General features: G+C 37.7%; 1 protein-coding gene across 4 annotated transcripts; it reads right to left on the bottom strand.

The window, feature by feature from the left end:
- Positions 1-3,014: 3,014 nt before the first annotated feature.
- Positions 3,015-107,271, bottom strand: CCDC50 (coiled-coil domain containing 50). Of its 4 annotated transcripts, none has more exons than XR_005217307.1 (14): positions 106,897-107,271; positions 78,142-78,204; positions 77,143-77,269; positions 72,826-72,916; positions 65,357-65,474; positions 60,376-60,903; positions 54,317-54,432; positions 53,872-53,916; positions 53,641-53,745; positions 52,908-52,987; positions 39,433-39,539; positions 38,042-38,114; positions 7,865-7,926; positions 3,015-5,907 (listed from the first exon to the last, which is right to left on the bottom strand). XR_005217307.1 is itself a non-coding variant. In XM_037838266.1 (12 exons), exons 1-12 carry the CDS (start codon positions 106,943-106,945, stop codon positions 38,095-38,097), a joined length of 1,449 nt encoding a protein of 482 aa, XP_037694194.1. In that variant the 5' UTR covers positions 106,946-107,271; the 3' UTR covers positions 31,822-38,094. The 4 variants fall into 4 exon arrangements, 2 of the variants coding, with proteins under 2 accessions (XP_037694194.1, XP_037694197.1); XR_005217306.1 differs by having other exon boundaries at positions 3,015-6,927; XM_037838266.1 differs by lacking the exons at positions 3,015-5,907; positions 7,865-7,926 and having other exon boundaries at positions 31,822-38,114.
- Positions 107,272-144,179: the final 36,908 nt, after the last annotated feature.

A 144,179-nucleotide genomic window follows, 5' to 3' on the forward strand; every position in this document is an offset into this window, starting at 1 on the left:
GTTGAGCCCTCTACCATAGGTTCTACCCTTGGGAAGACGGTTGCTGCAGGGGAGAGGCTGGGCCTCCCTATGATTGTGCCTAAGAGCCTCCTCCCGAATGCCTCTTTGTTGCTCAGATGTGGCCCTCTCTCTCTCTAGCTAAGCCAACTTGAAAGGTGAAATCACTGCCCTCCCCCCTACGTGGGATCAGACACCCAGGGGAGTGAATCTCCCTGGCAATGTGGAATATGACTCCTGCGGAGAAATGTAGACCTGGCATCGTGGGACGGAGAACATCTTCTTGACCAAAAGGGGGATGTGAAAGGAAATGAAATAAGCTTCAGTAGCAGAGAGAATCCAAAAGGAGCCGAGAGGTCACTCTGGTGGGCATTCTTACGCACACTTTAGACAACCCTTTTTAGGTTCTAAAGAATTGGGGTAGCTGGTGGTGGATACCTGAAACTATCAAACTACAACCCAGAACCCATGAATCTTGAAGACAGTTGTATAAAAATGTAGCTTGAGGGGTGACAATGGGATTGGGAAAGCCATAAGGACCACACTGCACTTTGCCTAGTTTATGGATGGATGAGTAGAAAAATAGGGGAAGGAAACAAACAGACAAAGGTACCCAGTGTTCTTTTTTACTTCAATTGCTCTTTTTCACTCTAATTATTATTCTTGTTATTTTTGTGTGTGTGCTAATGAAGGTGTCAGGGATTGATTTAGGTGATGAATGTACAACTATGTAATGGTACTGTGAACAATTGAAAGTTTGATTTGTTTTGTATGACTGCGTGGTATGTGAATATATCTCGATAAAAAAACAAACAAACAAACAAACAAACAAACAAAAAACTAAAGGACAAATGGGGTGGGATGGGGGGATGATTTGGGTGTTTTTTTTTCACTTTTATTTTTTATTCTTGTTCTGGTTTTTTCTGATTTAAGGAAAATGTTCAGAGATAGATTGTGGTGATGAACGCATAACTATGTTATCATACTGTGGACAGTGGATTGTATATCATGGATGATTGTATGGTGTGTGAATGTATTTCTATAAAACTGAATTTAATAAAAAAAAATTAAAAAAAAAAAGAACGTACACAGAGATTTGACAATCATCAAAGTGTTGTCTTTATTAACAGAGAGAACAAACTTAAAATGGAATACATATCAAGTAAATGTGAATTTCTTTAAATTGCTTATGGTAAACATACAGTGGAATACTTACATGGAAATACATACACAATATACTAATTTCAAGAGATGTGTAACATAATATGGTTGCATTTTAATCAAATGAATACTCTGTGTGTGTGCGTGTGGCAGAGAGAAGGGGTGGGCAGAGCTTGGCTTGAGAGAATGTAAATGAGTGTACTGTCTTGTTCCTGAATTACAAGGCATCTTCACCTGTTTTCTTTTCTGTTTTCTAATTTATCTACAGTATTTATGGTTTCTAACTAGAAAAAAATAAGAAAAAGTACTGATAATTTTCAAAAAATGTACATCATCTCAAGGATGATGATGGAAGAGGAGGTAATAGCTAAAAGATAACTTCAGCTTCCCTTTTACAATTCTTTTTTCATTTTTTTAGATGAGAACACCTAATTTGCAATTCAACTTCTGATGTACAATGACTGTCCTGCCATGGCCAAACACAATTATTTGGGGGATTGGTTATTCAATAAATAAAGATGAAATTACTCTTTGTACTTTAAATGAAGAGGACATTGATTTATTTAAACTTTCTCACTGACTGACTGTCTTTCGTTCTGTTTTGGCACTTTTTAACACTCTTACCAGTGGTTTCAAGGCAATTGTATATACCTATCCAAACCAGTATATTTGTCAATTTTTAGCAGCTAGAGTTAAAATTGAAGTTTTAAAGTAGATGGAAACTACTAATTAAGGTTTGAGAAAGAACAGATTTTTTTTTTCATTTTTTTTTTCCCATATCACCAACTAAGAAAAACAAATACAATGGAAATCTTTGAATTGTTGATATCACCAAGCAAGGTTAAGATGGGTACTAACATTTTGTAAATTAGGATGCAAAATAAATTCATTAGTTGATTTTAATTTCCAAACAATATAGAATGAAATCTAATGGAGAATTTATGACTTTAATAATTTTATTTTCTCACTTTAAAAATTATAGACATTTGAAAAAATTTAGAAAACAGATAAGCAAAAGGAAAAATACATTAAAATTACATATAATCCCACTGATAACAATCCTTAACATTTATATGCTTATTATTTTCATTTATTTTCTATTCTAGAATATATATATATATATATATACAATTTATATAACTTGAATCATAGTATACCTATTGTTTTTGTCATCCTTATTTATTTCAAAAATAAATTTTGAAGATATTTCCTGGATTACTATGTTATAACGTAAATGTCATAGCAGCAGAATGCTCCACACAGCTGGATTACCAAAATTTTTCTTTTCAATTTTTTTTTTGAGTTTTGAAATAATTTTAGACTTACTGAATAGTTGTAGAAATCATACAAAGAAATTCTATAATACTTTTACCTAAAGTCTCCAGTGTTAACATTTTACTAGATGTGTTTATCATTCCTGTGTTCTCTCTCCCTCTCTGTGTGTATATATACATAAAATATATATGAACTTTTTTTAACCATTTAGAATAAACAGCATATATGATGTTGTCCCTTCACACCTAAACACTCCAGCACTCCAGTGTGATTTTCTAAAACTGAAGACATTCTTTTACCTAAGCACAGTGGAGTAATAAAAGTTAGAAAATTAACACTGATGCAATACTTTCTTCTAATATACAGACTTTTTTCAAATATTTTCAATTGTCCTTTTAATGTCTTTGGTAGAACAGGAATCCTGTATCCAGAATCCAATCAAGGATCACACATTTCATTAGTGAGTTGGATAGGAGTCAAATCATGAAAGGACTTTACAGACCTTATTACGATTTACTTTATCTTATAAGAATAGAGGTCATTAGGGATTTTAAGCAGGGAGTAGGATTCTCAGATTTTGCTTTTTTTTTTTTTTTTTTTTTTTTTCTGTTGACATTCTAGTACATGGTTTGGAAGAAGACTCTTAAATAAATTCCTGTGAGAGGGGCAAGAATGTGAAAGAAACTGTATGAATGGAGAGGAGGGGAAAATGCAAGATAGATCAAAATTTAGTATGCAAAGGCAATCTCTCCTCCTAGATTCCAAAATAGGAGTCAAATAATTTAATTCGGTGATGCCAGATCTTCCCTTACTAAAATTCACTTACACGAAAAAGAAATTTTGTTTTCCTGCTTTCAACTACGGTTCCAAAGAATGTTTTAAGGTTGAGTTCCTAATGCATTCATTACTTATCTCTCAACAGAAGGGGATAACCCAGTTTCATACCTTCCCACCTAATTTCTAAAATTATTTTACATGGTCACAGTCCCCTATTATTTCAAAAGAGGCTGACATGAAAATTTAGACAGGTCTTGAATTTCAGCCCCTAAAGACATTATGTTATCCAACAATCAGTACAATGTTATACACCGTCTCTAGACCTTTGCTTTGATTTCAAGTAATCACTGTTTAGTTATCTATGATGCTAAACTTCTGTCATGTAATAAGTCCTACGAGTTAACATGAAAACATATGCACAATTTATTGTTTGGCATTCCTGTAAAGCCTACAAAGCCTACCATAATTAAATATATCCATCAATTAAATGTCAACATCTCACTTGAGAACTTAGTGCATCACACCCTCCAATTTGCACACAAATCTTTTGGGAAGTGTGTTAAAATGCAGATTCTGATTCCATAGGTCTCAGATGAGGGTCTAAGATTCTGCATTTCTAACATGCTGCTAGGGGGATGCTGCTGCTTACCAGACCACAATTTGAATAACAAGAATGTAGACACTGTTGAATAATTATAGCTGGATAATAAATTTTTACTTGTACCAAGAGGTTAAGTAGCAGTCTGGAAAGAGAACAAGGGTGGACATCAAGGATAAGGAATCCAAGACCTACCTCTGCTATTACTGAGCTGGGTAACATGGGCCAGATCCTATTCATTCTGGGGCCTGAGTTTCCTCAATGTGTACATATGCAATAGAACAATGAATTGGTTTCCTGGGATATGATATGTTTTTAATAAACATTTAATAAAATTCACACCTTTATGAATGAATGGCCTATGGTTGGTTTAATTGGAGTAAACTTATTTACTTAAAACATTTAACTTAAAAATGTTAAATATTTTCCTGCTGACAATGCATCCCACATTGTTCCAATATCATAAAGAAAATGGAAAACTAAATTAGTTCCATGAGAAAGTGACCTCTTCTCTTTATAAAGTTCCAACGTGAATAAAACAGCAAATAAAGAATGTGGTCCAAGGACCATCAATCAGGTGGTTAAAAGTATCCCTTCTCATATAGAATTGGATACACTACTTATATATCTCAAGCAAGACTTTTAGCAAAATATCCTCTTTTTAAATTTTGAATGAAGCAGTTTTTTAGTTCATTTCAACATCTGGCTCTGAACTGATGATATGCAAAGAAAAATAAAGGGCCATCTCTTGCCTGAAGAAGCTTTCAGATTGGTAGGCGCAGATTTCCCCAAGAAATAAACGGAGTCCAATTGGAATACTGAAAATCCAAAATTAAAGTCATCATGCAAAAATTATTTATTAATAATCTGTAAGTGATAAGATAGAGAAGATGTTTTGTTTTGTTTTTTAATGGAGAGGAGGAGGAGAGAGAAAGAAAGATTATTTAGCTCGGCAGAGCCTTATCTAGGAAACATCCATTCACTTTCTCACAATCTTCAGGATCAGCTGTGTTTTTGAAGCAGCTGAGTACCCAGGGGTCACCTTTTGCCAGCTGCCTGAGTCTTGTTTCTTTTGATCACTTTATTTGGCAGATGTGATGTGATACTCTTTGCCAGCTCGCTCCTCTGCGCCTGCTAACTTGCTGCACACTGCTCTCATCTCACTTGCAGGGCTGCCTCTGGGTGAAAGCACTTATTCCTGCCAAAGGCAGTCCTCCCTGGAAGGTCAAGCCCACTGTCATCTCTTGACAGCTCAGACTCCTGCAGCAGATGCCGTTCTCCCTCTGGTCCTAATGTCAGATTCAAAGGCCTGAGCAGCTTCCATCAGCAGAAGCTGCCTCTTAATTGCTATAGATCAAAAAGTGCTGAATATGTCAATTAATATAGAGTGGAAGTAAGCAAAGCAAGCAAGAAAGGATCTGGTTTATCAAGATAACCCATTTCCTATGGTGCTGATGGCTTTCTTCATGCCTCACGGCCCTACCTCATTAATGGGTTGGCACTTTCCCCACCAACACCAGGAACGATTTCAATGTCTGTCCTACACCTACTCTCACTGACTTTTTTGTTTCCTTAGCGAAAGGAATTGTCTCTAGAGCTACTGCATATTTGTACTCCTCAAAACCACACACAAACACACATACACACACACACAGGAGTGCATGTTACTTCATTTTTTTTTTCATTCACCTATTATTCCCTTGTTCTTTCCTATTACGTTTCATCAATATGGCTAGAAAACTTAATTTTTAGAGATGAAAGGGGTCTTCACTAAATAGTCTACAGATGAGTAAACTGAGGCCCAGAGAGTTGAACTATACATATGCAAAGCTGCACAGAAGCTCTACTTACTATCCCGCTTTCTATTTGATGCATACTTCCATTTCACATGTGTATTCCCTCGGCTGGCCGTATTTCAAGAACCTGATATAAGACCAAGAGAGGCGATCACATGCTGTGGTTGAAAGCCAAGTCTACTGTGCCCCACTGGCTCTGATACTTATTTGCTTTCTCCACTGTCAAACAGGAATTAAGCAGCAGCTATCGCACGGAGTGGCTGGGTGCTTTAAGGCTGTTGGTATTGGTAAAGCTCTCTGGTCCTGGAAAACAGAGAGTTCTGTAAAAGCACTATCAACCCTTACTTAAGTGTGAATTTGTATCCAAAGGAAATAAAGCATTTAGAGGTTACTGGACTTATTTAAAGTATCTAAATAAGTAAAGTTAGAGAACGATGTTCTCTAAAAATTTGGGACTTTAGTTTTTTTATTTTATGATAGATCATCAGATTGCCACATTTTATATTTACAATTAAGCAAATTTAAAAAATCCATTTTTTAGCACGTCTGTTTTATAAACCAAAAGAATGCTTACATTCAAATGTAGGATGGATGTAATTTCAATATTCACAATAATTCCCTTCCCAAAAAAGAACATTTTTCCTTCAGATGGAAAAAGTTTTGTCATGGACCTGTGTCAATTCAAACAGTGCAGTTTGCATGCCACTTATCCCTACTTCATCTACTCTAATGAAGGAGTGAGTTGTCAGAGGGTATAGGAGACCTTCTTCGCACATTACAAAGCTCATGGGCTTTGGCTGAGAAGATATTTTTCGGGATTCTAAATGAAGCAGCTACCATTTGCCCAAGTATTAGGCAGCATTCATGAATTCTGCACGTAAATCCAATTTTCAAGAATCAGGATCCAAAAAATTTATCAAAGGTAAAGCAATAAGCCAAGTCTAAGAAAATGAAATGTAACCTGGAATAACAGCTAGTTCTTTATTCTTTATTGCAAAAATTCACTTGCATTTCTGGGGAAGTCCATAATAGCAGTACATGAGAAAACAGACTGCAAGCTTAATAGAAGATCAATGTGGGCCTCACTGCATGAACAGTGTACCCAGACTTAGGTTGGCAATGGTTCTACTCAGTTTTGTGGAATTTGGACCAAGCCTGGAGGTGAGGTTAAAAAAGGAACAGAGATCCATTGAGCAGGCAAATGGAGGCAAAGGGTCTGGGCTGTGTCATAAAAAGATGCTGATAATCCAAGGGATATCTATCTCAGAGAAGCAGAATGTAAGGAGAGATACAGTCACCCTCTTCAAATATCTGAAGAGCTGCCTTGGGAAACAAAATAGAACAGACAGAAGTCACAAGAAGGTCAAATTATTGGAAATAAAGACAGATTCATGCTGCATAAAAGAAAAACTAACTCTTACAGTAGCAAAAAAAAAAAACTGTTGGGAGAAGTGCTGGTGAGCTCTGTACACTGGTAAATGTTCGAGATGAAGTCAGGTAAAGGTCTTCAATAAGATGTTCACACTAAGAAGGAGTTAGGTCAGATGGTCTAAGAAAAGTAAGATGGTACTATAGGGGCTAATTTAGAACTAAGAGGTCATGAAAATCCTTCTTGTATGACCTTGGACATCTCTATAATTCTTTTTTAGTTCTGTTTTGTCCATAATTGAAGCTATTACATATGATATACTCAGTTTGAACATGCTCTAACTTCTATCTGTAAACATGTTTGCATCTTAGCTCTGATTATGGCAGCTATCATCAATTAAATACTTTCTATGAACCACACGCTGTAAAGTTTACATTCGTTATTTTATTTAATCCTCAAAACAAACTTTGAATTAGGTTATATTGTTAATGCCATTTTACAGATTCAAAAACTAAATTTCAGTGTTGATATGTACTTTGACCAAGCCACGCAGCTAACAAGAAGCAAAGAATTCTAACCCAAATCTGTCTGATGTTCTTAACACCAGGCAGCGTGGCCTGAAAACATTTACAATTTATTATCCTGAAAGTATTCTCATTTTTCCCTAATAGACTTTGTTTCATTTCCAAGTCTTATGCCTGGAAATTGACACAAAGTCCTGATTACCCAAGAATGATTCATCATGAAATTGTTGCTCTTCCCAGATCTGTTTTCTTGATATTTGTGTTAGACTGAATTATGGACCACAATTTAGATGTGTTCTTAACCTTAATCCATATTCCTGTGGGTGTATGTTTATTCCTTATAAATAAGACTTCTTGAAGATGTTACCTTTAGTTAAGGCAGTGGCCCAAGTGAATGAGGGTAGGCCTTAATCCGGATTACTGGAGGCCCTGTAAAGAGACAAAACCAGAAGCCAGTGTCAGAGAAGGTCACAGGGAGAAGCTAGAGGTCAGAGGGAACCCAGAGGAGAAAGGGGAGGACATCTCCATGAGACCGAGATGTAGCCAAGGAATCCCAAGAGTTGCTGGTAACCAGCACAAGAATATTACTGACCCCGAGAGAAAGCATGGTCTTGCCAACACCTAGAATTGGACTTCTGACCTCTGAAACCATGAGACAATAAATGTTTGTCAACACATCACATGGTATTTGTCATAGCAGACTGGCGAACTAATATCGATGCAAGCCTCCACCACAATGCCTTCTATCATGCTGGGGGACCCAATGCCTATGTGAATGGTGTTTTGACATCCCAGGGTTTACATTTCCTTGACCCCTCAAACTATAGCCATTTTTATTTGCACTACACGTCAGTCATTTACACCTTGAATATAAGACCTATTCCAAATCTAAAATATCCTGACCATAACATTTCATCCTTTCTACTCAATGCCTCATTTCACAACACCTGCACTCTGGTCTTCCTATGATCTCTTGGAAAACCGTTCTTTATTCTCCAAGAATGTTACCACCCTCCTTACTTGGCCTCATCCCAAGATATCATAGTGCCTCATCTCAGCTCCATTTCTTTCTGACACCTTTGACTCCCTGATACACATGTCTATCTAAACCTCAACAAGGGTCACTTCGACCATTCCCATTGTCTGCTTTTACATGTGGGTTGCTGATGCGGCTGCTGAAAAATCAAGCAGCCATGAAGATTGATGTCCCTGAAAATGCACAGAATCCAACCACAGCTCTTCCTCAACCCACAGTACTCAGCAATTTCAGTCAGTCCCCTCCATCATTTCCCTCAGGCATTTTTCCAAACTGTCTCCATTCTCCACAACCTCCTAAACCCCACATTTCTGTTGTAGAATATAACTTGGCTTCTTTCAGTCTCCTAAAACTTCCAACTCCATTCCCTCATTCTCAGCATAGCACCTTATTACCTTGTACTACATAGTTTAAAAGCCATTAGAGGCCCCTACACTTGTGACCACCAAATCTATGCACATTTCTCATTTCTCTTGCTTTCATATTATATTATTCTATCTTATAATTTTATAATATAATGACATATAAGGTCAATATAATGACATATGTATATATAACATTTATATGCATATATATGTAACATACATGTTATACATGTATAATGTATATGACTATGTGTCTCTGATTCACCTTTATTGGGAATGTTATTCCATCAGTAATGCACTTTCTCTACTTTTTTTCCCAAATATTTTTCTCTAGGTGATCATTCATACCACCTTTTAAACATGCTCAAGTCCCCCTCACATCTACTTGATTCAATATGATTACAATTACATGGAATTAAATCCTGTGCAGAGAAAAGAACTTGGAAGCAAATATAGTAAAAGGTGTTTTGCGATTGTCTTTGCCAGGCTGAGTCCTTCAAAGTTTTTGCAGTTGCCAGCCCTCAGCACCCTCTGCTGGCAGAATGCAGGTACAACATGCAAAGCAGTGGGGATGGATGATAAAAGTTAAAAACACTGAACTTTTTACCTTCCTTAAATTGGAAGGAAATGAAGCTCCAGGATTCTTGAGTGCAATCCTTAAATATTGTATTATACAGGATGCATGGCATTTTATTTTCTACCAAAAGGGAAAGTTTAAGTCTTGTAACTGAATTTTTAAAACTAAACCAAAGGAAAAAAAAAAGCAGAAATTAGAAATACACTGTTTCTTAGTATATTACTGGTAACCTGTAATGAATTTCACCTTTATAATTCACTTTATTTACATCTTCTACATTTATTTACTCATTCAGTCAAAAAACTATCTGAGCATTTTGTAGGTGCCAAACATTTTGCTCACACTAGTTTCAGCAATACATAGTCCCTCCATTCAGGGAGTTTAGTCTGGTGAAGCTTAAACAAAAAACACCACTTTATATTTATCACTTACTTTACAATTTATAAAATACTTCACTTCCAATATTGTATTAAACTAGTTAAAATGTTAAAATGGACTCTTCCTGTTTCCATTTCAGCTGATTTAGACTACAGATCTGTGCTGCCCAATATGGTAGCTACTAGCCACATATGGCTACTGAGCAACTGAAATGTGCCTAGTTTGATTGGAGAGAGCTGTGTGTGTAAAATACACACCACATTTCAAGAGTTATTATAGAGCAAAGGAATGCAAAATAGCTAATAAGTTCTATATTGATTACATGTTGAAATGTTATTTGGGATATATTGGATTAAATATTTTATTAAAATTAATTTCACCCTTTTCTTTGTTATCTATTCAAACATGGCTACTAGAAAATTTTAAATTGCATATATGACTTGTATTTCTATTTTACAACAGGCCATAGATTCTACATTCTAAAATGATTCTGCCATGAAGAAGTGTCAAAGTAGGAGAAAAATGGTTAGCTGACTCTTAAATCCTTCAGCTATATTGGGGTTGTAAAAAGATTGGGAAAGTAAATATTGGAGAATCATTTGATTGATTTTTGGAGAGAGTTATTCATGTATAAACTGTCACCTCTCCTCCCTCAGGAAAGAGGGTGGGAGGTGCCTGTGTATGACTTCAAGCCTACTGGGAGAGGCTTCAATGGGATCACTTGGAAAGCTTGTCAAGAGGCTGGCCACATGGCCTGTGGAAGCAGAACAAAGGGCTGCATAAGAGAAGTAACTGCACTTCCAGACTTCGACAGGATAAAGAATGCCTCTCCCCGCCCCCCAAGAATAGGCATGGACTACATGTGTTAGAGCTAGCATGGCCCACCTGGAGGGGTGATGGGATGTCAGCAGACGAAAATTGGGGTGAATTGTCAAATACCTGAGAGTGAAAAGATTCTGGGAATTCAAGTTGAGTGACCCCCAGTGGTGGTAATGGAGGGGAGAAGAGAACCAATGGACTCAGAAAAACCCATAAAAGCACCCATCCATCTACCAAGTCCACAGATACAAAATCATTTTTTCAAATTATATTAATAAATTAAGACCTTCATGCCCTCTTCTCTCTCTTCCCTTGATCCCTTGCCATCCTATCTCTCCTGATCCTTCTGTGCCAACCCCAGAGAATCAGGAACCATAAGTAGCTTGCTGAGGTAGGAAGACAGAGGACAAACTGAAGGAAAAAAGAACAGGTTGCCTACATTTGCTTTCCCAGTATCAGTTTCCAGCCTGCAAGAGACCTGAGTGGAGTAAGAAGGGAAATTTTGTGTTTTAAATCAACTTCATAGTTTTTGATTATGCATTAAACAGAAAAGACAATTCTAATTACTGAATTGAAGTTATGTTTCGCAACTTAAGGGACTGCATGCCTCTTTATTACCTAAAAGTAACTAGAGCAGTAATGAAGTCTGACCAAGTTTTGTATCCAGAGACAGGGAAAAAACTGGTTTCCCATGAAATAATTAAGGGTGGCAGTGGCAGACAAACATTTTATGGTTACATCTTGTTTGTCATGTTGTCCAATGTGATGATCACACCAACAACTGTTGGTGGTTTTGTCAAATGTCCAAAACTCTACAAATCACTTGATGTGCACAATCTCACTTAATCTTTACAACAAATTTATGAGGTAGGAACTATTATGATTTCCACCTTAAAAATAAAGAGGCAAAGGGTACATCGATTGAGGAACAGAAGGGTGAACTGTGGTGTATGCATACAATGGAATATTGAGCAACTATGAGGAGTGAAGCTGTGAGACACGAAAGGAGATGAATGGATCCTGCAGACAGCATCTTGAGTGAAGTATGCCAGAAACAAAGGCAAACACTATAATGCCTCACCAATATGGACTAACTACAATATGTAAACTCAGAATTGAATCATGCCAGAAACAAAGGCAAACACTATAATGCCTCACCAATATGGACTAACTACAGTATGTAAACTCAGAATTGAATCTTAGAGCACAACCTATCAGGGAATGATTACTGTAATGTCGCTAGATTTTAAGCTCTTACAGCAGTCAAATCTATTCCTGAATTGTAATGGCTATCTCCAAACTCTGAGATGCTGATCCCTTTGTGTATAGCCTGATCGGTCTCTGGAATGTTGGGTATCTGTGTGACACCTGAAACTCAGAGCTTGAGTTCAGCAGATATGAATGTCAGTATTAGTGCATACAGCAACTGTCAAAAAAAAAAAAAAAAAGGCTGAAAAACAGCCTAGACTTCAATTAAGAGATGTGAATGAAGAATATGTGGTTAAGACTAGGGCAATTCAGGCCAAAGGGTAAAGGTAGAAACTGATTGTATTTTAAAACCCAACTTCCACGTGAGAACAAGGGAAGAGATGTTTATTTGGTACAGAATCTATATTTTTTAAACAATATAACTTCTACAGTTTGTTCAAACACCATAATTACATGAAACTTTAAATAGGAAGTGAGATATGGTAGGTTTGTATAGATTAGAGTGAAATAGCAACACATTCCAAAGTAATTTGGGCAGAGAATAAAAATACATATATGCAGGGACCCTCCTGAGGACTTGGTGGAAAATGCAGAAGTGTTGGATTTCCTCACCTGGATTGTTGCTGATGTTCTCAAAAATATTGAGGACTGGTGGCTTGGTACGCTGAGCCCTCTATCTTGGGGCTGGCCCTTATGAAGCTTGTTACTTCAAAGGAGAGACTAAACCTGCTTATAATTGTGCCTAAGAGTCTCCCCCAAGTACCTCTTTGTTGCTCAGATGTGGCCCTCTCTCTCTAGCTAAGACAACTTGGCAGATGAGCTCACTGCCTTCCCCCCTACGTCAGACCTGACTCCTAGGGGTGTAAATCTCCCTGGCATTGCAGAATATGACTCCCGGGGATGAACCTGGACCTGGCATCGTAGGATTGAGAACATCTTCTTGACCAAAAGGGGGATGCGAAATGAAACAAAATAAAATTTCACTGTCTTGAGAGATTTCAAAAGGAGTCGAAAGGTCACTCTGGTGGACATTCTTATGCACTATATAGATAACCCTTTTTAAGTTTTAATGTATTGGAATAGCTAGAAGTAAATACCTGAAACCATCACTCTAATCCAGTAGCCTTGACTCTTGAAGATGGTTGCATAACAAGCAAGCTTACAATGGGTGACAGTGTGATTGTGAAAATCTTGTGGATAGCACTCGCTTTATCCAGTGTATGGATGGATGAGTAGAAAAATGGGGATAAAAACTAAATGAAAAATAGGGTTGGATGGGGGGATGATTTGGATGTTCTTTTTTACTCTTATTCTTATTCTTCCTGGTGTAAGGAAAATGCTCAAAAGTAGATTGATGTGACGAATGCATAACTATACGATGGTACTGTGAATAGCTGATTGTACACCATAGATGACTGTATGGTATGTGAATATATCTCAATAAAACTGAATTTAATAAAAAAAATAGGACAGATTCGGTGTTGGTGGGGACTTTGTAGAACGTAACTGCAGTTAATAAAGAGAATCAACTCTAATTCATCTAAATATGGAGAATAAATTCAGAACAGTTTATCCTAATGGCTGACATTAACCAAACTGGACATTCTAGATGCCCGGGATGAAATCAAATTTGGCATTTCATACAAGCTGAACAGGAAAAGTATTCCATATATTCCAGCCAACCGGAAAGTACTTCAGAAGGTGGAAGTCCAATACCAAGGATGCCAGGGTGGAAAGACGACACCACCAGAACCGGGAAGCTGGAGGACCTCCCAGCCCAGGCACTGAGCTACATCTGGCTTGGGATGATCTCATGGGTATGACATTCAAATGGGTTGGTGTTGGCAAATCAAGAGGGTCAAGGATCCAGCTGTTTTATACAAAGGAGGAACTGATACACAAAGGCCACAGCAGCATCCCCTATCACTGCAGTAACCAGCTGCGACTGTGTTACTGGACCTTAAAAATCCAAAACAGTAAACAAATAAACATGAAAGCCATTTACTGTGCTTTTATTTAAGCCTTCAGCTCAATACACTTATTTCTACAGTTTTCTTAAACATCTGAAGGCAAGAGATGTGTGAATTTTTAAGAATTCTGCAATTTAAAATGAGAAAGGTTCACAACAGACCTTTTATGACAGGTTCATTGTTACAAAATTTTATGTCCAATTGGTACAATTTAGTAATAAATACATCTAATAGTCACCAAAAAGAAAATAAGAAAACTTAGATTTTAAAAAGGCTAATTTCTGAAGGAAACAGTGCTAATGGAGCTAGGACTTGACTCCAGATTCTTCTGATTACCCAGTGTGCTACCTACTATAAAAGCAGCATCATTTTATTTATATGCAGAGCAGCGCTGCGATGTAGATATTCCTGTCCCCATGAGAAAACTAATGCCCAATGATATTGATATAGAATTATTTTAAAACTAGGGAATATTTTGATATGATGCAGTTTAGTTTTGGGTTTTGTAAGAACTGAGAGCCAATGATAGCAGGTGAATTTCCCACAGTCAAACAGTTACACCTCGAAGGCAAACCCTAACTCCCAGTTCAGGGTTCATTCTTGCGCAGTACAGATCCTCTCGCACTTATTACTATTTTTCTCTGTCTCAGCTCAGCAAGAGTGAGCAGAGATGTGTGATATGCCATGTGACACACATCCTTTGTGAGTCTGCCAGGTCCTCCCTTCCCTGCCTTAGCAAAAATTGCAAAGAAAAATAAGAGACCTGTTTCAAAAATCTTCTCTGAACTTGAGATGTGTGGAACTCCTTTGAAATGTTCATTTTTTGCAAACTGGTAAGTTGAAAACATTACTTCTGAGTGGCCTTTTCTGGTCCTTATGCTCATCCCCTGCAACTTCAGAATATTCATTAATCAAATCTTGAGTTAAGACTGCTCTGTTTAAATAATACAGTAAATGGAAACCCCCAGAATGTCAAAACTGGAGAGGGCTTTAGGAATACCTTTCTTTCTATTCATTTGTTTATTCAACAAAGACACTTCTGCACTGAGCTTCTACTATATGTCAGGCACTGTGCCAGCAAGAGGGATACACATGAATAAGATGTAGTCCCAGCCAAGGTTGGGTTTGGTGAGAAATCACCATCTCCCAGGGTAGCTTACCCCATTTTGGGAAAATTCTCATATTACATTTCATTTGTATCTATTCACAGAACTATAAAAGAGCCTGTATGTTTAGAGACAGTGAGCTCAGACTGACTGGAGCATTGTATGGTGCATAACTCGCTACTTCCCAAACACAGCTTTGACTGTTAGGAAAGGTCATTTGTCTACTTTGTCAAAATCTTCCTGGTAAGGTAAAGTTTTTCTTTATGAAATGTCTCCCTTTTTCTCAAGTAATAATTTTTTATTAAATTCTATCTTTTCTTAAAGCTTTTGACCATAGCGTTCTTCTGCTCAATATTTCTGTGGAACATCTATTTTCATCCTTTATCAATGTTTCTGTATCATATTTTTAAAGTATTTCTCTTACAAGCAGCATGTAGCTATTATCACTCTGACAATTTTTTGTCTTTCAACTGGAGCATTTACGCCACCAACATTTAATGTAATTACTGATATACTTGGGTTTGAATCTATCATCTACCTTTTCTACCTTTTCTATGTACTTTTCAGATTGATTATGTTTTATTATTCCATTTCCCCACAATTAGCTTGGCACTTTTACATTCTTTTACTACTTTTTTGTGTTAAAAATGAAGAATTACAACAAGTATATTTAACATCTCCAAGTCTAATAGAAGTATTTTTACCACTGCTAAGAAACTGAAGGATTTTTACCTTGCTACTCAAAGTGTGTTTCTTAGACCAGCAGCATAATAATCATCTGGAGGCTTGTTCAAAAAGCAAAATGTCTGGCCCCATCCAAGACCTTCTGATCACAATCTACACTTTAATAAGATCCCCAGATGACTTGTATATGAAAAAGGTTGAGGAAACACTGCCTCAGAAACACCTTAACTCTATTTACTCTTTCATAATTTAAACACCATTTTCATCTCTTTTAACTTTATATTTTAAACCCATATTTTATCATTGTTTTAGACAACATGCATTTCTATTTACCAACAGATATATACTTTTCATTTATATTTATTCCTTTCTGCATTTCTGACCTTGCAGTCAAGACCATTTTCTTTTTGCCTGAAGGACATATACACACATTTACTTTAATGTGACTTTGCGTAGCAATTTTGTTTGAAAATATATTTCCCTATCATTTATCATGGAGTTTTCAAACATATACATATACATACACATATATATAGGAATAGAGAGAATAGTATAATGAACCTGATTTACCCATGACAAATTTCCTCTTCTCTACCTCATTCACTTTTCACACCCTGATATATCATTTCTTCTGCAAATATTTCAGGTTTATCTCTGAAATATAAGGACTCTGTTTGCAACCTAACCTAATACCATTATCACACCTAAAATTAAATAATTCATTAATATTATCAATATCCCATCAGTATTCACATTTCCCAAATCATCTTATGCTTACGGATTTTGTTTTCTTGTGTTGTTTCAGGTTGTTTGGAATTAAAGCTTACATCTTACACATGTACCCCCTTTACAAGTATATTTTATAAGTAAAACATACTCCTTACAAGTAGATTTTATTATTGAAGAAATTTGGCCATTTGTTTTATAAAGTGTCTCATAATTTTTATTTTGCAAATTGCACTCTTACATTGCTACTTTAAATGTTCCTCAGTACCCTATACTTCTTATAAGTTAATAGAGACTTGATCAATTTTAGTTAATTTTGTTATTTCCATGAAAATGCATAAAATGTCTAATTCTCCTTTTATGGTATCAGCTGTTGATGGTCACTGCCTTGGTCCACTAAGTCTTTGAGGGTTGCAAACTGATTCTAATCTTAATCTATCATTTTTTGACTATTAACTGAAACACTTCCGTAAAGGGAAATTTACTTCATCAAATCTTTGGTTACTCAGAGGTACAAACTTATTTCAAATTAAAAAAAAAGATCAAACATTCATGTCACTGTGGTACCAGAAGGAAAGCAGAAAAAGAGGCAGAAAAAAATATTCACAAAAATAATGTTTTGAAACTTTTCCTGAATTTGGCAAACACATAAACTTATGGATTCAAGAAGCTAAGTAAACCCCAAACAAGGTAATTCATAAGAAATCCACACCACTACTCATCCTAGTCAAACTTTCAAAAACTAAAGACAAAGGAAAAGTCTTTAAAGCAGCAAGAAACATGAGACCTTTTCCACAAGGGAAAAGCAATTCAAATGTCAGCTGAGTTCTCATAAGAAACTAATGAGGCCAGAAGGAAGTAGCACAACATTTTTCAAGTGAAAAAGAACTATCAACCCAGAATCGAGAAAATGTATCCTTCAGGAATGAGCAAGTCAAGAAATACTCAGATGAAGGAAAACTAAGGGAATTTATTTCCAGAATATCTACACTAAAAAAGTACTACACTAAAGAAAATACTCTAAAGAGAAAGGAAGCAATAAAAGAAGGAATCCTGGAATATCAGAAAAGAAGAACGGACAACGTAAAGACTAAAAATATGGTTAAATACAGTGAACTTCCTTCTCTTGAGCTTCACAAATTATTTGAGAGCTGAGGCAAAATAAAATAAAAATTGTCTAAGTGCATGTAGAGGAAATATGTAAGACAATTATAGCTGGGAGAGGGGGATCATTAAGGAAGTTAAGGTTTCTGCACTGAACTGTCACACGACACAAACAGGCCATGATAGATATCAGAAGAAAGTAGGATTGACTATAATATCACAAAAAGTATATTTCAAAGAAAAGAAAATTACCTGAGACAGGGAAGGGCATTACATAATGTTAAAAGGGTCAATCCATCAAGAAGACATAGCAATCCTAAATGAGTATGAAGCAAACAAGTGCAAAATTTGTGAAGCAAAAATGGATACAACTGAAGGGAGAAATAGACAAATCCACAATTACAGTTGGAGACTTTAACACCTCTATCTCAATAATTGATAGAACTAGACAGAAAATCAGGAAGAATATAGAAGAACTCAACAACACTATCAATCAACAGGATCTAATCAATATTTATAGAATACTCCACCCAACAGCAGCAGAATGCCCATTCTTTTCAAGTACCCACCATGGAACATATAACAAGCAAGACCATATCTTGGGTCATAAACTTCAACAAATTTAAGAGAACTGAAATCATGCAGTGCATATTCTTAGACCACAATGGAATCAAACTAGAAATCAAAAACAGAAATATATAAGGAAGATCTCCAAACACCTGAACACTAAACACAATACTTCTAAATAATCCATGGGTCAAAGAAGAAGCCTCAAGGGAAATAAAAATGCATTTAATGGAATAAAAATGAAATTACAACATATTAAAATGTGTGGGGCACAGCTAAAATAGGGTTGAGACAGAAAATTAGAGCAATCACTAAATGCTTAAAATAGAAAAGAATAAAAGTCTTAAATCAATAATCTAAGCTCCCATCTCAAGACTGTAGAAAAAGAAGAGAAATATAAGTCCAAAACAAGTAGAAGGAAGGAAATAATAAAGAGCAGACATCAATGAAACTGAAAACAAACAAAAAAAAAATACAGAAAATCATGAAACAAAAAAGTTGGATATTTCAAAACATTAATGAAATTGATAAGCTCTAGCAAGAGTTGGGGGAGAGAGGGCAAAAGAGGGAGAAAGGGAGAGAGATTAATTTCCAATACCAGGAATGAAACAGAGGATATCACTATAGACCCTGTAAATATCAAAGAGGAAAACTCTACACACATAAATTTGACACATTAGATGACATGGACCAGTTCCTTTAAAAACACTAACCTAAAACTGAAATTTTGAATAGCCCTGTAACTACTAAGACATTGAAAAACTCAAAAAAGAAATTCTCAGGCACATATGGTTTCACAGGAGGATTCTACCAACCCTTTATAAAAGAATGAATAACAATTCTATATAATCTCTTCCAGACAACAGAAATGTAACTTATTTCATAAAATTAGCATTACCCTGATACCAAAACCAACCAAAGGTAGCAGAAGAAAAAAAAAAAGAAAAGAAAGAAAACTACAGACCATTATCTCTCATGACTATAGGTACAAAAATCCTTAGTAAAATCTTAGCAAATAGAATTCAATAAGATACAAAAAGAATTATACACCATGACCAAGTAAGGTTTATTTATTTCAGTATGTGAGGTTGGTTCGATATTCAAAAATCAGTCAATGTAATTCACGTTAATAGGCTAAAGAAAAATCACATGATCATAACAACCACAGAAGAAATCATTTAACAAACATTCATGATAAAAACTCAGAAAACAAGGAATAGAGGGGAACTTCCTCAACTTGATAAAGAACATTAAGAAAAACAAACATCCTTTAACTAACATTATACTTAGTGGTGAAAAACTGAATTCTTCCCCACTAAGATTAGGAGCAAGGTGTCTACTCTTACCACTTTTATTTAACACAGCACTAGAAGTTCTTGCCAGTGTAATTAAGACAGACACAGAAAGGAAGAAATAAAAGGGTTCTTATTTCCAGATGACTTAATTGGCTTTGGAGAAAATTACAAGTGATCCACCAAAATAGTCCCAGAACTAATAAATGAGTCCAGCAAGGTCACAGAATACAAGATAAATATACAATAACTGTATTTCTATACATTATCAATGAATACATGAACACTGAAATTAAAAATACAGTACCATTTACAATCACTCAAAAAATCAAATATTTGTAAATCTAGGAAACATGTATAGGATTACTATGCTGAAAACCAAGAAATGATGATGAAAGAAATCAAGGAATATCTAACGAAATGAAGAGACATACCATGGTCATGGATAGAAGACTCAACATGGAAAGATGTGAATTCTCCTCAAATTGATGGAGAGGTTTAAGGCAATTCTTTTTGAAAGCCTAACAAGTTAATAAACAAGATAATTCTAAAATTCATATGAGAAGGCAGGAGGCGGGGCAAGATGGCAGACTGGTGAGCTGTATGTTTTAGTTACTCCTCCAGGAAAGTAGGTAGAAAGCCAGGAACTGCGTGGACTGGACACCACAGAGCAATCTGTCTTTGGGTATACTTCATACAACACTCATGAAAATGTCGAACTGCTGAGATCAGCGAAATCTGTAAGTATTTGCGGCCAGGGGACCCGCGCCCCTCCCTGCCAGGCTCAGTCCCGTGGGAGGAGGGGCTGTCAGCTCCAAGAAGGAGAAGGGAGAACTGCAGTGGCAGCCCTTATCGGAAACTCATTCTACTGATCCAGACTCCAACCATAGATAGACTGAGACCAGACACCAGAGAATCTGAGAGCAGCCAGCCCAGCAGAGAGGAGACAGGCATAGAAAAAAAACAACACGAAAAACTCCAAAATAAAAGCGGAGGATTTTTGGAGTTCTGGTGAACACAGAAAGGGGAAGGGCGGAGCTCAGGCCCTAAGGCGCATATGCAAATCCCGAAGAAAAGCCGATCTCTCTGCCCTGTGGACCTTTCCTTAATGGCCCCGGTTGCTTTGTCTCTTAGCATTTCAATAACCCATTAGATCTCTGAGGAGGGCCCATTTTTTTTTTTTTTTTTAATCCTTTTTTCTTTTTCTAAAACAATTACTCTAAGAAGCCCAATACAGAAAGCTTCAGAGACTTTCAATTTGGGCACGTCAAGTCAAGAGCAGAACTAAGAGAGCTCTGGGACAAAAGGTAATAATTCAGTGGCTGAGAAAATTCACTAAACACCACAACTTCCCAAGAAAAGGGGGGTGTCCGCTCACAGTCACCATCCTAGTGGACAGGAAACACTCCTGCCCATTGCCAGCCCCATAGCCCAGAACTGCCCCAGACAACCCAGTGTGACGGAAGTGCTTCAAATAACAGGCACACACCACAAAACTGGGCGTGGACATTAGCCTTCCCTGCAACCTCAGCTGATTGTCCCAGAGTTGGGAAGGTGGAGCAGGGTGAATTAACAAAGCCCCATTCAGCCATCATTTGAGCAGACTGGGAGCCTCCCTACACAGCCCAGCAGCCCAGAACTGCCCTGGGGGGATGGCACTCACCTGTGACATAGCACAGTCATCCCTCAAAAGAGGACACGGGGTGCAAAGCCTGGAAGAGGGGCCCACTTGCAAGTCTCAGGAGCCATACGCCAATACCAAGGACTTGTGGGTCAGTGGCAGAGACAAACTGTGGCAGGACTGAACTGAAGGATTAGACTATTGCAGCAGCTTTAAAACTCTAGGATCACCAGGGAGATTTGATCCTTAGGGCCACCCCCCCTCCCCGACTGCCCAGAAACACGCCCCATATACAGGGCAGGCAACACCAACTACACACGCAAGCTTGGTACACCAATTGGACCCCACAAGACTCACTCCCCCACTCACCAAAAAGGCTAAGCAGGGGAGAACTGGCTTGTGGAGAACAGGTGGCTCGTGGACGCCACCTGCTGGTTAGTTAGAGAAAGTGTACTCCACGAAGCTGTAGATCTGATAAATTAGAGATAAGGACTTCAATAGGTCTACAAACCCTAAAAGATCCCTATCAAGTTCAGCAAATGCCACGAGGCCAAAAACAACAGAAAATTATAAAGCATATGAAAAAACCAGATGATATGGATAACCCAAGCCCAAGCACCCAAATCAAAAGACCAGAACAGACACAGCACCTAGAGCAGCTACTCAAAGAACTAAAGATGAACAATGAGACCATAGTACGGGATATAAAGGAAATCAAGAAGACCCTAGAAGAGCATAAAGAAGACATTGCAAGACTAAATAAAAAAATGGATGATCTTATGGAAATTAAAGAAACTGTTGACCAAATTAAAAAGATTCTGGACACTCATAGTACAAGACTAGAGGAAGTTGAACAACGAATCAGTGACCTGGAAGATGACAGAATGGAAAATGAAAGCATAAAAGAAAGAATGGGGAAAAAAATTGAAAAAATCGAAATGGACCTCAGGGATATGATAGATAATATGAAACGTCCAAATATAAGACTCATTGGTGTCCCAGAAGGGGAAGAAAAGGGTAAAGGTCTAGGAAGAGTATTCAAAGAAATTGTTGGGGAAAACTTCCCAAATCTTCTAAACAACATAAATACACAAATCATAAATGCTCAGCAAACTCCAAATAGAATAAATCCAAATAAACCCACTCCGAGACATATTCTGATTACACTGTCAAACACAGAAGAGAAGGAGCAAGTTCTGAAAGCAGCAAGAGAAAAGCAATTCACCACATACAAAGGAAACAGCATAAGACTAAGTAGTGACTACTCAGCAGCCACCATGGAGGCGAGAAGGCAGTGGCACGATATATTTAAAATTCTGAGTGAGAAAAATTTCCAGCCAAGAATACTTTATCCAGCAAAGACCTCCTTCAAATTTGAGGGAGAGCTTAAATTTTTTCACACACAAACAAATGCTGAGAGAATTTGCTAACAAGAGACCTGCCATACTGGAGATACTCAGGGTAGCCCTACAGACAGAGAAACAAAGACAGGACAGAGAGACTTGGAGAAAGGTTCAGTACTAAAGAGGTTCGGTATGGGTACAATAAAGGATATTAATAGAGAGAGGGGAAAAATATGGCAAACATAAACCAAAGGATAAGATGGCCGATTCAAGAAATGCCTTCACGGTTATAACGCTGAATGTAAATGGATTAAACTCCCGAATTAAAAGATATAGATTCGCAGAATGGATCAAAAAAAATGAACCATCAATATGTTGCATACAAGAGACTCATCTTAGACACAGGGACACAAAGAAACTGAAAGTGAAAGGATGGAAAAAAATATTTCATGCAAGCTACAGCCAAAAGAAAGCAGATGTAGCAATATTAATCTCAGATAAAATAGACTTCAAATGCAGGGATGTTTTGAGAGTCAAAGAAGGCCACTACATACTAATAAAAGGGGCAAATCAGGAAGAAGAAATAACAATCGTAAATGTCTATGCACCCAATCAAGGTGCCACAAAATACATGAGAGAAACACTGACAAAACTAAAGGAAGCAATTGATGTTTCCACAATAATTGTGGGAGACTTCAACACATCACTCTCTCCTATAGATAGATCAACCAGACAGAAGACCAATAAGGAAACTGAAAACCTAAACAATCTGATAAATGAATTAGATTTAACAGACATATACAGGACATTACATCCCAAATCACCATGATACACATACTTTTCTAGTGCTCATGGAACTTTCTCCAGAATAGATCATATGCTGGGACATAAAACAAGCCTCAATAAATTTAAAAAGATTGAAATTATTCAAAGCACATTCTCTGACCACAATGGAATACAATTAGACATCAATAACCATCAGAGACTTAGAAAATTCACAAATACCTGGAGGTTAAACAACACACTCCTAAACAATCAGTGGGTTAAAGAAGAAATAGCAAGAGAAATTGCTAAATATATAGAGACGAATGAAAATGAGAACACAACATACCAGAACCTATGGGATGCAGCAAAAGCAGTGCTAAGGGGGAAATTTATAGCACTAAACACATATATTAAAAAGGAAGAAAGAGCCAAAATCAAAGAACTAATGGATCAACTGAAGAAGCTAGAAAATGAACAGCAAACCAATCCTAAACCAAGTAGAAGAAAAGAAATAACAAGGATTAAAGCAGAAATAAATGACATAGAGAACAAAAAAAAAATAGAGAGGACAAATATTACCAAAAGTTGGTTCTTTGAGAAGATCAACAAGATTGACAAGCCCCTAGCTAGACTGACAAAATCAAAAAGAGAGAAGACCCATATAAACAAAATAATGAATGAAAAAGGTGACATAACTGCAGATCCTGAAGAAATTAAAAAAATTATAAGAGGATATTATGAACAACTGTATGGCAACAAACTGGACAATGTAGAAGAAATGGACAATTTCCTGGAAACATATGAACAACCTAGACTGACCAGAGAAGAAATAGAAGACCTCAACCAACCCATCACAAGCAAAGAGATCCAATCAGTCATCAAAAAGCTTCCCACAAATAAATGCCCAGGGCCAGATGGCTTCACAGGGGAATTCTACCAAACTTTCCAGAAAGAACTGACACCAATCTTACTCAAACTCTTTCAAAACATTGAAGAAAATGGAACACTACCTAACTCATTTTATGAAGCTAACATCAATCTAATACCAAAACCAGGCAAAGATGCTACAAAAAAGGAAAACTACTGGCCAATCTCCCTAATGAATACAGATGCAAAAATCCTCAACAAAATACTTGCAAATCGAATCCAAAGACACATTAAAAAAATCATACACCATGACCAAGTGGGGTTCATTCCAGGCATGCAAGGATGGTTCAACAAAAGAAAAACAATCAATGTATTACAACACATTAAAAACTCGATAGGGAAAAATCAATTGATCATCTCAATAGATGCTGAAAAAGCATTTGACAAAATCCAACATCCCTTTTTAATAAAAACACTTCAAAAGGTAGGAATTGAAGGAAACTTCCTCAACATGATAAAGAGCATATATGAAAAACCCACAGCCAGCATAGTACTCAATGGTGAGAGACTGAAAGCCTTCCCTCTAAGATCAGGAACAAGACAAGGATGCCCGCTGTCACCACTGTTATTCAACATTGTGCTGGAAGTGCTAGCCAGGGCAATCCGGCAAGACAAAGAAATAAAAGGCATCCAAATTGGAAAAGAAGAAGTAAAACTGTCATTGTTTGCAGACGATATGATCTTATATCTAGAAAACCCTGAGAAATCGACGATACAGCTACTAGAGCTAATAAACAAATTTAGCAAAGAAGCGGGATACAAGATTAATGCACATAAGTCAGTAATGTTTCTATATGCTAGAAATGAACAAATTGAAGAGACACTCAAGAAAAAGATACCATTTTCAATAGCAACTAAAAAAATCAAGTACCTAGGAATAAACTTAACCAAAGATGTAAAACACCTATACAAAGAAAACTACATAACTCTACTAAAAGAAATAGAAGGGGACCTTAAAAGATGGAAAAAATATTCCATGTTCATGGATAGGAAGGCTAAATGTCATTAAGATGTCAATTCTACCCAAACTCATCTACAGATTCAATGCAATCCCAATCAAAATTCCAACAACCTACTTTGCAGACTTGGAAAAGCTAGCTATCAAATTTATTTGGAAAGGGAAGATGCCTCGAATTGCTAAAGACACTCTAAAAAAGAAAAACAAAGTGGGAGGACTTACACTCCCTGACTTTGAAGCTTATTATAAAGCCACAGTTGCCAAAACAGCATGGTACTGGCACAAAGATAGACATATAGATCAATGGAATCGAATTGAGAATTCAGAGATAGACCCTCAGATCTATGGCCGACTGATCTTTGATAAGGCCCGCAAAGTCACTGAACTGAGTCATAATGGTCTTTTCAACAAATGGGGCTGGGAGAGTTGGATATCCATATCCAAAAGAATGAAAGAGGACCCCTACCTCACCCCCTACACAAAAATTAACTCAAAATGGACCAAAGATCTCAATATAAAAGAAAGTACCATAAAACTCCTAGAAGATAATGTAGGAAAACATCTTCAAGACCTTGTATTAGGCGGCCATTTCCTAGACTTTACACCCAAAGCACAAGCAACAAAAGAGAAAATAGATAAATGGGAACTCCTCAAGCTTACAAGTTTCTGCACCTCAAAGGAATTTCTCATAAAGGTAAAGAGGCAGCCAACTCAATGGGAAAAAAATTTTGGAAACCATGTGTCTGACAAAAGACTGATATCTTGCATATACAAAGAAATCCTACAACTCAATGACAATAGTACAGACAGCCCAATTATAAAATGGGCAAAAGATATGAAAAGACAGTTCTCCGAAGAGGAAATACAAATGGCCAAGAAACACATGAAAAAATGTTCAGCTTCACTAGCTATTAGAGAGATGCAAATTAAAACCACAATGAGATACCATCTAACACCGGTTAGAATGGCTGCCATTAAACAAACAGGAAACTACAAATGCTGGAGGGGATGTGGAGAAATTGGAACTCTTATTTATTGTTGGTGGGACTGTATAATGGTTCAGCCACTCTGGAAGTCAGTCTGGCAGTTCCTTAGAAAACTAGATATAGAGTTACCATTCGATCCAGCGATTGCACTTCTCGGTATATACCCGGAAGATCGGAAAGCAGTGACACGAACAGATATCTGCACGCCAGTGTTCATAGCAGCATTATTCACAATTGCCAAGAGATGGAAACAACCCAAATGTCCTTCAACAGATGAGTGGATAAATAAAATGTGGTATATATACACGATGGAATACTACGCGGCGGTAAGAAGGAACGATCTCGTGAAACATATGACAACATGGATGAACCTTGAAGACATAATGCTGAGTGAAATAAGCCAGGCACAAAAAGAGAAATATTATATGCTACCACTAATGTGAACTTTGAAAAATGTAAAACAAATGGTTTATAATGTAGAATGTAGGGGAACTAGCAGTAGAGAGCAATTAAGGAAGGGGGAACAATATTCCAAGAAGAACAGATAAGCTATTTAACATTCTGGGGATGCCTAGAAATGACTATGGTCTGTTAATTTCTGGTGGATATAGTAGGAACAAGTTCACAGAAATGTTGCTATATTATGTAACTTTCTTGGGGTAAAGCAGGAACATGTGGGAAATTAAGCAGTTATCTTAGGTTAGTTGTCTTTTTCTTACTCCCTTGTTATGGTCTCTTTGAAGTGTTCTTTTATTGTATGTTTGTTTTCTTTTTAACTTTTTTTTTCATACAGTTGATTTAAAAAAGAAGGGAAAGTTAAAAAAAAAAAGAAAGAAAGAAAGAAAGAAAAACAAGGAAAAAAAATGATGTAGTGCCCCCTTGAGGAGCCTGTGGAGAATGCAGGGGTATTCGCCTACCCCACCTCCATGGTTGCTAACATGACCACAGACATAGGGGACTGGTGGTTTGATGGGTTGAGCCCTCTACCATAAGTTATACCCTTGGGAAGACGGTTGCTGCAAAGGAGAGGCTAGGCCTCCCTATATTTGTGCCTAAGAGTCTCCTCCTGAATGCCTCTTTGTTGCTCAGATGTGGCCCTCTCTCTCTGGCTAATCCAACTTGAAAGGTGAAATCACTGCCCTCCCCCCTACGTGGGATCAGACACCCAGGAGAGTGAATCTCCCTGGCAACGTGGAATATGACTCCCGGGGAGGAATGTAGACCCGGCATCGTGGGACGGAGAACATCTTCTTGACCAAAAGGGGGATGTGAAAGGAAATGAAATAAGCTTCAGTGGCAGAGAGATTCCAAAAGGAGCCGAGAGGTCACTGTGGTGGGCACTCTTACGCACACTTTAGACAACCCGTTTTAGGTTCTAAAGAATTGGGGTAGCTGGTGGTGGATACCTGAAACTATCAAACTACAACCCAGAACCCATGAATCTCGAAGACAGTTGTATAAAAATGTAGCTTATGAGGGGCGTCAATGGGATTGGGAAAGCCATAAGGACCACACACCACTTTGTCTAGTTTATGGATGGATGAGTAGAAAAATAGGGGAAGGAAACAAACAGACAAAGGTACCCAGTGTTCTTTTTTACTTCAATTGCTCTTTTTGACTCTAATTATTATTCTTGTTATTTTTGTGTGTGTGCTAATGAAGGTGTCAGGGATTGATTTAGGTGATGAATGTACAACTATGTAATGGTACTGTAAACAATCGAAAGTACGATTTGTTTTGTATGACTGCGTGGTATGTGAATATATCTCAATAAAATGATGATAAAAAAAAAAGAAAAGGCAAAGAACTAGAATGCCTAAAACATTCTGAAAAAAGAATAAAGTGGAAGGAATATGCCTACTCAATTTAAAGACTCACCTTTTAAACAAATGGTATTGAAGCAACCGAATATCTACAGAGAGGGGGGAAAAAAAACAAAACATGACCTAAACTTCACACTTTATACAAAAATTAACTCAAACTGGATCATGGACTTAATTGCAAAATGTAAAAGTATAAAACTCAGAAAACAAACAAAGGGTCAGAGAAGAAACTCTTTTAAGATCTACAGTTAACCAAAAAGTTTTTATACTTGACACCAAAAGCATGATCCATAAAAGCAAAGATTTAAAAATATATACTAATTCTTACTGCCCTCTCCAGACCAGAAAAGTCCAGTCATTTATATACATACCCTTAAAGCCAATGTCAGATACACCTGCAGACACATACACACTCACATAGTCACTAAGATGCCCCCAGTTCTGTGTCTGAGAGCTCCCAATGCTTCTTGGCAGGAGGTTGGCAAGTCAGCAGAAAAGGCTTCAGCAAGGTCAGTGAGAGCACAGAGAGCATAGATTAGAAAATTACTGAAAGTGAACAATGAGGAGTGACAGGTGTAATTAGGCCCATCATGGCTAGCATGATCAAAACCAAACCTGAGCTATACAGCTCAGGAACTGGTAAGTAAAGTGGGTGTGTCCTGGGAGTATGGAAAGCAAGGTATACCAGTGGGAGGTACAAGAGTTCATGAAGAGGTCAGGCAAGATGGCGGCATAGAGAGGAGTGGAAGCTAAGCAGTCCCCCTGGAACAACTACAAAAAACCATAAACAACTAGTAAATAATCCAGAATAACTGCGGGGGGACAAACGAGACCATCCATTCATCATACACCAACCTGAATTGGGAGGAATGCCCGAGAACACAGCATAAAATCTGTAAGTAAAACCTGCAGAACCAGGTCAGGAGAACCTCTCCCCCATAGCCCGAGCTGCGGAGCCGCGTGGTGCCAGAGAGAAGCTCTCTCCCAGCAAGCGAATATAGCTCAGCTGAGCTCCAACTGGGGTTTTAAGTAGCGAGTGTGAACTGCTCACTACAGGTACGCATCCCCAAAAAACAGACAGAGGCTTTGGGTGACGACTGACCTTGGAGAGCCGGAGGGTCGCCTTGGACTGGGTCTAAAGGGGACTATCTGTTTCTTTTTTGGCTCAGTGGAGAAAGCCCCAGTCATATTCAGTTTCCAGGGCTGTGACTCTGGGAAGGGTGGAGACAGCGCAAGCAGAGAGCAAGACCATTGAAATGCTAATGACCTCCACCTGGGGGTTGTGTCTTCTCTAGAAGGAAAGGGGTGGGGCCCTTTCCATTCAGAACCAGACCCCAGAGCCTAGGGGAACACGGCCATACCTCCTCACACCAGTCAAGAATTATAGGCTAACAGGCGTCACCTGCTGGGCAAAAAAGCACAGTGACCCGAGGCATCAAGGGGTGGAGCAAACTTCTAAGACACACCCGCAGGGAAACCAGATACTGAATATTTCTTCCCTCTGGGAACCATCAATTATTTACTTGGGATGGAATGTATGGTGAGCGAACAAAACCATATTAAAAAAAAAATGGGTTGATGACAAAACCTCGAGGGCAATATACTGAGTGAAATAAGCCAGACACATTAGGACAATTATGGCAGGGTCTCACTGATAGGAACTAATTATAATATGTAAACTCATAGACATGAAATATAAGGTACCAAGATATAGGACGAGGTTTAAGAATGGGGAGTGGTTGCTTAGTATGAGCAGAATGTTCAATTAGGATGAACTTAAATGTTTGGAAATGAACAGGGGTGTTGGTAGCAAGATGTGAGAATAACTAACAGCACCAAACAGTGTGTGAATGAGGTGGAAAGGGAAAGCTCAGAGTCATATATGTTACCAGAAGGAAAGTTGGAGGTCAAAAGATGGAAATGTATAAAACTGAATCCTATGGTGGGCAATGTCCATGATCAACTGTACAAATACTAGAAATCACTTCATGAACCAGAACAAATGTATGACAATACAATTAGAAGTTAATAATAGAGGGGCATATAGGGAAGAACTATATACCTATTACAAACTATATACTACAGTTAGTAGTATTTCAACATTTTTTCATAAACAGTAACAAACGTACTATATCAATACTAGGAGTCAACAATTGAGGGGGGTTGGTTAGGGATAGGGGAGGTTTAGAGTTTCCTTTTCTTTTTTCATCTTTCACTTTATTTCTTGTCTGGAGTAATGAAAAGTTTCTAAAAATTGAACAAAAATTAAGTGTGATGGATGCACAGCTGTATGAGGGTACCCAGGTGCAAGTGATTGTACACTTTGGATCTTTGGATAATTGTATGGTATCTGAACAATCTCAACAAAAATGGAAAAAAAAAAAAAAAAAAAAAAAGGGTTCATGAAAACATCCAAAGCCTATTTGATAAAGGAGGCTCAAATTTTAAGCTTGGGGATGAACATAAGAATAAACAGATTTTGTTAAGAACAACACTTACAAAATTAGAGGCCTTCTGCCGAGTGTGAAGCTAGGAGTAGAAGAATAATGCAGACAAGAACCCAGGATCAGGAATGAGGCATTTCAGATGATTGCCTAGGAAGACTGGACCGTCCAGGTCCCCAGTAGTGCATGACTGCTGTCTTCTTGGGGATACCTGAAAGGAATCCAGCAGCCCTTGGCAATAGGAATCCTAGAATGTTAGAGCTAAAGGAGTGCTTAGAGATAACCGAGTCGTGACGCAGTATGCTTACTGTATGGATGAGGGAACTAGAGTAGAGAGGGTAAAGTGATGGCTCAAGGTCCTGAAACAAGTTAATAGCAAAGCCAGAACTAGGACCCATATCTCCCTATTCATATTGATATTGTTATCTTTTGTACACTGACTTTATTGCAGCTTTTAGTTCGTGTTGTTCATTTGTTTTAAGCATGTAACTCACATATAATGAGGAAGGGAAAAAAGTGGTCTTTCTGTTCCTTGAGCTCTGGGTATAATTGTCTTGAATCCTCAACCGTAAGATTGTAGTAGCCCAAAACCCTCTTAAAGATTTCTAATTCCTAGGTTATGGAAGGTAGAAAATGTTCTCCTGATTGCCTTTGCTTTCAGGAGGTGCATTCTAGTGTGCTACCTCTGTTCCGTATCACAGAGCCACAGCCTGGCACTCAGACTTGGCCACATTCCACAAAACCACTCAACTCACACTGAGCACCTCATACCACAAATTAAGAATGGTACCTTAATTGTGTGTGTATATTTATATATAAATAGGCTTCTAGATGTATCAATTTCTTTACTGACAATTTCATCCTTTCTTTACAGACTGCTGAAGGCTGAAATCAAGAAGACCAACCTGCTATTCACTGGTGCTTCCTCAGCAACTGCTAATGACTACAGAGCCCATTTGGATTCACTGTTATATTTTCCAGAAAAGAATCTGAGGCTTAGAGAATCTGCTCTAGAGAAACTAAATAGTGACCTTTCTAAAAATCAGTTTAGCAATCACTGAAAACAGCATGTCTTACTTTTTAAAAGCCTGCTAAATTTGTCAGAATCATTTTCCACATTATAGCTATTAAACCAAGTAAGATAAATGAACAAGCCTTATAAAAGTAAAATGTTAAACAAATGGCAATTATCATTAATATCCATTTCTCAAAGTCCCTGTGAGTGTCTACAAGGTGTCAGGCAGATTGCAGACTGCGCTGTTGCACTCATGGAGTCTTCAGTTATTAGGATTATTGTGTGAGCATCTACTTACCTGTTCTCCCAAATAGATCAACAAAGCAATCAAACTCTACACAGATATCAAAGCCACTCTCTAACCAATTTAGACTTGCATGTATTTGTTGAGAATCTCAATATCCTAGGCATCAGTATCATGTTATACACATTTACAGAAAGGGAATGCAACTGGAACAAGAGAAAATTTTACTGTTATTAAAAAAAAAAAAAAAAAAAAAAGGTATACCTGCATTACTCTGTAAAGAAAATTAAAAGAACAAATAATGTTCCCATAACGTCCCACATCCTTGAAGGCAGTAAAGACAAAATGAGACAGAGACCACCGACTTAACAAATGGATGACTTTATTAAGAGAGAAGACAAGACTGATGTTTGCTACAGTCAAACCATTCAGGAAAACAAAGCAAACATACCTACACAATACTTTGGTTTAAAAATTATTCATAATATCAACGCTAAACCTGATGTTTGAAGAATGAAATGGGACAGAGGGTGTAAAAACTAAACCAAAAAATACCCCACAGGTTTGCATAGATGAATTAATGTAGATGTATAATTGGCTTTTAAGAGAGGCTTGAGCACTCGATAATTCCTAATGACATTGACCGCCTCAAGCACGTAAAATGCATGAAAGTCACCAGCATCATGTTTCTCATTTCCTTCAATGAGCTCATGAGCAGAAACAACTTGTGCTGTGTGAAGGTGAAATGAAAAAGACTGTTTCCATCAGCCTAGTCCAGATGGGTGCATACAAACCCACCAATAGTCAACACTTGTCACCTTTAAGGCATCTACAAAGTGTCCCTCACAGTTTCACTTAATCTCTAGATAGGCATGTGGTTTGAGGTGGTCTCTGTTTCTGTACTCGGAGAGGTAACTGTATACCATCAATGTTCTGTTTAGTTACATGAAGTAGCTATTTCAAAGCTGCCTTTCCGTCTGGGCTTGGCTACTAACTGATGTACACTTGAGATAACATCTAAATGAGCTCTTATTAAAGTATATGAAAATGCCCGTGCACTGTGTAATAATCTCTCTCAGGAAAGCACTTCTCCAAAATAAAATAAAAATGACAGCACCACCTCTAATTTTGTGGGCAACTTGTTTAATGTGAGAAAACTCCTGTACTTTTTAAAATTCAGCACCTTTTTAAAATATAACATTGTGATGGGATGAATTCCTCTTAGGGGAAACTTCATTACAGGGAATTCTCATTTTGGAATATCATTTTTATATGCTAATTCCCCTATACCTCCTCATTATTTACCACTCTGTATAATGGATACTGGCTTACTTTTAAGAGGCAGGTGAAAAACAGCTATCTCTGAGAAGGGACATTTAGCTTTCAGTTTACAGCAAGAGCTAAAGTTATAGCATAAGGGATTTCAGAGGCTAATTCAATCAGAAATACAAAATTCCTGACATCAAAAATTCTCTCACCAAATATAACAGCTAGAAACTCTTTTGGAAATTATGGTCTGAAATTCAGTGTAACAAAAACATATCCTAAGTATATAATGTGTCAAAGTATATTCTTTCAACTCTCTCCCCTTCACTGCTCTTAATCCTTGCTCTTTTATGAAGGAAATGTCACTCAAACCCTGTCTTTCAATTTTTTAACTCTTTGTATTATGAACCGCAGCTACAAATAATGGGGCACTAAATTAAGCAATTAACGTTTCCCTTATCTGAAATGCTGTAACCAGCATAGTGCTGGCTCCTTATGTTATGAAGAGTTACTCAAAAAGAGGAAAACATTTTCTAGTTTGCTAAAAGAGTACAGAAAAGCATATTAATTCTATTGGTACTAGGCAGTGTTCACATAGACATAACAGAAAAAGAATGGTTTTTAGGGTCAGATATTTCCACAAATCAACATGATTACTTACATGATTATGTTAGTTTGTGGCAACACATTATCTTTAAAAAAACACTCTGGTTGCTGTCTTCCCTACCTATAGCAAAGTTTTCCTGGTTAATTTTCTCTTAGAAGTAATAAAATAAAAACATTCTTCATTCACATCAATCTATCTCCCATTTCAAGTAAATAACTCTGATCTGTTAGGTTTCCTTTCTTTCTTTTTTGATTTTTTTTTTTTTTTTGATAATGCTAAGCATTTTAATACACAAGGGTGTTGGTGAAATTCTTACAAAATAATAAATCTGAGTGTCTTCACTATACAATAAAACCTTTGGAAGTATCATCTACATAGTCACCACATAAAAAGACAGTCAACTCTCAATTAGGCAGGAAATTCTCATACTCCTTTTTTTTTTACTAGCCTTTTTGGTCATGACACTGTTCATTCATAAGCTGATCAAACAACTTTAAAATGATTGCAAAATATATCATGTTACAGGTTAATTACGCTCAGTGGAAGAGTAGGTCCAGAGCTCCTGATGACAAGGATATCTGGGGATCATCTGTAAAATTTTCTATCTCATTGGAGAGTTGGCTGTCACTCACATATGGAAAATACAGTACACTGACCTCAATCAGAGTCAACCCAATTTAAGGCAATACTGCTCCTTGGACATTGCTAGCATAAAGTGAAAGTCTCATCAGAAAAAAAATGACTCTATAGAAGTAATTACATTTTCCCAGTTTATACTTTCCTTCTTGACTTCTCTACAATCAAATTTTAGCATTTCTAATGACAGTTGTTAAATGCCAGGGGCAACAACAGCCTCTAACTTTTCCCTTAAAGAAGCTTACATATAAGAAGAGATTCTTCCACCATAAATTTGGATGACATTGTGCCCCATGCAGCATTATCAGGACAGTCCCCAGTTTGCTTCTCCTTGCCCATATTTCCTTTTCTGGACTAAGGAGAAAAAAATAGTCTATCAACAGTAAGATAAACAGATATGGCTTTAAGACTCACAGGCACCACCAGAGATGAGAGGTAAAAATGGGACTGTTTCATGTAGTCACTTTTCTGACTATGAGCAGTAAGAAATGGATTAAGTACTTTAAAAATCTTTTTTTTTTCTTTTTTGCTGGAACAGCAGGTTTTGCTTTATGACTGATCTAAAAAGCCCAGGTTATCAGAGTATGGCACACTATAATCAGTGAAATCTATCCAAACATTGTTACCTTCCAACATTAACTCTCCCTACACAAAAACTGTTTTTCCAGAGGAGGAAAACAGTTTTTGATTACATGCTCTTTTTGTTTTCAGTCCTTCAGAAAGTTTATTACACAGGGTCTCACTCTACTATTAGGCTGAAGATTATTCAGCCAATCACCACAGTTATCTTTCAAGAAAATCATCACTGAATAAATGAATAATCTTGGTATTCCCCAAAGTGATTTTTATACAAAGGCAATACTCTTTAAAAAATCAAGGCCCTAAAAAGTTAATCACTTATGTGGTAACCTGAATGCACCATTTTATAGCAGGTGTTCACAAAGAACAATTTGGCAAAAGGCAAAATTGAGAGACATGACAGTATTAAATAAAAGTAATTCTCAATTAAAAGCTGACTATTTTTATACTGAAAAGTCCTTACATTGAGGGAAAGGGGTAGACAACAGTTAGCAGGGAAGTTATTTATAATCCAGCTCAGATGCAGGCCACAGTAGAGAAGAAAGAAGGAAAATGGTCAGGCTCAGAATTGTCTAAAGTAAATTCAGTGGAAAACAAAGGCCCAGGGACAGATATTTTGGAATATGTTGATCTAGATTGAAGTGGCCACTGCCATTCTGAAAAGGAACATTTACCCATACTTTTCTTTTCTAATTTAGATGTCTCTATATGATCAAAAACCATATATATATATTTGTAGTTCATTAGGATACTGCTGGTTGTTGTAAAGTCACTTAAGAAACAGTAATTCAATGGTAGGCAAAGAGACTTTCTAAAAATCTCAATGTTCTTTTAAAGCATGTGTAGCAACTGTCGAGATCCCCAATAAAATGATTATGTCTAACAATGGTTTGAACATTACAGCCAATTATTTTTTTCAAGTTAGAACATTTAATTTGACCCTTATCTAATCCTGCTTCCAGCAAGGACTTACAAAAGTTAGGAGGAGGAAAGGGGGTATAAATATCAAAGTAGCCTTACAATAAGACTCCATAACACATTGTGCTCATTCAGGTATATGGGGTGTTAATGAGGCCTAGCCTCCTAAAAGGAAGAGGTATAGAAACAGAAAGGAAAGGGTTTTTAAAGTTGGAAGTATTAGTTAACACCACAACATTAAAGCATAGTACACTGTGGGCCTAAAAAGTAAACTGCATATGCTCCAGTAGTAGGAATAGGAACAAAGTATATGCTTCCACATTTATACAAAAATGACAAAATAAAAAGCGAGCAAGCAGTGAAGAGTTTTTAGCAGTTCATTAAAATAAGTGGTTAGCTGTTACCATAGTCTCAAAGAAAATATATTATTTCAATGAGAAAAATAAGAGGATTTAACTGGTTGAGTTTGATTTTTGTCTCCTTATTCACAGGGAAAGAATAGTTCTGATACTTTTAAAAAAGTGCTTTACAAAAATAAAATAAAATACTTAAAAATTCTAATCTTTTAAAAAAATTTAAAAAGAAAAGTAAATGTTTAATACAGATGTTGAACTGTATGTCACAAGGGGAATACCACCTTTGGTCAGAAATTCACTAAGACAGCTGAAATATTAACATTTGGTAAATGTTAAGTGGCCTGACATTTCCAAATGAAATGTCTCTTAATTAACATTTTACAGTAATAAATATGATTGAAAGAAGTACATGAGTAGCAAAAGAAATGCAGAATTTTTAAAGTAAACTTGATCATATTATGAGATAGAAAAATAAACATTTATAAAATAAAAATATTGCAAATGACATTGCCCATTTGCCTAATTATCAAATAAAAATACACTACATTTTTTTCTAAAACTATCATTTTTTTCTTAAACATGAAGCAAAATCACAGGGCAGACAAAGAAAAATATAGCATTACTATAAGTCAACAGGGCCTAAATATTGGGTATTGAGATCACCTTCTAGAATTTGATTTAAGGCCAGAGCCTCCATTTTGTCTCCCTTTTTCCATTTAAATGTAGATTTTTCTTCATTGCATTATAGCTTTTCTAAGTCCTGTCATTTTCCCTTTCCTCTATTTCTCCAAAATGACTACAACCTTTAGGGTTTTGTTTCTTTCTGTATTAGTCATTTCCCCAAATGTAACTATGCTTAGAAGCTTTTTGCCCAAGTTCCTAGGGTTCCAAAAACTGTAAGTACTAAAGATCGTTCTCCAAAATAAAAGTTCCAAATCTACTATAACAAACGGTTCTAAATAGCTTTCTGAAAACCATCTAACTTTAAAGACTATCTGGAAAGTTAAGGCAAACAGAAGGCAGTTTCCAGTGGGACAAGAATGGATTTACAACTTTTTCTCCAGTCACCTGTTTCTTTCCTAAATGAACACCATGTTGACATGCCAAAAAGTAAGATCCATATAATGAAAAATAAAAGCAGATCAAGCTGATGGGATACATTTTATATATACAGCTTGATCACCATTTATGTTAAACAAATAAAATGAGAATACGAATTTCTACAAGGTTAGCAGCTAAACAAAGACTCCAGATTTCTTGAAGAGAGGCAGGCTTAAAGGTCTTGTAAAAAGGCATCCAATGCTCATTAACAAACGTGTGGAACCAAATACTTGGATAAAGAACCATTTTATCAATTATAACCTCAAGTTGAATTAATCTAATTACCGAAGGCTGCACAAGACATTACTGAAATACTGCTGTCTTTGAAGCAAGAAAAAAACTTCCATCTTGCCAGAGAATGGCATCATCATTTATGTGATCATCTCCTAATTTCATTTCCCTTGACTCTACAAGTAAATGGACAGAAGAGAAGGCACACAAAACTTTTCATTTTCACTTGACTTTGCACAGACATGAGTTAAAATTCCATAGAGTTAAAATTCTGCCAATAAATACTAATCAACAGCCTGATGCCCAGAAATCCCTGATATTCAGGAAGTTTTAAAGAATGTTTCTAGTCCAATTTTCCTAGGACGGCTTATAAGGATATGCAAAAGCTCTACAGACCAGTGGTCAAAACAATATAGTTTAATAGCTAAAGGTGTATTTTTAAAAAATATTTTATGCTTGTGATTCTTTTCCTGAAGGGTATAAAAAGCAAAAGACTGTCCTTCAATACATCATACACTAATGAATCCAAAAAAAGCTATTTACTTTATTCTTCTATTCTGTATTGGAAACATTATGCTGACCTTGAGCATTCAACTTCATAAAATTTTAATTGCTACCCAAAAAAAAAACAAAAACAAAAACAAAAACTAATCCCTACATACCAATACTCTATATCTAACAAAAATGGCTTACAGAACTCTTAAATACCACCTCCCAACATAGAGGGGGCCAATATTCAGAAGCTAGATTTTCTTGTACTGCCCAAGTGATAAGGAATAACCAAAATATTGTAAGTGAATTAAAATTATTTATGGTCAGAAACACACTTAAAGATAAGTCCTGGAAAAGCAAACTTAGGAGGAAAAAATAAATGTGGAATGCATTTTGTACCATCCAGTAGTATTTGCTACAGTGAGTCCGTTTCAAGGCAGAGTCCTAGGTTTTTACTGCTTGTAATGGAAACCTGGGGACAGGAGAATAAAAGAAGGAAACAAAATTAAGAAAAAGTCTTTGAAACTCTCACATACAGTTTTTCTCCCGCCCAAAGTAAATTATCTCTATGCTTTTCAAGCAACTCTTGTTTTCTTTACTCTTAATTGTAAAATATTTATATATAAAATCAACGTGCTATTTTTAAAAGATTACGTATCAAATGTATATCAAGGACAGGAAAGCACCATAAAAAAAAGTGGTCCATACAGTTGAATAAGGGATGGCTAAAATGCCACCAACTGATGGAAACTGTGTTGGATGGGTTGTTTTGATAAAGCCATTTATAACATCCAAATAATTCCATCTATTAAATAATGTCTTTTGTCTTATTCACAACATTGGCTGAACTTCAGAATCATGGCGAGGGGAGGAGGAACTTTAAAAAAAATACAAATCCCTAGCACCCTCCACCCAGAGATTCTGACGCAATTGGTGGTCTGGGGTGGCACCAGTGCACTGGTATTTTTTAATAACTGAAGGAAAAAAATAAAATAGTTTGGGAAGGCTATCATTAAATTTGGGGAAAGATTATAAAAATTTTCACCTAAGAAATCCTCAAAAACCGTAAAAACAAACTCCATCAATTAATAAAATCTAGTATCTGTAAAGCCCGTTGCAATCTACAAAGCTACTTTCACATATTTTATCTTACTTGATCATGACAACCCTGATACTTACTATTAGGATTATCTCCATTTTATAGATGAAGAAATTAACAGAAGAAACTACTTTTTCATTATCTTATTTTATGATTGTATACACATAAGTAAATGTCTAGTCTAGGAAAAGCAATACTGCCTGATTATTCCTTTATTTTAAGGAATTGGTCCAACTTGGATTTCTATATTCTTTCATTATTTTCTCTGCTGTATTTTTCTTTTGCATATAAGTTTTATATGGGGTGTGTGTGTGTGTAAATCTAATTAACACAGTCATGGGCAGGCTGAAAACAAGAGCCAGTATAGAAAATGTATCCCAGTGGTTCTAAATTTTTGGATAGAGGTCACTTTCACCCTTTAAAAACCTGATGAAAGCTACAAACACCCTCTGGAGTAAAATACAAACACATAGACAATCTTGCATTCCATGTAAGGTGCTTTGTTTTGCTTTGTTTTCTCGAGGTTCTTTGTTTTTTTTTAAAGTAAAGAATACTATACGGATAAACTGAGAGGAAGGCTAAATTGCTTTTTTTCACTCTAGTGATATAAAAGATGGCATTTGTGTCTTCTCCCATAGCATGAGGATTATGAATAAAGATCCTGAAACCTGACCACATAAGTTCTTCTTACCTTTATGAGAGGATTCCGGTTTTGAGAAATGACGTGTGGAATTATGCTGGTTTGTAAAATGATTGTAATCCAAATCTTCAGCATCTGTCATGGCAGGTGGTGGTGGCCTGCAAGGAAGTCAGAATTTAAAGAAATATTCTAAGAAATGATAACTAAGAGTCTAAGAAACAATTCCAACTCTGACTGGATCACATGTTAAAAGCATTTTCTGTAAAAACATAAAGCCAGAATGCTCTCAAATTCACACTTTAGTTCCTAGCCAGTTACATGATCCTGTAATAAATGATTTAATCTTGCTGTCCCTTTGTTTTGATGCACGTAATTCAATAAAAACAAATATCTTCTAAACACTTAATATGTTCCAGGCATTGTGCTAAAGGCTAGAGAAACAAAGATTAATGAGATGTGACCCATGCCGTCAATAAGAGATTCACTTTCTTTTGGTACATTTTATCAAAAAGAAAAAAAAAAAGGAAGAAAAAATGGGAGAAAAGAAGGGATAGAAAAGGGAGGGAGTAACAAAGAAAGTTAAGAAAATAAGAAAGAAAATTGGAAAAAAGTAAAGACAGAAGGAAGAAAGGAAGGAGGGAGGGAACTTTGGTTAACATAAAATTTTGTAAGCAAAGTTCCTTCATCCACTAGATGGCAAAGTAGATCTTTAAAGACGGAAACGGCAGTAACACCATTACAATTTGTTACGTTAAAAGCAGACAATATGGAAACACATTGGGAAAATTTTATTGCTCTAAACTTTTTATTATTTTAATTACTCAATATACATTTTGGCAAACAGTTGGCATTAAAGGAAGATGAAAAACAAAACCTCTGAAGTGTTTCTCATTTTTTTTGTTGTTGCTTCTCAAACATGTACTCAAATTTAGCATTACAGCTTAAAACATGGAATCAGATGAAGTTAAGATTTGCCAAATATATAATGAAGTTGTAGGAAATTTGTGTAATTATATATGCAATATAGAAGGCACAGTATTCTGAGGTTTAGAAAGTTATGGTCAGTTTGGTACAATAGGTTCTGGCATACAATAGAGGCAAATGTGTTTAAATTTCTCACCCTGTCCCACCAAAATGAACTCTCCTTCCCTGTGTATTCAGATTCCAGAAGACAAGTCAGTACAAGTAAACTTATGTATATATCAAAGACGCTATGGGCTCTACACAGATTACCTGATTTAACTTTCAGGACAAGTCTGTACAGTAGCCATCATACACATATTTTAGAGTTAGATCAGGTCAGATGAAGTAAGTGACCTATCCAAGTTCACACAACTGTTAAATGCATAGCAACAGCTCAAACTCAAACTCAACAAAACCAGTGCTTTTAACTACTATGCAATGCTTTGCTACACAGGTATGTATTTTTATTAGCAGCATCAACTGCATTCAAGACTACACTATAAATATATATATATAAAAAGATACTTCCAACTTGGCATATTTTTTATGCATTTGTAATGTAATGTAAAATTAATGTGAGCATAACAATGTTGCATTTTCCTTGTTTTCTTTTTGAACCATTTGTTACAAATTATTGGATATAAATGACTACAGTGTTTTTCTGTAAGTATTAACTGATATTTTTAATATTTACCTTAAAAAGGAACATAAGACTTGGTAGCAAGAGTTGAGGAAAAACAATCTGATTCCAGGGATTAAGAACTTACACTCAGGAGAGAACCTAAGATGGCGGCTACGTGAGACAGGGCAAAAAAACACTTCCGTGAAAAATACTAGATAAAAACCAGAAAGTGACCCAGAACACCACTTCCAGGGATGCACCAGCTGGACAAGGTCTGCTAAAACCACATGAACCATGCATTTGGTGAAACCGGGAGTTTGCGTTCTGAAACAAGTGAGTAAGCTAGCTGAAAGTCCCACGGCTGCACTGCGGTGTGGGGAAACCAGGGGTTGGCATTTGGAGACGGACTAGTTCTTTAAAAAAAAAAAAAAAAACCCAGCAGTGGCTGCAGTTACAACGGTGAGAACCACGCAGTGAAGCATGGCAGGAGCAGGCTACACCAACCTCTCAGTGTCTGGCGTGGAGAATAGCCTGCTGCTGATTGTCTCAGAGCCAGGGGGGCAGAGGGGAGAGCCAAAAGGAGAAAGAAACCGCACCACTCACAGCCGGCTTCCCGGCGTGCTGGAGACACTCCTGCCCAGGGCCGGACTCACAGCCCAGAGCCGCGCCAGGAAACCCAGTCTGACAGGGAGTGTATCCCATGGCACCGCATATGTCACAATATCGGCCGTGGACAGTGGCCTTGGGTGCACCCACAGCTAGTTGTCCCACAGCTGGGAAGGTGGAGCTGTGTGAAAAGCGGGGGAGGGTTGAGATGCCCCATTCAGCCATTTTTGCATCAGGCTGGGAGTGCCCCTGCATGGCCCGGCAGCCCGGGGCTTCCCTTGAGGGACAGCGCGCACTTGTGACGTAGCACAGTCCTCCCTCAGCAGAGGTCCTGGAAGATCACAGCTGAGAAGGGGGGCCCGCTCAGAAAACCCAGGGACCCTATGTCAATGCTGGAGACTGGTGGGTCAGCGGCAGAGAATTTCTGTGGCAAGACTGAAATGAAGGCTTAGACTCTTGCAACAGCCTTGAATCTCCGGGAACACCTGGGAGGTTTGAATATTAAAGCTGCCCTGTCTCCCTAACTATCCAGACAGACGTCCCACATTCAGGGAGGACAGTACCAACAACACACCCAAACTGAGTGCATGAATTGAACCCCACAAGAATCATTTCCCACACACCACAAAGACAAAGTTGAGGAGAATTGACCTGAGGGGAATAGGTGTCTTGCAGACGCCATCTGCTGGTTAGAGAAAGTGAACGCCATCAAGTTGTAGATCTGAAAAATTAGTTTGGTATTTTTTATATCTTGAAAGAACCCTAGCAAGCAAAGAAAATGCCAAGAGGCCAAAAACAACCGAAGATCTTAAAGCATATGATAAAACCAGAAGATATGGAGAACCGAATCCCAAACACCCAAATCAAACGATTAGAAGAGACACAATACTTGGCGCAATTAATCAAAGAACTACAGTAAAAGAATGAGAGCACGGCACAGAATATAAAGGACATGAAGAAGAACATGGCACAGGATATAAAGGACATAAAGAAGACCCTAGAAGAGCATAAAGAACAAATTGCAAGAGTAAATAAAAAAATAGAAGATCTTATGGAAATAAAAAAAAACTGTTGGTCAAATTAAAAAGACTCTGGATACTCATAACACAAGATTAGAGGAAGCTGAACAACGACTCAGTGTCCTAGAGGACCACAGAACAGAAAATGAAAGAACAAAAGAAAGAATGGAGAAAAAAATTAAAATCGAAATGGATGTGACAGATCAAATAAAACACCCAAATATAAGACTCATTGGTATCCCAGAAGAGGAAGAGAAGGGGAAAGGTCTAGAAAGAGTATTCAAAGAAATTGTTGGGGAAAACTTCCCAAACCTTCTACACAATATAAATACACAAAGCATAAATGCCCAGCGAACTCCAAATAGAATAAATCCAAATAAACCCACTCCAAGACATATTCTGATCAGACTGTCAAACACTGAAGAGAAGAAGCCAGTTCTAAAAGCAGCAAGAGAAAAGCAATTCACCACATACAAAGGAAACAACATAAGACTAAGCAGTGACTACTCAGTGGCCACCATGGAGGTGAGAAGGCAGTGGTATGACAAATTTAAAATTCTGAGACAGAAAAATTTCCAACCAAGAATACTTTATCCAGCAAAACTCTCCTTCAAATTTGAGGGAGAGCTTAAATTTTTCACAGACAAACAAATCCTGAGAGATTTTGCTAATAAAAGACCTGCCCTACTTCAGATACTAAAGGGAGCCCTACCGACAGAGAAACAAAGAAAGGAGAGTGAGAGATAGAATTTTAACAGACATATATAGAACCTTATATCCCAAAGCACCAGGACACACATCTTTCTCTAGTGATCATCGATCTTTCTCCAGATAAACCATATGCTGGGACATAAAACAAGCCGCAACAAATTAAAAAAAAAAAAATTGAATATATTCAAAGCACATTCTCTGACCATAATGGAATACAAATAGAAGTCAATAATATTTGATTTGTAACTCCACTATTTACTTCCTACAGGATCTAAAATATATAAACTCTAATGACAAATCAGTGGTTCTGGACTCAATGTAAAATATGTAATTTTTGACAAGAACTATATAAAGGCGGGGGAATGGAGGAGTATAGGAACATAGTTTACATGTCTTATTGAAGTTAAGTTGTTATCAAAGAAAACCAAGATTGTTATGGATTTAAGAGGTTAAATTTAAGCCCCACAGTAAACACAAATAAATTATCAGAGAATATGACCATAGAGATGAAAAGTAGAGTATGGATTACGAGAAGTGGGGGAAGGGGCGATGGGGAGTTAAGAAATGAGTGTAGGGTTGCTGTTTGGGGTGAAGGGAAATTTCTAGTAATGAATGGTGGGAAGGTGATGGCATTACAACATTCTAAATGTGATTAATCCCACTAATGGAATGCTAGGGAGAGGGTGGAATGGGAAGATTTAGGCTGTATATGTTTCCACAATCGAAAAAAAAAAAAAAAAAAAAAAGACAGTCTAAATAGATGACAATTGAATGCCAAGGATGATCCTGGATGGGATCTGAGGATGGAGGAGAGGAGGCTCAAAGGGACACAGTTGAGACATAAGGGAAAAAAAAAAAAAAAGGAAATATAGAATGTAAGCTTTGTATCACTATTGAATTTCCTGAACTTCTTAGCTGCATTTAATGGAACTGCATAAAAGAATGTTCTTGTTCATGGGAGTTGTATATGTGGATTATATTATTTGTTCAAGGATGTATGCAGCTTGCTGTCGTATGTTCAGAAAGAGCAATAGATGATGGATGGTAGACAGGGAGGGAGGGAGGGAAAGAAAGAAATGACGGTGTGACAGCATGTTAAAGTGGGTGGATCGGGGTATCAGGGGAAGGGGGTCAGGGTATGCTGTGTATGGGGTTTGTATTATTTTTGCAACTGTTCCTGTAACTTTGAATTTATTTCAAAATAAAATTAAAAAAAAAAAAAAAACTTACATTCAAAAAACTGGAGAGATTTAGACCCCAGGACACAGGGTTGGTAATAAGGGAAGGAGGGGCCTATTCTTTTCTCTTTCATTGACCTCATAAGGCAAACAAAACCTAGAAAAACAAAAGCTGAGTGGGATTTAAAAAAAGAACAAAACACAACTCCCTAATTATTGTCACACCATCAACTCATAATCAAGGAAAATGATGCTATAGTTGGAAAACAAAGCAAAAGCATAGGGAACTCTCTAGAATCTCCACATAAGGATATAACAAATCAATGTGGAATGCCCTCCGTTCTCTTGGTGGTCTGTTCTGTTTAGTTTTGGTTAGGTAAAGAATAAATCTTAGCTTAATTGTTTCCAGGGGCCCTACCAAATTATTTTGTTGCAGTTGAGAGTTGTTTCAAAATAAGGGTATTTAAATCCAAGGTTAGAAAAATCTTGTTAATCAAGCTTATTTTGTAATTTTTGATGTATTACAATTACCTGTTTCCTACAGTTTCCATGAAATGATTACATCCTTAAGTTGGTAATATAGCCAAATATCCTGTACAATTCAGTTCAGAAGTCACTTCTTCAAGAATCCTTCCCAGACACCCAGACTAGGTTAAGTGTCTCTATGTGGTCTCAACGATTCCCTGTACTTTTCATCCATAACATTTAATACAATCATAATACTTTTATAATTATTTATTTTTATTATAAACTTAATTGAGGGCAGAAAACAGTTTCTTTTTGTTGTGTATTTTTTACCACAGTACTGAGCACTTATTAGGATGCTCAATTAATACATGATGAATGAATAAGCGGACATAAGAGCATATCATATTCATAAGAATGCCGTAGGAACAAAATGAGATTTATGAACTCTTTTAAGTTTTTTTAAGGGAAAAAGGCAATCCCAAGTAGTTCTGCCAGGAAGAAATCTGATAAAAGAATTCGGAACTCAGGTTAGAACTTTTTCCAATTACCAAGATTTAAAATAAACTCAGACTGCCAGAATAGATTTCCTGAGAAAGAACAGAAAATACTGTAATAGATGAAGAAATTCAATTTTTGACTATGAATGTTCAAGCTCTACATGAGAATTTATTTCCTACTACTGAACTAAAGTAAACTGAACTAGGACTGACCGCGAAAGCTTCATGTTTTTCAGTCCTCAAAACTGTCTCTTTCTGTTAACATGGCTAAGTAAATTTTGACACAATTAATCATGGAAGAGGAAACCACAGACTCTAAACAGAAAGCATACATTCTGATATTAATTGTACAAGATTTCTATAAAAGATCATAGGCTTTGCTTTGTAACAATGAAAACATACATTTCACAAATTTATATTTTCTCATATATATACAATCTATCATTTAAATATCTTTAAATGATATTTAAAGACACGTGTCCCTCTAAAGTAAAAAAAGACTTCAGTTTTACTAACTGAAAGTCTCTTTTCAGTATCTCACCTATAATAACTATTTTTTTAATCTTCATTTTATTGAGATATATTCACATACCACGCAGTCATACAAAACAAATCGTACATTTGATTGTTCACAGAACCATTACATAGTTGTACATTCATCACCTAAATCAATCCCTGACACCTTCATTAGCACACACACAAAAATAACAAGAATAATAATTAAAGTGAAAAAGAACAATTAAAGCAAAAAAGAACAATGGGTACCTTTGTCTGTCTGTTTGTTTCCTTCCCCTATTTTTCTACTCATCCATCCATAAACTAGACAAAGGGGAGTGTGGTCCTTATGGCTTTCCCAATCCCATTGTCACCCCTCATAAGCTACATTTTTATACAATTGTCTTCAAGATTCATGGGTTCTGGGTTGTACTTTGATAGTTTCAGGTATCTACCACCAGCTACCCCAATTCATTAGAACCTAAAAAGGGTTGTCTATATTGTGAGTAAGACTGCCCACCAGAGTGACCTCTCGGCTCCTTTTGGAATCTCTCTGCCACTGAAGCTTATTTCATTTCCTTTCACATCCCCCTTTTGGTCAAGAAGATTATAATAACTATTTTAAATACAGAATCATTTGATTACTCAATTTTCCCAAATATGCCAAATATTTCAGAGCACTTATTATATTCCATAAACTTGTTTTCAACTTTAATGAATCTTTTTAAATAGCCACCCCAGACTGTGCTATCATATCTACTGTCAAAGTCACTGGTTTTCTAAAAATAATGAATGAGCCCAAGGACTTTAAAGACTACAAAATAACCCTAAAGATTTGAGTTCACATAACTAAAAAAAAAAAAAAACCTAATAACCCAGACTAAATTTACCTATTGAGAATGGAGTAGTTGCTTATTTCCTTTGGATATTCTGAAGATATAAATAAAACTAAACTATGCACTTCCGAAACATGCTTTTAAAATATATCTTAACAAATATCTACAAGAGGAACAAATTTTGTTTATTTAAACAGACTATACCTTTGTCCTCAGAGCAATTTAAACCTAATAGAATTTTTCAACTTTCTGAAAACCTGTAAGGTTTATTATTGAAGCTAGTTTTTTAAATGCAATTTTATTATATTCACATACAATACAATCATCCAGAATGTACAATCAATTGTTCACAGTATCATCACCATAATCAATTTTTTGAACATTTTCAATACTCAAAAAAATAAAAATACAAATAAGAATAAAAATAAAAGTAAAAAAGAACATCCAAAACATCTCATATTCCTTCTCCCCCTATTATTCATTTACTTTTTTGTCCCTCTTTTTTCTCTACTCATCTGTCTATAAACTGGATAATGGGAATGTAAGCCACAAGGTTTTCACAATCACCCAGACACATCATATAAGCTACATGGCTATATGATCATCTTCAAGAATCAAGGACACTGGATTGCAATTCAACAGTTCAGGTATTTCCTTCTAGCTATTTTAGTACACTAAAGACTAAAATGGGATATCTATACAATGCATAAGAATAACCTCCAGAATGACCCCTTGGCTCCATTTGAGAGCTCTCAGCCACTGTCACTTTACTTTGTTTAAATTCTCTGCCCCCTTTTGTTCAGGAAAGCTTTCTCAATCCCATGATGCTGGTTCCAGGTTCATCACTGGGATTCATGTCCCACGTTGCCAGGGAGATTCACACACCTGGGAGTCATGTCCCACATAGGGGGGAGGGCAGTGAGTTTACCTGCCAAGTGGGCTGAGAGAGAGGCCACATCTGAGCAACCAAAGAGGTTCTCTGGGGGTGACTCTTAGGCACAATTACAAGTAGGCTTAGCCTCTCCTTTTCAGTAACAAGCTTTATAAGGGCAAGTCCCAAGAACAAGGACTTGGCCTACTACACTGATAGTCCCCAATGCTTGTGAGGATATCAGGAACTCCCTAGGTGGGGAAGTTTAATGTTTCCACATTTTTACCTAGGCCCTCAAGAGGGCTTTGCAAATACTTTCTGTTCTCTGCCCAAATTGCTATGGGATGTATTGGTGTTTCACACTAACCTGTACAAAACAACCAGATCTCACCACATATTCAAGGTTCCATGTAATTACAGTGTTTGAATAAACTGACCATACAAGCTAAATTACATAGCGTGCTACAGAAAGTATAGATTTTGCATCAAATAAACATCTCTTCCTTTGATCTCACACAGAAGTTGAAGTTTTAAAACACAGTCAATATCATCCTTTTCCCTTTAGTTGGTTTACTGTAGATCTAACCAAGTACATTTCGTTCATATCTCTAATTGAAGACTGATCTCTTTTTCAGACTCTAACATTTGCTGTATGGGGTAATGCTGACATTCATAGTTGCTGACCTCTGGCTCTGAGTCTCAAGTGCCACACAGATACCTGAAGTTCCCAGGACTGACCAACTTATACACAAACAGCTCAGCGCTACAGAAGTTAGAAATAACTGTTACAACTCATGAATAGATGTGACTGCTGTAAGAGCTTACAATCTAGGAACCTTTACCATAAGCCTTCCCCTGATAACCTACGTTCTCCAATTCAATTCTCAGAGTTTGTACATTATAGTTAGTCCATATTAGTGAGGCATTATACTGTCTGTCTTCCGATTCTGGCTTATTTCATTCAACGTCTTCAAGGTCCATTCACCTAGTTGCATACCTCACAACTTCATTTCTTCTTGTCACCGTTCAGTATTCCATTGTATGTATACACCACAGAGCTCACCTTTCTGTTTATCAGTCAATATACCCTTAGGCCACTTCCATCCATTGCGAATTGTGAATACTGCTGCCATAAACACCAGCGTGCAATGTTCACTCATGTTCCTGCTCTCAGTTACTCCAAGCATATATCCAATGATGGGGTTGTAGGACCATATGGCAAGCCCGTAGTTAGCTTCCTGTGGAACCATCACACTGCTCTCCCACTGGGTTGTGCCATTGTACTTCCCTAACAACAGGGAATAGGTACATCCCTCTCTCCACAATTTCTCCAGCACTTGCATCCCTCTGTTTATTTTTAAAACAGTTTTATTCACACACCATACAATCCACCCTAAGTAAACAATTAATGCATTCACCACCACAATCTACACAAAGACACTTTCATCTCTTCCCCAAAGAAAGAGGAAAAGGAGGAAAAAAATGAATAAAAATACAAAAGATAGAAGAAAAATAAAAACAAAATACAACGAAAGGGTCAAACACCACCACCACCACCAAGAATCCCATTATCACTCCCTTATAACCCCTTCTTATCCACATTTAGCTTTGGTATACAGCCTTTGTTACAACTGATGGAAGCATCTTACAATGTTACCATTAACTACAGACTCTAGTTTGCACTGATTGCATTTTTTCCCTATACCATCCAATTTTCAACACCTTGCAATGTTGACATTCGTTTTCCCTCATTTAAAAACATTCTTATATGTACACTTAATCACTATCACTGACCACCATAGGTTTTGCTAAGTTATACAATCCCAGTCATTATTTTCTATCTTTCCTTCTGGTGTCATACATGCCCTTAGCCTTCCTCTTTCAACTGTACTCAACACTCACTTTTGTTCAGAGTACTTACAATATTGTGCTACCATCAAACACTATTATGATATCCATTCCATTTCTGGATCTATACAATCAATCCTGTTGAACCTTCTGTACTCCTTCAGCATCAGATGTCTGATCTCTAACCTGATAACCTGTGTTCTCAAGTCTCAAATTTCACTCCTCAGTGTTAGTGCATATTAGTGAGACCATACAGTATACATCCTTTTGTTTCTGGCTAATTTCACTCAATGTAATGTCTACTGTCTACCATTTTGTCTTTTACATTTTATATGTCATATTGTATTTTATTTTCTCTCTCTCTCTCATTTTGCCCTTACTGAGTCTTCATTTCTATACTCTTCTCAAAACCTCTCTTTCCTGTATCTTCCTATCTGCCTATAGCCTCCCTTTAGTACTTCTTATAGAGCAGGTCTCTTGTTCACAAACTCTGTCAGTGTCTGTCTGAAAATATTTTAAACTCTCCCTCATTTTTGAAAGACAGTTTCACCAGATATAGAATTCTTGGTTGGCAGTTTTTCTCTTTAAGTATCTTAAATATATCATACCACTGCCTTCTCACATCTGTGGTTTCTACTGAGAAATCTGCACATAGTCTTACCAAACTTCCTTTGTATGTGATGGATCGCTTTTCTCTTGCAGCTTTCAGAATTCTTTGTCTTTGACATTTTATAATCTGATTATTAAATGTCTTGGAGTTGGTCTACTTGGATCTATTCTGTTTGGGGTATGCTGCGCTTCTTGGATCTGTAATTTGTATCTTTCATAAGAGATAGGAAATTTTCAGTGATTATTTCCTCCATTATTCTTTCTGCCCCTTTTCCCTTCTCTTCTCCTTATAGGATGCCCATGACATGTATATTCATGTGCTTCATGTTGTCATTCAGTTCCTTGAGACCTACTCACATTTTTCCATTCTTTTCCCTATCTGTTCGTGTATAGGATTTCAGATGTCCTGCCTCTAGTTAATAATTCCTTTCTTCTGCCTCTTCAAATCAGCTGTTGTATGTCTCTATTGTGTTTTTCATCTCTTCTATTGTGCCTTTCATTCCCATAAGTTCTGCCATGTTTTTTCAAACTTTTGAGTTCTTCCTTATGTTTGCCCAGTGTCTTCCTAATATCCTTCATCTCTTTTGCGGTATCTTCCCTCAACTCATTGATTTAATTTTTGAATTGATTTAGCACATTTGAAAATCTTTAATTATTTGTTTCAACTCCTATATATCATTTGAAATGTAAGTTTTTTTCTTTGACTGTGCCATATCTTCATTTTTCCTAGTGTGATTCATAATTTTTGTTGTCTAGGCATCTGGTTTCCTTGATTACCCCAATCAGATTTTCCCAGACCAGATAGGCCCACGTCTCAGGAGGAGACTGTGTATTCAGTATCACGTTCCCTGAGGGTAAGATCCAGAAGATGTCAGACTTTCCTGTGAAGCCTCTAGACTCTGCTTTCCCTATCATGCCCAGCAGGTGGCACTTGTCAGCCATCAGCTCCCCACCGGTGTAAAGAGGTGAGATGTATTTATTTCTCAGTGGACCCTGTCCCCACCATGGACCAAGGGTGTCAGAAGCCAAGCCTAAGCTGTTTCTGTCTACCCCCATCCCCCGACCAGGCCCTGGGGTCTGAATTCTCTGAGTGAGGACCGCCACTTGAGCTGGGCTCCATTCTCACCCCTTTTCTTAGGGAAGATAAGCCCTTTAGGGGTTATCTCCTACACTTGTGTTTTTCCTTTGACTCTGACTATCTTAACTCCACTCTTTCCCGGGTCAGTGTTGACAACTGAAAATGCCTGAGGCTTTCTCTAATGAGCTACTTAGAATGAGAGAGAAAAAAAGGAAAAAAGCAAGAAGTCCCCTTTTCAGAGCCAGTCCTCAGCCCTCCAGTTCACCAGGCAAGAATCAGTTGGTACCTAATTCTGTGTGCCCCTTTTCTTGGGACACAGCCCTTTTCCAGTATTCTGATCTCATTAGACTCCAAAAACCTCTGTTTTTATTTATTTATGTATTCTTTTCCCATCAGCCCTGCCTCCTCTCTGCCAGGAGAAACCTCTGGTTCCTTTTCTGCTTGCTTCGGGTTTATCTTTGCTCATCGTACGTATTCAGTAGTCCAAATTTGTTAATTAAAACTGCAACTGGAGCTTGGTTGAGATACATTCCATTGCTCCTGACAGGGAGTGCTTCTTTTTCCCACAGGGAAGTTTCCCAACTCAGCCTGCTGTGCCAGTGGGGGAGGGGCACCAGCTCCGCAATTTGGGGAGCTTTACTTACAGTTGCATGCTGCAATCTCAGCCATTCCACCCATTCCAGACTGGTGTATGATGTGTGTTTAGTCACGACATCCCCCCATCAGTTGTTCCAGACTATTTTCTAGTTGTTCCTGGCTATTTATTAGTTGCTCTGGGGGACTAACTAAATTCCACACCTCCCTATGTCTGAAGATAGCTTTTTAAGGACACTAAATATATTCACTTTAAGAGAAAGTGTTAGTAATAGCTTAAGTGTGGATAATGAGTAGCAACAAGCATATATTATTTGTGATAAACCTTATATTTTATGAATTAACAAATATCTTATTAATAATCCAGACCAAAATTCAAGGTTGTATTTTAATAATTCAGAGTTCTCAAAATGTTAAGACTTAGGGTTACTTTTGTCTTTTTCTATTTAATGACCTCTTCCTGCCTCAGTCCCAACTGCATTTTCTTTTTAAAGTCACAGAAACCAATTGAAAAAAAAAAAAAAAAAGTTTGCTTCCCCAGGGACTTAAATGTTGACAACTTCAGGTTTAAAGACAGTAGTTCCTCCAAAACTATGACCCAAGATTGTTTGAGAGAAGTCAGAAAGTACGTATATCATAGCCACAGCTATTTGATCTTCCTGGATTTACACAGCTGCCATGACTCAAGTAAATATTTGCTTATGACATTGAGATTCTGGCAGAAATGACTCTGAGCATGTGTAAATGCTACATATGCACAAGTAGGACCATGAAACCCAGTAAAAATACAGAACCTGAGATTTTACTGAGGTAAATGGTTAATCTCATCCCTAATTAATTGAGGGCATCAATTCAGCAAATCCAGAGACAAGATCTGGTCCTAACAAAAAGCACTTATCCTTTCTTATAAACCCAGCTTCTGTGAAATTCCCCAAATCTTCTGATATGACTTGTACAACCCAACTTAAGACTGGAAACAAAGTTTCAAAATAGCCCTGAAAGACGTGATACCACCTCACAATTGCAGATCTCAGGATCTCCTCTTCAAAGAATAAACACTTTTCTCAGACAACTGAAATCAAGCTCACCCCAAAGTCAGGTTCCTCACTCTCCTTTTCACATGTCACTTACCGTACTGGCCTGCCATTCTTAGAACGGTGAGGTTCATTATTCTCTTTTGACTTTGGATGTGCTGATTTAGCTGTTTTTGGCTAGAGACAGAAATAAAATCTTTTAAAAAGGGAAGAACACATATACAGAAACAGAAAAAAAAAAAAAAAAAGGAAAGATTAGGTTTAGAAAATATGTAAATCATGCCAAAGGCTTCTTTAGTAATCTCAGGTAACTAACTTAGATTTAGATAAGCAATATAAAATATTCTTAAATATAGCCACTCAAAGATTTAAAAAAAAAAAATTACAGCTACCAAGTATATTGGAGGCTGCCAGTTCAGCCAGATGAGATGACTAGGTACACACAAACATGCTTACCCACATGGGTATGCTTGGCCGCTGGTTATTAGAACTGTGGAAATCTGAGAGCTGTGAAAATATTACTTGCTCTTAAAGTGTAAGTATTGTAAAATTAAGATACCTCATGACCCAAAGCACTTATATCTCAGTTGATCTTACAATGAATGGAATGAGTTCTTCAATCTTAGCAGTAGCTTTTTACCTAATTGCTGTCAATAATTCAGTATGATTTTTCATAAAGAAACAATTTTTATAAGTTAGCTTCACATACTCAACACAGATATTTTGAATCTTCTAAATATATTTTCAGACCTTACTCTAAAAGCAGAATCTTTTCATTTCTAAATTTTATTTGTAATTGAAAAGAAAAAAAAAAAAAAAACACACCATACCTTCCACTCAGGGTCATGCTTTCTTTTGTCCAAAGATGGTTTTTCCCGCTCCTTGGCCTTCTTGAAAGCTTTCTTCTCCTCAGCCATTAGCAGTCGAGCAATTTCCTAAACCAAATCCAGTTGACATCATTAATTGCAGAAATGAGAGTAGAAAATTAATGGGCTATTGGATAATCCAAACCAAATCAAAGAATGTTGGTTAAACAAACTTATTAACTAATATGAACTCACCTCATCCTGAGCTACTTGAGCTGCTTTCATGTCTACCTGGGTAGCCTGTGGCATAGCAAATACAAAAAAAGAAATTTAAGTGTAATCAACATTGCCCATTTTAAAAAAATCCTAGATAAAAAGAAACTAGTATTTGAAACTAGTTGTAATTAACATCCTTGAAGTTGTTAATTAGTTGGTATACCAGCCAGAAAAGAGTCTATTTTTTGTCAATTTCTAAAGCAGATGGTTAGAAAATAGAGAGAGGGATACAGAGTTCTGTTTCTAATGCTTACCAGTAAGTAAAACTGGACTCTCTATACCCTTTGTCTTGATTTTTCCACTCACAAAAAAGCTATCAATATCTCAGCTCATAGGAACCATAATACCTATAATATCTCAAGATTGATTCAATTCACAAAAAAACCTACTGATTCACCTGAACTTTGACTTAAAATCTGCTCACCAAAAGTTCTTCTTCTTGTAGTTTTCTGGCAATTTCAGCATCATACCATTCCTGATCCCTGTGGTTCACTTGAGATGGAGGAGAGACAGCTTCTTTCATCACTCTTGGCTTCATTCCTAGAAAAAACTCAATGTAATGATGCATCTGAGGCTATTTTCTAAAAAGTTAAAAAATTTAAGTTTTTGTTAGACTCTAATACTAACAATACTGCTTCCATTCCAGAATTTATTATATCAGTGTGAGATACACTTGAAATTTCTTTTTCCTAATCATGCAAGTGGTAATACAGATAATCCACACATTTAAATGAAGTTACCCACACAAACCTGCCTCATAAAAAAAATCCCCTCTCTTCAATATTCTTCAGTGGCAGAAAATCATGAAAGGAGCTGTGAGAACTTTGCAAAATAAGAAATGGAAAAGAAAAGAAATTTTTAAATTCAATGAAATAAAAAAAAATAGAGAAAAGAAAGTTACAGAGTCTGAGTTTTAAAGGGGCTCAACTATCAAGACTTGAGGCAAGGAGCGGCTTTCTTTATATTCAGTTCAGCTCTGTACACCTTACATTAGGAAACAGAAACAGCACCACCCTATGAGTTTATGTGATCCAGAAACAGGTGAAGCAATATAAAATACTCTGATAAAAGCTAATAAATTCCCATATTTCTAAATTTTCATTTGAGAAATAAATTTGTGCTGTAATATAAATATTTCAAATCTGACTCAACTTTCTTAAGTACCTTCAATGGGTCATTCCACAAGAAGGTAATACCAGAAATGTAGAGAGATTTCTTTCTTTTGCTCTAAATACACCCTCTTTTAATCGGAAGTAATACCTTGTTTGTATTATAAAGGGTAGTATTTTAAAAACAAACAAAAAAAAACAAACAAACAAATACGACTCAATTCAAACACTTAGCCACCTGGGCCCCAACAAGTCCCTGTGAGTCAATCAGTGGCCCTGCCTGGCTTCTGTTCTGAGGGAAAACAAACCCACTTGCTTCAGATTTTCCCATAACTTTGATCAGTTTAATACCGTTGCTAAATTTTAGGGAAGATATAATATAAGGGAAATATCAGAGAGCACAATGACCTTAGAGTTCCATCTCTCTGGTGAGAAGGGAGCATGGGAGACTGGTCAGGAATTTTGGCTTTTTACTTTAAAATTTTATATGCAGCATATATTCCTTTTATAATTTAGTTAAGTGACAAATACTAACATTTATTTCAAAATTGTGGATTATATTTTCCTCTTTGTATTCTTTTATAAATAACAATTATTCTACAGGGCATTACTTGATACCAAGAAATAATAAACATTTTTAATGCAGTGAACAAGATTTAGCAATCTGGAGCAACAACTTTCAGTCAACAGATTACTGAGGGGATAAAGAAAATCTATTCCCAGTTGTCTACTTCTTTATGCCAATGGTTCTCAACTGTAGCTACATTTTAGGATCCCTTAGGGTACTTTAAATGAGTATAAAAAGATGTGGCTCAACCCCTAGGGATCCTAATATAAGCAGCCGGGGAATACCCATGCCTTTGGTAACTTTTATTTTTTTTTTTTGAATTTTCCCAGTTGATTCATATTTATAGTATGGTTTGGAATCACTACTATGGTATATTATTTAATGTCCATCAAGACAACTGTATATTAAAAAGATTTATATCAAAATGCCTCACCGTGCTTGATTCACTTGCTATTAAAAAAAGGAAAGAAAAGGAAATCCTAGACAAAAGATGAGAGTTTAAGTTATTTATTATGAAACCTATCTTCGTAGAACTTTCAAGCTAGCTTTGTAGTAAATCCAAAAGCCACAGATTCATCACATCCATCTTTCCCATAAATAAAGGATTATTAAATCTGGCTTTCTTAGTTTCAGGTCTATTTGCACCTGAGTATACTCTGAATACAGAACGCACCTCAAATCACCACTAGAGCTACTGAAGTTTATGCTGGGCAGGGCTGGTTTTAACATAGATTTCTTACGGCTTGGGATAGCAAGAAAACAGTGGAATATTCCCAGGAGTGAACCATATTTAAATGGAATATAAACTTTCCTGAATTATTGCTTTGTCATCACCTGAAAGAAATATTTCAGAGGAAATAAATGAAATTATATAGGTTTGCTGGTTTGACTGTTACATACCCCAGGAAAGACTGTTTGTTAATGCAATCTTGTGGGGGAAGACTTATTATGAGTGTGATCTTTGATTAGGTTGCATCCATGGAGATGTGACCCACCCAACTGTGGGTGAGAACACTGATTAGATTATTTCCATGGAGATGTGACCCCACCCATTCTAGGTGGGTCTTAATTAGATCACAGAGGTCCTTTAAGAGAGCTCCACACAGAGAAGGAGCTCAAAGAAGCTGAGAGAGACATTTTGGAAAGAAGCTAAAATATGTAATCCAGAGTTTGCCCCCAGGAGAAGCTAAGAGCTGACACAGACCTAGACCCTTGGAGATGCTGGAAAATGCCAACAGAAGGACATTTGGAGAGGCTAAGCTACAAGACAAAGCCTGGAGTTTGCTCCGGAGAAGCTAAGAGAGGACTCTGGGACACTCAGAAAGAAATGTCCCAGGAGAACCAAGCAGAGAGCTGAGAGAAGAGAAGAGAGACAGAAGCCCAGAGACATTTTGGAGAAAGGCATTTTGAAACTGGAACCCAGGAGCAAAGGACGAGCAGGTGACAGCCATGTGCCTTTCCAGCTGACAGAGGTGTTCCGGTATCACTGGCCTTTCTTCAGTGAAGGTATCCTCTTGTTGGACACTTTTATGGATATTTGTGAACTAATAAATCCCCTTCATAAAAGCCAAGCCATTTCTGGAATTTTGTATAACAGCAGCTTTAGCAAACCAGAACAATAGGTAAATTAGTTTTGGGCAAGGACAGCAAACAAAGTGGACTGCTATACTATAAGCCTATGTATAGAAAAATGATACTACAATTAGTGGTCCAAAACCTAGTCAAGGACAATGGGAAAGAGCACACTTATGCCTAGCTCCTTCAATTTTGCCACCCGTGAAAAGAATGATAAAGTGGGATATGCTCAGATTTCAAGACACCAAACTTTCTCCACTGTTATACCTCCTACCCTACAACACAGAATTAACTGAGAAAATATTTTGTTTTACATTCTAACAAAAAACACCTGAAAGATATTCAAATGAAATAGTCAAATTAATGGTCTTAATTGGTTTGGCAGGGTGGTAAGAAGACTGAGACCTTTGGTAGTTAAAAAGAGAATGGTTTCACTAATAAGTGTCAGAATTTTAGGTAATCTCTCTCAGCCCCAAATATTTAGAGGGAAATAGTTTATTTGACCCCCTGATGGATCATGGAAACCTAAGAGTCTCTTGAGTAGAAAATACCCACTGCCTGGGATACTGGATTTCTGGACTGGCAGGATTGTCCACTCACTGTAGTGCCCTAGTACCAGAAGTGAAAGGAGCTTTTGTAAATATTTAAGAAGAAATTGCAGATAGTAGGGTACAAGGCTGTCATTACAGAAAAGAGAAGATGCTTTTAAAATTATATAGAGAGCTAATTGAAGGGTATTAACAGAATGGATGCCTTCATTTTGGTAGCCTAAACAGAATCTGGAAAGTAACTTTCAGGCACTATGGTAAGCAATATTTTCAAGTTTCACCTTCATTTCTTAATCTAATTCTTCCTTGTCTTTTTCTGTTTATCACTTTCCAGTTTAAGTACATAGGAACGAACCTAAATGAACACAAATAAAGCTTCCCCCCTTAAATACATTCTGATAGACTAAGATAACATTGTTAAAAAGTATTCAAGAAAAAATTATCCAAGAGTGGAAAATGGGAAAATGATAACCGAAAGATTCTTTGGTAGACCATTTTGCAATAAATTGGTCTGACATTCCTGGGGAATGTCACAGTATGTCTGACTAACAATTCAGAGCTGAGAGGTGCAGATGTTTTATGGTCCTGAGGGGTTAGAATTTAACCTGTAGAAAATGGTAAGCTGTTAATGAATTTAAAGCCCAACAGAGGAGTCACCCTTAAAGGTAGCCTGGTTTTAATGTCCTGTAGTAAGTTAACAAATCTTACATTTAATTTACTAATTTTATTTTGCATTTCATTTTCAGGTGACTCCAGAAATCTTGTTCTGCAAATGCTCTCAGAGCCTGCTCTTTGCTGTCCTGCTAGTTTATTCATTGAGTTAAATAAAACTTTGGTCTATGCTAACATTAAGAACTGGGCCTTTACAATAACAAGAATAGATACATGTATCTAGTAATTATAGTATAATGTGATCTTCTGACCTATTCCAGGTGGTCATAAAATCAAATGCCTACAGAACTAGGGAGATAAAATTTGAAAAGCTGGCTGAGTATAAGCAGCTTATGTTGTTTCTAGTCATTTTAATACCTGCCTAGCTACACTGTTTTTACATCCTTGTACTGGCAAATAGAAAAACATGTCTGCAGTCCCAGTACTAGGACCTTTGGGTCTGTGTTTAGTTTCATGCTCCCTAAGCCTGTTTAACCATAAGGCATAAAAGGTTACCAGTCAGCTCTCAGAGCACTTAAAAGGTCAGATCCACAGAATCAGAAAGTAGATGTAGGTGGGATCACCATTCTTGCCCCCAAGTCCCTCACACCTATGGAGCTCCAGTGTCTGTCTAAACCTGGAATACTGCAACCTCCTCAAGAAGTCTACTGCAGATAGATTTTACTTCCTCCTTTATCTTCCCATAGCTCTTTGTTCATGGTTCCCTGAAGGAGCTTATCTCATTTGCAATTGTTTGTTCATATAGCCATCTTTTTGGCTTGACTATTACCCTCTGAGGCTTAGATCCAAGCATAAAGCCTGAGGCAAGAATATTTATGGTAGGATACTCAGTATGGCTTGTTGAAGTGAATTTTAATTTTCTTTATAACCAAGTCCTGTAATAAGAGATAAAGTGATAGAAAGAACACCAACTGAAATAACCTGAATCTGAAACCTAGAAATCAGTTTCCAAACCAAAAGTGGAGCTTGATTTGGCAAGGATGAGGCAGAAAATTAGAATAGGTATTTCCTCAGTCCTCCTTCCAATAATCCTTCCAATTCTGTAAAACTTCAATACGAGTAAAATGGAACAAGAAAGATAAGTATGGTAATTAAGATACCAGATAGTGTGTTGCTATGATTTCAGGAGTTACAGCCACGTGGAAAACATTGCCACAGCAGTCGTCAGACAAGAATACAAACAGCCATTACTAATTAAACAGTAGACTTCAAAATTAAGCCTCAGAGGTGTCAAAAATTAGAGGTTTAACTCTAATATTCATCTCAGTCCTACACACATACTGAGAACTTATTTGGTATTGACACTTCAGAACATCAGTTGCAGAGTTAGAGTTGGAGACAGAGCATAAAAATTAAATTAATAGCTATGGTACTTAAGAATTTTGGTATTTAAGAATCACCTCTAGATCTAAAACATACCCAAACTGCCAGGCCCCACTGCAGAGATGATAATTCAGTAAATATAGGTGACTCAAAAATTTGCATTTTTAGCAAACAGGCCAGCTAATTTTGATGAAAATGAACTGAGGCCCACAACTGGAAAAATGCTGTCTTAAAGGACTGTCCATTCATCCCCTCATTTTATAGCTGGAAAAATGAGGCAAAGAAAAATCTAATATTTCCAGTCCTGTTAGTTCTAGTTAGGTAAATACTATGAAGGTAGTATCATCAGAATTCTGGGTTCACTAATATAAAACAAGAAATTCAGGAGCTTTGACTTGGTTTCAGAATCTCTGATGTAAGGTCTTGGTGAATGAAGAATTGCTTCTGGGATGGGCACCTCCACTGCACAACCTGGGGCAAGAAGAACCTTCCAAGGAATTAGTGCATCCCCATAGAAGACAGAAAAGGAAAGGTACAAATATTGGGTAAATATCTTTTGTAATATTTGGCTGCAGGATTTATTTGAAAGCCATATACTCAAATTAGAGAGGAAGAAAAGGTTGCTTAAGATACTCATTATAAATATACTGGTTTGCACATGGCTTCCAATGAGACTGTCTTTTATTACCTGTGTCACTGAGGTGGAGCCGTTCCTCACTCTCTGAGAAGGGAGGAGTCCTTGGCCTGTGTCTCCTTTTTCTGTGCTCACCCTGCCCATGGTCCCTCCCACATACAGCTTCCTTGTAGTGATGCCCTGCTTTCGGTGGGGACTTCGGTGAAAGTCGGTCTTGGTGTTGGGATCGTTTTTCCCAATTCCGAGTCTGATGGCTACTATTAGCCTTCCAATCATCAAATTCAGTGCTTAGAAACATCTCACCACTGATCCTGGGAAGTGTAGGTTGCGGAAGCCTCTCACGACCAGACCATTTCCTTTCATGCTGTTCAATGTTAATTTGGGGATCATCCCTCACTCTGCTCCAGCTAGGGGATGACAGAGATCTCTCTGATAAATGATGGTCTTCCAGCTCTTCCATATTCTCCATTGGAATTTTTGGTTTCTCATTCCTCTGCTTCACAGGTTTCCCATCATTTTGGAGTCTATGAGGCCTTGAGAATCCAGAACCCAATTCCCTGGCCCTCCTTGACCTTGACTGGTCTGAGTGGAGGTGGAGGGATGTGAAAAATAGAGATGCAGGTTAACTTAATGAACTCATTACACAGGGGAGAGACAGGGCCCAAATTCAACATTTTAACTTAGAACTGCTTTTTCAATTTAAATTGAGAAGAGGGGATGAGTATTTACTGAAAGGGTCCATGCATATACGAAGGATTCTAGGTACATAGCCAAAAAGCTAAAACACTCAAATAAAATTAAGTGGAAGAACTCAAATCTGAAGAAAGAGCTTTATCATGATTAGGTAAGCACAATACTCTCATATTTGCCAATAACAACAATAGCAGCCATTAAATGTTAAAATCTACTTATAAAACCAATTTGGAATTGGTATAGAGGAAAAAAGTAGGGGGTGAAGGAGTCTTGTAAGACAGAACATAAACTTCGTGATTTCATTCAGAGGCTTTCCAAATATTATTACTGGAAATGACAATGAAGCTACATTAGTCTTTTCAGAATGTTGCTAATTTTTGCTTCATTCGAGGAGATAATCCACAGATTTTAATATTCATTTATCTTCCTCCTTAGTTGGTTTGTGTAACCATTCTCAAGCACTTCAGAAAATAGCCCAATATTATAGTTCAATGTGGACAAGGATGGAGTGAGAGGATTTTAAATGAATAAGCCCGTTATCTTTAGATAACTCTGCCCCCAATCTTACTTTAAACTTGGCAGAAGAAAAAATTTTAAAAAGATGCCAGCATGGAATAAGTAAATAAGGGTCAATTCCTAAATACATTTCAAAAAAAAATCTGTAATATTGTTTTCTTTGTATAAAAATTGATTTAAATATGTGCTAAATATGCAAGCCTCTAAGTTTAACACAAACTTCTGAAACAGAACATAGATAGATGTTTTGTCAGGTCTCATTTAGGCACCAGAACACTATGAGAACAAAGGAAGCAAAATATGTTTGCAAGAGCATATATTTATAACATTATTTAAGACTATAATTATGTTTTGAAAAAAAAAAAGCAACAATCCCAATTCCATGGAAAACTGCTAAAATACACTGTTCCCTGTTGAAATTAATCACTTGCTGATTTACACTTGAAACAGCAATAGTAATTTTTATGGGAAGTGAAGGAATATAAAGAAGTATATGTTTTCTTAGTTTTTAGGTTTTTACGGTTTTTTATACTTTGGTATCGTTAATCTGATAAGGGAACAGAATAAGGAGAAGATAAGAGGAAATTGTATCAATGATGCAAAGGGGGAAATAAAAGGTAATTGCATCACTGATGTGGTAAACTTCTATTAAAAAACCTCAAAGTGTTTTCTCTTAGTGTTCCATAAGAAAAGGAAATTTGCTACAAAGGTGCCATCTAAATTAAATCTGTCTTCTAAACAGTCTGTAAAAGTATCTACCTTCATAATTCATGGTTAAATTTATTTTTTACATAAAAGCAAAAGAATAATTATTCTGTGTGATAAGAAAGTATCTGCTCTTTTAACCAAATTATTATTTTAAATGTATCCTGACAATTAAGAAGAGTCAACTGACTACTGCTGTAAATAAATAAAATATTGACCAGTTATTTAAATAAGGGCCACATCCAGAGAACAATGGTTTATAATGCTAATACCAAAATTAGTCTACAGAGCATTGCAAGAGTGAAGTTCTCTAAACCCAAAAGGAACAAGAAGAGTTTTGTTTTCAACATGATTTGTGAGGATATGATTGTTTTGGTTTGTTTTTATTTATTCTTCCTGAACAGTTAACTGACATTAGTAGTTTTACCTTAGGCAAATGTGTTGTAAGAATCAGAGCAGAGCTATCACCACATTTTCATAGAGTTGAGTAGAAAAAATACTTATTATGTAATTTACCTATTGTGATATCTTTAAACCTGGGGCAGGAAAAAAAAAAAAAAGAAAAGCAGGGACGGAGAAACCTGTTTGAGTCCTTTAAAACCCTGTCCAGTTAACTGAGACTTATATGTTACTTGAGATGAAGTTATTTGGCAAATATAATTAACTCCCTCATAGCCAAAATATAGATCTATACATATTTTATATGTGTGCCACCATGTTTGTCTTTCAAAATAAAATGATTATTTTTGTTTATATATACAAAATATTATATTATACACATATAACATTGGTATATATATAAACAACAGTACATCAAAATTACATTATTTGATCTTAATATCCATGTGAAGGATGCATTTATAGAATCTCCATTTTACAGATGAGAAAATAGGCTTGAAGAGATTATATAGTAGATAACTTTCTTAAAATTACACTTCTTGTAAGGAAGAAACAGAATTTGAATACAAGTCTTATGACTCCAAAGACTATGACTAAAAAAAATCATTAATATGTCTGCAGTACAGGCTTTGAAAGAAAAACATGGACACACAAACGAATAAGCGATACCATTTCATGCTGATATAAATTTGACAGATGTTTTAGATAATTTCAAATTTGGAGAAAACTACAAATTTGGAGAAAATGATCATTTCAAAAAGATCAAATATTATTAAAGCTTAAGTAAAATAAATGCTGAAAAGAAGACAATTTCTGTAATGATACAATGTCATTCTTATGCAAGTAAAGCAAAAATCATATTACATATAAAGATAGAGAAGTACAATGAAAGAATATCCCACATGTGTTGGGAAAGGACCACTGCAAAGAACACAGTGATTGTTTTGTAGATATTAGCTGAACTGTAATATGGTTTTCGGGGAACTCAAGTTGGTCTAACTCAAAGGCATATAAATGAGGATCATATGTTCAGGAATATATACTATTCCAACAAAACAGCTGAGGCAAGAGGAATCCCAATTCTTACACACACATGCTCAGTAAGGTCATTACTTCCTGTTCCCCAATCTTCCCCCAATCCTAAAAACAAGCATATGTGCCACTTTCTATATGACTACAAAAATAAATTCAGAATATATATATTTTTTAACTGTTAGGTATAGCTGAAAAATCACTGAATTTTAAGCACAGGCTCCTACCCTCCATATATGAATCAGGTAGAAAGTAACCAGGTCAAAATAGCCAGGCTTGAGTCCCATCAGCAAGTTACTACCTGCTTTAATAGAGAAAGGCTAAAATAAAGACTTACAGTGTACTTAATTACTTGACTTCCTAATGTTTTTATCGACTTAAAAGTTTAAAGAAGTTATTATTTGCAGTGAGCATGACTCCAAAGCAGAACTAAAAATAAAAACAAAAACCATCTAACCACATTTCTAATATTTTAATTAAAGCTGAAGAGTAACTTCTGGTGTCTAGTATAGCAAAATATGGAAATAATTTTTCTTTTAAATGACATAATACATGACTTCAAAAGAAGAAAACAGCATCAAGAAGATGAGTACCAGAAAGGGCTGAACATTTTACATATGGAGGAAGAATACATCAAGCAATGACAAACAGAGAATTGACCTGCTTATTAAATAGGTCTAGAGTTCAGCAATATCAATTAGGATAAACTTAGAACAACAATGTGACTAGGCAAGACTAAAATAATTCTACCACCAACATAGGCATTCCTCTCAGTCTACTCATTGAAGAGAAATACCTACTTACCATTTTATAATGTAATTACAGAGAAACAATTGATAATTAGTTTGCAAAGCCCTTTGGTATTTTGACCTTAATACCTTTGGTATTTTATTCTCTAGAAGTCTCACTTACATGCTGTATTCACTTGTTATCCTAAGTCTGGACTCCATAATGAACTTCAGGAAATACTGACACTGGAAACCACAGGCCTTTGAGGACTGAAGAATACTAGCAAATACTCCTTTCCCAACACACTTGTAAGATAAAGAATCACCAACACCGCAACTGCCACCACCACCATAATGCAAAAGCAGGCACTAGAGAAGTTGAATTTTGAAGGACTTCCATCTCTGTTAGATTCTATTCTGTTATCAACTAACAACAAAGCATCAACAGCAAAAAATGAACAGGAAATCTTAAATTTGATACTGTTTATCATCAGCAAGCTCAACAACTGGCCTAGATTAAAGAAAGGAAGTATGGAAAAAAGCATACTTTATAAGGAAATGATGCATGGAATACCTTCTTTATTCATGATACTTTGCTGCTTTAAACAATACTGCCCAGACTACCTTGAGAAAGGTCAAGTCCAGAGACTCATCCACCATTTTCCACACCCCACTTTATGTGCTTAGAAGATAATACAGCATTCTAAGTGGCTACAGCACACAAGAATGCATGCCACATCTTACAAAACCAAATTCAAGTTTTAACAGCCATTAAAATGGCTCTGGTCATCCAACCAAAGACAGTGAATTCATTAGATTTGGACAGAGTCTAGTCACAAATCTAAATGTAACCAATGCCCAGGGATAAAAGAAACCTTCCCAGATCTCTCTGAATAAATTTCAAAGTATTTTCTTGTGATTGAGTCTAAGGATTAAGTAAGTCATGATGTAGGTAGTGTTACCTCCTTCTTCATAATAGTAACCATCTCCATATGCCTTGGCTCCAGAGGAATCCGGAAAGTGCTTCTTTCGCTTTTTCTCTTCCTGTAACTCCTTTTCTTGCAAAAGGCGAGCTATGTCCTGAAAATACAGAGGGAAGAGAAATAAATATTAGCAGAGAATGAACAAACTTCATACAGTCACCATACAGGTCAACTGCCAACATTCCACCGGCAAGCTTTTATGGGTTCTGTCCATGGCTCACCAGATTTTCTGGTATTAACCTCATATTATCCACCTGATCCAGATGAGTGTAAAAGGCTTTTTAAAAATTTTAATTGAAATTTAAATCTAATCAAAACTGAAGAAACTCAAGCCTAGCACTTTCTAAAGCTGGTTATACACCAGAATCACCTCGGACACTTAAAAAACACATTTATGGGCCCTGTCTATGATGAGAGTAAGTTTGAATTATCATAATCTATAAAGTTTCTGAATTATTATAATCTATAAAGTTTAAAATAGTTTGAAAATTATTTAAAAAAAAAAAATAGTTCTTCCAGTGAATCTGATTCAGTATTGCATTAGAGCACCATCATCTTAACTGTAAAGGAGAAAGCAGTCTTCCTCATGTCTCACTGCCTGCTTTATTCCCAGGCAAGTTTTTAGCAGTTACTATGTGTGAGGTACTGTGAAGTACAGATTGATGGATAATATACTGATCCTGTTCCCCAAAACATCACCAAAACATTACTACTGCCCTATGAAAACAAAGGGATATATAAATAACTATGGTAAAATAAACTTATAAATGCCACAGAAAGAGGGTTAAATTATCTGCAGGAGTAAAGAAGAGGAAATATTATTTCTGTTTAAAGAAATTGTGTAAGGCATGCATTACTATTAAGTTTTGAACAAATAACAAAATTCCAATAGGCAAAGTGGGGAAAGAGAACACTCCAAAAGGTATGAACATTTTAATAGATGCCAATATAGAGAGCTACCAACAGTTTAATAGAGTATTGTAGAAGGTGAAGTTGGAAACATGGTCTGAGGCTGGATCACAGGATTTCCTCATACACAATCTTAAGACATCTGGAGTTTCTTATGTAGGGGGTGAAGAGTGACAAGTTCAGTTCAGTGTTTTCATTCCAACAATTATTTCTATCAGAGCCCTTTAAAATAGTACATAAACTTTTATGTTCATGTATACTTTTCTGACAAGAAGGTCCATAGTTGTCACTAGATTCTTAAAGAATGATATAAATATGGAAACAATATTCAGTGGTAAATGGTAATAAAAATGGTAAGTTGTTTGGAGTACTTACTTTTTTTAGATTTGTAATAAGGAATGCAAGGAGTGCTTAAATTTATATATTAATGAGGTAAATTTGAAATAAGAATTACTATTTTCTGAATTTTCTAAAATAAGTCCAAGTGAAGACTATACTAACATTACAAGGCAAAAAGCAAAAAATTCACCAGAATAAATCCAAGTATTTTCATGTTAATGCGGAACTAAGTTGGATGCTGAGGTTAGCAACAATTATCCAAATCCTCAACATCTACTATTAATCAAAATAGTATCATAAATCTGAGTTTATTAAATATATGACTAAATTTGAATTTATAAATATCTACTAACACACTAATTTTAATTGATTTCTATGCTGGGGCACCTCATAAAATTTTGTTTGAAGAGTTCAACGGTTAAATAAAGCTTGTAAATCACCACTCTAAAGGAAGCCCTATTTTATTTTCCTGATCAAGAAAGGCATATCTATAAGATAAATAATCTATGTAAAAGCCCACACTATGGTATCAGACACTTTAGTGGGTACTCACAAAATGCTGAATCTCAGAATGAAAGGTGAAGAACATGATTCCACTTAATATACATATATAATTTTCATAGATAGACATCTGGATTTCTAATACTTTGATGGAAAAACATATCTCCTAAATCCAACAGCTAAGATGATTCTCTTTCCCCTTCCAGTTCAAGCCAGAGATGCTTTAAAGAGACATTGGTAGAGTAACACTAACTACCAAAATGAAATTCTTTGGGCCTCAGTTCTTTATCTATAAAATAAAGAGTTTGAACTACTCAGTCTTAAAGGGCTCTCCCAGGTTCAAATGTCTTTGACTCCCTAATACATTATTTTAAAAAACTTGTGAGAGTCTGCCACATTCCAGGCCCTGTGCCAGGTTCATTATCGCTCATGTTTTACAAAGTAATATATAAATCAGTTAGGAAGAGAAATGATGATGGAACAGACAACTTGCTCTCCCAAAACTATCATCTGTTATATAGTTTCCCAAATTCCTATACTTTTTTACTGCAGAAGTTGAAAGAAAATTCAAATGCTTCACTGAGTTTTCATACTTAGTAAGCACTCAACACATTTTCTTAAGTGCTTTTCTTTACAGAAAACAAAAATTTTCCCCTGCCACAGCTGAGGAAAAAAATATATGAAGGAAAATTATCAGGCCCAACTTCCAGCAGAAATTATTAAACTACACTCCAGAGATCTTATAATTGCTTTCCTGCTATTAAATTTAGTTTTTATGAATATATAGTAATAAGCTGTACTCCTAGCGTAAAGAATCAGGAGAGAAACAAGGATGATGTCCCTTCTCTGCAACACATTGAACAGTCAAAGGAAGTACTTTTAATCCTGTAGGAAAATAATAATAGCCATAATGTGCCATGCACCTTAGCATTTTTGCTTTTCTAAAAAGCCCTCAGGCTCATTTTTTAGTAAATGAGTAAAGAAATTTACTGGGTAAGAAATGTCTGGGCAAGAAAAAAAGGTTTGCTAGGCTTGAGTGGGGAAGGGATAAAGGATTCAAAGGAAAATTGCTGTTGGATTATAGCAAGGCTGAGTCCAATTCAGCCTCCTTTCCTTTCCATTCTTTACTGTGCAAGAAGTCCAGTTAGGTGATTTCAATATAAAGTAATATAAAATTCAATATAAAGTAATATAAAGTAATTTCCCCTGAAAGATGTGGTAACAAGTTTAGCCATCTTTGACATAAACAGCTTCCTTGGTCCTCAGCTTCCTACTTTACAGCAGTTTCGAAGGAAGGAAGGAAGGAAGAAAGGGAGGGAGGGAGGGAGGGAGGAAACATAAAGCATTCAACGGAAAACATGTATCATACTAAATCTAAAAAGTGCATTGGCATATGAAAAAAACTTTGATAAAAGAAACCCATTGTCTTTCTGTAACCCAGGATTCTCCAAAAGTATTTGATGACAGAAGCCTTTTTTCACATAAAAATTAAAACCTTACATGGAATTAGTGCTTTACACAACATAACTTGGGTAAACAAATCTAAAAGATCTCTAAAGCCCTTTTTGAAGTCATTTTCAATTGTTTTTAATTAGACAAATTAATCAGGGAAATTTATTTTGCCCTAATTTGTAGAAATAGTCCCTTTACAGAGAAGGCTTCATAGTAACTACATGTACTGGAATGGATTTTATCATTATGCTTCCCCTTCCCCTTTTCTGTTATCCAAGCTCACACAACTCTGGAAAAAAGAGAACACAGTTAAGAAACGCTGAAATGCTGGAGGAAGGCCATTTTTATGAAAACATTTACTTTCTGGTCCCTTTCAATGGGCCAAACATTCTACTAGGGACCAAATAGGGAAGAGGATATATGGTCATTATCCTAAAAGTTCCTATCTAAGCAAAACAATTAGCACAATGTAAGACATGCAAAGATAAGTGCTATAACAGAGGTATTAATTCAAACAAGATGCAATGGATCCCAGCACATCATTGACAGTAGATGGCAAATTAATGAAATGGATTCCTTATAGTATTTGTACGGTTTATATGATTTATATCAGGGTTACTTCTCCCTTAAAATTTTCCTTCTATCCTAAAATGGCAGTGGGTTTCAAAAACAGTAAATCTTGTGTATAAAAACAATGAAAAGGAAATTTGAAAATGTGACTGTTGAATGACTGTCAGAAAGAAAAAAATAAGGAAAATCTGTTTTAATAGATAGCTATGCTTTTTTTATAAACAAGCAATTAACATCTGTTTTGGTAGGAACTCGAAGCAGGTAAAATCCCAAAAGAGTTACTCTACAAGACCAAGTATACAGGATAATACCAAGTATATGGGTTTTAAAAACATCACATTAACTAGGATATGAAGAGAAGGAAGAATTTTCTCACCCTGAGAACACTGGGCTCGAAAAGAGGTCTCCCTCCCACACCACTTTCTGACCATGTATTTATAACTTATTTTTTAAGTGCCCAAAACATGAGAATCTTATTAATAGTTAAATGCATTGCTATGTGGGCCAATTCTCTACCCAAGTTTTATAAGTATTCTTTTATTATATGAGATTCTAATCACCTTGGGAATGCTATGTGAAAGAATCATGGGTCACACTAGTTTTTAACGTAAAATGGTTACTAAATTTATTCCTTAACAGCTCATATTAAAATGGCTTCAAATTCTTGGACTAGTGCCATAGACTTTTCATAACATGTGGCCATTATGTTTATTTAAACAAAAAATTTTTTTTCCTAAAATAGTTGCACATTCACATATATTTGTACTTAAGTTCAAACATACATGTGTATGTCTAGTTATTCACACACGTACAATACACACGAGTTAAGAGTTTTAAGAATAACTAAGCTAAATCAATTACACACATATACCTTGGTTTTAATAAACAGCACTGGGCACATGGTTATGCTGTAACTGCAGAGAAACAACCCAATGGAATTTATCCACTTTTATTAATCACAAACTCATACAGTTCAGTACCTCCAAAGTCTATGAGTCCCTTTAACAAGGGACCCTAAAGTGAAAGGCACTGCTGTAAAAGTTAAATAAGAAAACAAAAATAAAAGAGACAAAGAGAACAGGGCGGGGGGGGGCAGTATGCTGGTAAAAAGTTTTGTTGTTTTTTTGTTAACTTTTCCACATCTGTCTCCCTACATGGAAATGCTACTTTCCTTACATCTGTACTCTGTTAAAAAAAATACAATAAAATTATACCATAACAAAGCTAGAAATGCTAATGCACCCACACAAAGCTGTATAATTCCACTATTTCTCACACATAAAGTTGTTCAGAAAAAAATCTCTGCCACAAAGGACAGGGGTGTTGGCCTCTACATATGGTTGTTTTGGGGATGTTATACATTAAGTTTTAAAGTTCCTAAGCAGAACTGACCCCATAAAATCTCTAAGAGATGTGGGTAAAAATCCAGAGAGGAATTTTCCACAGCCCTGATGCTGAATAAGAACTCATTAACTGAGCAGACACTACAGGGAAGTAGAAGAGCACAGGGTAGGAGGTGAGGGGGGAGATTAGGACAGTTCATGAGTAACAAGGAAATCCTTTTTCAAGTGCTTGCCAGCAGTATTAGCACTACTGTTTCACTCTGTCTCCTCTGCCTATGAGGCACCCTGTTTCCAATGGACTAAAACAAATAAGCATTATCTTACATCCTTCAATAACAAACTTTTATAATGCAAATTTTGTTTATTTTACGTTTAACAACAGATTAGTCAAATGAAAGCCACACTTTTCTATGATAAAACAAGATCTTGGCACAGCAGTCTTCTAATCTAAGGCAAGAGCTGAAAGTCAAAAAAACTGAAGGGCATTTTTAAAGGTTACCTCACTAAACCTCCATAAATGAATTTTTCATTCAATCTCTCCACTGTACTGGGGAAGGAGGAACATTTCAGGTCAAACAGAAGTGGAAAAAAAGCTACTGGGAGGCCTGTAACAGCAAGGAAATTCTTGCAGACCCTTCAGATCACACCATGGTGGAACATCCTTCACCTGTTTATTTATTCCCCTTTCTAATTCTGCATGTCTCTTCATAAAAGAAATCCTGGTTTTTATAAGGGGCAGCTTAGAATGGTAGGAAAAACACCTGGCATGAAAGCAAAAAGGGAAAAGCAATTATTAATTTGCCAAGTCTTATATACATTGCCTCATTTAAACCTCAACAACCTTTTAGGGTACGTACAATTATTATGACTTCCCAATTAGGAACCTGAGATTCTGCAAGGTGAAGTGAGATCCTGAAAGTCAGAGAGCTAAAAGTTAAGGAGCTGACATTCAAACCTAGATCAGCCAAACTCCGAAGTCCACACTTTTACCACCATGCAACCGCATTATCTAAGTCAGAATCAGTCAGTCACGCAACCCAAATACACAGACATTTCTGTGGTGTCTTATTATTGCCTGGGACCAGTCAATTCTTTAAGACTAAATTTCTTTATCTGAAAAATGAGGTTAATCAATGCACGGCTTGCCAGGATATTTCTTATTCCAATTATTATTTAGATTCTACATGAAAGCATAATATTGGCCTAAAATAAAGTGTGTTGGTATCTCTTTCTATCCTGTTTTTCCCTGAATGGGGAAAAAAAAATCACAGGATGCCAGCAGCATTTATAAGAAGCCAACTTTATTATGCTGATATTTTTTTAAACAGAAGGTTTCCTGTCTACATAATATAATCACTTCTTTCAGCACCCAGTTTCATCACCAAAGCCAAGTCTTGACTATAGAGAGACAACACATGCTGTAGTAAGAAGAGTCCCCTGTGTTAATGGGAAGGAACAAAATTCCTAATTCTTACTCACAGAAGAAACAACAAAATCATACCAGGAGACTTACACTCACGTGACATTAAAAAGAAATCTTATCAGAACAAAGGTGGCTCAGTGAGAACAGCCGTGTGTGTAGGCTGGATTACTAATGACCCTTATCATATCTATTTAATAGGGTGATCATAGGTGCCAGTTTGCTAGGACACCCATTTATATAATTATTAATAGTGCCCTCTTTAACCCAAGAAAGTATCTCTGGATCGATTCCTCTCTGCTGTAAATCAAGACAGTGAACAAGAACAGCACAGTTGTTGTGAAACAGGCAAAGAGTTGGTACAAACTGAAATACAACTATTTCTAGGAAGTGCTGAAAATACAGCACAAAAATAAACTCAAGTTTCTTAAAAACCAAATACTATTGCTAATTTGAATCATTTTCAGTTTTAAAACAATGCAACTTAAAAAATATATATTCATAATTAAACAATTCAGTTCTTTGAGCTAGCATATCATGAAAGAGCAAAAAATTAGGAAAAAGAGAGGGAAGGAGAGCAACTGACAGTCCCTGGCCTCTCACAATTACTACTCCCTGACTCCTGTTCACGGTACACTCAAACTCTGCTCCCTCTAAAGATGCTTTGAATAAACCAGGGGCAGACATCTTATGTCAAATTACCCATTATTACCTCTTAAGACTTCACCACTTCCACAACTGATCAAAAGGCAATAAACAGCGGTCCTTGGAGGGTAATGCTTGGACTATTCCACCTTACATGAGGATAGTTCTGCTGCCTATCCAGCAACACTATATTGAGCCTGTGGATACTCAGTTTGCTACAGAGCGGAGCATCCCTTTTCTCCATGAGGTGGAAGGACACTAAGTTATACCTCATCTTTCTTCTCCTGAATGCGTCGTCTCTCTGCCTCAATTGCCAGCTTCTCTTGGATTTCCTGAGCAATTTCACAATCTTGTTGTTCACTAAAAAACAAGGGTGACAATGAAATGATTTTTATAAATTTTGTCTATTATTTTTTAAAGTTCCTTAAAAAAAATTGTATCTAAAACAAGAAGAAAATAACTGTATATTTCCCAGTTCTGATGCCCAGTAGAAGCTTGTCAGGCTGATGTCAGTTTTCTTAACACTCTGGTCACCAAGAACTAAATGCTGTGAAACTGCTGCTACCGCCATTTGTTTGTCAGTATTTGTGCATTCAACAAAGATTTAAACGTCTACCATGGGCCAGCCACTGTGCTCAACACTGGGGATACAATGAGTAAACTTTCATCCTGCTCACAGAAGCTCACAGAGAAACAGGTCCTTTAAAGCAGGAGTTTCCAGAGAAAATGAGATTTGGTCTTCTTAGAGGTGGTTACAAAGTTTGGCCCTAGGTGCACAAATCTACAGGCTTCCAATTTTAGGAAAAGTCAATGGGCAGTTTAAAATTTTAGAATGTGATAGTTCTAGGGAGTCAACCTTTACACAAAGTGTTAGCTAAGAAAGATGAACATAAACATGTTTATAGAGTTTAACATATGAAACTTTGCTGGAATAAAATTACAATTGTAAATCATATATTTATATATGTAAATTCATATGCTAAACAAATTATCCTTTTATTCTCCCCCTGCCAATAAAACTTAAAATGCTCTATGAGTTTCAGCCCTGATTGTATATTCCACATCTAATGTCAGTCTTTTGTATAAATAAATGGTCATTTTAAAAATGTTTGGATATAGGTAGACATAGGTGAAAGGAGATGTATGTGCACAGGTGTAATGTGTATGTGTATATATGCATGCAAAAGAGATAAAAGAGCAAGAGAATATAAGACATAGAGCATGAGTTAGAGATGACAAACTGTTTTAGAATCAACAGGAAAATCATTTGACAAGAAGTCTGCAGACCTGATTTCTGGTCCTTTCTCTGACACTGATAACCTATGAACCATGCCCTCATATCATTTTTATCTGCTATAAAATAAATTTGGATGGCATGACTTCATATTACAGATCTAATGTTCTAGGATTCTTAACCTTTCAAAGCAAAGAACAGAAAATAAACAGAAATCTACCCAAAGCAATTTTTTTATAGCTCTTCTTTTCACTCATTCACTTCTCCTGGTTAATAATCATACGCAAAATCATGATCTTAGTTTTCAAAGACTTCTCTACCAGGACAACCCAAAATTAAAGTAAAATGTGTGTAGGAGTAAGAAACTACATGTGAGGTGATAATAGATGGAAAGAAAAGCACATCACAGAAGGAAAATCCAAATGAAATGTTAAAAGTCACAAGAGGTATCTCCTGGTACAGAAAATAAAGAAGTGAAGTTTCAGCTGAGCTTAATGATTTCGAACCAACCATATTTACAAGAAGGACCAGCTCTGGTTCCGCCAGCTAATTATATAGAATCCTGAGGAAGCAAAAACAAGTGAGAAAGTAGTAGTCAGCAATCAGTAAGCCTGACTTTGGACAGGAGCCGCAGGACCCAGACTGTGTGAAAGGTTCTAGTTCATTAAAATCTGCAGCATTTCATTCTTCACATAGTTTGTAGCTGTCAAGGTTGCCAGAGGTGTGAAAATTAAAAAGCTTCCTTTCTAACTTACTAATTCTAGCCAATACACCTCCATACCCTTCAAGTTCCAGAGAGAAACATAATACCTGGCTCTCCTCTCATTTGGGACACATAATCCATCAGTCTCCAAGTCCTGATTTATATTTTAAAGTGGTTTGTCATGATCATCTTTGAATAACTTCATTATACTCACTGTCATTACCCTAATTCAGTATCTTAAACTTTCTATGTGCATTTCTGCACCAGCCTCAGAAATGGCCTTCCTAAGGGATACAATGTGAATAATGGAAAGGGCAATAACTTAGAACTCTGAACATTCTAGCTCTGACTCTCACCATAACTCAGTCTGTAACACTGAGCCTCTACCTCTCAAATCTGTCTCTTCCTCTCCATAGCTCCATTACCATTACCCTAAATTCAGGCCTCACCATCTCCCTTCTCTCTATTCTCTATCGCCATCACCCCCAATTGAGGTCTCATCGTCTCTTAATTTGATCACTGCTCAGTAACTGTCTTCAATCTTGTCCCCTTCAATCTATCACCCACCAGCACCAAACGTATGTTCCAAAATGAAAATCTAAAACACATTCAATGGTTTTCTAGTTCTCTATAGTATAAATTTATAATATTTATATTCCTTAACATAACTTCCATTATGCTTATGGTTCAGCTCCTGATTACCTTTCTGGCCTCATTTCCTACCTATATCCCTAACCATACTCTCCACATCAGCAATACTGAACTTCTTGCAGCTCCTGAAAGATTTCAGGCCCTTTTACCTCTCACTTTTATGCATGCTACTCTCTCTGGCTGAAAGTTTTCTCCAGTTATCACTGTAAACTCCTAATTAACCAAGATTCAGATTAAATATATCAAGTTTTATGAAGCTTTTTCCAGCCCCTTCTCTCTTCTTAGGTAACTCTCTGTACCTTGTGCATGCATCTCTAGATACATAACACTCAAGGTTTTTTCCTTAGGCCCTTAAAAACAATGGCTACATTTTGTTCATATGTGGTCTGCAGTGCCTACCATGGAGTCAGGTATAGCAAAAGTCAATAAGTGTTTATTTACAAAATAAATCCTTTTGGTCTTGACCAGCCGTGTGATGGCCCCAGGTGGGAATGTAAACTTGGAGTGCAGGGAGCCTCTCAGAGCTCCAGGTTTTCTTTGATGAAGGTGGAGGGTGCCTCTCTATCAAGGAGGAGGATCCACCAAGGAACCAGATTAATTTCCACCTGGGCAATGTAAATGCCAGAGACGGTGAGAACTATAGCTCCATTTCTGAGATGAGCCCAGCAAGTTTTTGAGGTGAGCCCAGCAAGGCAGTGCTGCTCTCGGCAACAGATAAGTAGACCACCCTCTTATTCTTGGTGTGGTCTCACTTGGCCCCGGGGTGAGGGCCCCACCCCGAGATGAGGATGCATCCATTGAACAGATTTTGATCTCAGGAAACAAAGATATCAAATAGTCACTTCTGTGTTCTGGAAATTCTCTGAATCTCTGCTTTCCACTTGCTGAACAGTCCACCTACCATCCTGCTTGCTCCTTCTCAATCTCTTTTTTTCACGCCAGATTTTGCTTGCTCTCTTGTATATCCATCTGAGATTTAGCAATCTGAAATGCCAGCCTGGTGTTAGTCCATGGAGTACCTTTGTAAGGGCTCAAAAAAATAAGCAACCTATTCTCCAAGACACTTTACTGTCATCTGTTAGAAAAACTGATAATAAACATAGAAATGTTCTATGATTATGACTATGGAAAAAAAAATAAAGAAGCTGAACAAAAGATGAATAACATTCCCTCTACAAATATTAAAACAAGATAAACCCTTCCCCAAAGACAGTAAAAATAACAAGTTTTCCTGTTTTATTTGAACATCTGACACTAAAGTAAATTTAGAGGTCCTCTCACTTCTCCCTTTGTCTCTTTTCCCTGAATACACTAGGGTCATGGTTAATATCTACCATTAGCTCTTTCTCAGAGAAGAGATGTACCCTGTGAACTCTCGAACACTGGAAAAGAGTAAAAAGTCATTGTGCTGGAAGGAATTGTAGAAATGATCATCTCTTTATTAAAGGTGGGGACTGAAAGCAAACTTGTTGTCAGATACTGAAATTATGCGGAGAATTGAGTGTGTAATTCTGAATTTTCCAGAACACTCCACCTCTACCTGTAAATCAAAGAGTTCAAGGAAAAAAAGGGCAGCAAACACAGGTAGGAAAGAGTAAAGAAACTCAAAAAAACTCATAAAGACCTTTGATATCCATTATTCCACTGGATCCTCCAACAACCTATGAGTCAGAGGGTGCACAGATTATTTTCACCATGGTATGTGTAAGGAAAACAGACTCAGAGAGGTGGACCAATTGGCTCCAAGTCACACAGCTAAAAAGCATTAGCATTCACACCCAAATCTACATGATCCAAAACCTACTCAAGTTTTCCAACAACAAGGAACATTTTTCAAATCAAAAAAAATCAAACTACTGGATAATCATTGTAGGACTCAAAATCTAATAGTGGAAGGAATCCGAGAGACAGAAGGCCAGCCTCTTTTTCCCCTGCCCTGGTGTTAGCTTCACAGAAAAGCCAGGTATGGCACGAGCCCTCTATTCCCCATATTCTCACAGGTCTTTATAGCGCTTCTGGAGCTGAGCCTGGGCTTTCAGATCTTCCTCTTGGAGCTTCTTGGCCACCTGGAGATCATGTTGGACCAAACGGCTCCGCTGAATGTTTGATGCCAAATGATGCTCAACTGGAGAGAAAAAGAATTATGATGCTTTGACTTGTTAATTAATAAGCCTCATAATAAACTTGAAAGAACTTTACTATTAAAAAGAGCTTCACTTGTAACACTTCATGTTATGCTCTCAACAATGCTATATACAGGCATCACAGGAATTATTCCCATTTTTCCATTCAGCAGAAAGAGGATGAATCAGAAAGACTAAGTGGTTTGGCTTTGGTCACAAGGCAAAAAGCAGCAGTGCCAGGACTTAAGACAAATATTCTGAAGCCAGGGTTAAACTCCTTCTAATATCACATGCTGCCATTCTATTTATACCTGCATTTTTTAAAAACTTAATTTTTATATTGACACATAAATTAATGATTCTTAAATTAAAATGATTCATACTGGTAGAAGAACTAATAAACACTTTCATATACCACATAAAACTTAAATTTACTTTCTATCAGTACATGCAGAGATATTAAAAAAGTCCATAATGTAACCTAATCGAAATATCAATGTTCCCTGGAAAAGATGTTCAGGCCCCTATTCTAAAAGGAGGAATAGATCTCTATCCCTGCCTTCTGCACACCCCAGATAAATCTACAATCATTGTCTCCCTCCTACAACACTAAGGTAAAAGAAAAAGCTCAACTTCCTCTTTTTCTCCATTTCTACATATTCATTAGTCTTCTAATCCCTGACAGCTTAGTTCAAAACAACCATAACTTCATTCTTCATCCAGGTGTCATTTGCCTGGACAAATCCTTCAAGATGGATGGATGTTACAGCCTGCTGACTGTTTCCTTCTCTGCCTCACCCTAAGAAACAGGCCCCAAGTTACCACTAAAAATAGAAAACTGAAGGCTCATGAATGAGGAGGGGCCATTACTCACTCTCTTGTTCCTGCAAGCTGTGAGCCAAGGTGTGGTCCTCCAGGACAGCAAAATCTCGGCATACTGTAGAGGATGAGGGAGGAAGAGCAGACAGAGGAAGGTTGGTTAGTACTGCTTTAACAAAAAAGGAAAAAAATTTTGTTTACATCAAAAAAACAAATTTTAACACTTCAGGATGATCAACTTTACAGCTTGAAGTACCCAAAATAGTGACTCCTTGGCACAAAATCTTCATTCACAAAACCCACAGAGTACCTGCTCAGCACTAAGCACAGAGTGTCAAAGTAATGGTTTGCTCTGGTCTCTGGCCTGAGAGGGATATTACCCACAGATACAAAACCCTCTCCAGAGATTCCAAACCACATCTATAAAGGGTGGACAAGTACTGCTGAAACAAAAGAAGAGTCAACAGTGCTTTGCATATTTCTACTAAGAGATAGCTGAGTTCTCCTGTGCTCAGAGGAGTTAAAAGAAATCTTATCTTTGCCTCAGCCATCTGTGGTTCAGAGGATCTTTTCCCAGAGATATAAGCCTATTCTGGGGTCCTTAAGGAAAACATACCTTCATTAGTCCCTCAGGTGGGAGCAGATCTCTACTTTAAGGATAATCACTCTTTATTGTGCTCCACACCTTTGGACATGAAGTAGAACTGGTCTCTACCTAGAGCTGCCCCCAAATAGTCTACAACCTAAAAGCAAATGGAAACCCTGGCCCTAGATGAGGAGACACCAGAAATTTGCGTTTAAGTCTGCCTCTACCTGGAGATCCAGAGAATAGCATTTGCTCTCCTGTTTTCCTGAAGCAAAATGGGAAAGAGATGGTCTCCAAGGTCCATTCTACCCCAAACTACAAGTCAAACCCCTGCTGTTCAAAAAAAACACACAAACAAAATAAAACATGACAGACTCTTATTACCAAAAGTGCTGTTTGTTTGTTTTAAAGCCATGCAGTTTAGGTGATACATTCTCACTCTATTCCAAACATGTAACTCACGTTAAAAGGAAAATTCCCCAAAGCCTCAATTACTGCAATGTATGGGACTCATGAAAACATCCCCTAGGGCTTATGAGAGGTTACAGATTTATTTCTGAAGCTCTGGATTTCCCTATGAGGACACTTCATTTCTTTGGCATGAATAAACACTCCCTTGGCATTCTCAACACGTAGGTCTGTTCACATACACTTTCAAACAGCCCTATCCCTCACTGAGTATTAATGAAACCACAAAATCGGGCGATCTTGGGGATGTCAAGACTACTTAGAAGTGATTTTATGATGGAAGAAGCATTCCTTTGCTCAAAGGCAAAGGTGATCAGCAAAACTAGTAATTCCAATAGAAAGCCCTATTCTTTGTCATCAGATACATTCTCAGCAAACTTTAACACTTGAGGTCCAAGTCACCTTACATTTCATATAATGAAAGTGCTTTCAAGCTAAGCTAGTTAGCCCCCTCATTTAACAAGCAGGGAAACTGAGGGCCAGAAACTGTGTTGATGACAAAGCTGGGGGCCAGTTTCAGAGCCTTCTGTCTCTCAGGATAGCAAGAGCTCTTTTTTTATCCTGACAACCCCTTTTACTCTGGGTAAGTCATGGTCAGAATATACTGAAAGGAGACATTCTATACTGACCAACATGCACCCTCTAAAACACTTCAGTTAATTAATATCTCGGTTTTAAATGGGTAAGACATGTATGGATTTAATTTCTAGAAAAATATTCAAAGTGAACTAGCCAAAAAGAATATAATCAAATCTTGTGTAACACAACGCTATTTTAATGTGTTGCCTTATTTGAAGTACCTTTATTATACTAGAAGAGCTTGTGTTTGAATACAGCAATCTTAGATTAACAATTATTAACAAATCAAATCATGGGTGGCAACTTGTTACTAAAATCAATTTGCCAAGTCTCAGTCAAGTATTTTAAAAATGAAATAAATATGCTAGAAAATAACAGAGTCTATCATACTAATATAGGAAACTATGGCTCAGAGCAACTCTTTTGAATTTTACATCACACACACATGCACATACATACACATGTCTATGATACCTATTGAGTAATAATGTAAAACATATACGATTCTGTAAATCATGGTCAAAAAGTTTAAAAGTCCGTTTGATTACAAGTTATTAGATCAGAAAGTTATACCGAAATAACAGACTTTATATGCTTTTAATGTTGAGCTGACTAAAATAAAAATAAAATGAATTTCAGTTTTCCACAATTATAAATTTAGACTGAGTCAAGGGCTACATATATAATTGTTGAAAACTCTAATTCATTTAATAATTTTTTATTTTAGTCAGTGCAACATTAAAAACATAAAATATATTATTTATGGATGCATACACCCGTAATAAAATTGTATATTTTTTACTATATGGCACTGACACAAAAGAACCCAAAATAGTAGTTAGCTTTAGAGAAAAAAGAAAAGGGTAGGACAATCATGCCTTAGCTGTATATACTGTACTACTACTTTAAAAACAAAAAGAAAGAAAACTGAAGCATATAAAGCAAAATGTTAACATTTATTAAATTTGGGTGTCTGTTACATTAGCTTCTGTGCTTTTTGTAATGTTTTATATATTTCAGATTCTACAATTGAATGTAACATTTTTTTAATCCACTTCTTTCATTTAGTCAATAGCTCATACTACTAAACACAAACATAAAAAAACAGTCTTGGTTTGTCATAGAAGGCAAGGAATTTATTAATTATTAACTATCTTAACAACAACTCTCTTTAATTTCTTACCATCTAAACAGCAAGACTCAAGTATGTTCAATTATTGTGATTTGGACTTGTATCTTCCTACAACAGAAGTTGAATTGGCACCAATGGGGAGTGTCTGAGCTAGAGGAGGATCCATATCTTCAATGACTACACGAAGTACATACACTCATACACAGAGGTTGGTATTTTCAAATACACTGATTTAATACTTCAGAGTTTACTAAGACTCTCCAAATACATGTGGCAGTTTGATCCTCTTATATACCTCAGAAAAGGTCATGTTCTTTTAATCCATTCCTGCGGGTGCAGACCTATTGTAGGTGGGACCATTTGATTAGGTTATCTCAGCTGAGGCCTGCCCCAGGGTGGGTCTTAATCCTCTAACTGGAGTCCTTTTTAAGAGGATAAAAGACAGAAAAAGTAGAGAGAAGTTTAGAGAAAAGCCCTGGAGAAGCTAAGAGAGGGCAGAAAACAGATGAAGCCACTGAAACCAGAAGCTGAAAGCAACAAAACCCAGGAGAGAAGGACCAACAGACACTGCCATGTGCCTTCTTATGTGACAAGATGTGTCCTGGATGCCAGCAGCCTGTCTTCAGAATCTAGGTATCATCCTGGTGATTTCTTGAGCTGGACATTTTCATGCCCTAAGAATTGTAAACTGTAAATTAATAAATCCCCATTGTAAAAGCCAGTCCATTTCTGGTATATTGCATTTCATCTGCTTTAACAAACCGAAACAACCTGCCTCTGTATTCCCTACATTGCTATTCTAATGCCAGCTGGAAGACAGACACATTCCAGTCACCTCTGTAAATCAGTAACCAGATTGGGAATTACAGAAACCATTTCACAGCCAGATCAAGTTCAGAGCCCCAATCTTTGCTCCTTCTCTAACTTATTCTACTTGGACATAAACAGTTTCATCATCATACTGAGTATACACAGTATTAACTCATCTTACCACCTTTCCTTGCAGGCAAATCTAACATGAACCATTAGACCCTGGACTTTTGTCGTACTTCATAAACTTTTTCCCTCCCATGTTGACTTCAATTCACCCCAATCACAAACTGATTTTCTTGCCATTTAGCCAACCGCTTCACTGTCTTCTACTGTTCCTGGCCTGCTACTAAAATTAGCTTCCTCACCATAGTCAATTCCATAACTATTCTCCTTTGTTCCACCCAGACCTCACTGGTCCTGTAACCTCTTCTCTCTGCCCCAAACATTTTCCCCAAGGTTAGAAAGTGATGGCTAAGTTTCTTTTGAATACTAATAACCACACAACTCTGGACCGTTCCTTAGAAGCACATCAATAGAAAGAAACAATCCTTATCGTTCAACTGGAGTACACAGCTGCCTTCCCATCCAACTGCAAATTCTTCTGGGCAGGGACCTTGAGGGACTAATCCCTGAACCTTCTATACAATTACGCACTGAATGTAGCATACAGTATGACCTCAGGACAGGCTAATTAATAGAAAATAAATGAAGAGAAACTGGTCAATAAAGTTGAAGAAGAGCAATAGCTCCATAGACAAAGGAAGAAAACATTATGAACATAATTAAGCTCTGCCTTTATGACAGAATCATAGCAACTTGTAAATTTGTCAAACATTGTTCAAATAAAAACTAGAATCCTCCCTCATTCCCATTAAAAGAAACAGTTCAAATGATTGTTTTTCTAAATCCAGATACATACGTAAGTATACAAATAATTGGTTTACATTTAAGTTAAACAGGTATCAGAAAAGGGGAGAGAGAGTGGATTTATATTGATAATATATTTTCCTTGAAGAGAAGGATGATTCTCATTCAGCTGTGGATCCTTAAATAAACAAATGACATAGGGGGCATCTAGTGAAACTTATTTTTCAACTAACATGTACTGAGCTCTATTTTAGAATGTATGAGACATTTCCAAGCCCTCAAGAAGATGGAGGTTAAAGAAAGATAAATAAGCATAATATAGTTTGATAAATGTTAAAGACTTATAGAAAGTCCTTTAGGACACAAACATTGGAGCAGTTATGTTTGTCATGCACTGGGGATAGGGATAAGGATTACAGGTGACTTGGGCAGAGTATGTCAAGAAATCTTAAAGCAGTGACCATATGAAACAGATATCAAAGGATAGGTTATAATCCCTAAGGGCAGAGTCATAAGGATTCTTGGCAGGGGGACCAACTATGAGAAAAGACAAGAAAAAAAAAAAATGCATAGACTGCTATAGAGTTCTATATGCTGGAAGCACAAAGGGTCCAAAGGGAATAGTAACAAAAAATGAGACATCTTTGAAAGGTCCTATGTACCATGCTGAGGAGCTAACTCGGTTCCACAGGCTTCCCTGGTACACAAGGTCCATGACATTCACCAAAGAAAATTTGCTAATTATTACCATGCTCCATTGCAAGCCAACCAAAAGCTACCTCTTAAAAATGAGAAAACTCTGTTAATCAATAGAAGACATTCAAGATTCTACATTCATAAAATAACAATTATATCATTATTTTATTATGATTATTATCATTGTCATTATTTTACTGAAAAGGATCTCTAAGAATGTCTAGTTTAGGGCCCTCATTTTACTGAAACTGAAACTTCAACAGAAATTAATACTGCAGTTACTGCTGGAACCTACTCCTCCTAAATCAGAACCCAATGTTAATCTTTAATAAATAAAGTAAAGTCCTAAAGATTTCATACTACTCTCGCTTATGTGATAATAACTTCTGTTGGGAAAAGCTGAAAGCCCCTAGGTCCAGCTCCAGCACCAAATAATAATTAAAGAATTATTGATACTCTTATATTTAATCCAATTAAATTTTTCCTCCTAGCACTTCAGTGAAATGTGAAAAGAAAGAAAAAGGCAAAAGTATAAAAAGATGAAAGGAGGGCAATATGACCAGAGGAGCAGCCATGTCCCTAGGGACTCCCCACGTGCTCCTTAATAATCCAAGCCATCCCTCCCAGCTACACCAAGTTATCAGGACAGAGTATTCACAAAGTCCTAAAAAGCACAGAGTGATCCATTAATACTTTTTCTTTTCCTTTCTTGCATCTGCTTCCCATGGTTATCTTCTTTTTGCTTTCTCATTATTTGTCCACCTTTCCTCAGGTGCTGCTTGCCAACTTTCCCCCTCTAGCCCCAGACACATCCCTGTTCCCTGTTCCCCCAACAATAATTGTGGGAGTTTCCATGTACTTTAGTTATAGCACTACCTCTTCCTTTTTCATAAAAAACACCCTACTGCCCTCCTCTCGGCAATTTCTAGAAAAACAGAAGCTAGATCTTCACTGCCTAATAATCAGCACTAAAGGAAAAGAGAAAAATTAAACATCATTGATTTGAATGTCCCCTAAAATTCTGGCACACTGATAACAAAATTCAAAGTTCTGTAACAGCATTTCAAAGTGTTTTCTTAGCCATTAACAGTACCAGATTATAAGACCACCTCAGTTTCCCACCAATAAAGACAGGAAAAGTAAATGACTATAGTTATTTTACATAAAACATATTGAAGACTATTTTAGAAAGCTCAGTTTAAAGCTATATCAATTTTCCTCACTCAGAAACAAAACATTCTCTTTAAAACTGAGCTGTTTGAAATGTTTCAGAAAGGCAATCCAAGTTTGGAAGTGATAGGGTAAGAATGTCGTTGGATCCCCTTATCTTTTCATCATGGACAAATGGAAGTGACACCCTCCCTCCCAACACACACACACACACACACACACTCCCTCCCCTTTCATGGCAGCAGGAATTTTGTTTATTCTTCCATTAAATGAGCAAATTCTCAAATTTTAGCCAAGAATCAAGAACTTGGCCTGTGTTTATGTTGATAGCATTGTTGAGAAAAAACTTAGTAGGGGAAAATTTTGCTAAACTAAGTCTGTTCAAGAGTTTAAAAGTTCTAAACAAGAATTAAATTGTGCTCTTGTTAGCAAGAACTCCCCTCCTTCACACCAGTCTAATATGCAGAATGAGTACACATCATCTAATCACCCCATTATAACCAAACTTAGAATTTTCTGCCCGAAGGAATGGCAGCATGTCACACTCATAAATAATCCAAATAACATGCACATTGCCAACTCTTTCCCGGGTTAACTCTACGCAAACTAGCAGTGAAGTGAATAACTCATTCTTTTTCTGTCATTCTTTTACCCACACCCAACTCTTTCTGAAAATACAATTCCTATGACTCAATTTTTACTAGCTTCCACCCACATAAAAATGCCTGGAATAATAATAACCAGAGGCTTCTTTCAACTGAGTATCTGTATTGACTCTTATGTAGGTGGAATTTTGTGAATTGTACTGTTTTTGTGTAAATGCTATTAGTAGCACTTGGAATACACACTTATTTGCTTTGAGAGCAGGGATTATGCTTGTTTCCCTTTTCAACACACATACAAACACCTTCTATGAACAGGAAAATGTTGCAGAGAGACATTTTCTCTGCAAAAGTTTGTTAATGACAGGTAGCCACAACTGACATTTGTATAGCACTTTGAAGATTACAAGGCACTTTCATATTTATTCCTCCTAACCACCTAAAGGTCTAGGTTTTATCAACATCCTTATTTTTATTCATGAGGAAACTAAGGCTCAGAGAAGTTAAGTGGTTTGACCAACATCACCCAACAAATAAACCGATGAATTGGAAATCAAACCCAGATCTTCTAGCCCCCCAATGCTGTGTTCAAAGAACTCCTGGAAGAAATAGATGGTTGTTACATTATGTCAGAAAAGAATGGTATCATTAAATACCAATTAAAATAAGACAAATGTGAATTGGGTTCTCTGAAATAGAAAAATAAATTAAATTTCATTAAGGTTGGTACATGAGTTCAGAAACTGGAGCAGTAACAAAGGGACATAGTTTACTTTGTCTCACTATCTCCCAAGAATAGGCCTCTAGCAGTCAGCCCGTGTTCACTTTTTAGAAACAAGTGCAAAAAAAAGCTCCTTTAATTTGCAGTGTTTCATAGGTGTCCAATTGCATATATATTCACTCTCCCATTCAGCCCACAGAAAAAATCCTATGAGGCAGTGAGTGTTGTGGGAAATTCCAAGGAAAATCTCCCCCTTGGAACCTAACCACCTCCTCGCTCCTCCCATTCAACATCATTCAATGAGTTGTCCTCCCTTTGGGAAAAGAGAATATTAATAAATATAAGACTAATATATTGTTAATTAAGATATTAAAGACAATTTGAACTAAGACAAAATAGCATCTGTAAAGCCCCATACCCTATTTACTGCCCTATAGAAGGAATGTCTCCTCCCTAATCTATTAAAAAGCCTCTCCCCTTTGTTCAAAGTTATAATAAAATTGCCTGAGTGGAAGAGAAAGGGGATGCAGGTAGTTTGTGAATAGATCTCATTCTAATGCCAAATCATCTACATTCTCAGCCCCAGAAAGTTTATATATAGGGATCAAAATGACATCAATATCACCACCACCAGTGGCTAGAGCAGCAGCCAGTATAGACTGTGGACACCCTACTAACCACCCCTTTAATTTATGTATCCCCAAAATGCACAAGGGTGCCAAGCTCTGAGTTGCTGATCACTCTGTCAACTGAAATTTCCCACTTAGAGGCAGAAGTTTGAAAACAATGAGAATAATAGCTAAGTAATGTTTAAGCAATTAATGTATTAGGGGATAAAGGGTAACTGGAATCTTTGATCCTTCTCTTTTAGTGTCCCCAAATTTTCATTTGGCTGAAATTAAAACCTGAGTGCAGTATCACGGAGGAAGAGAAGTAACACCTAATTGTGGCTGATGCTAAACAGACCAAAAACTCAGGTGTTCTATCCTCATTTACTTTGTTCTTAGTCCATGTAGTCAATGGCACAGCTATTTTTCTCATCAAGTCTCTAAAGTCCCTATTCTTTCCAATATACCAAAGTTATTATGTAGTTCTGGGGGACAGGTGATCCTTATGAACAGAGACACATAATATAATTAAATCAGGTACACTTTCCTATCAATCTTAGCCTGAGTATAATTACCTCCCATTACCAAACTCCCCACAAAGTACACAGAGATTTCTGTAATTCCTTTTCAAAAGACAAAATCTTTCATTCCACGAGAGCATGCAAATGATTAATTGAGGCACCAAGTATCAATAACCAAAGTTTCAACTGTTTTGGTTTGTTTCAGTTGGTTGGTGCAAGAGTGGAACACAGGGAATGGGAAAGCCTTGGAAGTCTAAAGTGTAGTCACCATTACATGGGTTGGGGTTGGAGTGCGGGGCCATGTTCTGTCAGCCTGAAGCACCCCTTCCACCCCCTCTGCTGTCTAGAAAAGTCATAATCAGCCTTCAACACCCCCACTCAAATGTCACCTTTCTCTATGAGTCTAATCCTATTCAACAAGCAACCAAAACTATCACAAAACTATCACTGCCTCAAATGACAGTTAAGAGCATGGTTTCTGCTTCCCTTACTCCAAATTTCAGATGTAGTCTAATGGAGGCATTGATTACCTGATAGAATCCAGGAATACCTAGAAAGGTGGTATACTCAGGCAGTAGGTCAATTGTTCGTATCTTTGGACCACAACATCTAAACACATCACTCAATGTATGGGAAAAAAAAAAAAAAAAAAAAAAAAAGAGGCTCTGAGAGTTGGAATAACATATCCAGAGCTGCACAGCTAAGTAAATGTCATAGCAAGATTGGAGCCCAGTACTATGAAAAAGGCTGTGTCCACCTAAGGACATGTGTGTTAAGCTAAACAATCTGCTAGGGTGCTTAGGCTGTATGTAGCATCTTGAAGCAGAGAATGTGATGTGTGCCGGAGGTGTTGGTAGGAATTTAAAGAAGCTGGAACAAGGAGGAAACTGGCCCAAGTCCTTATAAGCCCTCTATATTTGCAGGCTACCTGGAGAACAGTCCTGAAAATTAGAAAATGTTATTAAATTAAGTATAAGGAGAATGGAAAAGATAAGGTTGACAGAAGAAAAAGAAAAAAGAGAGAGAAAAATCTTGAGAAATCCTGGTACTAGAAAAGTCTTTTTCAGGGTTAATTATCCTGCAGTAAACATTACAAAATGACAGACAGCTATCTACCTCATAGAAGGCTCTACAAGGACCACAATATCATAATTCAGCATCCTCTGCAAAGTTCTGCCAAATGTCTCATCCTCTAAAGTCAACATCTTGATTGTAATACCAAACTGTCTTAGAGTATCACAGTCTCTAATCCTAAGGGAATATCTCTGAGAATAATAAAGTTCCTAGGTGATAGTTTGGGTTGTTCAGTTCCCTCAAATATTTCTAAATGATAGTCACTTATCATAAAAAGGTATTGACTAATTCATCACTTTCTTAAAATTATAGGCACTGTTTATCAGGAAGGATTTTAGCAGTTATCCGGTCCAGCCTTACCCTGTTCAACCAACCATCTGGACTCTTCTTAAATATCTCAGCCACATGAAGCCCACTTCCTTTCAAGCAATACAACCCCTCTTTACATAGCTGTAGGTAAAATGGTCTTCAGAGAACAAAACCTGCCAACCTATAGGGATTATCCATCAGTCCTTGTTCCAGCCTTGGGGCGATCACATTCCCCAGAGGATGTGGATGTTTTATATAAACCAATGGCACTCTTAAGTCTGTTATTTTATAAACCCTTAGATGGACATCCATGTGCACATCACATAGACTAATGCACAGGTTAAGTCCTAAAGTTACTCTCCACGTTGTGGGCAAGGCCCACACAGCTGATCTTGTGAGCCTCTCTACAGTATAATCTGACTATCATCAAAATACTTGACTTTTCAACTGAAATTCTAATTTAGAAAATACTGGAAAGGAAAAACATCAAAACCTTAACAATGATTATATACTATAAGATTATAATGAGGCTTATTTTCCTTCTTAAATATTTCTATATTTTCTAATTTATCTATCATGGGGGGGAACCCATTATTTATTATCCTTTTCTTAATACTTTATTAAAAAAAAGATGTATGTTTTTAATTTAATTTAAGCACCTAAACGATGAAGCAACAAATATTTACTAGGAAAAAAGTGAATTACAGTAGCAATGTTTTATTGAGTCAATGTACTTATACAGTTTCTTTATTTTAAAAAACAGCATAACAGCTACAGAAAGTTTTTGTTAGGAAAAAAAATACAAACAAAAACAAGATCTACATAAGGCCTCAAATTTGTATCTGATCTTTTGATAATCAAATCAAGAAGGTAAATATGAGAAGCTGCTCAGTTCTCATAAGAAAAAAGAAATATCAGTTCTTCAACTGGAGAGAAATGTTTAGCCTAGTACTTTATGAAAGTCAGTTCAGTTATGTTAGAAATTAAATAGGAAGCACTAAATTATATAATGGATATCATCAACAGTTTTACAGGAAAGTGTAAGAAGTAGTTTTAAACATGTTTGTGTTGCATATACACACACATACACACACCTCCAATGAACACATGAGGCTGAGGGACAGTGAAAAGTGGCATTTTAAAAGGAAAAACAACTGCTTTAATCCTAACACTTCATTCTGATGCAACTTATCAAAGTAGGTTCCTTAGTGATTTTTTTCTAATCCCCCAAATTCAAAGTTAAATTAAAACCCCAGTGACCCAAAACCATGTGTTTGGCAAGTAAATATATTATAGCTAACCACTGCCACACCAGATCGCAGGCAAGTGGGTTTTGAAAATGCTGAGATATTACAAGTCCTCAAATCAGAAGTACTACTTTAATATCACAGACCATCTACATCATTATCAGAGACCACAGAGTAACTGGGTAACTTATTGGAAGAGAGAAAATGACTGAGTCAGAAATTTCCATCTTCACTCATACTGGTAGAGCTGTTAGATGGAGATAAGATTTTCCATAAGGAAATATCTGTCAATTTGCCAGAAATGATTTAAAAAAAAAAACAAAAAAAAAAAACAAAACAAACAAACAAAAACTACCCACAAATACAAACAACCTCACAAGTTTCCTATGCTGTAGGGCAACAACTTTATGGATTAGTGCTTTGAAGCCAAAACCTTCTTGTGTTGGTAGTTAACAAAACAAAAGCTACCCAAGAAAAGTTATGACTCAGACCTTGTCTATTTTAAGAAGATGCATATTAACACAAATCACTTAGGTGAGCTTCTTTTGTTCTAAGGAACATCCCATAATCTCAAAATGAGTTCAACCTAGAGGTCATTTACTCTAAGTCCCCATCAAATTGATACTTGAGTTCTGTCTTTGCATTCCTACCAAGTGGTCACTAAGCCTCTCTTCAAAATCCCAAGTGATATGCATTCCACCTGGCCCACTGTTAGATGGAAGAGATTAGAACATCTTTCCTTAAATTGGACCAAAGTCTGTATGTTCTATAGATCCATCATGATTCTGTCCTGTAAGATCACAAAGAAATTTCTCTTTTTTTTTAACATAATATATTAAAAGTAAACAGCAGGTTGCTCTAAGTGAACTCCAGACCTGTGTTGCCTAATATGGTAGTCACTAGTCACATGTAGCTATTTATGTTTAAATTAATTAAAATTAAAATTTAAAAATTCAGTTTCTCAGTTTCACTAGCCACACTTCAAGTTCAAATCAACTGGTGGCTATCATTTTGGACAGTGAGGAATACAGAACAGTTCCATCATCACAAAAGTTCTATTGGACAGCACTGCTCTATACAATAATCAGCATGTGATAGATACAATAGGACTAACTTAGATAACTAGACCATTCACAAAACCTGAACTTAGGCCCAGCAGCATTTACAACCATTTTAGCAATGCATGTCTGTGTATGCATGTGTATGTGTGTGTGCATGTATGCACACATGTTTTAATCCCATATTTAAGTCACTTAGCCAACATGGACAATCAAGGGTCTTGAACTATCACTGGTCTTGCATTAGCCAGTGATTTATCTTCAAAATGCCTGGATATTGACATTTCTCCTATGTTTCCTTTTCCTCAGCCCTAAAGTGATGGTAGTTTTCTAACCTCAGGAGGGTGAAAAGCTCAAGAGTTGTCCTTCATTTATCAAGCAACTACCCTGCAGACACAGCTACAAGGCAAACAAATCCCCTCTTGGAAAGGAAAAGTGAACCAGAATCCAACATAGTAAAAGAATTCAATTCTGAAAAATGTAACTACTACTAAAAAACCCACCAGATCTCTAATACTTTACCAAACACTCACTAAAGAACCTTGGTTTCTGATTAGTAAATGTATGTGAGAGTGAGTTTATGTGTATTTGTGAACTTCAGCTGTTCTTAAAAAATGAACTGATCACAATTGGAGGAGTAAGCTCTTCAATTTATTCTGCTTTCAGTGCCTTCCTTAAAGAATAGTTACATTTTACACTAGTGCTCAGATTTAGCACATTCAGGAATATGTGAACTTAAACAGAAGATAAATAAGTAATTTTTCTTAACATCATAAAAATAATTAAAAAGGAAACATTCCTGCTTTCATATGAGTCTGTTTATTTCTAAATGGATTTATAAAATTTCATAATTAACATAAAGAGATGACTATCAAAATTACACTTAAAAAAAGAGGACACTCTAAAACAGTGTTTTTGTAGTACACTGCACAGAACCCTGATTCTGTGAGATACTCAGTGAATACGTATTACACAAGGAAGCAGTATGGTGTAACCAAGACTACTCAATTTGTGGTCAGGCAAACCTAGTTCTAATCCTGACTCTTCTGCTCACTGGTGGAATAATCTTCACCAAGTTATTTACAATATTACTTAACATTTGCTCACCTGTAAAATGAGAATAACAGCAGTAATACTCATAAGTACTTGAGCACTAAAGAATTAAAAGGGATTTTTCACTAAGAATATCCATATAGATAGAATTTATTTTATTTTGATTCCAACCTTCAGTTGTTCTACTATTTGAATGGAACTTTTCCTGGCACTTAAACAAGCCCTCAAATGGTTTGGCAGCTGGTTCTCTGTTTGCCTTAGCCTAGAAAGAAAAGCCACCCATCTCCTTAAACCTCTGTTGGATAAACCCAGTCATGCCCATTAAAACCCAAAAGATCACTTCCAGCCCAACTTAAGTACAAGTTTACACCAGAAGAGAAAAACCATTTTGGTTTATTGGCTTCATATGACAAGAGTTTCCTTAAGTACGAACTACTGCAAGTTCTATTCATCCTTGAGTCAGATATTCCCACTTCCTGCTTCTCTTCTGCAGGCAGATACTTCAGTTAGCAGAAATAATCTCTTAGACTCTTGCTCCCATTAAGCAAATTATAATGCTCACAATTCCATTCTGGTAACAATTTATGAGAACTTTACACACATTTCCAGGAATTAGATTGCGTAAATCAAAAAATATAAACAGAAAGAAAAAGGATAAATCTTGACAGATTGTCAATTCTACTCTGATATGTCCCTATATGCTCAGTAAACGTTTACTGAGTAGAAATTTGTTTTTTAAAAGATACCTTGAAATCATGGGTTCAATCCTAGAATCAACTCAGCTTTTTATACAATATAGGGAAATATTTCAAATGCCACCCCTCCAAGAAGATCAGAAGATTTACTATGCTAATTATAATATAAGTAGGTTTACATGAAAATCAGGCTTCATCCCCTGTGACTACACTCAATACAAAAAATAAGATGACCCAATAGTAAATTGGAAGGAATTGGCCCTGTGTTTCAAAGTTGGCCCAGAAAATTCCTATACAAATAACAGGCTGTTCATTAGAGATTTTAAGAATGGGTTGGTCAACCACTTTGGTGCCCTAAGTAGTTCATCTGAGGGGAGTATTCCCCCTCAACCCCAAGGAAATTTGTGTTCACTTTAGCAGTACTTAAATTAGGTTTCTGATGGTTGTCCCCTTCTCTATTTCCAAAGAAGGTTGGAAACTCAGCCAGTACTTTGGGAAAAGAGAAGCAAAAACTAAAGCTGACAATTACAGTGGTAAACTTCAGTAAGAAGGAAGCTGAGATTTCTTAACAACTCTTCAATAATCAAAAACTAAACAGAATATACATAAAGCGGCAACATGGTTCTGTTTTGGATTTTGTCTAATGTTTAAAGAGTATTTTGGAGAAGGAAAACATCAACTTTGAAGTCATGCAAATCAGGATTCAAACACTGCTTCTGCCACTTACAGTCTAAAAGACCTTGGGCAAATTATTTAATCTCTCTGGACTTAAGGTTCCTCATCTGTAAAATGAGGATAAACGTTGTGAGGACCAAATGAAATAAGGTATACGAAGGGAAAGAGTGTCTGCAGCTCAATAAGAAAAAATTCAATAAATAGAAATTATTATCAGCAGCATCAGAGTTAATGAATTCTTACAGTTAGTTATTTTCTCTTTAAGTATTTCTTCTAGCCAGGTTCCACTAAGTCACAGGTAACATAGAGGTAGTCACTTTTCCAATATAGAATGTAAACTGAAATATGCAATCAACACTTCCTCTTATGAATCTGTGGAAATGTTTCCTGGCAAGGGATTACAATATAAAAACTGCATAAAATTCTTCCTAATCTCATATGTCTAGTTGAGGGAGAAGATGTTTCCTGCATTCATTGATGGCCTGAGTTAAAGGGAAATCTCTTTGTCTAGAATGTTTAATAAGCACAACCATTTCAAACTTTTTTCAGTTGAATGTCCAAGATTAGAAAACAAAGTAGAATTCTATGTGAAAGTTATGTGTTTATAGTTTACTGAAATAGAAAAATCATCAAAGTATCACTATCAACAATGGTAGAATGGTAGTTAGAATCTAACTAGCATATTAACATGTAGGTTAAAATTTTTCATCATGATCAAAACTAGATGGACTTTCCTGTTATCTGTACTTTGAGTTGCTCTAGCAAAAGCTTTCTGCCAAAACCACAAGACATGTTGCATCTTTACTGTAGGAAATGTGGATTATTTCTTGGCCAATTTACAGACATATAATGTCTTTATTGTGGAACATTAGGTACAAACAAGCTGAGGTACAAAGAGCCTGTTCTGAAGTGCAGATACCTTTCAGAATTTTAGTCCTGGTTTTGTCAGCAGCTCATCAAGTGACCTTTGACAAATCACCTTCCAAATCAAAGCCTCAACAACCTGATCTGTAAGGACACAGTCTAAATTGCCTTTAAGAACTCATCCAAATTAGATATTATATGTTGAAATGAAATACAGTTGACTCTGCATAAATGACAGACATTTATCTCTTCAATACAAACACATCATCTAAAACATCATCTAAAAATGTGACAATCACAGGCTATACAAAGCCTATCCAATACGATGTCTGATGTGCTAACTTTTTCCTGCACCAGATAGTATTTTTTTCACAGTTGTTCTTGCTTTCATTGTCTATACCACACAAAATGGCAAACATCTGCTTTTATCCATATGAATAGTAGCTTTAATCACCAGTAAATCATAAAATAACCTTTCATCAAATCTGGTGCCTTATAAAAAGGTAGGTTCTTCCTGTATCTACTACAAATTCTCACAGAACCCTCAGTATCAGGCTAAAATGAGACCAACTGTCCAATGAAAACAACTGTGGAATGGGTCATTTACTAAAAGGTTTTCCTGGGTCCAGATGATCAAAGTACAGCTTGGGAAAGCTAAGATCTTCCATGTTCAAAAGGCCCCAAATGCTCCTTTAAGATCACCTACATTTTAAGTTCAACTGGGATGTGTTCTAAATGCCCTGGACTTTGCCACAAATTTACTTCTGCAACTGCCATCAGTACACTCTATTGCATACTTGATTATCATGTAGTTAACCTACAGGAGAAGTGAAAGAAAATCAGAAGCAGCCTATTACCTGTGAACTCCTAGGAAGTCAAGCTGTCCAAATGCCTTTCTGCTCAAGAAGATTCACTTGCCTCACTTGTTTTTTAGGAGTCAAAAATTATTTTGATCATTTTTTAAAAACTAATAAAACTTTTTATCACAAATCCACATAGATTTGTTTTTTGTAGGTGTGCATGTTTTTAAAGCAGTGTTAAACATCTAAATACACCATATGAAGCTGAAAGAGACTAAATAGTATGCCCTAATTCAGAAAGCCATTCTAAAGTAAGAATGAATTAAAATCAAAGAAAACTTGGATGAGAACAATGATTCTTTTCATTTTGCTAATTATATAATCTTTAAGAAGAATGAACCTAATAAATTCATTCATTCAAAAAAAAGGGTTGATTGGGCAGTTATATGGACTGTTCTAGGCACTGAAATACAGAAGCAGACACAAACTCACATTAAGTTGACCCTGAACATTCAGCAACCAGCATTCTATAAATGATGGCTATTCAATTTATATTTTTACTTAAGAAATAAATTCCATTCATCCCCAAAGCAAAATCTCTTGAGCTGACTTTTTTGCTCAAGTTTTTTCCTCTCTTTTCATCATAAATCATTCCAAGTTTGCAATCTACACATTCATCTTTTAGTTCCCAACCCAAAACTTTCAGATTCTTTACAGTTATCTTCTCTTATAGTCAAGAAGTTTAAAAATACATGCTATTTTTTACTTGTTTAGTTAGAACTTTATAAGATCCTTCTCCCTATATCTAAAAATATATCTAAAGGAGAATATAGTATATATAATAATTCTGATATCATCTAAGAAATGAAACAGATCCTCTGTTAACAATAAAATGACACCATATCATATTTCTGGAAAATGTGACTACATTAAGAGTGTCTTAAATAAGTAAAAAAAAAAAAAAAAAGGTAAGATCACTGCTCCCAAGGAAACTAACTGTTTCCAGGCCTTGAGTTGATCTCAACATCAATTAGCCTCCTGTAAAAATTCAAGAAATGGGAAAGGGCATACAATAAAAAGCAAAAGTGACTTGCTCCTAGTCCTCTCCTCACATCCCTGGGAGTTCAGGCACATGATCATATCTCTTATTCTAGTGTCATTAATTGAGTTAGTTATGGTCAGATTGCCCTCTGAACACAAGTTCTCAGATATTCTAACTAGTTTTCTGGAGCATCTCCTATGTATAAGGACCCTAAGAAATACTGAGATCAATTAACTACCACTCGCATCTTGAGGGAACTAGTAGGCCAATACAGGGTTTGAGACATGGAGCTCAAGGGAATGAATACTTCAGAGAGGGTTGAAGAGATACCCAGGAAAGAAGGACGGTGAATGTTAGTTTTAATACATACTGATGAAGAGGTAGGAATCAGAAATGTGTGCACTTCTTACCTCCCTTCAATTGTGTGAATGTATTCAACATCTGTTACCTGAATTTTGGGGAAATACATGGGGAAATCCATAAACTGGGAACAGAAAGAAAACTAACTAATAAACCAAGTATGAATAACTAAATGAATCTCCAGTGATTTCTCCTATATTCCATAAAGCAGACTTCATGTTTCATTTAGTAATCAATTATGAAATAAAGAAAAAAATTAAGAACATCAGGACAGTCTATGGAAGACAGGTACCCTTCAGGTTTTAACTGCCAATGAAAACTTGAAATTTATAAAATCAGAAAGGGTTTTGTAACAAGAATATCACTTAGTCACCATATCCAACTTCCTGCGGTATTTCATCAATGTCCCACCTTCCAGCTCTATTGTTCTGGTCAAATTATTAGTAACTCCCCTTACTACTCACAACGTGCCAGGTTTTGGCTTACAAATTATCTGGCAGCCCTGCCTTTAAACCCCACTAGTCAATTAGTGTGGGGAGCTCAAGTGCATTGAAACCAACTTCCTAGAATTCAGGGAAGTTAAAAGCACAGTAAACTAGAGTCTGTATATAACTCCATAACCATTTTTCTCTATCTACAGTCTTTCCCCTCCAACATCCACACATAGCCAAAACAACCTTTTAAAGATCATCCCTGTGGAAGTTTAATGGAATAACTACAAAAGCAAAAGAAGAAATGCTTTGTGGATACACTAAAGCCCAATTTGAAACAATGAGATCTGACCACAGAAACCTGGGAAAACAACAGAAGCACACTTGGCAAGTTACAATCCAGCAATCACTGACAGGATAGGAAAACCTTTCTAGACAAATGCAGACATCGAGAGGGAACAGCTCTTTCCAAAATACCTGCTGGCCTAGACATTAGGCCAAGAGTAGGATGTGCAGATGGCAAGAACACAGTCTAGGAACAAGGATCTTTGAGTTCCTTCTTTCTCTCTCTCTGCTTCAGGTTTCCTTCTAGACAATAGTGAGTTTTCGACAGTATTTGCCAACCCTATCATTCTATAGTTACATAAAACTTCAAAACATGAAAGAAAAGACTAAAGTATTTGGTGGGAAGGTGGTACCCAAAAATTAATGAACGCAATGCTCAACTAAAGTAAATCTTGAAGAAAAAAAAGTAAATCAAGGGCTCCTCAATAATCAATAAACAAAACAAATTTGGTTGTTGATGAGGAAGCAGTGAACAAGGAAAGATATTTTAATAAATCATTCATACTTACTATATGCAGTTTACTAGAGTAAAGCTAACAGCAAGTGACTCAGCCTTTATGACTCATTAGAAAAACAAAAGCCAAAAAAGTCCAGGGTAACCTCCCCTGGTATTTGGTCACTGAAAAGCTGTATCAGGACTGGAAATGCTCAACATACATCAAACCTTCAGAGTTTGTGGTAAATCAGCCTAAATAGTTCTGATAACAAGTTTCCATGAAGACCAAGTGATACTTCATTCACGCAAAGGTCAATAACAAGTTTTGAAAAGAGCCAGTAATAAAAAATAAGCAAAAAAAAAAAAAAAAAAAAAAGCAAACCTTTTTTAAAGTTGAGCCGATTAAATGAAAAATAGAGTGGGGGGGGTGATCTGGTGTTCTTTTTTACTTTTTCTTTTAATTCTTATTTTCACTTTTTCTGGTATGAGGAAAATGATCAAAAAACAGATTGGGGTGAGGAATGCACAACTATATGATGGTACTGTGAACAACTGTACACTTTGGATGACTGTATGGTATGTGAATATATTTTAATAAAATTGAATTATAAAAAAAGTAAATTATGTAAACTTACAATTAATAAGTTACCTTGAAAGCAAAGGTAATAAATACTCAAAATTTGTCACTTCCTGAAAAAAAAAAAAAAAGTTGAGTCGTTGGATACCCACGTACTTTACTCAAGAAAGCCCCACAGACTGGTGGTTTGATGGGCTGAGCCGTCTACCACAGGACTTGCCTTTGGGAAGACTGTTGCTGCAAAGGAGAGGCTAGGCCTCCCTATAACTGTGCCTAAGAGCCTCCTCCCGAATGCCTCTTTGTTGCTCAGATGTGGCCCTCTCTCTCTAGCTAAGCCAACTTGAAAGGTGAAATCACTGCCCTCCCCCTACGTGGGATCAGACACCCAGGGGAATGAATCTCCCTGGCAACGTGGAATATGACTCCTGGGGAGGAATGTAGACCCGGCATCATGGGATGGAGAACATCTTCTTGACCAAAAGGGGGATGTGAAAGGAAATGAAATAAGCTTCAGTGGCAGAGAGATTTCAAAAAGAGCCAAGAGGTCACTCTGGTGGGCACTCTTATGAACAATATAGACGACCCTTTTTAGGTTCTAATAAATTGGAATAGCTAGCAGTAAATATCTGAAACTATCAAACTACAACCCAGATCCCATGAATCTTGAAGACGATTGCATAAAAATGTAGCTTATGAGGGGTGACAAGGTGATTGGGAAAGCCATATGGACCACACTCCCCTTTGTCTAGTTTATGGATGGATGAGTAGAAAAATGGGGGAAGAAGAAAAAAAAAAAGGCACCCAGTGTTCTTTTTTACTTTAATTGTTCTTTTTCACATTAATTTTTATTCTTATTATTTTTGTGTGTGTGGTAATGAAAATGCCAAAAATTAATTTTGGTGATGAATGCACAACTATATAATGGTACTGTAAACAACTGAATGCACGCTTTGTTTTGTATGACTGCATGGTATGTGAATACATCTCAATAAAAATGAATTAAAAAAAACAAAAAACAAAAAAAAGAAAGCCCCACAGATCCTCACTCAGTTGTCCCATGGAATGCTTTTACTTTACTTAAGATTTCTACCTATTCTACCTACTTAGTTATCTAATTTTGACATCCCTAGAAATTTACATGGAATGTAAATTTTTTCTTCTTAAAAACAAAAGTTTTTTTTTTTTTTTTGGTCTTTGAGTGGGAGTCAGCAAACTTTTTTTGTAAGGATCAGAGTAAAAATTTTAAGCTTTACGGGCCATATGGTCTTTGTCACAACTACTCAGCTCAGGTTTGTAGCACGAAAGCAGCCACAAAGTATGTAACCAAATGTGCACGGCTATGTTCCAATAAAAGTTTACCTCTGGACGCTGAAATTTGAAATCCAAATAATTTTCATGTGTCACAAAACATTATTCTTCTTCTGTTGGTTTGTTTTGTTTTGTTTTGATCAACCATTTAAAAATATAAAAACCATTCTTTGCTCACCTGCTGTACAAAACCAGGCAATGGACTGGCCCAACTGGCCCACGGGCCATAGTCTGCAGACCCCTATTCTCAGAGGAACAAATTTCAATTACTAGGGGGAAAAAAAAAGAAGCTGCTCATTCTTTAACAATGTCAGAGAAACGAGTTGCCCCTGCAAATTTAAGAAAATAGTGTATGGGAGAATCCCTGCATTAGGGTGACCACAGTATTCTCAGTCAGCAGTTTTTAAATGACCACTATATAAGTCCAAGTGTATAATACACGTATAAAACCTAAAGATTCCTGGGCCTATCCCCAAGAGATTCAGCTGCTATCAAGTAGGGGTAGGAATGTGTTTATAACAAAGCTCCCACATCATTCTGATATTGAACCAAGCTTTAAAAGCAATTGACTTATACATCAGAATACATAAGGAACTCTCAAAACTCAATAATAAGAAAACAATTCAATTTTTTTAAAAAGGGCATAAGTTTAGGACACTTCAACAAAGAAGATGGCAAATAAGCAGATGAAAAGAGGCTCAACATCATTAGTCATAAAGGAAATGCAAATGATAGCCACCTGAGATGCCATTACATACCTATTAAAATGACTAAAATAAGAAAGGAAGGAAGGGAGGAAGGGGAGGAGGGCAAGGAAGAGGAGGAAGAGGAAGAGGAAGGGGAGGAAGGGAGGGAAAGGAAGGAAGGAAGATCCAGACAATACCTAGGCTGTGGAGCAATTGGAACTCACATGTATTGCTGGAAGGAATGCAAAACAGTAGTCACTTTGAAAAACAGTTTGGCAACTTCTTAAAAAGTTAAACAAACATTATTTACCATATGACCCAGCAATACCTCCCTAGGTACTCACCCAAGAGAAGTGAAAACATGTTCACAACCACACACGCAAACCTGTATGCAAATGTATAGTGACTAAAACCGCAGAAACTGAAAACAAACCAAATGTTCTTCAATCAGTGAATGGGTATGCACACTCTGCAGCCATACAATGGAATACTGCTCAGCAATAAAAAAAGAACAGAATTACTGATACACAGAACAACATAATACCAGATATCTTAGGCTAAGAGAAAGAAACAAGACTAAAAAAAAACCTTTTGAAAAGGGCACTTTTGAAACGGCACAACTATAGGGGCAGAAAACAAATCAGTGGTTACCAGGGACAGGACCTGCGGGAGGGAAGAGGTTCAAGAATTTTAGGGATTATGTAACTGTTCTCTATCTTGGTAATGGTTACAAGACTACATACATTTGCAAAAACTGTTTGCTAAAAAGGATGAATTTTACTTTAGGTAAATTACACTTCAATGAACCTGACTTTTTGTTTTATTTAAAACAAAAAGAAAAAAAGGAGCATATATAAATATACATATATATACACACATATATATATGCATATACATACATATACATATATAATAATATATAAGTTTCACTGTTTTTATGACAGTGTATGGTTGTCAACTAACTAATCCTGTGCACATGCATATATCTTAATTTGTTCTTTTTTTTGAAATGATGGCAAAAGGAAAGAGTTACTGCTTTTTGTTTGTTTGTTTGTCATGTCCTTACTAAAGAGTGGGAACTCTTTAGTCAGTTCCCTATAGTCTCCCCCTTTGATTTTTCATTTATGAAGTTCTACTTGTTTCTAAATTCAAACACCTGGGAATCAATAGACTAAATAATCTCCAAGATCCTTCTGAATATAAAAATTAATTATCCTTTTTAAGTCTTATCAAGATCTAGGGTAACCTAACTTTGTATTTTTGAAGCACAAGGTCATCAGTTAAAAACATTAATCCAATGGCACTTCCAGGGGCTACCTCTGAAATTGCAAATATAGCTGTTATAAGGCTTTATTTTTTTCCCCTATGGGTATGGGCAGCTCATATTTTAAACATACTTCTGTGCTTAGAGAAGCGAGATTTCTTGTTTCATGGTGTGTGTGTGTGTGTGTGTGTGTGTGTCTGTGTTTATTTATTTATATGTATATCTGCTATCTTTATGAACAGCAGAATATAATATTGACTTCTATAACCCTGGCAAAATTCATTTATCTCAGTACAAGCTCCTATATCTGTAACAAGAACTAAGGAAAAACCATGACCTATGGTTTTCTCTGAGTTTATTCTCTGAGTATACTTTATTTCATCTTAAAGTGTCACAAACCTTTAAACATTAACCCTTTCAGTCTCTGAGTATAGATGAAAGAAACGCACTTTTTAATGTGATTTTTTCAGGTAGAGAACACCAATAATTCATTTGCTGAATCAAAAATGATACCTAAAAAATGCTTTTAATTAAAGAATAAAATAAATCTATTTTACCTCATTTCCATCCACATGAAACCTTATCCCTAAAATAACTAACCAGAAAACTCTGCAATTGTTCTGTCATTCATTATTTTCACTCTACTGTTTTAAGCATATGACAGTATAAATGAAACACATCAGGAATGAATCTTACATATCTAAAGAACAATTTAAAAGACTGGGGAGGGAGAGATGGAAGGGAGAAGAGGAAAGGAAGAGGAAGGAAGGGGGAAAGGGAAGAGAAGAGGAAGGAGAGGAGGGGAGGGAGGAGAAGGAAGGAAGAAGCAAGAATGAACTGTGAATATTCACAGTTCTAAAATGTTCTAATTTGAAGCCCCAACGTGCCAGTGCCTATCTGTTTAGTCTCAGTGGTTCAGTAGAACTCACTCATATCTCCTTCTCTGGCCTCAGATTTCATCTGGAAAATGAGGAGGCTGGCCTAGATCAGTGGTTTTTAATGTTTTCTATCCTGAAGTCCCTTTATAAAATATCAATTAACTCTACAGTTTCCCACATGGGAGAAATTGTTCTTTAAGCACCTGTTAGTTGAAAAAAATGTTTTAATGATTTCAGAAATATTTTTTAAAAGCATTTTTATTTTACACATAGTGGCTACATTCAATTGGAAAAAAAAATCATTTATTCATTCAATAAATTATTGCATGCAGCAATATACTGAAAGATTTTTTTTCCCTAAGGTGACAGGCACTTTTGTTGCACACAGGGATTTAAAAGTTCTTTACAGCAACACTTTGAACTTCACACACAAGTGCCCCTCTACACAGTCAACAAGATGTCCACATACTACAGGACATTTTTTTTCTTGTGGAACTACCCCTGCAAAATACATGGCACACAGCAGATAAACAATAAATTATTTTTTAAAAACAATCTTATCTAAGATTCCTTTCAGGCCCCAAATTGTGTGATTTTGCTTTGCACTTAAGAAAAAAATTAAATCTATAACTCAAATAAAAATAAAAGCCACAAAACTGCATTTTAGAAATGTTTTTACTAAAATTCTACTCTTAACAATGATTATCTCCAAGGCCAGAATGCAGATTATGGAATTACTTTTTTGACTTTCTATGTAACACAAACCTAAGCTGGATTAATGCTATTTACAAGAGGCAACTATGAAAAAATAAATATTAGAAAAAACACATTAAAATTTTTATAAACTTAATGTTGGTGTTACATGTGATACACATAGTTAAAGGTTATTATCTCTGCCTTTTAGAGCTTGTACTCTAAGGAGAAGGAATATGAACTCATTATGCCAGAAATAGTTTTCCTAAACCAAAAGGGACTATCTAATAATGTCTTCAGTCATTCGCTCATTCATTCACTTATTCATTCAAATATTTACCGATTATTTGCTTGCTGTATGAAAGACATGAAACCAGAAGAGGGTAAAGAAAGCTAAATAAGACACAAACCTCATGGAATCCAGCCATGGTTTCACCAAAAATCAAAAACTGCTGTAGAATTTTGTAAAAAAGGGAAAAGGAATTTTCCCTGAAACCAGATTTCACAAACACTTCACATTTCACAATCACAAGCATTTCACAAACACTGCAGTCACTTTAGACGATATGATAAGCCTTAGGTCTCTGGGATTACTTGGTAACTTCCACCAGACACAATTTTGTATGTTTACCCTTAAAGTTAAGGATTTATGCCATTAAGAAAGTACTGGACTATCCTGGACCTAAAATTTATCAACATTTTTCTAAGTATGTTTCCTTATATAGATGTTTCTGAAAATGTATCAAATTTTATATTTTACTAAAGAAAAAGGATTTGCTCTCAGATTAGCCAGCTATCTATATTTCAAAAAACAAATCACTCCTAGGTGCACTGATTTCCGATGTGAAACACACATATACATGCACACACACAAAGTTAACCAACTTTGGATAGAGAAGAACTTTCCATCTGAAGAATAGTGAAAATACATAATGAAAAACGAGATTTGGGAAACTGCTGTAAGGAAAGAAAGAAAAGTGGATACTTGGAGAAGATGGGAGGGTTAGAATGTAACTGTTAAGTGCCTAAAAGTGAAAAAACATTAGTGTTTAAGAAATTGCAAAGGAAATGATAAATCGTATAGAAATTGCTTTGAAGGACAGGGTAATATTCTCAGACCAAAACTTTATAATAATATGATATCTTTGTCAGATGAGGAAACAGGGCAAGATTACAGTGATAAGTGGACAATTCAAATTAAGTAGTTATATGAGAATATGACTGGAGAGAACCAAAAGGAAAAGTGGGGAGTCTTGATTGCTGTTATAGAAAGAAGACTCAGTAAAGAAGCTAAAAGTGGCACAAAAATCTAAGACATGTCAACCGATTAAAAGTGCTCATTTTTAGAAAAGTATATTCTGCGCTCTGAAATCTGAACTAATGCACTTTCAGAATATTGTTGGAACCTGCCTGTTCTTTTGCTTAACTTTCACAGATTGTATGTTGCATTTCGATACACCTACTGACAATAAAATGGCTGGGGATTATTTCAAATCTCGTTGCACAGACCTTCAAATATTTCAGAAGATATAAAATATTATTCCTAAACATTGGCAACAGTATTTTCAATTAAGTATGCAGATGTCACAAAAATGCATTTAAACCACAAATAATTATGTACATGCTGACATTTAGTTGACAATTTCTTTTACCTACAACTGAAAAATCTCCCTTTGTCTCCTATTTTGAGAGAGATTTCCCATGATGTAACTACTACCATAGTTGGGGTGAGGTTGGGGGGAGGGGGGCAGGGGGATGAAAGGAAGTCTGTCCAAACGATGTATATCTTTAATCTCCTTAAAACCAAGTAAGCAAGCACTAAATTTTAACTTAGAAAAGATTTTCAAATATTGCCATTCCCTGATGTTAGCTGTTACCCATGACCTTTCTTGAGATGTTCATGATAAAAATCATAGGGCTCCCCAAGGCCCTAAAGAAATGGCAATTCCAAGGGACAGACATTGACTGCAATATTATTCTCAATCTCTATTGGAATCTACTCCATGATAACAAATTGTAATTATATATAAACCCACAAAAGGTTTAGATTAGAAAGAGTAAAGAAGAAGGCAAAAACAGGGATTTAAAAACTGGGGTTCAAAAATCTGTGCCAGAATATTAAATTATTAAACCTTCTCAAACTTAATTATACTTTCAGTATTAAGAAAAATTTCAATGTTTGTGAGTGCTTTACCCAGATCATGAGTACCAGTATTTATTCTTTTTAATTAATGTCCAATGAGATTGTTATAGAGTAACTGGGCCATAATTAAGAGTTATATTAGAGGAAGAAGCACTTTATTAGACTTGAATACTTCCTAGACCAAAAACTTCACTACCATTAGCAAGTTCCTAGTACAATGTATCATGCCCCTTAACAATTTTGGAACCTCAAAAGAAAAGTCAGATGCTTACTTAAACAATGATATTCTCAACATTTCTGATAAAAAAAAAATTGATTTTGATTTTATTGATCAAAAATCAATAAATATTTATTTCTGACTTAATGAGGATATATGAAATAGCCACACTAAATTCCCTTGCAGAGTTAACAGTTTATGTAAGCTTGATTGCCAGGCACCATATTGGGCAAAATGAGAGCCAACTCAAATGTGTTGAATTCTAAAGTTTAGGAATGGAAAAATATTACAATTTGAGACAGAAAGTGTGTGTGCAACTCACTGAGAAAGAATACACTAGAATAAATCATTTATATCTTGGTAAGAAGCCAAAAGACCTAGGGGTAACATAAATGCATATACAGAAAGTGAGTTTTTCCAGTTCACTGCTATGGATAGGGGGACTGCACTACAGGATAAATACTTAATGTGTAAGGTTTTATTTTTCCTTCAATTCTCACTCTATACATCACCCACCCCAAGGAAGTACTATACACTACACAAGGATCATTTTTTCTCCTGAGGCACAAAAAACACACACACAAGCAGGCACTCATGACACACCTCATAACCAAAAGGTAAGGGAAAACCAGACAATCTCTAAGACTAGGATTCTCAAAGTGGTGATTTACCTTTCTAATTTATTAAGGCTGGGAAATCTTGACACTGATGTGAAAACTATATTTACATGTGAATGACAGTATTATCACCAAGCCAGGAGGAAGAGTACGGTTGAAAATTACCAGGGCTAAAATCCCAGGCCTTAGCTCTAACACCCTTGAAGAACAATAGGAGACCCCGCCTCATTAAAGATTCTATATAGAATCACTGAGTCTGTCTCCCAGTATTTGGAATTCTGGGTAAACAGTCAAGCAGTCACTAATGTATTCCCTTGGGATTTCTGGGTTGGCCACGTACCCAAAATTTTGATCTGATCAAACTGGCAAAGAAACACACAGTTCCCAAGAAAGCAAAAATTCTTATTTTCAATTCCACTTCCCAAGATACCTCAGGCCGTCATTCTCAGTTGAAACATGACACACACAATAAAGGCAGCCCTGATATCACTCTGATAACGCTGATGGCACTCAGGAACTCAGATGCTTCCTAGGGCCAAAGAAAAGCCAAAGACAACTAAAAGTTAAGGTGATCCAGCACCAAAGGTCCCGGGACAGCTGATGAAGACCAGGGAAGAAGGGGCCAGTACTAACCAAACTTTATTTTCCTGGACATCAGTACAGGGAACCATAAGAAATCAAAGTCACCAATCTCCAGCTTCCCTGGCTCAGTTTTTTGTAAGAAAATGCTTACAGTGGCTTCCTGTCTGCCTGCCAGGGCAATGCCAAGACTAAACTTTTAAACCTTGAGTAAGGTGGGAAACTCAGCCAGCCAGACGCTGGGCTAGAAAAAGTACAGAGAGGAGGAGGGAAAGAGTCATGTTTCAAAACAAAGGTTCCACAAGAACTGAATGTCAACCCCTCCCCACTTCTAGTTTCCAAGCCAGTTAGGGCAGGCCTTGATTTTTAAGAATAATAGGTCACGCTTGTCCAGTGTTTTAGTGTGATCGTTTTGCTATTATTTAGAACATTCGTACAACCATTTGCTGAGGGTGGTGCTTCCTATCTTCACCCACCCCTCTAACATAGAGAGAAATGGAAGCTCAAAACATGACTTGCCCAACGTACCACAGGAGAGCCTAAATTCGATTCCCTTCATTTCCAGACCAGGCCAGCATTAGGCGGACGCCACATTAAGGGCCGCGGGGCCTGAAATGACCAGACCCCTGCCCTGAGATAACCCGACCTGGAGAAGGGTGGGACCCGCGCGCGCCTCACACCCTGGCCCCTACCTACCTTCCTTGACTCCCGGCAGCTTGGACTGGTCGATGCTGACTTCAGCCATGTTAGCCCAGGGTCCCGGCTGCCCCTCACCGCCCGCTTCCCGGCCGCGGCTGGCACCGAGGGGGCACGGAGCGCAACAGCAGCGCCCCACGCGGCGCAAAGTCCGGGAGCGCGCGCAGGCCCGGAGGGAGAAGCCGGCCGGCCGGCCAGGAAAGGATCCACAACAAAGACTGCAAGAGACGGCCTCTGGCGCACCAAACTGGCGGTGCAGTTGCCCCACCGCAGCCACCTGCTCCTGAGCCCTCAGCCTTGATCTATACCAGATATCCAAAGCCCGGAAATGGCCTCGGGCCGTCCAGTACGGAGGGAGAGAGGAGACAGAAAGGCGGGCGGGCGGGCCTGGGTGGAGGGAGGGAGAGGAGGGGAGCTGCAGGTCTGTAACCGCAATTGTGAGAAGCTGGCGAACGGAGATCAGCTCTCGCTGCTGCCTCCTTGCTGTCTCCTTTGTGCTCGGTGATGCTTCTGAAGCTGGGGCCCCGCTGTTCCCCGCGCCTGGGCCCTGATTCCCGGCCCACGAGAGGGTCGTCTTCAGCTGAAAGCCTAATGTCCCAAAGGCCTCAACAAAAAGGCCACGGCATCACCCAAAACATAATCGTTATTGTCAGCGGTGTAGTCAGCGTTCTGTGCTGTAGTTCTGGGAGTGAGATTTCTACAGGATACTTACTGTGTATCTGAGTCCGTCTCAGGCACTCTTTTCTCACACAGAATGAGAGGGAGATCATATATGAGCATGAAAAAATCCCTATAGAACCTACCGAATAAGAGAACAGGTGGTAAAATCTCGGGCCAGTTTAGAGGAGAGAATGTTCATATCCAACTGGGGGAACTGAGTCATTCATTCATCAAAAACACTACTGAGGGTGATAAAGACGTCTGCCAGACATCTCTTTTATAGTATGTCACACATTGAAACAAAATTGTGACATTCTTGTCTCCCCGAAATAGACACAACCTTCCCTGTCTAGATCTCTTGGCAACAGCACCTTCTTTCTCTTCTGGAAAACTATCCCTTTGCCCCTTCTTAGTGGCAGGTTCCTATTCCAAATTTGTGTAATCATAGAACATCCCCCACCACCAGCTACACTCCATCTCTCCACCTCCCCCGCCCACATACATTCATCTAAGAGGTGGGTGGGCGACCAAAACAAGTCAAGAAGAATCCTTCCCTGTGTTTATTACATAAAGAGGGGAAAGATACGCATTCTATTTCCTATGGGGAAAGTCTGCTCTCACCAGGAGACCATGGAGCTAAGGCATGAGTGAAGAAAAGATGGGAGAAAGATGAAGAGGGTTCCTGGGGCCCCTGGATTCCAGGATCTACCCCAGCATCTGCTCAACTTGTCTTCTATTTTGCTTAAACTAGCAAAAATGAAGTTTCTGTCACTCACAGCTCAGAGTCAGAGTATGAGAAGCCAAACAAAAGAGGTTTTATTTGAACCTGACTTGGAAAAATAGGGACTAGGCTAGCAAAAATTTCGGAGAAGACATTCTAGGCCGGGGGTCAGCAAACTACAGCCCGCAAGCCAAATACAGCCTACTGGATTTTAATAACGGCTTTTTACATTTGTAAATGTAAAATACAATATAGTATTTTTCGATTTTGCCTCTTAGGCCACAAAGCATAAATATTTACTATCTGACCCTTTATAGATAAAGTTTGCCAACCCCTGGGCTAGGCAGGGAGAACACTCAGTGAGTTAAAGGTGTGACTAGGAAGAAGGTAATGCTAGAAAGGTAGTTTTTTTTTGTATTTTTTTTTTGTTTTTTTAATCTTCATTTTATTGAGATATATTCACATACCACACAGTCATACAAAACAAATCGTACATTCGATTGTTCACAGTACCATTACATAGTTGTACATTCATCACCTAAATCAATCCCTGACACCTTCATTAGCACACACACAAAAATAACAAGAATAATAATTAAAGTGAAAAAGAGCAATTGAAGTAAAAAAGAACACTGGGTACATTTGTCTGTTTGTTTGTTTGTTTCCTTCCCCTATTTTTCTACTCATCCATCCATAAACTAGACAAAGTGGAGTGTGGTCCTTATGGCTTTCCCAATCCCATTGTCACCCCTCATAAGCTGCATTTTTATACAATTGTCTTCGAGATTCATGGGTTCTGGGTTGTAGTTTGATAGTTTCAGGTATCCACCACCAGCTACCCCAATTCATTAGAACCTAAAAAGGGTTGTCTAAAGTGTGCGTAAGAGTGCCCACCAGAGTGACCTCTCGGCTAGTTTTGGAATCTCTCTGCCACTGAAGCTTATTTCATTTCTAGAAAGGTAGTTTTACGGGAATTTTTAATTGTCCCTCTATCAAGTGATTTTTAAAAAAAAAAACTTCCTATGGTGATGAAGAATATTAATAATAACAAAACTTTCTGTTTGCCTCCTGGAATCTACTATCATCACTTCTCTGCCAAGCTCTGCCCTGGGAGGCTAACATCTGTGGATGTAACACCAGGCCCCCTTGACCTGAGGCTTCCTGTTGCTCCTGACCAATGGGAAGCACTGACAGAGATCAGAGGAAGAAAGGAAATATCAGGGAATATATTACACCTCCTCCCCCTTATGCTAGGCCAAAATGGCCATAGTTGTGCCCCTCTCTGACCATAACCCCTGTCTGGCCGCCCCTTTTCCATGGCTCCAGCTCCACTGTTTCCTTTTAATGCCTCTTCAGGCCTAGGATGATAATTGCTTCCCACTGTTGCTAGTTCCCTTAACCTTCCCCATACCTCTGTAAATAGTCCCTTCATTACATTATTTTCATTTAAACCATTTTGACCAGCTTCAGTATCCTGACTAGACTTTGACTGATAACAGTAAAATATGCCAAAAGTCACTGCATTGTTTTCGTTGAAGATAGCCACATTTCAGCCCTAGAGAAAAATAAATACATATACACAAAGCCATGCCTTTTGTTTAGAATATCAGCTGCCTCTAGCAAAAAAGGTAATAAAAAGGAACCAGAACACTTATTCCAGTTTCTGGAGCAGATGATATTGAAATCCCCTACACAGTCACACTGTGCTTTTCCAACTCCACTCCCACTCTTTATATTTATAAAGCAATCAGAGCTCGGGGTTACAGAATCAGACCAGCAGAAGACCAAAAGCAACCTGGATAATAGCTGAACACCTTTAGAGCATTTATTTAATAGGGAGTAAATATATGGTGAAATCTTGTAACTAGCTTACATCTTTTAGTGTCCTAAATGTCAATTTTTAATAAAAAGAATCAAAGGACAGTTTTCCCCAGAGCAAACAGTAATTCTTAATTTGGGGAAGATCTCAAGTAATTCAAGGCTAAATCACAACTTGAATGCCACAGAGAAAAATAAGGATATTATTCCTAAAGCAATAGGGAACCACTGATGGATTTTTTTAGAAGGAGAGTTATATGATAAATTCTCTACTTGAAAAAAGTTAATTTGAGAATAAAAACAGTGGATTTGAATGGGGAGAGTCTAGTCATAAAGAACACCATTTGGAAAACTAGAAAATTCCACAAAGATAACCCCAAGTTTTGCTAGAAGGTAAGCTCCACACAGGCAGATATTTTTCTGTTTCATTTATGACTCTCCCTAATATCTAGAACAGTGATTAGCACATAAGAGCAGTCAAGAATATTTTTGAGTAAATATAAATGAATATTTAAATGAATATAGTTATCCACTCTATTATAAATAAGAATGACAAATTAAAGGAAGGCTAAAAGAAAACAATATGGGTAAACAAATAAATGACACTGGACCTTGACAAGACAGTAGAGAGGACCCTCAGAGTTACACATTCTCCTAGAAGACCTGTCCCTCTCCTTGGCACCCAATGCTTTTGATTTCACTGCCACAACTTACCTGAGAGAGCAGTTCCAAAACGGAGGTTGAATTAGAACTGAGTATCTACCTTCAGAAAAGAGACCATGAGGATAACAATCTCATAATAATGTTTATCTCTGTTTACTCCAGCCCTCAAGGCATTATCATCTGGAAACTCAGGCCACATGTATGTTTCCTAATCTTGCCCAGCTTCCCAGCCTACCTCAGTCACTCAGACACCCCTTCACTCTCCTGTAAGGAATTCACCATCGGTCAGCCAGAAAATCCCCTGATCTCGTCTATGAATGTCACTTTCCCTTCTTTCCCTACAGAAACCTGGTTGTCACCTGAGGACATTTCTTTTCCAGCAACCTTCTAAATTAGTGGCTATTTCTTCCCATATACCCTGTACCCCGCTGGGTCTGAGGATATTGAAGTTATCTCTCTCTCTCTCTCTCTCTCGCTCATCTTATTGCCTCTTCTAGAGCATATTTCTTCCCTATTCTTAAATATTTATAGCTTTTTTTGACGCTCATACCCTCAGTCTCTGTCACCTACTTTATCTCCTTACGGCAGCTATGTACACACCTCTGAGACCTCTTTATTCCTTAAAGATGACAGTGTACTACTTCCCTACTTCCTTAATGAGGACAGTGTCCTCATTAAAGCTACTGTCAACATAGTTCTCAGTGACTTCAATGTCCACATAGACAATCCTTCTAGTAACCTGATTTCTATTTCCTTGATTTTCTTACTTCCAGTTATCTTATACAACACCCCATCTCAGCCAAACCCTCCCAGGGTTATTCACTAGAATTTGTCATTACTAAAAACTGTGATCTTCTGTCAGTCTCCAATACCCCATTCTCCAACCACCACGTCCATCTCTCCAACTCACTCCTACTAGTACCCCAAGTCCAACAATTTGTCAAACACACCATAATTAATAGTCGATTTTCCCTACCATCTTGGTACTGATTCTCACTGGACTCTATATTCCCATTCTCTTACTTGATTTAAAGTCCATGGCCCATTTTAATAATCACTCTTTTCTAGATACCTTCAATTCCCTTGCCTCTGTCTTTCTCTTTAACACCAGCCTGGCAATATCCCAACTATAGTTAAAGCTACCATAAATTCTACCATATTATCCTAATCAACTCATTTTTCTATTTCAAGAGACATTGATTGCACACCTTCTTCTGTCATACTTCTAAGATCCCTTTCCCCTCCTCACTCTTAGTTTCGTAGATCACTGAGCAAATAAAACTCTTCTGAAGATGACTCCCACATCTCTCCTTTTCAGCCCAGTCATCTGTTTTTCCTTTCTAAGACTAACACTTCCATTTATGCACTGGGTCCTTTAGTGAAATTCAAAACGTTTAACAACCAGCATAGCAGAGGTGAAAACATGGCACTGGAGCAGGATGTGGAGCTTTCTTCTGTTCCAGGTGTTACCCTTTTACATTCTGGATGGTTGGGAGGTCCAGAGAATCCCAAGGGAAGGAAGGTATAGACTAGATGGGGGTGGGGGCACTCAAGATGCTCAGGACAGCAGTTATTTATGAACCAGTCTGAAAGTATGTTACTATTTTAGCAATCATTATGCCTGTTGTGCTTATTCACTGCATACAGCTGTAATTAGATCCCATCCTCTCATTTTGTCAAGAATATTGCTCCCCAAATTATCTTTTCTCTCTACTGATCATTGTTTTTCCTCTCTGCTAGGTCCTTCACAACAGCAAACAAATATGCTATAATACATCCATCTTAATGAAAACTTCTCTTGACCCCAAATCCCTTTCAGCTATTATCACATATTTCTGCTCCTGTTTATAGCAAACCTCCTTAAAATACTTGTCTATTCCTATGATCTAAACTTCCTACTCTCCCATTCTTTCTTGAACCCATTTCAATGATAATTTTATCCCCACCACTACAGGAAAACTTCTTTTACTAACATCAACAATGACCTTCATATTTCCAAATCCAGAGGTCAATTCTCAGTCCCTCTCTTACTTGGTTAATTGTCAACATTTAAGAGAGATGATCTTACCTGCATTCTGAAACACTGGTCTGGTTTTTGTTGTTGTTGTTTTTGCTCATTTTGTTGTTTTTCTGTTGTTTTGCTTTTTTTTGCATATCTGGTTATGCTCCTGGGACAATTCTACAACACTGCTACATTGTCAAAAAGTGACCTAAGCCAAATAATGCTCAACTTTTGGGTTATTTTTGATAGATATTGGTTTCCTTCCAATTGTTAGAGAGAGATATGAGTTAGCAACTCCCCCAAAAATCTACCTACCAGGTTGAAACCTCATTCATCTATCTGTTTATGTGTGCATATGTGTGTGTGTGCACATTCATTTGTATGTAACACACACATATATACACACACACACACACACACACACACACACAGAGGGAATCATTTATACACACATTTATTAACAAGTAGGTACAAAGCAGTCATGAAACCAGCTCTGAAAATATGAAAAATGCCAATTCCTTATCCATTTATGAGCTCTGATTACATGATATATAAAAGGTTTGTGCAAATACAGACATTATTTTGGAATTATGCCTTGGTCACCATTGCAAAAAGTGAAGCCTGAAGGACTCTCTTGGTTCTTATATCCTATTCAAACAAGAGTTTAGAATTTCTTTAAAATATTTTAGCCAATTCACTTATCTGAAATATCTTCAATTTTACCAGTGAAAACCCATTTCTAATATTGATTAAAGCAATGGTATAAATTTATGTTATTAATTTAAGATTTTTAAAAATAGCATAAACTCCTATTATAACTTCCTGTAGTGTGTATCATTCTGGTAAAATTCTAGGCTATGACTGTATTTTTGGTTAGGCAACTGATTAGCTCTAGAACATATACCAAAGCTAACATTCCCCCACTCTCCCCACAAACACACCTGTATCACACAGCTATTCTAAATGCATGAATACAGAACACATATACCTTAGGGGTTCTTCCCCATTTTCCTGACCTTTAGATGTCAGCATGACTCCCACTGCACTACAGTTTTCAAATTTCTTCTTCTTCCTGGCTATTCTTAGTCCTTTTGGGAAATTCACTCAATTTCTTTGCTTTAATTACCAATTCTCAGGGTAAATGAAATTGCCAATATGCAATCATTTTGACTGGAAAAAAATATTTATATGGTTCAACCTAATAGGCTGACAACTACAAAACTTATTTTTTCAACCCAAACACACACCTGAGTTCCATATTCACATATCTAACTGCCTAATTTATATATTTAAGCATGAATGGACAAAACTGGTCTCTTCATTTCTTCAATACCTCCTGTTCCTACTGTGTACCTCATCTCTATAGAAAACACCTCCACTCACACAGTTGCTCAGGTCCGAACGTTAGGGTCATCTACTGATGCCTCTTTATTTTTCAACCCACATTTATCAAATAGCAGATTCAGTCAACTCAAGTGCAGAATGCAACTACAACTTGGCTATGTCTTATTACATAACTGCTACCACCATGGTCCAAGCTCTAATATCTCTCACATGGATTTTTTCACAGCTTCCTCTCCAGGCTTCTTGTTTCTGCCCTTATTCTAGAGTTTATTCTCCACACAGCAGCCATAGTGACATTTTAAAATAAGTCAGAGCATGTCACTGCATGTCATTCCTTTGTACATAAACTTTCAGTGGCATCTCATCTTGCTCAGAATATAACCCAAAGTGCTACAATAATCTACCAGAGACACCCCATCACCACCTCTGCTCTGATCCCATATCCTTTCCCTTATGCTCTTACTCACTGCCTTCTCCTCTTACTCCTCTCCTAGCTATTTCTTGAATAAACCCTGCAAATTCTGACCTCGGGGTCTTTTCATTTAACTAGTCTTTCTTCCTGGGAAGCTCCTTTCCTCATGCATCCCTAAATGACTGCATGAATCACTCCCTCAATTTTATTTTCATCTGGGTGCCTGCTCAAATTCCACCTTCTAAGAGAGACCTTCACTTTTCTGGACCTTAGATGAGAGAACATTCTAGACCCTATCAGTCATATCTTCCTCACTCTGCTTTTTTTTCTCTCAAAGTCAGTTATCCCTGCAAACATTATATGTGTTTACATTTGTTTGTTTGCTTGTTTTTATTTTCTCTGTCCAATTTTCCATGAGGACTGAAATTTTGTTAATGTGGGTTATGGCTATATGTTAGATACATAGAATAATGTTGGAACCATAATAGACCCTCAAAAATATGTATTAAATAAATTGCTGAATAAGGTATTTGTAAAGAATTATTAAAGCATATTATGATTACCTTGATCAAACAATATTTTTTAAGAAGTAAGTTTTTTTATTAAAAATGAGTTTAAGAAATTTATTTTAGGAAAAGAAAATAAACTTTCCTAATGATAGGCATAATTGGAAAAAAAATTACAGATAAATAAATTTATAGCATGAAATTTAAAAAGGAAGATGCGGGACACTGATTACGTGCTTTGACTTGGCGGGCCTGGGCTGGGGGACCTGATCAGCCCCTGGGGAGGGTGGTGGGCACGGGCGACAGCGCCCTCCACAGCCCCCCGGGCCTGGGAAAGTGAGGCCGGAGGCAGGCCCCGTTTCCTCACCCAAAATACTACTGTTGGGAGAGGCTTGCCGGAGGGAACCGCCTTTTCCCCACCCCCTTATCTTGCCTGGACACTCCCCGTTGCCAGAGCAACTCCCCCACCGCCAGTGCGCATGCACAGTCACCGGAACTACTCCCGCCCCTTGTCTATCAACCTCCGCGCCCTCTCTGAACCAATCCAAGCCTTTGACCTCTACAGCTACCCCGCCCCCTAAGCGCCCAATATAAGCTGGTGTTCTCCCCTAATAAAGCTCTCTCTTGGTTTCATCCTCCCTCAAAGAACCGTGTCCCGCCTGCTCCTTCTCGCCGCCCTCCTTGCACGCCTCCGCCGGGGACTAGGGCCCAGTCCCCCGCCTCGCCCTCGCCTCCGGGAAAGAGCCCCCGCCGCCGGTACCCTCTGAGCAATGCCGAGAGCCGAGGGTTCAGCAACCGGCCGCCCCCCCCCCCTCAGACAAATCAACTGCGACCGCAACTGGCGCCCAACGTGGGGCCCCTGCACTTGGAAGTCCTCTCTACGCAGCGGTCCAGTGACGCCACTCGCTCGCCCGGACGCCTCTCCAGCTCCCCTTCTCCTCGCCTGCAAGGTAAGGGCCGCCTCTCCCTCGCCGCTCCCGGAGCCGCCTCTCCCTCGCCGCTCCGCGTCAGGGGCCGCCTCTCCCTCGCCGCTCCGCGTCAGGAGCCGCCTCTCCCTCGCCGCTCTGGAGCCGCTCCTCCCTTCCCCACTACCCATTCTTCCGTCTACCTCTCGTCCTTTTTTTCTATAACCCCCATTCCTCCTAACGCTCTCCCTCTTTCCCTCCATTACTTTGCTGTAGTCCTTTGTGTGTTTCTTTCTTTGTTTGGCGCCGTGTACCTCTTTGCAACTGCCCCCCCAGACTGCTCCAAAATGGCGAACTTCCTCCTTCTTCTACTGAGGGGAGGAAGTGCTCTAGTGATGACGTCAGCCCTAAGCCAGACCGGAAACCGCATGCGCTTTACCCCGCCCTTTCACAGGGCGGAGCTAGTCCGCCATCTTATGCCTTAGGCCCCTCCCTTTCACAGGGCGGAGCTAGTCCGCCATCTTATGCCTTAAGCCCCGCCCTTTCGCAGGGCGGAGTTAGTCCGCCATCTTGTGCCTTGGACCCCGCCCTTTCCCAGGGCGGGGCTGGTCCGCCATCTTGTGTCTTAGCCACGCCTACCGCGCCGCCATCTTGCGACGCTTGGGGCCTCCCACTTCCACCTCCCCCTTCGACAAGCTCCCCCTCGGAGCCGCTACCGGCAGCTGCCGCCGCCCCTCCCACCCTGCCGACTAACAACCCCTGGCTGCCTTCTACACCTCAAGGCAACCCTTAGAACAGCGCTGCCCCTACCCCCACTCCCGTGCCAGGCCCTCTACTTTGAGTGCACCCTGCTAAAAGCCGGCTTAGGAAAATTTGCCCCGCAGTGCGGCTCTGGATCAGCCTAGCCTCAGATCTAGTCACTCTAGCTGTTCATGTATTTAGAGAGCCGCCGGAAAAAATTGTTTGGCCCCTGGACGCAGGCCAAACCCGCCTGCTTATACGTGATAACCCGGACATGCAAATCCTCTTGGAAGGATTTCAGGGAGAATTCAGCTGCCATTATTAGCCACATTCGTAGTCATTCAGGCCTTCCGGGGCCCCTGGCTAATGGCAATAGTATACCCAAGCTATGCTAACTCACACGGCAGCCCCTCTGGGGGATGCTGTTAACCAGGCCAAGTTATTGCATTCCAGGTTTCACTTTTCGGCTACGTCGTTGCATCATCTATGTGGCCTCCCCCTAGATACCTGTAAACATCTTGTCCGCAATTGTGCAACTTGTGCGCCCTTTGCGCCGCTTGGCCCCCTGCAACCTCAGGGAGTCAACCCACGAGGCCTAAAGCCCAATTCTAGATGGCAAATGGACGTAACTCACGTTCCGTCCTTTGGACGCCTCAAATATGTGCATGTAATAATTGACACCTTCTCGGCCATGTGTTATGCAGTCCCCCTTGCCGGGGAAACGGCCAAACGCTATATCAAAGCCCTGAGACAAGGAATTCTCTTCATGGGAATTCCCTGGAACCTAAAAACGGACAATGGGCCTGCCTATCGCAGTGCCTCCTTTGCGGCCTTTCTTCAGTTATATAACATCACCCATCATTTTGGCATCCCCTATAATCCACAGGGGCAAGCCATTGTGGAAGCAGTCCATCGCCGCTTAAAAACACAAATTGAAAAAGAAAGGGCAATGCTCCCCCAGGCAACTCCAGGGGACCTTATCATAGCAGCCCTTATTCACCTTAATCTACTCACATTCAATAAGGATGGGCTTTCGCCCCTACATAAACATTGGGGGCCCTCGTATAGGCCCACCCAGGCCCCAATGGTTTACTGGAAGGACCCAGAGAATAATGCCTGGAAGGGTCCCTCCCCACTCCTCGCCCAGGGGCGCGGGTTTGCTTGTGTTTTCCCAGATGATGCAGCACAACCAATCTAGATCCCAGGAAGGGCAATCCGGCCCGCCACCAGCAACCAAGCGTCTAACGAGACGAGAACGCCGTCATCTCCGCAGCCTGGTGCACCAGATAACAACAGTACACCTAGGCCTGGACCCCAGTCCGAGTGAACCCCCTTTTTCCACAGCCCTCCAGCCGCACCTCAGCTCCAACCAGCCACACCTCAGCTGCAAACAACGCATCGCCAACCCCACCACCCCAACCTTTTCTGCCCCCCTCTCGTTACTCCTCTCCCCTCCTCAACCTTATCCAAGCGACCTTCACCTCAGTGAATTCCTCCAACCCCTATCTTACCTCCTCTTGTTGGCTTTACCTCTCCACTTCCTCCCCCCTGTATGAGCCGGTCGCCTCCAACCTTTCTTTTTCAGAAAACACAGAGGACAGCCCTTCGGAATGCAATTGGAATACCTCTGCCGTCCCCTTAACCTTTCATTCAGTCTCTTTTACAGGAAAGTGCATCCGTCCTCGCTCAAGCAACTCTCCCAGCCTCACAGCTTGTGCCAGCTACTCCTCTCCCAGCAGCTCTGCCAAGTTTCTTATCCCCCACAACTCCTCCCAATGGCTGTGCTCCTCTACAGGACTTTACCCCCTGCCTTAATGTGCAAACCCTCAATACCACTAATGAAACTTGCCTCCTAATTGTCCTTATCCCTAGGGTCTTATACCACAGCGAGAAAGACTTCTTCCTCCGCCTGGAAACAACTGCAGCTCCTGCCCCACTGCAAAAGCGAGAGCCCATCACCGTTCTCACAATTGCCTCCCTCCTAGGTCTTGCAGGCGCTGGCACCGGAATCGCTGCGTTAGCCAGTCAAGGCTCCGCCCTAACTCACCTCCGGGCGGCTGTTGACGAGGACATTCGTCACCTACAAAACGCTATTTCCCATCTTAAAAATTCTGTCAATTCCCTCTCTGAAGTAGTGCTCCAAAACCGCCGAGGTCTCGACCTTCTCCTTCTCAAAGAAGGAGGCCTCTGCGCCGCCCTAGGAGAAGGGTACTGTGTTTATGCCAATTCCACAGGTCTCGCCGAAGACAGCCTAAAAAAGGTCCGAGAGGGACTGGAGCAACGCAAAAGAGACCGTGAAGCCACCAGCTATTGGTCCCACATCTTTACCCCCCTCCTCCCTTACCTCCTCCCTCTCCTCGGCCCCCTACTAATGATCATTCTAGCTCTCACTTTAGGACCCTGCATTATCCGCAGAATCGTCCAACTTGTAAGAAAACAAACAGATGCTATTTTTTCCTCGTTCGTGCAAATCCAGTACCAGCGACTCGCCACCTCTGACGCTCCCTACTCCAAGATGACAACCAACCCTCCGCAACCTCACCGCCACCGGTCAACCCGCCGACCGCGAGGCCCTTCTCAATCGCCTGAACCTCGTACCAACCTCGAGCTCCAGTTAAACCTTCCACCTTCGCCCATACCGCTAGCAGCGAGGCCCTTGTCGAGCGCCCGGGCGCCACACCAACGCTGAGCTCCAGCCTCGCTGAGCCACCGTCAACCCTTTTTCCCCTCCCCAACCTTCCCCTTCCCTCATCCCTTAGCGGACCTCTCCGGTAAGCTTCTTCCTTTAATTTGAAAAGAAGGGGGAAATGCGGGACACTGATTACGTGCTTTGACTTGGCGGGCCTGGGCTGGGGGACCTGATCAGCCCCTGGGGAGGGTGGTGGGCACGGGCGACAGCGCCCTCCACAGCCCCCCGGGCCTGGGAAAGTGAGGCCGGAGGCAGGCCCCGTTTCCTCACCCAAAATACTACTGTTGGGAGAGGCTTGCCGGAGGGAACCGCCTTTTCCCCACCCCCTTATCTTGCCTGGACACTCCCCGTTGCCAGAGCAACTCCCCCACCGCCAGTGCGCATGCACAGTCACCGGAACTACTCCCGCCCCTTGTCTATCAACCTCCGCGCCCTCTCTGAACCAATCCAAGCCTTTGACCTCTACAGCTACCCCGCCCCCTAAGCGCCCAATATAAGCTGGTGTTCTCCCCTAATAAAGCTCTCTCTTGGTTTCATCCTCCCTCAAAGAACCGTGTCCCGCCTGCTCCTTCTCGCCGCCCTCCTTGCACGCCTCCGCCGGGGACTAGGGCCCAGTCCCCCGCCTCGCCCTCGCCTCCGGGAAAGAGCCCCCGCCGCCGGTACCCTCTGAGCAATGCCGAGAGCCGAGGGTTCAGCAACCGGCCGCCCCCCCCCCCTCAGACAAATCAACTGCGACCGCAGGAAGACATATTAAAAAAAAAAAGAAAGAAAGAAAGAAAGAAGATTAGGGAAACCTGCTGTCGCTTAGGAGATTTTTCCATGGCTACCACGAGAGAGCAGGCAAGAGACAATGAAGAAGAAAGTGAATTGATAAGGAGCCAGAAAAAGGGAATTTCAACCATAATGGTTGGCAATGATTAGAGTTAGGTGGTCAACAGTTTTCATACTCAAGGATATTAAACATACTGGCACAGACACTGATTAGGAATATAATACAAAGAGGACCATGAGCTAATGCAAAGCTAAAGCAAGATTTATCAGAGAGTAAACTATGGTAAAAGGTTCCTAATGTCTAGGCTGCAACCTCTTTTATGCTGGAATTATTATGATATTTTCCACAAATTCATATGTACATCAAAAATTGTCCAGAGACTGCATAAATTATCAATCTCTCAAAACATATTTCTAATTTTTTAATTCAATTTTATTGAGATATATTCACATAGCATACAATCATCCAACGTGGACAATCAGTTGTTCCCAGTACCATCATATAGTTGTGCATTCATTACCCCAATCTATTTTTTGAACATTTTCCTTGTACCAGAAAAAAGTAAAAATAAGAATAAAAAATAAAATTAAAAAAGAACACCCAAATCATCCCCTCTCCCACCCTATTTTTCATTTAGTTTTTTGTCCCCATTTTTCTACTCATCCATCCATACACTGGATAAAGGGAGTGTGATCCACAAGGCTTTCACAATCACACTGTCACCTCTTGTAAGCTACATTGCTATACAATCATCTTCAAGAGTCAAGGCTACTGAGTTGCAGTTTGAAAGATTCAGGTATTTACTTCTAGCTACTCCAGTGCATTAAAACCTAAAGAGGGTTATCTATAGAATACGTAAGAATGCCCATCAGAGTGACCTCTTGACTCCATTTGGAATCTCTCAGCCATTGAAACTTTCATTTCATTTTGCATCCCCCTTTTGGTCAAGAAGAAGCTTTCAATCCCATGATACCAGGTCCAGATTCAACCCCAGAGTCATATCCCACGTTGACAGGAAGATTTACACCCCTGGGAGTCAGATCCCACACAGGGGGACAGGCAGTGAGTTCACCTGCCAAGGTGGCTTAGTTAGAGAGAGAAGGCCACATCTGAGCAACAAAGAGGTACTCAGGGGGAGACTCTTAGCCACAGTTATAAGCAGGTTTAGCCTCTCCTTTGCAGTAACAAGCTTCATAAGGGCAAATCCTTAGATAGAGGGCTTGGCACATCAAACCACCAGTCCTCAATGTTTGTGAAAACATCAGCAACAATCCAAGGGAGGAAGACCAACACCTCTGCATTTTCCCCCAGCTCCTCAGGGGGGCCGTGCATATATATTTTTATTCCCTGCCCAAATTACTTTGGGATGTGTTGCTATTTCACCCTAACCTAGTAGGTCTCACACACTATTAAAAGTTCCATATAATTACAGTGTTTGAACAAACTGTACAAGTTAAATTGTTTAGGGAATATAGATCTTGCACCAACTAAACATCTCTTCCCTCGGTCTCACATGGAATTTGAAATTTTAAAACATAGTATCATCCTTTACCCTTTGGCCAAATTTGCCCTAGTCCTAACACATCTGCTTCATTCATAGCTCTAATTGAAGTCTGGACTCTTATTTAGCTTTTTAAACAGTTGCTATATGCTCCAATACATTCATATCTGCCGAGTTCTAGCCCTGAGTTTCAGATGTCACAGCAGATACCCAAAGTTCCCGGGATCAATCAGGTTATACACAAGGCATAAGCATCTCAGAATCTGGAGACAGCCATTACAATTCAGGAATAGATGTGACAGCTGTAAGAGCTTACTATCTAGGGACCATTAAAATAAGCATTCCCCTGATAAACCGTGCTCTAAGATTCAATTCTGAGTTTACACATTGTAGTTAGTCCATGTTAGTGAGGCATTATAGTGTTTGCCTTTGTTTCTAGCATAGTTCATTCAAAAGGCAGTCTACAGGATCCATTCACCTCCTTGCCTTGTATGTCTCACAGCTTCGCTCCTTCTCATAGTTGCTCAATATTCCATTATATGCACACACAACAGTTTACCATTCTGTTCCTCAGACAACGTACCCGTAGGCCACCTCCACCCACTGCAAATCATACATACTGTCTCCGAAAACAGGGTGCAAATGTCCATTCATGTCCCTGCTCTCAGATCCTCCAAGTATATGTCCCCTAATGAGGTTGCAGGACCTTATGGCACCCACGTACATAGCTTCTTGTGGAACCACCCCACTGTCCTCAAGAAAGGCTACACCATTATGCCTCCTAACCCACAGTAAATACATACATCCCTCTCTCCAAGATTTCTCCAGCATTTTTATCCCTGTTTATATTTTCCATACAATTTTACAGAACTATATTCACATACCATATAATTATCCACAGTGTACAATCAGTTGTTCACGGTGTCATCATACAGTTGTGCATTTATCACCACAGTCAGCACTTGAACATAGTGATTACTATGAAAAAAAAGTTGATTTTTTAAAGAATACTAAAAAAGATAATAAAAAGAAAAATAAAATATCATACATTACAATATAGTAGGGTCAGACAATAACACCACTACCAAGAATCCCATATTACCCCCTTATGTCCCCCTCTCATACACATTTAGCTTTGGTATATTGTCTTTGTTACATATAATGGAAGAATATTGCAATGGTACTGTTGACTATAGGCTCCAGTTTGCTTTGATTATATTTTTCCCCACTACCATCCCCTTTCAACACTCTGCATGGTTGATATTCATGTGCTCTCTCACATGCATGAATGGTTTTATATTTGTACATTTAATCACAATCATTGACCACTCCAGTTTTTGTTAAGTTAAACAGTCCCAGTCTTTGTCTTCTATCTTTACCACAGGTGTCATTCATGCCCCTAGCCCACCTCTTTCAGCTTTACTCATGGACATCTTTGTTCAGCGTACTTACAATATTGTGCTACCATCACACAGTATTATGCTATCTATTTCTGAATCTATATAGTCAATCCTGCCGAACATTCTGTAGTCCTCCAATATCAAATGCTCAATCTCTACCCACTTTCAATCTCCTGCTAGCCTGTGTTGCTATCTTTTAGCTCTCAAAGTTGGCTCATTAATGTTAGTTCATATTAGTGAGACCAAACAGTATTTGTCCTTTTGTTTCTGGCTAACTTCACTCAACATAATATCCTCAAGATTCATCCACATTATTATACGTTCCGTGTCTTTGTTCTGTCTTACAGCTGTGTAATATTCCATCATGTGTATGTACCACAGTTTGTTTATCCACTTGTCCAATGACGGACATTTGGGCTGTTTCCATGTCTTGGCCATTGTGAATAGTGCTGCAATAAATATTGGTTTACAAATGTCTGTTTGTGTCTTAACTTTCAGTTCCTCTGAGTATATACCTACTAATGGAATAGCTGAGTCATATGGCAAATCTATACTTAGCTCCCTGAGGAAACTCCACACTGTCTTCCAGAGTGGTTGCTCCATTCTACATTTCCATCAACAGTGAATAAGTGTGCCTCTTTCTCCACATCCTCTCCAGCATTTGTAATTTTCTGTTTTTTGGATAATGGCCATTCTGGTAGGTGTGAGGTGATATCTCATTGTAGTTTTGATTTGCATTTCCCCAACAGCCAGTGAAGTTGAGCATTTCTTCATATGTTTTTGAGCCATTTGTATTTCCCCTTCAGAAAAGTGTCTGTCCATGTTATTTTCCCATTTTTAAACTGGGTTGTTTCTCTTTCTGTTGTTGAGTTGTAGAATCGCTTTATTTATTGGGGATGTTAAACCCTTATCTGATATGTGGTTTCCAAATATTGTCTCCCATTTTGTAGGCTGCCTTTTTACCTTTCTGACAAAGTCCTTTGATGTACAAAAGTGTTTAATTTTAAGGAGATACCATTTGTCTATTCGTTCTTTGGTTGCTCATGCTTCGGGTGTAAGGCCTAGGAAACCACCTCCTATCACAAGACCTTTAAGATACTGCCCTACATTTTCTTCTAAGAGTCTTCTGGTCTTAGTGCTAATGTTTAGGTCTTTGATCCATTTTGAGTTAATTTTTGTATAAGGTATGAGATAGGAGTCCTTTTTCATTCTCTTGGAAATGGATATCCAGTTCTCCAAACACCATTTATTGAAGAGGTTGCTTTGTCGCAGTTGCTTTGGCTTGACTGCCTTATCAAAGATCAGTTGTCCATAGATGCAAGGGTCTATTTCTGAAAACTCAGTTTGATTCCATTGGTTGGTATATCTATCCTTATGCCAGTACCATGTTGTTTTGACCACTGTAGCTTTGTAATATGCTTCAAAGTCAGGAAGCGTGATACCTCCCACTTTATTCCTCTTCTCAAGATATTTTTGACTATTCAGGGCACCTTGCCCTTCCAAATAAATTTAGTTGTTAGTTTTTCTATTTCTGCAAAGTAAGTTGTTGGGATTCTAATTGGTATTGCATCGAATCTATAAATCAGTTTAGGTAGACTTGACATCTTAATTATATTTAGTATTCCAATCCATTAACTTGGTATGTTCTTCTCCTTTTTTAGGTCCTGTTTAATTTCTTTTAGAACTTTCTTGTAGTTTTCTTTGTATAGGTCTTTTGTGGCTTTTGTTAAGTTTATTTCTAAATACTTGATTATTTTGGGTGCTATTGTAAATGGAATTTTTTTCTTGATTTCTTCCTCTTATAACTTGTGTATAAGAACACTACAGATTTTTGTGTGTTGATCTTGTAGCCTGCCACTTTGCTGTATTCATTGATTAGTTCTAATGGCTTTGCTGTAGATTTTTCTAGATTTTCTACATATAGAATCATGTCATCTGCAAACAGTGAAAGTTTTACTTCTTCCTCTCCAATTTGGATGACTTTTATTTCTTTTCTTGCCTAATTCCTCTAGCTAGAACTTCCAGCATAATGTTGAATAACAATGTTGACAGTGGGCATCCCTGTCTTGTTCCTGATCTTAGATGGAAAACTTTCAGTCTTTTGCATTGAGTATGATGTTAGCTGTGGGTATTTCATATATTGCTGTTATCATATTGAGAAAATTCCCTTCTATTCCTATCCTTTAAAGTGTTTTCATCAAGAAATGATGTTGAATTTTGTCAAATGCTTTTCCTGCATTGATTGAGATGATCATGCGGTTCCTCAGCTTTGATTTATTGATGTCACGGTTTACATTCATTGATTTTCTTGTTCCAAACCAGCCTTACATAGCTGGAATAAACCCCACATGGTCGCTATGTATAATTCTTTTAATGTACTGCTGGATTTGATTTGAAAATATTTTGTTGAGGATTTTCGCATCTATATTCATTAAAGAGATTGGTCTATAATTTTCATTTTTGTGGTATCTTTGTCTGGTTTTGTTATTAGGGTGAAGTTGCCTTCTTAGAATGAGTTGAGTAGATTTCCCTCCTCTCCAATTTTTTTGAAGAGGTTGAGCAGGATTTGTACTAATTCTTTCTTGAATGCTTGGGAGGATTCACATATAAAGCTATCTGGTCCTTGGCTTTTCTTTTTTGGGAGCTTTTTGATGACTGACTCAATCTCTTTACTTGGATTGGTTTGCTGAGGTTATCTATTTCTTCTCAAGTCAATGTTGGTTGTTTATGCTTTTCTAGGAAGTTGTCCATTTCATCTAAGTTGTCTAGTTTATTAGCATATAATTGCTGGTAGTAACTTCTCATTATCTCTTTATTTCTGCAGGGTCAGTAGTTATGTCTCCTTTCCCATTTCTGATTGCATTTATATGCATTCTCTCTCTCTCTCTCTCTCTCTCTCTCTCTCTCTCTCAATCTCTCTCTCTCTCTCTCTCTCAATCTCTCTCTCTCTCTCTCTCTCAATCTCTCTCTCTCTCTCTCTCTCTCTCTCTCTCTCTCTCTCTCTCTCTCTCTCTCTCTCTCTCTCTCTCTCTCTCGTGTTAGCCTAGCTAGGGATACATCAATTTGGTTGATTTTCTCAAAGAACCAACTTTTGGTTTTGTCAATTGCCTCTGTTGTTTTCCTGTTCTCAATTTCATTTATTTCTGCTCTAATCTTTGTTACTTCTTTTCTTATGTTTGCTTTGGGGTTAGTTTGCTGTTCTTGATCTCTAGTTCCTCCAGGTGAACAGTCAATTCCTCAATAATTGCTCTCCTCTTTAAAGACAGGTGTTTAGGGCAATAAATTTCCCTCTCATCACTGCCTTTGCTGCATCCCATAAATGTTGACATGCTGCATTTTCATTGTTATTTGTCTCAGGGTATTTACTAATTTCTCTTGTAATTTCTTCCTTTACCCACTGTTTTTCTAAGAGTGTGTTGTTTAGCATCCATATATTTGTGAATTTTACAATATTCTGCCTGTTATTTATTTCCAACTTCATTCCATTATGATCCAAGAAAGTGTTTTTTTATAATATCAATATTTTTAAATTTGTTGAGACTTTCTTTATGACCCAATATGTGATCTATCTAGAGAATGTTCCATAAGCACTTGAGAAAAATGTGTAACCCGCTGTTTTGGGGTGTAGTGTTCTACAAATGTCTGTCAAGTCTAGTTCATTTATCATACAATTCAACATCCTTGTTTCCTTATTGATCCTCTGTCTAGATGTCCTATCCATTAATGACAGCAGTGCTTTGAATTCTCCAACTATTATTGTAGAGGTGTCTACTTTTCCTTTCTGTATTCTCAGTGTTTGCCCATGAATTTTGGTGCACTTTAGCTTGGTGCATAAATATTTATAATTGTAATGTTTTCTTGATGAATTGACACTTTTATTAATATATACTCTCCTTCTTTACCTATTTTAACTGTTTTACTTTTGAAGTCTAATTTGGCTGATATTAATATAGCTACTCACGCTTTTTTTCTGGTTGCTGTTTGCATGAAATATCTTTTTCCAACCTTTCACTTTCAGTCTACTTTTGTCCGTGTGTCTAAAGTGAATTTCTTGTAGACAGCATATAGATGTGTCCTGTTTTTTAATCCATTCTGCCAGGCTGTGTCTTTTTATTGGGAAGTTTAATCAATTAATGTTTAGTGTTATTACTGTAAGGGCAGTACTTTCTTCTACCATTGTGTCTTTTGGATTTTATATGTCATATCTTATTTTTTCCTCTGTCTCCTTTCATCCTTTCTGATAATCTTCATTGCTCACTCTTCTCCAAAACTCTCTCTCTCCTGTCTTTTCCTATCAGCCTGAAGCACACTCTTTAGTATTTCTTATAGCACTGGTCTCTTATTCACAAACTCTCTCAGTTTCTGTTTGTCTGAAAATATTTTAATTTCTCCCTCATTTTTGAAGCATAGCTTTGCCAGATATAGAATTCTTGGTTGGCAGTTCTTCTCTTTCAGGATCTTAAATATATCATATCACTGTCTTCTTCCCTCCATGGTTTCTGCAGAGAAATCTGTGCATATTCTTATGGAGCTTCCCTTCTATGTGATGGATTGCTTTTCTCTTGCTGCTTTGAGAATTCTCTCTTTGTCTTTGACATTGGACAATCTGATCAGTAAGTATCTTGGAGTAGGTCTATCGGGATCTATTCTGTTTGAGTTATGCTATATTTCTTGACTCTGTAGTTTTCTGTCTTTCATAAGAGTTGGGAAATTTTCGGTGAATATTTCTTCTATTATTCTTTCTGTCGCCTTTCCTGTCTCTTCTCCCTCTGGGACTCCCATAAAACCTATATTTCTGCCCTTCATGTTGTCACTCAGCTCCCTAAGACCCTGCTCATATTTTTCCATTCTTTTCACCATCTGTTTTTTGTGTGTATGCATTCAAATGTCTGTCTTCCAATTCACTGAACCTTTCTTCTGCCTGTTGAAATACACTGTTGTATCTCTCCATTGTCTTTTTCATCTCCTCCATTATGCCCTTCATTCCCATAAGTTCTGCCATTTGTTTTTTCAAGTTTATAAATTCTTTATGGTCATCCAGTATCTTCCTTATATCCTTCATGTTTTTTGCTATCTTCCCTCAGTTCATTGACTTGATTTAGCATTAGTTGTCTCCAATCCAGTATCTCAGTTGAACTATTAGTTTTCACCTTTGCCTGGTTCATATTTTCATGTTTCCTAGTATGGCTCATTATCTTAAGCTGTCTAGGCATCTGACTTTCTTGATTAGTTTATTTTGGAGCTCGTTTTCACTCTTTTCCTAGGGTTTTCTTGTTAGTTGGCATTGTTCTCTAATCTTTGGTGTTCATCTCAGCTTATTCTAAACCTCTAAGGTTCTATTTAGCTGATGAGAGTTTTACACCTCTTATTTTTCTGTTTCTTTCCCTGCCTGTTTTTGTGAGAGGGTCTCTTCAGATATGGTCAACCCCAGTCTGGTTTTCCCAGTCCAGAGAGGCCCAGGTCTCAGAAGGAGAATATGGAGTTTCCATGAGAATGATACCCTCCTGTGAAGCCTTTAGACTCTGTGCTTTTCCTATCCTGTCCAGTAGGCAGTGCTTGCCAGCCCGCAGTTCCCCCACCAGTGTAAGGAGGTGTGGAGTCTTTAGTTCTTCCAGTGACCCTGACCCTGTCAGGGGCATGGCTGACTGCAGTTGGTTTCTGAATTCCATCCCCTGGGGTCTGAGTTCCCCAAAGTAGGGCTGCCACTGGAACTGGACCATGCCCCCCTTTTCTTGAGGGAGTTATGCTCTTTAGGGAATTGTCTCCCCTGCTAGACTTATTGCTTTGTCTCTCAGAGCTATTTTAGCTCTGTTCTTGCCTGGGCCCAAATTGCCAGTCCTTGAGTCTTTATGCAATGGGCTACTTAGAATAGTTATTTTTAGGAAAAAAAAAGAGAAAAAGATTTAAAAAAAGATAAAAGAAAAAGAAAGGCCTGGTATAGACTATTTAAAGTAAAGCTCTTTAGTCTTATTATCTCTTCCTACTGGATAGTTACTCTGAGACACATTTAATTCTGCCCTTGCAGTTCTGATGGGCTATTGAAATGCAAAAAGATAAGGAGTTGGAGAGCAATTGAGAAGTAAACAAGAAACCAGAAAAACTGGCTATTTAGAGAAGGGCCCTGGCTGCCTGGGTTTGCATATTTGCCTGATTCTCTTTGAGCCCAGCCCTTCTCCATACTATATTCATCTCCACCTCCAAAAGTCTCTATTTTTTTTTTTAATTTTTGCTGTTTTTGCTAGCCCTATCTCCTCTCCATGGGGCTGACTACTTCCAGATTCTCCAGAGTCTGGTCTCAGTTTATCTATGGTTGGAGTTTTTGTTCAGCAGTCTGAGTTTGTTAATCAGTTCTACAACTGGGGTCAGGTTGAGCCTCTCTCCTCATTCTCAGCACTGATGGCCCCTCCTCCCTTTGGAAGCCAGCTGCAAAACAGTCTGCTATGCCTGGCAGGGAGGGGAGTAGGCCCCCTGGCTGCGAGAATGTACAGGTTTTGATGATCTAAGCTGCTCCGCATGTTCGAAACTGTTGTATGATGCGGATCTGAACTCAGATTTCCCTGAAGTGTCTGTTCCACACAGTTTCTGGCCATCTACCATCTGCCCCAGAGTAGTAACTAAAACCCACACCTCTTCCCTCCACCATCTTGCCCCACCTGCATAGTTCTAATTTTTAAATGGACACAGATGAAGTGGTGGTTAATAAAATAAATTTATTTATAAGTACTATTAAGATTGGTGCAGCTTTTTATGATTATGTATATTTTCAACCAAAGACTACTAAAGAAAAAAACAATTAGTTATGGAGGGAGGCCTTAATTAAAATGAGCTCTTCAAGCTGGAAAACATTGGGATCCAGCGTAATAGGAGAAACTACACAGAGATTTCTGTAGGAGGCCCATAGTTTAAGAAACTCCTTTTCTACATTCTTTTTTCTCATGACATCTGTAACTAGAAGGGCAGGGCTATACATTCAAATGGGGAGAAGGAAAGTAAATGCATGGTGTTCTGTGCAGCTTGAACAGTCAGCAACCTGATGGTCTCAGCAGACGCAAGTAAACATATCTAGTAGAGATCTTGTGGCCTACAATGCTTTTGTGAGGTTTCCACAAGAATGTTTTAGCTCTATGTGGAAAATGCTTGAAGTATGAAGGGTGCCAAGTGGTATAAAAAGCTCTAATGAAAGTTTAGAAATATGAATCAAAGGATAGACTTCAATTGCAGTGGGTAGGTCTGAGTAGAGAGGATGGAAATAATGGATGTGGAAAATGTGTATGATAAATTGTATTTGCAAAGATGGCTACAACATTAGTTCTTATCACACATGCTCTCCTGCAATATAACATTGTAACCCTCTAACAAAATATGGGTCTATTTCCCCTCCCATTGAATCTGGACTGAACCTGTGACTACCTAGACCAAAAAAGCACAGTAGGTGTTAGGGCTCTTAATCAAGAAGAGAAGAGATGAAAATTCAATCAAAAGGAATTTTATTGTCCAGCCATGCACAGGTGGGCTGAAGCTAGGAAAACGGCAACAGCACCGAGCCAAGGGAACAGTAGGGTTTATAAAGGATGGTTGATGGGAAGTTCTTTGTTCTTTGTTCAAGGAAGAGGAGGCTGCAGGTTTAGGTATGCAGTTTCTCAGTGGCTGTTTCAGGGAAAGGGGGTAGCTGGCAAGTATCCCTTGGCTGGTTTCAAAGCAGGGGCTTGGGAGTGGGAGAGTTTAAAATTTTAACATTCAGGATTCCTAAGGTTGGCATGGTGGCTTATTGCAGAACTACAGGGCTCCTAGGGTGGGGTGGGGGTGGTGGCTCTATCACAAAATTCCTAAGGCTGGGGGTGGGGAGAAGGATCAGGGCCTAAACCTAACATTCCAGGGTTTTACTTTTATTTTTCTAGGGATGCTGAAGGATGCAGATTGGTATTTCTGTATCTGCTTCCAGCTAGTGGGGGTTGTAGAGTTGTCCCTACAATCCATTCTGCAGTAGTGGTTTGTAAGGGTGTTTTGTTGGAGGGGTAGCCTGGTTTGTCATGACTGGAACAGTTCTGTGAATAAACTTGGTTAGAGGTTGTAAGAAACAAGGTCCCAGAATGAACACAGAGGACATGAGAAGTAGGATAGGAGAGAACTAAGCTAGAATGTGTTTTCTTTAGTTTATTTTATGATGTCTATATTCTCTTCTAAAGTTCCATTATTAAGCAAAGTATAGATTTTTTTCCCAATTTGGTAAGGGAGAGGTAGGGTAATTGCTTGAGCTTGAGATTTTTATCTATCCTCACTATGGGACAGGTTTTAGAGGAGAGAGGGCCAGAGTGAGAGGTAAAGACAAAATAGGTGGTCCCCATATTAATTAAAAAAAAATTAATGGTTTTACTCACCACATCAAGAGACAACCAGGGCTCGACGATCTAGATGTTCTTTGGTGAGATCCAGGGAGCCATTTGCCCTGGGCAGCTAACAGGGTTTTTGGAGAGGGCTCGCTCCACCTTGGGGGCTCAATGCACTCTCAGGCCCAGTGTTCTGGCTTCCTGCACCATGGACAGGGCCATGGAGGTTCTCTGTTCTCAGGACTCCTTTCATCCTTGAGGCACTCTCATTTCCTGTGCCCTGTCTCTCTGCTTTGAAGACAGTTTCCCAGTGTCTTCTGCCACTGAGTGACCCCAAGATGGCTGACCACCACTTACAGCTAAAGCTATGAGCCTTGCCTTGTCCAGTCCCATCTTGCTCTCTCCTCGTCTGCAGTCAGTCCTGATTATTAATGACAGAAAGGGCAGAATCTATATGGTCATTCATAGGTGTCTGAGGTCCTGAGGCTGACTTTCCTATAAAGTACGTTTTTTACATGACTTGTTTTTTACCTCCTATTGGGCAAGTAATTACATAGTTCTTTCCTTTCAGGTTTTATTGTCCCCTCTGATAGTTGTAGACAGGCTCTGTGCTATGGACAGCTTCAGTCCCAGCCCTTTACTATGTAGGCTGTTTCTCTTGAAGTTTATTTACATGTTTTTGGGCTTTACCCAGATCCTCCATTTTTCTCAAGAGTACAGTGGGTGGAAAGAATAACTTGAATGTTTCCCCAAGTGAACTCATAAGTTAACACTAGATTTCGAATTCCTCCATAAATTGAAGGGGTTTTCAGAAAATTTTTCCAATTGTCTTTTACACTGTGCTAGGTCTATCATAGAGAAAGGGACATGGGTCCCTTTGGTTCCCATATTCTCATTTGCCATAGTTCTCGTGGGCTCAGAGGCCAGGTTTAGGGGATTTTTATTCCTCAGACTTTTTGATGCTTTAAGTTGTGGAGGTTTGACTACCTGAGGTAAAAGGATTTATTTCTTATTTTACCTTTAAGATAACATACTTTACAAGCTCCCCTTATGATCCTGTCCTGATAGGGGATTATAAAAGTTGGACATATGGAATTTCAGACTATTTCCCTCCTTTTTTTTTTTTTTTTTTTTTTTTTGCAAAAAAAGATTTAATTGGCATATGATGCTAAAGCCAAGAGTGCCATTTTGTGGTCATTCTTCCCATCTTTTAATCAGGAGGTGCTGCTAAGGCAGTGGCAGCTGCTGCACACTCTTCCCTCATTGGGGGATTAGGGTGTTGAATTTCTTTTGGGACACACAGCTTTTAAGAAAGGCTAGGCATTATTAAGCAGTGATATCATTAGTTTTTACCATTCTCTAACTTTCACCACAGAAATAAATTAAAACAACCAGTCATTGTGGATAATACTACTTTCCTTTTCCTTTCAATAAAACATCTCTCATACCCTCTATATTTAAGTTATTAAAATAATCTTGGAAACTGTTTTTAAGTAAGCATTTTACAACATACTGTTACAATTAAAATTAAACTTGTTAGAATAATGCTAAATACTTGAAACACTTTAGTTAGTGCATTATTGAAACAGAAATACATAATTTTTTAAACAAGAATTCCCAGAATAGTAGTGGAACATTTTGGGATTATTAAGAAGTGAGAAAAAGTTATACTATGGAGGGCATAAGGCAGTGGAGGGGTTTGCAGGGGCCTAGATATTATACCATCTATTCCCAGAATAGAGACTTGAGAAGCGGGTTAGTGGCCTGGAGAATTTAGGCATAGCAGAGTAAGTGGCTTCCATGTCTTACAGGAATGAAACATTTTTATCTGTGACTTACCCATGGTTCCACCAGCATGATAGTGGTGACTAGAGTCTTTTCGGTATCCAGGCATTTTCAGTTGTCCATGGTGAGCCCCAACCATGGATCGGATTGGATCCATGGATCGGACTGGCTTTGGGAGTTTGATGTTCTCTGGCTGGGAGGGGCTGGGAGTGGCTTCACTATTTGCAAAGCAGACAGGGCTTGAGGATTTTTTTTTCTTTAAGCTTAGTAGTTCACAGGCTTGCTTTTTCAGAGTTAGCCTTGGCTTTTGTTTTCTCTGGCTCCTGCGGAAAGAGCTCCAGGTTTCTATTATTAAACATCTTGAAGGCTAGGTTTTCAGAGTTTGGTGGTTAGGTTTAAAAATTTGGAGTTTGTGGGGTATATCAGAAGTGGCTTGAGAAATGAAGTGCATAGTAGTGTATGGTAGCCTCAGGCATGTCAGGAAAGAGATTAGCATAATGCAGGAGGGCATTTCTGAGACAGGAGAGAAAGGGCAGAGTTTTTTAGAGTATGAGTCTAAGCACTATTTAGTTTGGGAAAGGTCAGAAAAAGAGAGAAAAGGGGAACATGGACGCAGATGGGCCTCTTTGGTCCAGACACCTTTAGCAAGCAGAGGGGAGCCTTCATGGGGAAGGAAAGGAGAGTTAAGACTCTGAGGTGGAATCTGGAGGTAGGGGAGGGTGGTTTACTGGCGGTGTTTTAACAGCAGTTTCATCTTGGCCAGGAGGGGCTGCATAGGGAGGAGGAGGAGGAGAATTGCTGCGGCTGTGGCTACCGCCCTGGAGGGGGTGGGGCGTGGCAGCACGGGTGGCATGGAGCCCCAGCAGGGCTGGGCTGGTGCTGAGCACAGCAAAGGCTGGGGGATGGGTCTAGGTGAGAAACTTGAGGAGAATTGAGGAGAAACTTTTGGAAGGATTGAAGAAGGAGTTGGGAGGAGGAGGAGAAGGATTTGATGAGTGGAACAAGTTTGGCAGAGAGAGGGGAAGAGAGGAGGGGCACCTGTGCAGATTGTAAAAGGCCTGGACATGTGGGATTTCACTCTACTTGCCGAGATGCTGACAGTAATTGTTAAGGGTAAAAGAATTTAGGGATCAAGAGTTCCATTTTCTGGTCAGATTGATCCATTATCTAATTTGTTTTGTGGCTATGCAGCCCATGATTAGAATGAGGGTGTATGGGGTAAGGAGAAATCCCAGCTCCCAAGCTTGGGAACAATCAAGAGGGCGCCCCCTGTTGAGAGTTCCCAAGCTCCAGTGCAGTGATGGAGGAGCAGATAGTGGCATCCCACCTCCTACTTTCCCCTGGGGTCCCAGACCCCAACAGAGGCAGGTCTCACCTAGTGCTAGGATTCCTGTGAATGTTGTCCTGGGCAACACAGAAAGAGTGTGCTGGAGAGAGAGAGAAGGTGTTTTCTCCTTACCCTGAGGTGATTTGCCAGTGGTAAGTGTTGGAGTCAGGCAAGTGGGTTCTGATCCATATGACGGAGATTTCGTCTCTCTTTTTGATCCTGGATTTCAACACCAATGTGTTAGGTTTTTCAATCAAGAAGAGAAGAGATGAAAACTTGATCAAAAGGAGTTTTATTGTCCAGCTGTGTACAGGAGGGCTGAAGCCCAAGAAAATGGCAACAGCCCCAAGCCAAGAGAACAGTAAGGTTTATAAAGGATGGTTGGAGGGAAGTTCTTTGTCCAGGGATGGGGAGGCTGGCAGGTCTAGGAATGCAGTTTCTTAGTGGCTACTTTGGGGAAAAGAGGTAGCTGGCAAGTATCCATTGGCTGGTTTGAAAGCAGGGGCTTGGGGGCAGGAAAGTTTAAAATTTTAGCATCCAGGTTTCTTAAGGGTGAGGGCAGTGGTTTATTGCAGACCTACAGGGTTCCTAGGGTGGGGTGGGGGGCAGTGGCTCTATTGCAAAATTCCTAAGGGTGGGTGTGGGGTGAGAGCTCAGGGCCTAAACCTAACAGTAGGAGCAATTTTTAAAGATTTTCAAGCCATGGCATTAAGCAGATCAGACAACTGGCAGACTGAGGAGTTGGAGAACTAGATTTTCAAAGTGACCACAACATGATATTCACAATGTCCTGCTCTCAACAAAAAATTACATAACATAAAAGGAGATAGGAAATTATGGCCCAGTCACAGGAAAAAAAGAATTCAACAGAAACTTTTCCAATGAATCTCGGTCTCTGGAATTACTAATAAAGATCTTATGTCAATTTTCTTAAATTGGATTAATGAACTAAAGGAAAATATGGACAAAAAACTAAAGGAAAACAGGAAAACAATATATGAACCAAATTAGGATTTCAATTATGAGATAGAAATTATAAAGAAGAATCAAATGGAAATACTGAAGCTGAAATCAAACATTCAATAGAGGCATCCAATAGAAAATTAGAGGAGACAGAAAAAAGTGTTGCTGAACTTGAACATAGGAAGTTGAAATTATCCAGTCTGAGGAGCAGAAAGAAAAAAGAATGAAAGAAAGAAAATAAGCCTGAAGAACTTGTGGGACACCATCAAATGTACCAATATACACATAGGAGTCCAAGAAGGAGAAGAGGAAAGAGATTTAAAGGGGCAGAAAAAAATATTAAAATATTCAAAGAAATAATGTATGAAAACTTCTGAAACCTGATGAAAGATCTAACTATACAAGTCCAAAAATCTCAACAAATGCCAAACAGTGTGAACCAAAAAAATCTGCACTAAGACTCATTTCAATCAAATTGTTGAATGTTGAGGACAAAGACAAAATCTTGAAAACAGCAAGAGAGAAGCAATATGTCACATACAAAGGATCCTTAATAAGACTAACACCCAATTTCTCATTAGAAACCATGGAATCTAGAAGGCAGTGGGGTGACTTATTTAAAGTGCTAAAAGAAAAAAAAAAAAAACATGTTATCCAAGAATAATATATCTGGCAAAGATGCCCTTCAAAAATAAGGGAGAAAATAAGACATACATAGAACACTTAACAACAACATAATATGCATTCTTTTCAAGTCAACATTGATCATTCACCAGGATGGGCCATATGTTATGGCCCAGAGAAGTCTCAAATTTAAAAATATTAAAATTATACAAAATAATTTCTCTGACAAAAATAGAATGAAGCAAGAAATCAATAACTGAACAAAAACTGGAAAATGTACAAATATGTGGAAATTAAGCAGCACTCTCTTAAACAAACAATGGATTAAAGAAGAAATTACAAGAAAAATTAGAAAATACTTAGAGATGAGTGAAAATTACAACATACCAAAACTTATGAAATGCAGAGAAGTCAGTGCTTGGAGGGAAATTTATAGCTTGGATATCCATATTTAAAATAAAAGAAATATCTCAAATTAATAAGCTAATGTTACATCTTGAGAAACTAGAAAAGAAGAACAAAGTAAACCCAAAATTAGAAGAAGGAAGGAAATAAGGTTAAAGTGGAGATAAATGAGATAGAGAATATAAAAGCAATTGAGAGAAGCAAAGGTACAGTTGATTCTTTGAAAAAAAAAAATCAATAAAATTGACAAAACTTTAGCCAGACTGACAAAGAAATAAAGAGAAAAGACACAAATAACTAAAATCATAAGTGAAAATGCTGATAACACTCAAAATAAAAGGTATTATAAGAAAATACTATGAACAATTGTATGCCAACAAATTAGATAATCTAGAAATACAAAATTTAACTGAATTGGTTTGAGTAGAAATAGAAAACACCAACAAACTTGTAACAACTACAGATATTGAATCAATAATCAAAAGCCTTCCATCAGAGAAAAGTCAAAGACAAGATGCCTTCCCTGGTAATTTCTACCAAATACTTAAAGAAACATTGACACCAATCCTTCTCAAACTCTTCCAAAGATTCAAGAGGAGGGAACATTTCCTAATTCACTCTATGAAGCCAGCATTTCCCTGAAATCAAAGCCTGATAAAGACATCTAAAGAAAAGAAAATAATAAAGCAATTTTCCTTATGAATATAAATGCAAAAATCCTTAACAAAATACTAGTAAACAGAATCCAACAGTTTATTAAAAAGATTATTCTCTATGAACAAGGGGATTTATCCCAGGAATTCAAGGGTGGTTCAACATGTGAAAATTAATCAATGTGATACACCATATTAATAGAATAAAGGATAAAACCCACATGATCATCTCAGTAGATTCAGAGAAAGCATTTAACAGAATCCAAGTGGCATCCATGATAAAAACACTAATTTCATCAACATGATAAAGTCCATTTATGAAAAACCCACAGTGAACATCATACTCAATGGTGAAAAAATGAAAGCTTTCCCCCTAAGATCAGGAGCCAGACAGGGATGCCTCCTTTCACCACTGCCATTCAATATTGTACTCAAGTTTCTAGACAGAGCAATTAGTTAAGAAAAAGAATAAACAGCATGCAAATTAGAAAAGAACGAGTAAAACTATCTCCATTTGCAGATAATATGATGTTATATATAGAAAATTCAAAGGCTTCCAAAGAAAACCACTACAGCTAATAAACAATTTCAGCAAGGTGGCAGGGTACAAAATCAACATACAAAAAAATCAATTGTGTTTCTGTATGCTATCAATAAACAATCTGAAGAGGAAATTAAGAAAGTAATTCCATGTACGATAGCATTCAAAAGAGTAAAATAGGAATAACTTAAACAAGAATATAATAGACTTATGTACTGAAAACTACAAAACACTGTTGAAAGAAATTAAAGAAGACCTAAAAAAATGACAAGACAGCCCATGTTCATGCATTGGAAAACTTGATATTATTTAGATGTCAATATTACCCAAAGTGACCTACAAATTCAAAATTATGCCTGTCAATATTTTAACAGCATTTCTTGCAAAAATGTCAAAGTCAATCTTCAAATTCATAAAGCACTGCAACTTCTGTTTTTTTCAGAACAATAGTTCTGAAAATGAAGAGCAGAGTTGAAGGACTCATATTCCCTAATTTCAAATTGTACTACAAAGCAAAAGCGATCATAACAGTGTGGTGCTGGCATAAAGAAAAACATATAGACCAATGGAACAGAATTGAAAGAAGTATTACTCTATAGTATTAAAGAAAAACAATCTAATTGAGACTCCTTAAAATGTATAATCCACAATGTACAGCATTCAATCAAATATTACCAGGCCTGCAAAGGAGGAGGAAAATGTGGTAGATAATCAAGGTAAAAAGAAATCAATGGATACAAACACCAAGATGATCCAGATGTTTGAATTAGAAGGCAAGGATTTAAAGAGGCAATTGTAAGGACTCATAAATATGCTCAAGGACTCAGAGCAAAATATATAGCCTTAATAAGTGAGCAGCAGCATAATCTCAGTAAAAAAATGAAAACTACATGAAAAATGAGTGAACAGCAGAGAAATAAAATTGAAAATTAAGTGGAAATTCTAGATTAAAAAAAAGTGCAGTAGCTGATGTGAAAAAAAATCACTGGATGGGCTTAATAGTTGACTGGAGAGGGCAGAATATTTATTCGGTGAACTTGAGGACAGATCAATAGAAATTGTTTAATCTGAAAACAGAAATGCATTTCTTTTAAAAGGGTCTCAGGGAACTGTGGAACAAAATCATGCAGTTTATAATACATGTACTGGAAGACCTAGAAGAAGAGACAAGGAGAGAATGAGGAAGTACCAAAAAAAAAAAAAAAAAAAAAAAAAAAAAAGGTTAAAAATGTCCCAGATTTTATTTTAAAACATCAATCTACAAATCCTAGAAAATCAGCAAACCCCAAGAAGGAGAAATCCAAAGAAAGAGCACCTAGAACAACATAGTCAAAACGCTGATAACAAAAGATAGCATCTTCAAAGCATCCAAAGAGAACAACTGTATTAAAGATGGCTTATTTCTAATCAGAAACAATGCAGACCAGAAAACAATGGAATTAGAACTTTAAAGGAATTAACAACAACAGCAAAAAAAAAAAAAAAAAGCTTGTCAAGCCAGTATTCAATATCTAGCAAAACTGTCATTCAAGAATTAAAATAAGATAAAGGTATTTTAATATAAATGAAAGCTCAGAAAAGTTATAACCAATAGACCTACACATTAATACAAAATGATGTTCAACAGACTGAAGGAAAGGATAACAAATAGATTTCAGATTGAAAGGAAAGAATGAAGAGCTAAACATGAGAATAATTTTTAAAAGACTAGATTTTTTTTTCTTTTTATTTCCCTAAGTGAAAATTAATTGTTTAAAGAAAAAACAATGTTTATAAAGTATCAGGAAGTAAAATATATGAAAACAAAAGTGCAAAGTAATGGGGGAGATAAATTGAATCAAATTGCCATGCAGTTGAATTGTGACTCTGCTAAGTTAGAAAGAGGGAACACGACCCAATTCATTTTATGAATCTAGCATAACTCTGAATACAAAACCTGATAAAAATATTGTATGAAATAGCATTAAGAACCAATTTCTTCATGAACATACATGTAAAAACCCTCAAAAACATTAGTTAATAATTAGTATTAGCAATACATAAAAGGAATAATACATAAATGCCATGTGGGGTTATTCTCAGGAATGTAAAATTAGTTTAACATTCAAATATCAGTCAATATAATTCAACATATTGGTCATCTCAAAAAGGAAGCTTCTTCATTACCATAAAAGATATCTACAAAGAACTTATTAGCTATCTTCATACTAATGGTTAAATAGTGCGTGATTTCTTCCTAAGATTGGGAACCAAGAAAGGGTATCAACTCTTACCACCTCCATACAACATTTTACTGTACAACATTCAATAGTGTAATCTGAAGGAAAGAAAATAAAATCCACACAGATTGGAAAGGTATCTGGAAAGCAACTATCAGAAATAGTAAATTTGACAAGAGCACAAGATTAATATAAAAAATCAATTGTATTTCTATACACTAGCATCAAACAGTCAAATTTTTTTAAAAAAGCCATTGCCATGTCAAAATACATGGAATTCTTAAGAATAAATTTAACAAAATGTATGTAAGACATACATACTCTGAATACTATAAAATATTGCTCACAGAAATTGAAGTAGCTCTAAATAAATGGATAATCTTCCCATGTTCACTGTTTGGAAGAAGGAATATTTTTACAGGCAAATTCTATTGAAATTGATTTATAGATCCAACGTAATTCCACTTAAAATTCCAATGGTCTTTTTTGTAGAAATCAGCAAACTTATGTATCTAAAACCTATGTGGAAATGGAAATGACCTAGAATGGTCAAAGCAATTTTGAAAAAGACAAAGTTGTGGGCTTATGCTACCTGTTTCCAAGTCTTACCATAAAGCTACAGCAATCAAGATAGTGTAGTACTGGCATGAGGGAATAGTTCAGTGGAATCCAATAGAGAGTCTACAACAAGATTTGCATATGTACATTGATTTTCCCATAAAGATGAAAAGGCAATTCAGTGGGAAAAGGATAGTTTTTTCAATAACAGAAGCAACTGGAACTTTTACATTTCTACTGGGAGTGTGAAACGTTACCACCACTTTAGAATACTGACAGTTTATAATGTTAAATATCCTTACTTATCAACGACCCTGCACTTCTTGTGAAACAAAGAAACACACCACCTTACATTTGTTTCTCCTCTTTTCTGCATCATTTTCCTTTCCTCTTTACTGCTGCTGCTCTTGCACCTCCCAATCAAGTATTAACATGAAGTCAGGTTTGCCACAAGCTCTGTTTTCTAGTGAACCCAGGCAAAGATAATTGATACAAGGTGTAGCCCTTAAAAAGGCATCTTCAGGATGGGATTTGTGAATAGATCACCCACATTCTGGAACCAAAGGAACTTACTCCATTTTTATTGTAAGCAGAGTGACAAAAATTCCCAGTCTCTAATGGAATCACAATTTTTAAAGCTTTCGCCAGTGGTTAATTGGACTGAGGTGTGGGTGGAAGGAAGGGCATTAGAGGGTCAAGTGGCTGTTATACTTGATTGGTAAGGGGCCATTTGTGATTACAAAGCTGGAAGAGCTGCAAAGGAGAAATGAGTGCAACATTGAGGACCCCACAGGTTTTATACAAACATTCTTGAAAATACAGTACAGTTCAAAGGCAATCAGTGCCTCTGCACACAACATATGCAGAAATTTGGGATACCTACTAATAATCGACTCCCATTAGCAGATATATTATCTTTACTAGAGCATAATAAGCCTCTGTCATTTGGTATGCTGTTATGGAACTAGTGATCCCTTTACTATGAAGAATCAAAAGCAGGTTGCCTTTAGATGGTTATGTTAACTGATCTACTCTCTTTTGTATAGTCCTCAGGTTTTTGGAGCATGCTGATCATTTTCACATTCTGCAGAATATTATGCTGGCCTACTCTACAGAAGACGTCATTCTGATTTGACCCAGTGAGCAAGAAGTGGCAAGTATCCTTGATATCTTAGTGAGACAAATGTATGCCAGAAAGAGGAGAAAAATCCCATAATGATTCAGGGATAATGTTTACAGGGGTCTAGTGATCTAAGTGCTTACTGAGTCATTCCTTCTAGAGCAGTGGTTCTAAACCAGGGAAACTTTTCCCTCCAAGGGACACTTGGCAAGGTCTAGAGACATTTTTGGTTTCTATAACTTGGGGAGGGGTATGTCACTAACATGACATCAAGTGGATAGATGTTAGGGATGCTGCTAAACATCCCACAATACAGGAAAGCCCCCCCACAAAAAAGGCTATCCAACTCGAAATATCAATAGTGCCAAGATTGAGAAACCTTGCTCTAAAGTAATAAATACTATTTTGCCCCTCGCAACACCTGGACCATCAAAGTAGGTTCAGGAGATATGGATCCCTTTAAATTTTGGAGGTAATATTTAGAACAACCAGTGATACAACTATGATCCATTAACTGAATAACTTAGAGGCTATATGTTTTGAACATGGCCTTGTGCAAGAGAGGATGCTATAGCAGGTCCATGTTGGAATGCAAGCCACATGTGCTATATCTATGCGTCTCAGCTCTACCTTTATCCTTTGCTCTGGCCCTTGCTTGCTTCCAAGCAAAAGAGGTTCTAAATATAGCTCCTGCCATTCCCTTGATTATGAAAGCCCAATTATTTCTGCTTTTCCCCCCAATATAAACAAAAGATCTGAACCCCCACACAAGGTACTCACCGACAAGGAGAGACCTCTGCAATGGCTTATCTTTGGAATGAAGTTGACAGGGCACCAGCTTTCCTATTGTATGCCTGGGCGGGGCAGGGAGGAGAATAATAGCCTGGAAGTGCAAGGGAACTAATACTTCATGAGGCAGATCAGTGAGATGCAAAAGATGAGGTGGAGGCTGCCGCAAATCCCTTGCCCTTAAAGCTTCCCCACCGTGGACTATACTGAGGCTCAGTGATTCCTTGTAGCCATCCAGATTCATCCCCACAGGACTGAGCAATTGACTGGGTTTTCATGTGAGACTGGCCAGCACAGAAACATGTCACATTATATTTACTTTCCCTCCTTCCATGTCACACTTTCCTTTTTCCTCTTACTTGTGCTCCTTTGCCCCCTCAATTAAGGCATGAAGATGTAACTTTACCTCAGAATTTCTTTTCCAAAAGCTCTCAGACTAAGGCAGCAGTAATGGAACATAGAGTACTTATGGAAATGTGGTTGTTGAGGAGACTGAATAGATAGTATGAGGCTAGATCATGGAGAATCTTTAATGTCAAACTAAGGATTCAAAGTACCCTCAGGTTCAAAAATCTATGATTCTGTATTCACGTACAGTGCTACGAGCAGGACCTTGCATCAATAAAGTCACTCAGTGCCTGTCCAGGCATTCATTAGCTGATTAAACTGGGGAGTGAAGATTGCTGATTCTTTCTCTTCACGTAATTCCTATGAATCTTTCTTTCATTTAATTAAGTGGGTTGCACGCTCCTTCCTGACAGTAACCCATCTCTCATGTGCTGGGGAAGAAAGGTCTGCCAAAGGTGAAGCAGAGCTGCTACAGGGAATAAGTTAATGAGAAAGCTGCAGCAATTTTGAACATGAAATTTTACCCTCTTTACAAGAGGACACTCTTAAGCACTCATGCATCTTAAGAATCTTAAAGCATGTCTTTTGTTTCCAAATACCATTACCAAGAACTGTGTGATTCTTTAGGCAATTTCTGAAATTAACATGGAATCTGGTTGCTATTACATGTTTCTGACTAAAATTTTTGAAGGGCAAAACAGAGATAGATATAGGCATTCTGATTTCTAGTAATGGGGTCTTTCCAGCATGGCACATGCTTCCTGAATGTTTTTAGCCCTCATAGCACTTAGCTCTCTGATGGTCACATGGTTGGGGCTACAGAGGTACTTATGCATTACCTGAGATTTTTTTTTAAAGGAAATGCATTCCTATTTATATTACTGCCCAAAGGCCTATCTTAAATTCCCCTTCCCAGAGGGAATATCTGCACAAGGGATGATGGAGACGTCTCATACTAAGGCTATAAATGGAGCTAAATCTCCACAGTCAACAAAACTGGCTGTTTCTAAATCCTCCACCTTCCTTTTAACCCCCACCTCTTACCAAAACTCCCAGTAGTGCCAATAAATCTCAGTTCATCCTGTTACAGTAGTTAATAGACTGATAAATAACTGAATTGTAAAGTCATATTCAGGCAGGAGTTAGAAACTACACAAGTCAGGATAAAAGCTTCATAAATATTGACTCTACCTAATGGTGCCTTTCAGAGGAAGAAATCTCCTTACCATAATAGCATCTTCTTCCCAAAACACTGCTCTTAGGATTAGTGTTCTACAGATGTATTACTACCACTGAGAATTTAGTTAATAAAACTAATATGGATTGTTCAAAATCTAGCTTCATCCTTTGCTCAATATTTTGATGCCATTCAAGGTTTCTCACAGTGAAAACTTGAAAATATTGTGATAAGAATCAAAGAGAAATTTGTGGAAGGTAAGTTAGCATTGTGGATCAGCTAGGACTGAGCAAAATGAAATGTGAAATGTGCT

Source organism: Choloepus didactylus, chromosome 1 (assembly GCF_015220235.1).
Source record: "Choloepus didactylus isolate mChoDid1 chromosome 1, mChoDid1.pri, whole genome shotgun sequence".
NCBI lineage: Eukaryota > Metazoa > Chordata > Mammalia > Pilosa > Megalonychidae > Choloepus > Choloepus didactylus.

What these genes read in the sequence shown, in the direction of transcription:
- CCDC50 (XM_037838266.1), bottom strand. Translation starts at nt 106,945, where the DNA reads ATGGCTGAAGTCAGCATCGACCAGTCCAAGCTGCCGGGAGTCAAGGAA. An exon ending in CAGCTTGCAGGAACAAGAGA is followed by an intron (nt 77,270 to 78,141) that starts GTGAGTAATGGC and finishes TTTTCTCTCCAG; the next exon opens with TTGAGCATCATTTGGCATCA. An exon ending in CTCAAGTAGCTCAGGATGAG is followed by an intron (nt 53,746 to 53,871) that starts GTGAGTTCATAT and finishes GATTTGGTTTAG; the next exon opens with GAAATTGCTCGACTGCTAAT.